Consider the following 144,179-nt stretch of genomic DNA (forward strand, 5'->3'; position numbering starts at 1 on the left):
GCTGTGACTTTTTAGAATTGGGTAAAACTTAAATGCACTTGGTTATACTTGGATAATTGTTCACGTTAACGTCCATACATTTTCTTCCGCTTTATCCGCTTGAATTGTTGCTTTTTTAACAATGTTTTTATCGTGTTTTCGTCACGTTTTTATTGCTTTGTTGTGGCGTTTTCATCCTCACTTTTGTTGCTGTTTTGATGCACTTTTCTTTTTGTTTAAGGTGGGTGTTAAGAGAAGCACTAATGGAGCTCAGTATGACACAACTGGAATAAACAAAGTAAAACACAATTTAGGTTAGTCTATTTCAGTCAGTATATTCACACAGACACGATTGACACAATGCTAACCAGGAAGCTACATTAGCTTCATTATACATATGCTAACTTTTTGCTTCTACTGAAGTGCTTTGATAAACGTCCACATGGACCTGATTCTGGCTCGACTTTATTGGTGTGATAAATATGTTAATAATCCTCCTGAGAACAGCTCCGTCTGTATCACGTTCAAAAGATTTGCATTTTAAACAACTCTTTAATAAATATTTGTCTGTCTCACATTTGAACAAGACACACTGTCTGGAACAACCTGTCAGAGGTAAACTGAAGCTTGTCCTGGGGCATCCTGGTTCCAGCCTTTGCCAAACAGAGAGGCCCCTCCACAGACGGATAAAAGCCGTGAACACCGGCCGCTCTCCACTCGGTCTGTGCTTCAAACTCTGACCAGATGACTTCCCTCAAGATCAGCGCCTTGGCCCGTGAGTATATGGTGATGTTTGAGACCTCGTGGACCATGAAAAAGCCCATGTCTTTGAGTTTGTTGTTCTTGCTTCATATTGACCTCTTCCCTTGTGTTTTCAGTGATGGCCGTTTTCTTGGTGATTTCAGGTAAACACATTTTCTCAAACATGACGGATTCCTTTGTCTCGGGCGACTGCGACGCTCACACTTTGGGGAAACGGCTCGACCTCGTTTTAGTCAAAGGTGTTGGACTAAGTCACCGTACGAGATCAATAAAAGTGTGTTTTGTGTCTTGAGCAGTTCAGGCGGAACCACACCCGGAGGCGTCCGGTCCTGAGCCTCAGCCAGAACCAGAGGCCTTTGCGTCCGGGCCGGAGCCGGCGCTGGATGCTGGGTAATATTGCCTGAATACTTGACTCATCTTATTCACTTACAGTCAGACACTAAAGCTGCACTGTTGACCTGTCACTCTGACTCTGCTAACACTGTGATTCTCTGTGTTTGTGAAGGGGAGTCATAGGAGACGGCACCAATCTCAGGCCAAGACCAGGCTAATCTGAGGACCTCTGGATGGAGTCCCACTGAAGGATCTGACATGTTTCCATCAAGTGACTCCACCTCTTGCACGAATAAAATGCTTTACGAGCATCAAAATGAGTTGTGTTTCTTTTGTCTTTTTTTCTTATATGAGGCCAAACTCTCATAGTTCACTCACAATCCCTCCTCTTTTTCTGGCCGTATTTGCATCTCCATATGATCATTATAATTCTCTCGTTCACATTGTAAAGGTTTAGGCCTGAGGGGGTGATAAGTGTTTCAGATGTGGCTGATTGCGTCTGCAGCAAATGAAGAACCTCCTCATTGGAATAATGAGCAGCGCCTCCGTGGCCATGTTCCCCACGCACCTCCCTGCCCCGAGTTCTTCCTTCTCAGGAGTGTGTCCGTGAACAAAGCGCTGTGTTTTTGTGGAAAAAATCGGACTTAATCTGCGCCTCCGTTAGTAACAGGATTAATCTGATTTGTAGAAAGCTCCTTTGTGAATTCCACGTGTAGTGATGCGGCCGCAGGTAAACAAACAACTGTAGATCCGGTTACCGAGCAGATCACTCCGCCGCTGCGTAGCTACAACCAGGAAGCTGATGCTGCTCAAATATAAGTTCTTTTAAATGCAAAATGGTTATATTTAAAATAGTATTCAGTCGACACAGACATTTACATGGTCTGGTGTTATAAGTAATTTGCCTCAGGTGCATTGTGGATTGGTTTTAATGCAGGCTACTAGTTACCATAGACATGCACTAGCCTACCATTAGCCTAGCACCACTAAACTCTTCAAATATAAGGACTGCATGAATTAAAAAAAATAAACACAATAAATAATAAACAATAAAAGTGGAGCTCTTTCAGCTTTCTGATTGGATAATTGTCAGATCATGTTTATTATTTACAATGTACAAAACACTACAGATCTAAACAAAGTAGTTTACAAAGTCGATTTTTTGTTTCAGCCCGAGAGTTCACACAACGCTTACTCAGAAACGTGAGGAAAACAAAACCCCAGGTCTGTTTTTCATGTCAGGGACACATTGAAACAAATGCAGAAAGAAAACAAGGGAAAGTCCATGTTTAATTGGAATAAAAAGGAGATTTCTCGGGACGACGTCACTGAGCGTGGACCAAAGCGCCGGCTCCTTGGCCGTATCCAAATCCTTTAGGGCCGAAGTTCTTGGCGTAACAGGCTGTGGATGAGAGAAGAGTGTTTACTGTGACCGGAGTTACACAGTACTGTAGTTACACAGACAAAGGAAGTGACAATCCTGGCCTGGTCAGACACACACACGTCTTTAGTTAAAGGTGGTCAGAGACGTTTTCATTACTTGAGTAAAAGCACAGATGCTACTGATAAAATGTTGCTCCAATATAAGTAAAAGTAGCTGTTTCATATAATTACTTTTTTCAGCTCTGTCTTTTGGAATTTGTTTTTTCAGTAGTGAACCCTGCTCTGCTAATGCTAAACTTTGACTGTGTTAGCCGCTAATGCTAAACTTTGACTGTGTTAGCCGCTAATGCTAAACTTTGACTGTGTTAGCCGCTAATGCTAAACTCTGACTGCGTTAGCTGCTAATGCTAAACTCTGACTGTGTTAGCAGCTAAAATTAAACTCTGACTGTGTTAGCAGCTAATGCTAAACTCTGACTGTGTAGCCGCTAATGCTAAACTCTGACTGTGTTAAACTCTGACTGTGTTAGCAGCTAAAATTAAACTCTGTGTTAGCCACTAATGCTTAACTTTGACTGTGTAGCCGCTACTGCTAAACTCTGACTGTGTAGCCGCTACTGCTAAACTCTGACTGTGCTAGCCGCTACTGCTAAACTCTGACGTGCTAGCCGCTATTGCTAAAATCTGACTGTTTTAGCCGCTAATGCTAAACTCTGTCGCACTAGCCGCTACTGCTAAACTCTGACTGTGTTAGCCGCTAATGTTAAACTCTAACTGTGTTAGCTGCTAATGTTAAACTCTGACTGTGTTAGCCGCTAATGCTAAACTCTGACTGTTTTAGCCGCTAATGCTAAACTCTGTCGCACTAGCCGCTACTGCTAAACTCTGACTGTGTTAGCCGCTAATGTTAAACTCTAACCGTGTTAGCCGCTAATGTTAAACTCTGACTGTGTTAGCCGCTAATGCTAAACTCTGACTGTGTTAGCCGCTAATGCTAAACTCTGACGTGCTAGCCGCTACTGCTAAACTCTGACTGTGTAGCCGCTACTGCTAAACTCTGACTGTGTTAGCCGCTAATGCTAAACTCTGACTGTGTTAGCCGCTACTGCTAAACTCTGACTGTGTTAGCCGCTAATGCTAAACTCTGAGCCGCTAGCCGCTACTGCTAAACTCTGACTGTGTTAGCCGCTACTGTTAAACTCTGACTGTGTTAGCCGCTACTGCTAAACTCTGACTGTGTTAGCCACTAATGTTAAACTCTGCCCGTGCTAGCCACTAATGCTAAACTCTGACTGTGTTAGCTGCTAATGCTAAACTCTGACTGTGTTAGCCGCTACTGCTAAACTCTGACTGTGTTAGCCGCTACTGCTAAACTCTGACTGTGTTAGCCGCTAATGCTAAACTCTCACTGTGTTAGCCGCTAATGCTAAACTCTCACTGTGTTAGCCGCTACTGCTAAACTCTGACTGCGTTAGCCGCTACTGCTAAACTCTGACTGTGTTAGCCACTAATGTTAAACTCTGCCCGTGCTAGCCACTAATGCTAAACTCTGACTGTGTTAGCTGCTAATGCTAAACTCTGCCCGTGCTAGCCACTAATGCTAAACTCTGACTGTGTTAGCCGCTAATGCTAAAGTCTGACGTGCTAGCCACTAATGCTAAACTCTGACTGTGTTAGCCGCTACTGCTAAACTCTGACTGTGTTAGCCGCTAATGCTAAACTCTGACGTGCTAGCCGCTACTGCTAAACTCTGACTGTGTTAGCCGCTAATGCTAAACTCTGACTGTGTTAGCCGCTACTGCTAAACTCTGACTGTGCTAGCAGCTAATGCTAAACTCTGACTGTGTTAGCCGCTAATGCTAAACTCTGACTGTGTTAGCCGCTACTGCTAAACTCTGACTGTGTTAGCAGCTAATGCTAAACTCTGACTGTGTTAGCCACTAATGTTAAACTCTGACTGTGTTAGCCACTAATGTTAAACTCTGACTGTGTTAGCCGCTACTGCTAAACTCTGACTGTGTTAGCCGCTACTGCTAAACTCTGACTGTGTTAGCCACTAATGTTAAACTCTGACTGTGTTAGCCACTAATGCTAAACTCTGACTGTGTTAGCCGCTAATGCTAAACTCTGACTGTGTTAGCCGCTACTGCTAAACTCTGACTGTGTTAGCCGCTACTGCTAAACTCTGACTGTGTTAGCAGCTAATGCTAAACTCTGACTGTGTTAGCCACTAATGTTAAACTCTGCCCGTGCTAGCCACTAATGCTAATCTCTGACTGTGTAGCCGCTAACAGTTGTGGCTTCAGCTGCTTCAAACATTTGACAAACATTTCTTCCTTGTTGTGAGTCAATGGCATTTGACCGTACGTCTGCACAGCGCCACCTACTGTTCTGGAGTGTGTATTATTTGACTTTTAAAATTAACCAAACATTGACTTTTTACTTTGTTGAAATATAGTCAAGGAAAAGTACAAAGTTCTCAACAAAATATTTCTCAGGTAAAGAACAAAACATCAAAAAGTCCAAGTAATTTATTACTCAGAGTCAGTACTTTATTACTGAGACCTCTGGTTCTGACCCACCTTTGCAGTAAATCTCTCCCTCCTTCTCCGTCTGTGTGGTCGACTCCAGGCTCTTCCCACATTTGGCACATCGGAAGCAGTTCTTATGCCACGGCTACAAACAAAGAAATGAACAAACAACAGGTGAACACAGAGCCACTGTCTAATTTTCCGGATCGTCTTTACCAGAGCACATGAAGTGCCATGTTTCTTTGGCAGGAGGTGAAAACATTTAAAATGGCCGACTGGGGAGCGTTAAGACATTGGTATCCTGAGCCTTTTCATCCTAACACCTGGTATACATGTTTTGGTGAAGAACTCGACTCTAAAGAAGTGACTGATGAGTCTTTTTAATTTTTTTGCAATGGAAAGAGCTCTACTTTAAGATAAGCCTCAGGGGAACTGACATCGCGGTTTGTCCACCTGTTTTATATATTTCATGTGACATCAGATCATTCCGGCGGCCATTTTGAATACCAAAGTAGCATTATGCAGTACTACAACATGTAACAATATCTCTACTCAGGATGAAAGACAACTGACAACAGAAAACCTTGCTCTGTGATTATTACAGTTTGTCTCAGTCTGAGTCAGTGTTTAAGCTGCTCAAGATGTTAGCATGCAACCAGTTAGCAACTGTTATCCAACTGTCTATGAACACTGAGGAAATACTACAGTAACAGCTCAGACCTCTGTCACATGTTGGATCTAAGGCTACATGTTTGGAGTGTGGCTTTCTCTTGGAGAGGTCAGAGCTGAGCTGTTGAAGCTAAATGCTAACCGGTAGCATGCTAACATCTTGAGCAGCTTAAACACTGGTTTCTTCACATAAACGTGCGTCTCTGGGGCCGTGTTTTTACTGTTATCTTCTTGAGCAATGATTACGAGTACATAAAATCTTATCTTATCTTAATCTTATCTTATCTTAAAATGCCACTGTCAATCAGTCATCTTTCATTTTCATCCTGAGTAGAGATACTATTACATGTTGTAGTACTGCATAATTCTACTTCAGTATTCAAAATAGCCGCCATACCAACAAAAGTCGCATGACTGAAAGGCATGTATAATTTCGGAACCATAAGAGACAGAGGGCCAGATCTTGTGGCGGCGCACGGGGCGGCGCTGGCTCCTGGCGAATTATTTTCCGAGTGGCGGCGCTATATGTGCCATTGGCCTCCGCCACCTGTGAGGGGGCGTCACAACACGGCTGACATTCACTTCCTGGTTTACATTGCGCTGTCATGCGTTCTTTCTTAAGCCTTAGGCTCTCACAGGTCAAACTAAAAACTTTATTTACCCCATCGTGAGCTAAACCATGTTCACGTCTCGAGAGAAAAAGAGCTACAGCGTCCGCTGTGGCGCGGATCGGCCGGCGCTTTGCGTGAACGCGAAGCAAAACAAAAGCACATGTTCACCCCACACTCCCACACAACCACTCTCCTGGACGCGGAGGCGATCTGGTTGGAGGAAAATCTGTGTCTCCACCCACTTAAATGCGCTAAGTCTGGAGTGGCAAGATCACAAAGTGCGCTCCTACTGAGCGCAAAATGTCACGCTATCGTCTCCGTTTTGATGCACAAGATCGGGCCCAGAGATGTTTTTTTGTTGTTTTCACAAGCCTACTAAACATGAATATTCAGCGCCCCCTGCTGTCACAGTTCAACACTGTTTAGAAGCTTCATACATAGAATTATGGACGAGACATTTTCCAAAATTATCAGCTGTGCATATCAACATCGGCCTAAGAAAAAACCCACATCAGTCGACTTTTATTAGATATGATTGAAATCTAATAAATGTAAACTATTGGCAATTTAAAACAAAAAAAAACATCGGCCATGCCAAAGCCCTTCATACAGTATTGGTTTCGGACCCCGAAAATCCATATCGGTCGGGCCCTAATTGAATATTAAAGCCTTGTGGTTTAGAGGTATGATGGTTCTAGAGAGTGTGCATATAGTATATTTTTAAAATGTTTAAAGCCGTGGCAGTAAAGCTAATAAATATCCACCCGCTCTCCCCCATCGATGCAGCGAACTTATGAAGTTCTCTGATGGTGAGCAGAGCGTCAGACGGAGCAGACTATTCATTTCGTTTCGCTGTATCCAGTAAAACTCTAAATTTGCAAAACACATTCACCGCTGGATGACATCATGGCTCAGCAACAGGAAGCTGAAACTTTATAGACCATAAATTTAAACGCAGTCAAATTAGCGCCAAATGGAGAAGACACAGCAACTCCTATTTCCATGGATACTTTTCCTATCGACGAACTGAGGACTGTAAATACTGGACAGTCTTTGAATCTCTGACTGTGCGTCGCTCCATGCAGGGGAAAGGTTAGAGTAACTATCGTCTGTGAGTATTTCTGGATCAGGGGTTTTGTTCACGCACAGTCCAGTTTCTCCGTCTAAACATGATCCCCCTTTCCGTAAAGTCGGTGTATCCCACAGCGAGCGAGTCAGATCCGCAAAGCAAACGCGACTTTGTTCAGACTTCCAAGAGACCGAGTCGAGCTTCCGAGCTGTGCAAAATCCAGACCGATCACGTTTCATGCCAGTCCATCAATGTCACCAAACTTCACCAACACAAGACAAGTTCTACCATGAAATAGTGGATCTTGGGCAGCAGGAGAACCAGGCCGGAGGTCTTGGCCTCTCTCTGGTCGGGAATCTCAAACCTTTCACATCATCTTTGGCTTTCAAAGGACCACCAGGACCTGAGGGAACTACGAACCTGGATTACAGCATTCGTGGGGTAAATTTAGAGTTAACCCTGGTTTTGCCGTATACGCCAAAGCTGGAACTCTATGTAAGACTCTCAACACGATCAACCCAGTCCAGTCGATGATATTTAATCTTCACTATGATGGATAATCCCTGTACGACTGAGAACCTATTTTAAAAAAAATACTTTAACTGGCGACACAATTACATGAAGTATATTGAACTTATCTTTTAATGTTTAACAGCCTGATAATTTAAAGTAAAATTTGATTTAAATAATGATTTGATTTGATTTAATCCAATTGGAACTTTAGTCAAATTTAAAGACAATAAGAAAAACAACTTAATATTTAGGGTTAGGGCTGCTTTACTCCAACTTAAAAAGGAAACATAAAATCAACTTAGTGTTTAGATACTGGCTGCTTTACTCCAACTTAAAAAGGAAACATAAAATCAACTTAGTGTTTAGATACTGGCTGCTTTACATCAACTTAAAAGGAACATAAAATATACTTAATGTTTATATACTGGCTGCTTTAATCCAACTTAAAAGGAACATAAAATCAACTTAGTGTTTAGATACTGGCTGCTTTACCTCAACTTAAAAAGGAAACATACAATCAAGTTAGTGTTTAGATACTGGCTGCTTTACATCAACTTAAAAGGAACATAAAATCAACTTAGTGTTTAGATACTGGCTGCTTTACTCCAACTTAAAAGGAACATAAAATCAACTTAGTGTTTAGATACTGGCTGCTTTACCTCAACTTAAAAAGGAACATAAAATCAACTTAATGTTTAGATACTGGCTGCTTTACCTAAAAAGGAACAGATAAAAAAGGAACTTAATGTTAAGCTCTTTTCCCATTCAAAATATTGCTACAATCTAATGCAACATTTGCATAAAAATCTACTTAATTCTACTGTGTTTTACCAATTGGTTCAACAAAAAACGTTTTTCAGTGTATATTTTGACAAGGCTCTGTGTATAAAGTATTGTTTGTCTTGTCTTGATTCTCTGCGTGAGTTGTGATAAAATATAATAATAATAAAACAAATGCAACAGAACTGAATACATGAGTAATGAATACATGAGTAATGAATACATGAGTAATGAATACATGAGTAATGAATACATGAGTAATGAATACATGAGTAATGAATACATGAGTAATCACATACAGCTGTACGGTTAGCTACAGTTTTGTATTGTTGATTGACAAAAGCAGAGTTTCTGGAGCACATTCTTGTGGATTAAGTTTCACGGCTGAAAAAAGACGAACAACTGACCCGATTCAAGTTTCATCTTTTCATCCCCAAAGCTTTCATTTTGAGGTCAGAAAGCTCGACTGCAGCACTCAGTAGTACACAGTAATGTTACAGAGTTTATTACACACCGTATTTTCTGTTCTACACATGTACTTTCAAATGAAGTTCTAAAGGCCTATAATATTATATAGAGGTAAAATTATTTTGTTTTTGAGGACATTTTTGGTCTTACACAGAGAGATCACTGACTGATATTAATCATTTTTGTAATTCATACATTTTCTTCTTAGATACGAAAACTGGCTCCTCCCCCCACTGGATCCTGTGACATCATCACATTCTAGAACCTGAAAACAACCAATAGGCTTTAAGTTAAGAAGCTTTAAATTTGGGTAAAGCCAAACTCGGGAGTTCTTGCTTTGGGGGAAATCGGGGGAAATACGTTAATTAAAAAAAAAAAATCTTTGTAATTAATTAATCGAAATGAACACGTTAAAATCCCCCCTCTGCTGTATACTAATATTAATGAATGAACACGTTTTGAGTGACAGTGCAGGATTTTAGAGGCAGTTGTGGTGAACAGGTCTGAGCTCATTCTACACATTAGGACATGGAGAAACATGTAGGGGGAGGAAAATACTTTAAACTCCGTATAGTCCCTTTAAAGCACAGCACATATACAGAAACATCAAGACATGAGAATACACAGTGCACCTGTGCGGAGCTGGAGTCTTTTCTTGGGTAGGGGAGAAAGGGAATTAATGATGTGAATGAGTGTTTGTAAATATAGTAGCAAAAGCCTCGGTCCGTATCTGGTTTATCTCCGTGACGTGACCTTCAGGGGGGAATGTTGACGGTGTAGGAGAGATCAGAGGTCCAGCTGCTTCGATCTCCTCTCAGGAGGAAAATTATTATCATTTAGGGCGAGTTGCAGCCAATAAACAGAAGTAGTGACCTACTTTTGCATCGCTAATACTAACTGTCTCCCATTCATTCTCAATGGTAAATATGGATGCAATACACTTTTTGGCCACCAGCGTCAAAATTGTGGGCGCTGTTTCACTCCTTTGACAAAGGTAAGGAAACACTGTTGTGGTGTCTTGGTGATTATCAATCACAGAGTGTTGTAGCATCAACTTTCCCAGTTTTCCAACTTTCATTGTTAAGGCTGTTGACGTCAACAAAGGTTCATGTTAAAAACTGACTTGTATGTATGTATGCTGAACTGAGACTTTCAAAATAATCAAATGTAGCATTTTCTTCGAGTTAACAAATGAATGAGGTAAAGTCACTGTAGGTGCTGCAGATACAGGTGTTTGTTTTTTGCTCTATATTGCTACAATAGTTGATTTTTTTCGACTAAAACTAGGATTTTGCCAGAGTTAACATTTATTTTAATGTATCGTGTTATTTGCATAGATAGAATCAAATGCAAATATATACAGAAAAATACAATGAAGTAACCACCGTAAATTCTCTAATACTGGCCTGTATTCCATTAGCGGCCGGGTCTCTAACGGGTCTCTAACAGTTCGCGGCTGGCGTAGGCAAATTAAAGCCGGTCTCTAAAACAGGCCGGGGCTTTTATTAGAAACTATAGCGGTAGAAATATTCCCCATGTTAGGAATTTGTAAATGATAACTCACGTGCAGGAAGTAAACAAACGGGAACCCGGGCCGAGGGGGACGCTGCAGAGGAGCTGATCCGAGCGTAACTTTGACACGGATTTAGCCACTTTTGAAACCTCCTGTGACTATATTTGGAAACAGGGCAACAAATGTTGTGTGACCCTCCAGGGTTTTAATAAAGTCACCATCGTGTCTTCAAAGCACGTCCAGCTGCTCCGTGTGCAGGTCAGTCCCACGCCTCAAAATAACTCCTCCGATCAGCACGAGCGTCTCGTCTTCTCTCGGGTCAGTCTCATGATCGATCACAAACACAAACGCTCCGTCTAAACTCACCTTTTACACAAGATAACAACAAATAATCCGGTCCGCGGTAAAAACGAAACAGAAACCTGCAGTGACACTGATGTCAAAGCTCCGCTAACAGCAACGGAACACTTCCTGTTGTCCCGACAAAATAAAAGGCGTCAATGTTCCAGCCGCTGGGAGAGGGTTTGAAATGTTCATTAATAAATTAACCTAATATTTTAGGTGCAAATGGACACAAATCTCGTTTTTCTTCATTTTCCTGGTCGTCCGTTTTGCTCAAATAGAAATAAAGGCCTGTCTCTAATTGTGGCCTGGTTCCAATAAAGGCCTGGTCCTAGATGCCCTTGAGTAAATAAAGGCCCCAGCCTATATTAGAGCATTTACGGTCTTATTATTTGAAGTTATATGTGTTTCACGCTTCGCCGTGTTCGGCCCACGACCCACAGGCACTTTTCATTTTGGCCCTCGGAGACAAAATGTTTGGCCCCCCTGCTCCACAGCATTTAATAATGAATAATATCTTCGAGATTATACAAAAATTGTGAAAGATATGCAAATTTCACTTTCAACACATGACTTATCCAGTGGAGCTCTGGACGTACCTTTCCTGCTCCCATGATCTTCTCGGCCGCGAACACAGAGTCTCCACACCGGGCGCACTTGTCCGAACCTCCGAACTTCTGAGCAAACTTCGAGGGGTTTGGGTTCGTGGTGGGCTTGTGCGACTGGGCCCTGGAGGGAAACACAAACAAACAGTGAATACATGAATCCTAAACGGCGTCTCTCTGGCCTCCGCAGTCACGTCCTCATTAGCGCCCGTGCAGCCTCCCGTGGCGAGCGCCCCGTGGCTGAACTCTGCAGCTCGGATGTGTTTTGATTTCACCGACTGGCACTCACAGCCTGTTAGAGCGCGGCTACAGGCAGTGAAATAGAACTTGTGCTCGTGTGGTTTTATCATTAGATAGAAATAAGGCTGATCTCACAGTTTGCATCATGGTTTTAAAACTCGGGGCTGGTGGAGAGAGGGAGAGGAAATGTTTACTGCCAATTAGCAAAACCAATCCTAAATCATGATGCAAAAGTCGATCCTTGGTTGTGAGACTTTTTGTTTGTTTTGATGGGAGAGAAGGACAAACACAACATACATTTATTAATGGTTTGAGTTGTTGAGGTTGTGTAAAAAGAGGCAAGCTAAAGGGTTGCTCTCCTGGAGACATAATCAAGACAATAAAGTAGCCTATAACTTAACGTAACAGGCCACAGTTTTTCCATTCTGAGATATGTTCTTACCTGAGCTTAGGGGAGTTGATGCGTACCTGTTGGGTCTTTGTGCCCGTGGAAGAGCTTGGTCACTTCTAACTTCACCCCCATTTGGAGCTAAAGGAATATACTGGGAGAGGCCAAATGCTAACAATTGGCAACAAGAGGGCACGCACAAAGACCAGACGGGTACACGTCAACTCGTCTAAGCTCAGGCAAGAACATATTTCAGTATGGAAAAACTGTGGCCTGTTCCTTTAAAGGGATATTTCAGGATTTTTGACATAGGGCCTCATTTCCTAGTTACCCAGAGTGTTGCTGATTTCTGGAGATGTTTTTTTTTTGTAATTCACGCAGTTCTTATATTTGAAGAGTTTCGTGGCGCTAGGCTAATGCAAGGCTAGCGCATTTCTATGGTATCAGCTAGCCTGCATTAAAAACACCCGCTCCACAGAGCACCTGAGGCAAATCACTTATAACGCCAGACTAACCATATCAATGTCTGTGTCGATAGAATAATTTTAACCATTTTGCATTTAAAATAACTTATATTTGAGCAGCATCAGCTTCGTGGTTGTATGAGCTAGGCAGCGGCGGAGTGATCTGCTAGAAAATAGTCCCTCAAAATGCGATCATTCATGTGATGCAGGTCAGTTATATTCCAAAAATGATTCTATGGACACAGACATTTATATGGTTAGTCTGGTGTTATAAGTGATTTGCCTCAGGTGCTCTGTGGAGCGGGTCAGTTTTTAATGCAGGCTAGCTGATACCATAGACATGTGCTAGCCTTGAACTAGCCTTGCGCCACGAAACTCTTCAAACATAAGAACTGCATGAATTACAAAAAAAATATCTCCAGAAATCAGCAACACTCTGGATAACTAGGAAATGAGGCCCTATGTCAAATCCTGAAACATCCCTTTAACTTATTTCAAAATGGTAAATTAAGTGACCACAAAATAACATATTTTATTTCTCATCTTGTCATCACCGGTCTTGAAAAGTATCACCATAATGCCTTTTGTACATTGCATGTCGCTGAACCCTATTGTGCATGTTTTTTGTTGTAGAGGAAAGGGAACACCTCCACACAGGAAGGTCCAGATCACTAACCGATCACTAGCCAGGACTAAATCTGGCCTAAAATGGACCAAACGCCCGTGTCCTGGTATGAGCCTCACACTTGCCCCCGTGGTCAGGTGGTGATTGTTATGAAAGAGGCCCTTGTGTAACTCCAGGGGCCCGAGTTCATGATACAAAGGGCCTCATTCAGGGGCCACGGAGCTGGAGTTACTCTCCGTAAGCACAATAAAAACACACTTTCCTCACAGACACACAGTCAAAACTCAGGAGAGAATCAGGACGAGTGGTTAGCGTTACTCACTGTGGCTGCTTGATGCCCAGCCGCTCCCCCCGGTCCATGTTGAGCGTCCCCGCGCCCTGCCCGTAGCCGTAGCCTTTTGGCCCGTACTTCTTGCCGTAGCAGGATTTGCAGTAGATTTCCTGCTCGTGTATGGCCAGTGTGGTGCTGTCCAGACCCTTTCTGCAAACCACTGAGGACAAGGAAACAATGGGAATGGATGAATTCTTAGAGTGGACTTTGGAGAGTGTGGGTGAGTACATTCAGAATCAGAAAACGGTATTAATCCTGTGACGGGCAGATCTTTGCAGCGACCGGGCCGTGTACACACAACAGAGCATTTACAGTACACAAAAGTTTGAATTTCAGAAGCTCATAACAGAAGGGATAAAGGAGTTCGAAGAGTGATTTGTTTTCTGATCACAGGCCGTTAAAAACACCGACCTGGGGGCAGTCAGGACGATATGATCTAAGTCTATGACCAGCCTGACTCTTCCAGAGCGAGGTCAGGTCTCTCTGTCGGGCACCAATGATTTTGGAACACACATTATTAACAACTCTGTTCACGTTGTTTTGTGTCTCACAGATAGACAACCAAACCAAACCAACAGACGAAAGAAAACGTGAGAAGACTTTCTATGTAGGAGCAGTACTTGTACTTGTAACTCTCAACAATTTGCACCTTTTCAGCTCTGCCCACACATTTTTAACTGGACTGAGATCAGGTCTTTGTGAGGACCACTTCAAAACATTGACTTTGTTTTCCTAAAGCCACTTTGTTTGGCAGCTTTGGGTCATTGTCCATTTGGAAAACCCATCTGCCCCAAGCTTTAACTTCCTGCTCTTGAGATGTTGCTCCAATATTTCCACATAGAGTTCTTTCTTCATGATGTCGTCTATTTTGTGAAGTGCACCAGTCCCTCCCACAGCAAAACAGCCCCACAGCATGATGCTGCCCCCCCGTATTTCACAGTTGGGATTGGGATTAGGATGGTGTTCTCAGGCTTTTTCCTCCAAACATGACGATGATCATTATGGCCAAAAAAAGATATTCTTTTTCCGTCTTTATACTTTTTTTATTTGCAAACCCAAACTGGCTTTTCTGATGTTTCTTTTGGAGTCAGAGCTTCTTCCTGCAGAGTTCCCTCTCAGCCCATGTCAGGACTTGTTTCACTCTGGATAATGACAAACTCTGACCAGGTTCAGCATCTTCACCAGGTCTTTTGTTCTTGGGTTGATCTTCACATTTCAGACACAGCACGTTCATCTCTGACACAGAACCCGCCTCCTCTCTGATCTGTGTGATGACTGGACATTTACTTCATTGTTCAGGTGTGTTTAAATTACACCAAAGGATGAACCAGACTTGTGCTTCCAAGGTCATGACATCATCATCTGGGCTTTAACTGTTTAAAAGATATAGGAAGCTTAATGTATGTAACTTTTGGTTTTGTAAAAAGTAATAAAAAAAATGTGCAGAAAATTATATCTCTCATTCTTCTGGAATTTGACAAATAGAAATATTTTTTTAATTCAAAATTGGCAAAGATTGAAAAATGCAAATGTGTCTTTTTTTGAAGTGTATATAAACATATGGTTCCCACTGTAGGTCTAAGAAATGATCGTCGCAGCAGGTGAGAGAAAGAGCCAGGCCAGACGACAGTATCATCGGAGAATTGGACAAAATACGTTTGTTCATTCGGGCTTCTGCAACTGTCAGTATATAACATGAAAAGCGGAGGTGGCAGCACACACCCCTGCGGAGACCCGGTGTTGGGCGTGTGATATTTTTCCATTCACCAGGACTCGCTGAACTCTGTTACTACATCTGTGTGGGCTACAGAGACTCGGAAGTGCCGCCTTCAAATTACACAGTGTTTAACAGCGAAGCAAAACTAAATTAGTTTTCAAATGATAAGAGAGATGCAACATTTTCCTATCAGGAGAGACTTGAAGCCTCTCATTTGCAAACCACAGATATGGAGGAAAGCTGCCTTTAAACGCACAGCCCTTTGGTGTTTATGAACCATGAAGTCCCACATGTAAAGTTCTCCATTTGTTTATCTGTTGCCCAACTGTTACTGTTTGTAAAGAAACTGCTGTTATGACATTTTTGGGCTATACTAAAGCAATTTGATTTGAACCAAGACTAAACTCAGTCTGAACCTGGTCTAAACCAAATAAAAACAAGGACTAAGCGTTTTTTTTTTAGAATGAAGACTAGAATAATTTAAAGGGCTCTGAAAAGCATGGGCTTCTTGTATTGGTTTAGCAGATCATTTTCCCAAAAATAGGGAAATTAATCCGTCCATTAAAAGTGCCTAAAGATGGTGCAGAATGTTCCACAGAGGAGCATTTCATAACGTATAGACGGTTTATAAACAGACTATTTCACATCAGATTGAACATATGCCAGATTGAACATATGGGAGTAAGTCACTAAATGCAAGTCTCGAGTCAAGTCCAAGTCGTGAAGGTCCAAGTCTCAAGTAAGTCCAAGTATTGGATAGCTCTTTAATTTAACTCGTTTGGACTGTATACATAGATGTTTGTATTCGCCTCGGGGTGTCGGTCAGAACACAAGGATGGGATGCAGGTATGTTTCAATTGGGTTTAATGCAGCAAAGCTCAGACATCCAGCAGCAGGTATGGATGATTCTGTGTGTGTGGTCTACAAAGAAATGATAAAACAATAATTACTACAATTGCCCTACTTTACATAAAACAACAAAGGGTCTCTAAATAATACTGTTAGCTTAGCATTCTAGCATAGCATACTAGCATACTTAGTAAATTATAAAGTTAATAGAACACTGCACCCAAGAACACAATATTCACAAACAACATATTGACACACAGGTAAATTGTCCACCGAGCTAAGGCTTGTGTTGGCTTACTTGTGGTCAAAAACGCACACAACTTGAGCTGCCGATGTCGCTGCATCTGAGCCTCGTGCAGAACTGAACTAAAAATAAGGCTGAGGCTGTGGCGTGGCCTACCTGAAAAGTGCGTTTACCGCTAGTTGCCACAAGGGGGCAACAAAACCCTTCTGTCTTTCCAACAAAGCCGCCCCCCAATTTGTAGGGCAAATTGGAAACATCACGGAAAGGCAGACTTATCAGGAAGGGTTAGTCCATCTTCGTCCTTAATCTCTGGAAGGACAATGAGTCTTACGATGGGTCGCACATAGGTCTTGCCTTCAATCTTCACCTCTGCGGTCCTAATGAGGCCGTCGGATCCGGGCATTACTTTGACCACTTGTCCGATTCTCCATTGCCCACGAGGAACCTGAGGATCCACGAGTAGAACTACAGTTCCTTCTTTGATGTTCTCCACAGGGGTTCTCCATTTACTCCGGGTCTGGAGGTTGGGTAAGTAGTTCCGTACAAACGCTGACCAAAAATGGTCTGCCAGGACTTGTGAGTGTCTCCAACTACGTCGGCCACGCATTTCACCAGTGGGGTAGACTACTTGCGGTAAGGAGCTATCAGGCCGCCCCATAAGAAGGTAGTTAGGCGTCACAGGGTCCGCATCGGATACATCAGATGAAACATAGCCCAGCGGCTTTGCATTCAGAATTCCCTCAACCTCAACCAAGACAGTTCTGAGCACCTCCTCTTTGACACTCTGAGAGGCGATGGTGGTGTACAAGGCTGTCTTGATGGACCTTATTTCTCTTTCCCATACGCCTCCGAAGTGTGGCGCTGCGGGCGGGTTGAATCTGAAACTAATCTGCTGCTTTGCCAGCTGGTCTTGTAACCCAGAAGACATTTGAGCAAAGGCTTCTCTGATTTCTCTTTCACCCCCTTTGAAGTTTGTTCCCTGGTCCGAATACACTTCTGCAGGTTTACCTCGACGGGCGATGAATCTCCTGAAGGCCATCAAAAAGGAGTCTGTATCGATTGAAGACAGGAGATCAATATGAACAGCCCTAGTCGTGAGGCACTTAAAGAGTATTCCCCAGCGTTTCTCTTGGCGACGTCCTAATTTGACTAGGAAAGGCCCGAAACAATCCATGCCGGTGCAGTAAAAGGCGGGCTTAAACAGCTGTAGTCGAGCTTCAGGGAGGTCAGCCATTTGTTGTGAAGCGACTTTCGCTCTCCATCTCCTACACTCGAGGCAGCCATGTTGATGGCGTCTCACAGCCTCACGTCCACGCAAGATCCAAACTGAACGGCGAAGTTCCGCAAATACTCGTTCAGGCCCAGGGTGACAGAGACGGGCATCAAAATCTTTGATGAGTAGCTTGGTGTAAGGATGGCCGGGATCAAGGACTATAGGATGGGCAGCAGCTGCATCAATATTCTCGGCTCGACGCAATCTGCCTCCTACTCGGATCAGGTCCACATCTTTGTCGTATTGTGGGGCAAGACACGACAAGCGGCTATTAGTTGGGATTGCCTTGCCAGACTTGAGCAGGTTGCATTCCTCTGCAAAGCTGTCCCTTTGGATTGACTGAAAGAGATGTCGTTCAGCTTGTTTATATGTCTTGGCAGGTGGCATGGCAGGTAGTGAGGGGTCTTGCTGCGCTGCCGCCCCATGGAGCTCCTTAGCTTTGGCTTCTACCAGCTCTTGCCAGGTGGTAGCTTTAGAGTGGTCTGAGGTACAAGAGCCTGAGTCAGAGACGACCATACCACAGATAGCAGATCGCTTACACTCTGTCATTTCTTGAGGGGACTCCGAGGTTGTGAGGGAAGGATTTGAAGGCCACGTGTCTGCTGGTAGGAGGAGAAAATCTGGACCCTGGCTCCAACGGTTGGACTGCACAAGCTCTGCAAGTGTCTTCCCTCTAGTAAGGTCGTCAGCTGGGTTACTAGAGGTATCCACATACCTCCATGTGCTTTGCTCTGTAAGGTCTTGGATTTCTGCGATTCTGGTCCCTACAAAGACTTTGAAGTGGCAGGAGGTGGAGTGAAGCCATCTCAGGACTGTGGTAGAGTCAGACCACAGTGTGTAACTCTGAATCTTGAGGGTTAACTCGTTCTGGAGGAGCTTAAGCAACTGAGCTCCGGTGAGGGCCGCACACAACTCCAGCCTTGGAACAGAAAGCTGTTTCTTAGGAGCAACACGGGATCTGCCGATGATAAAAGACAAGTGTACAGTACCTTTGTCATCAGTTGAGCGTAGGTAGGCTACGGAGCCATATGCACGCTCTGAAGCGTCGCAAAAGATGTGCACTTCTTGTGTCACTTCTGGTCTGTCCATACTTGGTGCTGTGTAGCATCTTGACAAAGCAACCTCTGGTAGCTGCTCCAACTCCCTTTCCCAAGATAACCACAACTGTAACAGGTCTTCAGGGAGCTGTGTGTCGTCCCAGTCTCGGTGCTTAGCCCACAGTTGTTGGACGATGATCTTTGCTCTGGTAGTAAAGGGCAGGATATATCCCAGTGGATCATACTGACTTGCTAAAATGCGATATATGTTTCGCATGGTTGGTTCGCCGTAGGTGATTGGCCGATGCTTGTATCCAAGGGTATCTGCGTCACAATGCCAGCTCAATCCCAGGGTGGACTCGAGGGCTTCAGCTTTGTCATGTGATAACCAGAGATCCAGCTTGTCAGATCGGGCTTCCGGTGGTAAGAGGGAGATGACTTCCGGCTTGTTACTTGCCCACTGGCGAATTTCAAATCCTCCGTGGGACAGTAGGGCTCGGAGTTTGTCGACCAGCTGCCTTGCCTGTTCTACTGATGGAACGCTCTGCAGACAGTTATCCACATAAAAGCATTGCTCAACCGAGAATCGCACATCTTCTTCAGGCTTGCTGTGCTGGAATACATGCTGTTGTAGAGCATAGGAAGCACAGCAGGGACTACAAGTGGTCCCAAACGGGAGAACTTGCCACTCATAGATGTCTGGAGGTTTGTCTCTGTCACTGCGCCAGAGGAATCTCAGGAGAGGTTTATCCTCGGGTAACAGGCGTACCTGATGGTACATTCCTTTGATGTCCCCGCTGATGGCCACGCTGTGTTCTCTGAAGCGCAGGAGCACTCCAACCAGAGACGGGCTCAGAGTAGGTCCAGGTAACAGCCACTCATTTAGGTTGAGTCCTTTGAAGCAGAACGAGCAGTTAAAAACGACTCTGTTTTTCCCATTGTGCTGGACCATATGATGGGGCAGGAACCAGCTCTCGTCACTGTCACACTGATTACCAGGACTGAGTTTTGCCACAACACCTGAGGTTTCGAGCTTCTCCATCTCTCCTCTGTAAGCGACAGCCTTGTCAGGATCCCGTGCCAAGCGTCTCTCCATACTTTTCAGACTCGGCATCACTGCTTCCTTGGGAGCCTGAAAAACAGGTGAGTCCTTCTTTCTCAACAACGGCGTTGCGTACCTTAGTATCCCGTTTACTTCCACCCTCTCAGTCTTGGCTTGGAGCAGGTTTAATGCTTCAGTGTCTTCACGTGATCTAGTGACCTCTTTCTCATTTCTAAAGGGAAGAATGTCAACCTGCCAGAGCTTCTCAACATTTCTTTTGAGTTCAGCGGCTTCAGGACTGAGTGACGTGAAGAGACACTGCTGAGGTTGTAGCTGTGTTTCCAGCATTCTCGCTGGCCCTTGCAATGTCCAACCTAATCGGGTGTGGATGGCGGCTGGTCCACCTGGAGGGCCAAGACGCACTCGTTCGATGGGACACAGGAGGTGTGGGTGGTCAGCCCCAATTAACAGCAATGGTGAGACACGACTGAAGGCTTGTAGAGGCAGATTGGACAGGTGTTTGTATTTCTTCTTCAGGGTAGCGATGGGATAAGAATGTTCTGCTAGACCAAGGCGCTGAGCAGTGAATGCATTTGTAATTTTGTAGGATTTCTTTGGCTGGAATATGGATGAGATTTCGAATGAAACTGATGCACCGTGCAGCACTTGAATGTCCTGCCTGATGGTTCTGAGGGATATGTCCTCCGGACTTCCTGTCACCTCAAGTTGCTGAGCTGCAGCCGACAGTAGCATCGTCCGGTCTGATCCATCATCGAGGACTGCATATGTGTCCAACGTCTTGTCCCCGTGTCGTAGAAGCACCCGGATTATTTTCAGGAGGACACGAGTTGGGTCAGAGGGCTTGTCCATATACAGAGTCTCAGTAGCTGAGCTGACAAGGCAGGTGCCTTCCTTTGCTTCTCTGGTATTGACATCATGCAGTATGAGGAGATGTTTACCTTGGCAGGTACTGCAGGGCTTCTTTAAGTTGCACTTTGCGGCCTGGTGCGCTCTTCCACAACGCCAACAGCGTTTATTGGTCTTAATCCAATCAATCATTTGAGCCTTGTCGAAGCATTTAAAGGTGGCGCATTGACTTAAGAAGTGATCTTCAGTTTCACAGTAGGGGCAGTAAGCTTTAGGAGCGCTCTTACTTTTCTTGGTTGCCTGTGAACTGCTTACAGTCTCTGTTTTCGGAGTAGGCGTGGCTTCTTCTGCACCATGAAGTATAGTGGCAGAGCGAGGAAGTGGCTTTGACTCACGATGACGATCTGACTTTGAGGGAGCTCTCTTTTTCTGTGCATAGCTTCCCCTTTGTCCATCTGTTGTTTGGCACCATGTCTCTAACTGTAGCCAATCAGAGAATTCAAGCAGGTCGTAAATGGCACTAGAGTGGCGGCACATGTGTCTTCTGAACTCCGCCCTCATCTCACTGGGTAGTTTACTAAGGAGGCGTGACACGTGAGAGCCGCATCTGAGCTCTATCTCTCCCTCTGTGCCCAAGGTCCGCAGCATGCCCACCAACGCTCTAATCTGCAATGCAAACCTCTCAAAGGCTTCAGTATCTCCGCATCTGATGTCCGGTGAATCCATGACATTGGCGATTTTCTGAAGGGCTAATTGGTGAGGTTGGCCAAACTTCTCAGACAGAGCTGCAATAGTGTCTGTATACGGCGTAGGTGAGTTTAGGTAGGCATCTGCAATCAAGCGAGCGTCCTCCAGCTTTAAATGGTCCATTAGGATTTGAAACTTGAATAGCTCTGTACTATCTGGAGGAAGCAAGTTATTGAGAGCAATCTTTAAACGAGCAAACTCCCCTGGGTCTTCTCTTGTGTAAACAAGTAGGGCTGGTCAGGCTGCTTGGGGGAATCTCTGTGTCTGGTAGTGATGTCTGGCCTAGATAGAGGTAGATAGTTATCCCCCTGACTCTGAGGGTTGTTCTTCTGATCATTGTAGCCATAGGAAGGAGCTACACTGACAGGTAAAAGGAAGTCATGCCGCCCAGCGCTGTTGTCTCTGGGAGGAAGAGGTGGGGCTACTAATGCCTGCTGCTTTAGAAGTGTCAGCTCTGCCATCAGATTATCCAGTCTGTCAATCATCACATCCTGTGCAAAGGGGTTGTTGGAAGCAGGATATACACTTTGAGACCTTTGATTACCTTGAGTGCTGTAAACTTGTGCAGTATCACGTTGAGAAGAATTGCGTCTAGGTGGGATAGGAGGTGGTAGGTTTACTGGCTGCCTTGACTGTATGTCAGGTAGTAGACGCTGCTGAAAACGTGGTAACTGAGGAGAGGGAGATGACTGCAACGGTCTTTGATGAGGTGTAGAGTACAATAATCCACCGGCTGCTCCTGCTGGTGGCTCTGGATCCTTCTCTTCCAGCATAGAAGATGATAGCTGATCTATAGTATAGTACCAGCCATCTTGACTGATGGGACTGGAGGCTCTTGATGATATAGGCGAGTAAATACCTCTTCTTGAAGCTGGCACAAACTGACTTGTAGTTTCATTTCTGGGCTGTACTGTAGTCGTCCGCCGTGATCTGAACTGGCTCACGTCGTAGTCAGTGAGGTAGGAAGGAGGTTGGATGGTCCGTTTGGGCCGTGTAGAATCTATGCCACTTGCATTCTGCTGCTGCATCCTCACGTCCGAGGTGGATACAAATCCGGCGAAGGAGGACCAAATATTGGATAGCTCTTTAATTTAACTCGTTTGGACTGTATACATAGATGTTTGTATTCGCCTCGGGGTGTCGGTCAGAACACAAGGATGGGATGCAGGTATGTTTCAATTGGGTTTAATGCAGCAAAGCTCAGACATCCAGCAGCAGGTATGGATGATTCTGTGTGTGTGGTCTACAAAGAAATGATAAAACAATAATTACTACAATTGCCCTACTTTACATAAAACAACAAAGGGTCTCTAAATAATACTGTTAGCTTAGCATTCTAGCATAGCATACTAGCATACTTAGTAAATTATAAAGTTAATAGAACACTGCACCCAAGAACACAATATTCACAAACAACATATTGACACACAGATAAATTGTCCACCGAGCTAAGGCTTGTGTTGACTTACTTGTGGTCAAAAACGCACACAACTTGAGCTGCCGATGTCGCTGCATCTGAGCCTCGTGCAGAACTGAACTAAAAATAAGGCTGAGGCTGTGGCGTGGCCTACCTGAAAAGTGCGTTTACCGCTAGTTGCCACAAGGGGGCAACAAAACCCTTCTGTCTTTCCAACACCAAGTCAATCGGTCATGGGCTCAAGTCAAGTCAAGTCAAGTCATAGCTTTTGTCAAGTCAAGTCTTGCTTTAACCGGCAAGTCACCTCAAGTCACAAACGCCAGCGTGTCTACTTTTCATGTGTTTAATCTTGAAAATAATAAGTGCTTTCTCAAGATACCGTAATTTTGAAAATTTAGGCTAAAATCAAACTTTTAAAAACTCATGGATTTGGATTTAAAGTCTAATTAATATTTAAACGCCACAACATTCAAAATATATGTATTATAAATAAACAGTCTATGTACAAAATTGCTGGGACAGCATTTTAAGGAAGGGGGCCCGGGGGGTCGACTTAAAAAATATGAAATATAGTATTTTAAATATGAGCTGCTTTTCCCTGCAGTCTGAAAGATAAATATAAAATTAAAGCCGCGCGCGGCGATAAAGGCCCTCGCCCCGGCGCACTCCCCGCTCGCTCTCGTCTCTTGCGACCACCCCGCTCGCTCTCGTCCCTTGCGACCCCCTTCGCTCGCTGTCATACCTTGCTACCACCTCCGCTCTCGTCCCTTGCGACCACTCTTCATCACACTAGGTCCTTGCGAGCTCCATGATTGAACTCGCACATTTTGACGCGAAAATCCCTATTAAGTTGCATTACAGTGCATTATATGCGAAAGTCCCTTTAAGTTGCATTACAGTGCATTATATGCGAAAGTCCCTTTAAGTTGCATTACAGTGCATTATATGCGAAAGTGCCTTTAAGGTGCATTACAGTGCATTATATGCGAAAGTCCCTTTAAGTTGCATTACAGTGCATTATATGCGAAAGTGCCTTTAAGTTGCATTACAGTTTATTATATGCGAAAGTCCCTTTAATTGCATTATAGTGCTATTGTGAAAATCCCTATGTAGTGGCATAATTGTGTTGTAATTGCAAAAATCCCTATTTTGTTGCAGAAACTGTAAGAACTGTTGAAATTGCAGAAACTCTTAACACTGTATAAACTGCTAAAATCACAGACAGACTTCACTGTATCATAATCCTATTAAAATGCCGGCAAGAAAAGAGAATTAGAAAAGTGTCACAGCCATATTTGAACTAGCAACCTCCTACACCAGAGACAAGCACACTATCACTGAGCTGCAGCTCCATGGTACTTGGACTGTGATGTGGGCTAGTTTTGTCTAAGTTATCGAGCAGAAGTTAGTTCCCAGCATCCCACTGGAGGAGAGAGGTAGCTTCAAGTCATGCCCCCCCCCCATACATTTCCTCGATTGTTTTCGACATTTTCCCTAGTGTTGCCTCAATTGTTTTCCTACGATCCCCCCATTTCTAGCTCTTTAGTGACACATATGAAAGCATTTTTCATGAGAGTGGGACCGTAGGTGCGGTTAAAAAAAAAAAAAAAAGAGCAAAGGTCAAAATTGACCCAGCAATCTCATGGTTGGAAACCCAATGCACAAGCAATAACGCTACACGGGCACAGCAAATCTTATGAAACGTGCTGTACTCATGTGACAATGTGTGCAGTGGCCCATGTAAAAGGTGAAAGCAATAGAAAAGTGTCAAGGCTGTGTTTGGACTAGCAACCTCCTTCACTTGAAACATGGGCCTGATGACAGCTTGGCTTATTTAAATTCCCAGGCTGCAATTTTGTACCAGCAACACACTGGAGGAGAGTTTTTTTTCTGTTTTTAATGAGTGTGGGACCATAGGCAATGATTCATGTTCTTACCGGAAGGTGCTGAGTCCAAAAGAAAAAGGAAATAAAAAACAGTTTAGGTTGGGAATTGATCCAGCATCCTCCTGCACACTAGCTCAGCACTCTACCAATGGAGCTACTCAGGTTGAGTGGATGAATCAGCAGATGTAAAATTAATGTCATGAGAGATCCCGTACTTGAGTGCTTGCAAGAAACGGATTTACAGTTTAGAATTCTTCAGGTCATGTCCCCCCCCCCCCACCGCCAACCCCCCACCTCACACCCCCCGACACTTCCCCAATTGTTTTGGACATTTTCCCCAGTGTTGCCTCAATTGTCTCCCTACTATCCCCACATTTCTTTCTCTTTAGTGACGCATATTTTGACAGCGTTCTTCATGAGGGTGGGACCATAAGCGCGGTAAAAAAAAAAAAAAAAGTTAAGTCAGATTTGATCCAGCAACCTAATGGTTGGGAATCCAACACTAAAGCTACGATGCCACACAGGCACAGGAACTTCTGGGAAACGTCCCGCAATCATGTGTTTTAAGCTGTGACAATGTGTGCTGCGGGCAATGGAAAAGGTGAAGACAATATTAAAGTGTCAAGGTTGTGTTTGGACTAGCTACCTCCTTCACTTGAGACAACCATGCTATCACTGAGCTGTAATTCCATGCAAACATGGGCCTGATGACTGCTTGGGTTTTCTAAATTCACAGGCTGAAATTTGATCCCAGCAACACACTGGAGGGGTCATTTCCCTGTTTTTAATGAGTGTGGAACCATCGGCGACGATGCATGTTCTAACCAGAAAGTGCTGAGTCCAAAAGAAAAAAAAAATGAAAAAGAGTCAAAGTCAGGATTTGATCCAGCAACCTCCTGTACACTAACCCAGCTCTCTACCAACGGAGCTACTTCGGCTGAGAAAAAAACAGCGGATGTGAAATAGATGTCATGAGAGACTCCGCACTTGTGTGTTTGCAGGAAACGGATTAACAGTTTAGAAAATAATATATTGTATCATTTTGTAATTGGGGTAAATTCCTGGCTGCCCAAAGAATCGTTGAGAGAGGGTTTCAGCCCTGCAGCACCCTCGATATTGAAGCAATTATTTGGTAAGACCCATGTAGTATGAGGAACACACAGAGAGACGGACAGGAAACAGTCAAATTGAACTTCCTGTGATGGTACGGTTGAGAGAAACGTGAATTTGGAGGCAAAAACGTCCAAATTAAAGCTGATGTCTGTGACAGAGGGGTAGTATAAGTATATACGAGTCCAAAAGTGTAGTTTTTGTGAAGAAAGGGGGAAATTTGGAAAACTGGCGAATTTCAGGAGAGACCTCTGACAGAGGCCAGCATGGTGCCAGGCTAAGACCTCTGGCGATTTTCACGGAGGATGGGCGGGCCACTTACAAGCCACTTGTTACATTAAAAGGCATTTTTGGCGATAGTGGCTGCGTGTGCACACCAATAGGTCCAGGTGGGGAATGTGCACGCGCGCCGGATTGGGTCCGTTCCAATCCGGCCAAGTCTGTGAAAGTTATGAGGCTTTGAAATTTGCTAAAAATGGCCTCTCAGTTGCGGCCTTGTCATGACCACGCCCAATAGTTTACAAAAAATGTAGTTGATGATTTTGAAAGCCACATGGGTTTGGGACATGTTGGCCAAAATTGGAGGCGTTCCATCGAAAACTCGGGGATCAGGGGCCAGAAGTTCAAGAGGTACGATTTTGAAGGTTTGAGGTTCGGGCCAAGATGGCCGACTTCCTGTAGCATTTAGGGCGGGGTCATAATATCATTTTTGACATGTCCTGACGTGGTCTATGTCCCTGGCCAATGTCACTTTTGTACGATGATTTTTTTTGCGACCGCTCCGCCATTGGGTCAATGTAAACTGCCTGTTTGAGGGGGCGCCACAGAGCCAACTTTTATCATTCTCTCTCGCGAACCCCACCCAAAATTAGAGCTTGCGGAGCACTACGTTTTGATCCCTGTTACTTGCATATCAGTTCACGTTTGCTACGTGAATTCTTGCGTTTTCGTCCCCCGTTAACGGTTTTAATGAGTCCCTCGCGGGACACTGCGTGTCCGTTGCTCGGGCCTAATTATAAAAGAATAAAGCGAGATAGAGGCATGTTGTGATTGACTTTTTTGATCAGTGTGACATGGAGAATCAGAATATGAACTTTGTTTTCACTTTCGTGAAACTAATTTTTTCCCGTCCATGTAATGTGCACAGGGGGCGCCGTTGGGCCCTTTCTTTCGCAGACTTGAAAATAGTAAATTTTACACCAACTTTGATCATTTGGTCAAATAAAATTGACTTTTCGTTAATGTTCAGGGGGTCAAAATCGAGATTAAAGACGTAATAATAATAATAATAATGGAAACGATTTTTCGGCCATTATTTATCTCCCACAAAGACATTACTCAGAGAGCCGTGGTTTTGATATGTTGTTCCCCATCACAGACAAGGTCAGTATGATTTTTTCCACACCTCCATACCATCACGTTTTTTTAATACAAATTTTTAAAATCAAAACTTTGAGGGGGCGCCAGTGAGTCATTTTTGGCGATAGTGGCTGCGTGTGCACACCAATAGGTCCAGGTGGGGAATGTGCACGCGCGCCGGATTGGGTCCGTTCCAATCCGGCCAAGTCTGTGAAAGTTATGAGGCTTTGAAATTTGCTAAAAATGGCCTCTCAGTTGCGGCCTTGTCATGACCACGCCCAATAGTTTACAAAAAATGTAGTTGATGATTTTGAAAGCCACATGGGTTTGGGACATGTTGGCCAAAATTGGAGGCGTTCCATCGAAAACTCGGGGATCAGGGGCCAGAAGTTCAAGAGGTACGATTTTGAAGGTTTGAGGTTCGGGCCAAGATGGCCGACTTCCTGTAGCATTTAGGGCGGGGTCATAATATCATTTTTGACATGTCCTGACGTGGTCTATGTCCCTGGCCAATGTCACTTTTGTACGATGATTTTTTTTGCGACCGCTCCGCCATTGGGTCAATGTAAACTGCCTGTTTGAGGGGGCGCCACAGAGCCAACTTTTATCATTCTCTCTCGCGAACCCCACCCAAAATTAGAGCTTGCGGAGCACTACGTTTTGATCCCTGTTACTTGCATATCAGTTCACGTTTGCTACGTGAATTCTTGCGTTTTCGTCCCCCGTTAACGGTTTTAATGAGTCCCTCGCGGGACACTGCGTGTCCGTTGCTCGGGCCTAATAATATTTTTTATTTTTGTTACTTTCTGGCAGTTTTTCTGTCAGTGGTTCCCCTGTAATGCCCCAGCCCCTGTATACTCGGATTCGCCCCTGCTCAAAATAGATTCCGCGCAGCCTTCAGTCCCGCTGTCACTGGGCTGTGTGCGGATGCGTAAAATAACCTCTAAATGCTGTAAACACCTTAAAACATCGAAAAGCCCCCACGATTTCTGTTGATTAATCCAGCTCGTTCTGGAGGCTCCGTCTGCGCTGTAGGTCCAGCCCATTGTTTCAAACATGTTCCTGTCCGTAAATCTCCACCTCTTCACTCTGTTTAGAAAACTTTTAATGCACGTATTTCGACCTCGTATTTCCTCCTGTCTTTTCGCGCTGTATTGATTAGAAGCGCTGTGCCTGGAAACCGAACACCATGAGGCTAATTACCATAATGTAAACATAGATGCGCCGCTTTTACGCAATGAATCCTGATCTTTCCACAGTTTCACTCAAATAAATAATAACTATAAAGTCACAGCGAGTCATTGAGAGTCATTGGCCTCAAGTCCAAGTTAAGTCTCAAGTCACAAACAGCAAGTCCCAAGTCAAGTCAAGTCAAGTCTTTTTGCAGCTTTAGTCAAGTAAGTCTCAAGTCCCGAAAATTGCGACTCGAGTCAAGTCATGTGACTCGAGTCTCCCACCTCTGACATATGCCATATTATTTTTCATTCAATATCATTTCTAATTTCCATTGCATATAATTTCATTATCATTGTTTTCCAAGGCTTAGTGTCCACAATGAGACACAACAGAAAATGTCCAAAGCCTGTGCTGTGTTCATTTATTTTTTATTCAATAAAAGTATTGAGATGGTTACTTGTTAGTACTACTACTACTGCTACTGCTACTGATTGGCCTCTTTTTTGCTTTAGCCTTACTACAACTCTGTATGGATTTTTTTCTTTTGGTTGTTGGGTTAGTTTTACAGATGCATTAACCTCTTAACTCCCGCCTGAACCGAGAGGATCTTTTTCCTCACGTCATCACATTTTTTTTCCATCATTTTTTTGTTGGGTATTCAATTCATTTATGAGCGAGAGCGAGCATGTGATATCGAGCCGATACCTGATACTAGTGTTAGTGCATCCCTACTCAAGACTGACGTATATTATAATGTGGCAATGGCAGCACACTCTGAAATGATCGACAGCCCTATATCTTGTTAAAACATTGTCAATTAAATATTATCCCCCCTTTCATTCAGTCTTATTTTAAATTTGAAGGGAAGTCCAGAGTACATCACCAAAAGTAATCAAAAACCTTCCCGGAGCACTTGTGCATGTCAAATAAAGGATTTCCTGTCCCAAATCTAAAAGAACAGACTTGCCCATGTGCACAAAGGCTAACTGTGAGGATTAGAAGCGTTTGTCACAGTCGCTCCTGCCCCCGACTGACCTCCTCCTCAGAGGTTTGGAGTTTCTCAGCTCTAATCCCGGGACAAACAGTCGCTAAAGTCCAGGCTTAAACATTCTTTTATGGACTGTCAAATACAGATCAAGCCTGTGTGTCTGTGAGGAACGTGGACCGGGGGCCATGTTGAGGCTTGTGTTTGCACTTTGGAGTGGGTTCTTTGGTAACTCTACACTCCTCCTACAAACACTGGGCCTTAAGTAGTTACAGGTTAACTACTACAGGTAAAGTAATGTGTGAGGCATGGTAGTTTAGGGGTCAAAGAAAGTCTGCCTGACCCAAGATTCTTAATAGTGACCTGGCATTGACCACTACCACCACTGCTACCACTACTTTGTCCCTGTTAGGAATTCATCTAAGACTAGATCTGGAGCTTTATTATTTAGTCATTTCGATCTTCAGTTCCTCTCCCAGAGTTTGAGAAGAGTTCAACCAGAGTTCATGGGGTTTGGCTCCTGGTCGTTGGAGGCTGAGCAGAGCAAACACAGAGGACGGTTCATGTGTGACCGGGGATTAGGCCCAGAACGCAGGACCAGATCCTGTCCCGAAAGGCTGGCATTGAAACGGCAAATGAAAGAACACTACGTGAAACCTTGAAGCAAAAATCTCTGCAAAACTGTAGCTAAATGAGTGATGGTAAGAACTGATCCACGTTTTGATGCTGTAGGTCCAGGGACAGGATTAAAGCAGAATTTAGTAACTTGTTTACCTTTTTAAATCCCCGTAGTCCCTCTGGGGGTAATACAAGTGTTAATGTGATGATTGGGGGGTCTCTCATCTCCCCCTGGTGTCTCTGGCCAGAAAACTACAATTGCAACTTCGCTGCCTCCGGGTCGGAGTCACCAATACACACGAATGGAATCACAAAGAAGAAGCTAACAGGCTAGCGGGTAAAGCTAACTGTTTGAGTGAAAAAAAAAGAAGATCTCCATTGTGTAACTGGATGAACAATATCCCTCTGTCCCTTTGTCTTTTCTGTCAGTGTAGGATTTACTCTCATGGACAATTAATGAGAAAAAAAAAAGTAATATGCTACGACACCTGTAGTGGCGCTTATGGCCTCTAGGGGCAGGAGTTACTTAGTACTGCTTTAAAGGAATTAACTTGGTTGTTTCAGCTCAGATAAATGATTTTTGCCAATTTTTTAAATTATTTTATTTATATCACTTTTTATTTCTAATATTTTCTCTAGTTCCCCCATTAAAAAAAACCATGCATCCCTATTTCTTCCTCAATTTATTACCAATCTTTTCTCATTTTTCCTAACTTTTTTTTTACTGATAGTTTAGATATTTCTGCCCAATTCCCCCCCCCCATTTTTTCCTTATTTTTGCCACAGTTCTTCCCCATTTTCCACACTTTTCTTGACATTGGAGATGAACCCGACATAGAGTTTGGGAATGTGATGTCATATCGCTAAACATTATGGGATAAGCTGCAATTATAAACTAATGGAGATTTTAAAAGTTAAAATTCTGGAGTTATTGTTCACATTAAAACACTCTGAACCACAGTAAGTTAGATGGATTTACCAGCAGTAACTCAGCAGCTAACGGAGCTTTTTTCTCCACTTTTTATACCGTTTTAACTAATGTTAGTCTGTGGAAATGTATGTTAACAGCTGCAATGATGGCGGATCTCCATGGTAACTGTGGGATTTCCCGAACTCCATTGCAAATGTGCAGATCTTCCACATATGTAGCGCCTTCACCTGCTTTAGGCTCTCAGAGCGCTTTACATCAAGTCACCCATTCACTCACACACACTGGAGCAAGGAGGGTGAAGTGTCTTCCCAAGGACACAACGACAGTGTGCGCCTGTGTGATTCAAACCCCCGATTAAAGGTATCGAGGTTCAGGTATGGTTAAAGTACTGGTATAAAAGTATTAGTTATGGGCCGTGTTTTTTGTACAGACGACAGAGGCTCGATGGCAGAGCGAGTCGTCCAATAACCGAGGTGTTGGTTGTTCGAATCCCGGGGCACAGATTGCCTTTGTGCCCTTGGGCAGGACACTGAACCCGCGGCCAGTGTCTTCATGTGTCTCATCTGTGTGGAGCCTGGTACTCACTGCAGAGGAAGCAGCACTTGTGGAAGCTCTGGCCGTCGCACTGCACCTCCTCGGCGTGGTACACCGTCCCCCTGCAGGCGCCGCACTTGTTTCCTCCGCCCCAGTTCGGCATTTTCGATGTGTCTGCGGGAAAGAAAGTCATCGTGAACTGGGAAAATCAACAACCAACATAACAGTCTGTTGTTATAGTGAATACTTGAACTTATTTTATTTGTGCTTTCCTTAGGAGTTTAAACCAAGTGAACTGGATCAAAGTGAGTTGGTTTAAAGCACTTGAAACCGATTAAAACGCAGTTAAGTGAATTCTGATTTAAATGCACTTTATTCTGGAGGTCGCTGCTGCGTTTGTTTTCCTATACTGTAGTGTCATATTTACTGAAATCAAAAACTATTTCAATAAAAAAAACATCTTAACAGGTGAAGTTATATTTTACCATAGGACCTTCTTTGAGCAGCTTCAAAATTCTTATCTAATTCAGGCTCCAAAGGTTCTCAACAGGGTTGAGGTCAGGGGAGGAGGGGGTCCACATCATGAGTTTCTCTCCTTTTATGCCCATAGCAGCCAGTGATGCAGAGGTTTTCTTTACAGCAGGACATGGTGCGTTGTCATGATGAAGATCTTGATCGGGAAAACACGGCTCTTCTTTTTGTACCATAGAAGAAAGTGGTCAGTCAGAAAGAGGTCATTTTCACTCCTTCAGGGATCCTAAAGGGGCCGACCAGCTCTCTCCCCATGATTCTGGCCCAAAACATGACTCCGCCCCCTCCTTATTGACGTCACAGCCTTGTTGGGACATGGTGGCCATTCACCAACCATCCACTACTCCATCCATCTGACCATCCAGGGTCACACGGCCTCATCAGTGAACAAGACTGTTTGAAAATGAGTCTTCATGTATTTCTGAGCCACTGCAGCCGTTTCTGCTTCAGCTTCAATGAACAGTTTAGGGGAGGCCCGGATTGAGGGATTATGCACAACTGCAGCCTCTGGAGGGTCCTACACCTTGATGTTTGAGGGACTACAGAGGCACCAGCAGCTTCAAATACCTGTCTGCTGCTTTGTAGCAGCTGTTCTATTCATCTGATGTGTTTGTCTGGCAGAAACCGTCCATAATGTGCCTTTATCTGCATAAACCCGAGAGTTATCAGTACGATGATTACGCTTCATCTTTCATGAAATATTGAAGGTTTTCACACCTAGACCAAGACATTCAACTATTTCACACTTTTCATCAGCAAAAAGATCCTTTTTCTTTCCCTTATTGCTTGAAAATGTTGTTCTGCTGAATAAAGTGGAACATCCTTTTTCAGTAGTTTTTCCCTTAACTGGGCTTAACCTGAAACTAATCATCCCAGGTCTCTGAGATTAATGTCAGTGATTCAAAGAGCCTGAGACACAAAACCATCCATGAGTTTCATTGAGAAACTTTTTTTTTTAACCTTTTTGATACTGAAATACAATTTGCAGAATAATTTGGAACGCGGTGTATACTGTAGTGTCTTGGGGAGTAGTGCAGCCGGCCCCAGTCCGCCTCAGTGCAGCCGGCCCCGGTCCGCCTCAGTGCAGCCGGCCCCGGTCCGCCTCAGTGCAGCCGGCCCCGGTCCGCCTCAGTGCAGCCGGCCCCGGTCCGCCTCAGTGCAGCCGGCCCCGGTCCGCCTCAGTGCAGCCGGCCCCGGTCCGCCTCAGTGCAGCCGGCCCCGGTCCGCCCCAGTGCAGCCGGCCCCAGTCCGCCTCAGTGCAGCCGGCCCCGGTCCGCCTCAGTGCAGCCGGCCCCGGTCTGCCCCAGTGCAGCCGGCCCCGGTCCGCCTCAGTGCAGCCGGCCCCGGTCTGCCCCAGTGCAGCCGGCCCCGGTCCGCCTCAGTGCAGCCGGCCCCAGTCAGCCCCAGTGCAGCCGGCCCCGGTCCGCCTCAGTGCAGCCGGCCCCGGTCCGCCTCAGTGCATTCCTCTGGGCATTAGCCTGTTGTTGGTTTGTGTCGTGTCTATTGTGCGGCTCGACAGCAGAGAGAGAAACACTCTGGGAGCCGCTCACAACCACACATGGAAGTTCAGTTCTCAACTCTGAATCTCTCACTTAGAAACATGCTGCAACCAGGGGCGTAGGTCTGCGTGGGGACATGGGGACGATCGGCATCACGGGGGGGGTTGGTTTAAGTGTCCCCACCAATACTAGCACCAAATCTACACCCTATGACGGCATTTAATACTTTGTGTTACTACAGTTTTGTTTATCGTCAACTACAATATTGTTGGTACTTTACAACTCATCTTCTTACAGGCCAAGCACAACTTTAAGATCTTTTCATGTGGGAGCAAAACACCCCAGTGGCAGTGAGTCTTGGACATTTCAGGGAGCCAGTGATGCCTTTACTTTCCATCACGGCGGCCTCTATAATGCTGACGGACCCTCACGCCAGAGAACCTACAGAACAGTTGACCTTGGAGCATAGAAGAGGCCACTGTGAGTGAAAGTGCCATGATGACCACGGTGCAGCTGCCGGGTCAGGACAAGGTCAATCACAAATATCAAGTTTTTTTTTTTTGCATAAAAGTTCCATAATCCTTTAACCTCTTCACCCCCACCTGAACCGAGCACATTTTCTCCAGTTTCGAATCTAAAAACTAGAAGAAAATGCAACAAAAGAGCGACAGAAAAGTGACAAAAATGTGATGGAAATGTGATAAAAAACAGTGACAACTTGAGGAAAAAGATCAGTTTAAATGAGTTTTGTAGGTCTTAGCTTTCAAATGAGGCGTTACACTGGCCGAGCACATTCTCTCCAATTCGACTTTACCCAAATCAAAAAGCTTCTCGACCGGAGCTTACAGCCTGTATTCCAGTCTGACGCCCATAGACTGTAAAAATAATGGGAGTAAGTCATTAAATGCAAGACTCGAGTCAAGTCTAAGTCGTGAAGGTCCAAGTCCCAGGCAAGTACCAGGCAAGTCCAAGTCAGTCGGTCATGGGGTCGAGTCAAGTCAAGTCGAGTCAAGTCTTTCTTTAGCCGGCGCGTCACATTCAGTCACAAACGTCTGCATTAAGTCGAATTCTTCTTTTCAAAATGTGTCTAATCTACTTGAAAATATAAAGTGCTTTCTCCAGATTTAGCAATTTTGAAAATTTAGGTTAAAATCAAACTTTTTAAAATCAAATAATCAAATTGATTTGGATTCAAAGTCTAATTAATATTTAAATCGCTACAAAATAAATTTAAACTATATATATTTCAAATGCTCCAGGCTATGTACAACATTACTGGGACAGCATTTTAAGGAAGTGGGCCCGGGGGGGGGGGGGCAACTTCAAAGAAATGGAAACACAGTCTTTTAAACATGAGCTGATTTTCCTGCAGTCTGAAGGATAAATAAAAATATTATTTTATATTTATCCTCCTCCTAGGTTTTCTGTCATGTCAGTGGTTCCCCTGTAACGCCCCAGCCCCTGTATACTCGGATTCGCCCCTGCTCAAAGTAGATTCTACACCTCCTTCAGTCCCGCTGACACTGGGCTCTGTGTGGATGTGGAAAATAACCTCTAAATGCTGTAACTTTGGAGAGAACGCCTTAAAACACCGAAAAGCTCCAAGATTTATGTCATTAATGCTCCTGTCTGCGCCGGAGCCTCAGTCATTGTTTCAAACGTTTTCCTTCATAAATGTCTATGAATCTTCACCTATTCACTCACTGTAGAAAACTTTTAATGCATCCAAAGAAACACACATTTCCTCCTCCCTTCAAACACTGTATTGATTAGAAGCTCTCCATCTGGAAGCCGAAAAAGCATGTGGCTAATTACCATATGTAAACATAGATGTGCCGCTTTTACGCAATGAATCCTGATCTTTCTACATTTCATTCAAATGAATAATAACTATAAAGTTACAGCGAGTCACAGCGAGTCACTGAGAGTCACCAGAAAAGACCAGTTACAAAGACCACTGTGAAAGTGAAGGCGCTGTTCTGACCACTCATACACTACAGGGTCACTCACTACAAGGTCAAATAAGAACAAATATCAACTGTTTTTCCACATGAAAAGTTGCATAATGCACCTTTAAAGGGTACGCGAGAGGAAAAAGCTTCATGACTTGCGGCATCCGTTATATAATGTTTAATATAAAGTACTGTATCTGCCCAGAGATTATTGCTGATAATCAAATAACTCATTGTTTTTACAGACTCTGCCACAGTGGTGTTTTGGTACTTTTTCTGGAGATTAACCTCTGAACCCCCACCTTAAAGGGATATTTCAGGATTTTTGACATAGGACCCCATTTAATTCTCCAGAGTGTTGTTGATTTCTGGAGATGTTTTTTTTTTTTTTTTTTATGCATGCAGTCCTCATATTTGAAGAGTTTAGTGGTGCTAGGCTAGTGCTAGGCTAGTGCATGTCTATGGTAACTAGTAGCCTGCATTAAAAACCTCTTCAGAATCATGGGCTCGTCCTCCAAACGTCGCCATATCTGATTTGTAGAAAGCTCCTTTGTGAATTCCACGCATAGTGATGCGGCCGCAGGTAAACAAACTGCTGTAGATCCGGTAACCGAGCAGATCACTCCGCCGCTGCGTAGCTACAACCAGGAAGCTGATGCTGCTCAAATATAAGTTTTTTTAAATCCAAAATTGTTATATTTAAAACATTATTCAGTCGACACAGACATTTCTATGGTTAGTCTGGTGTTATAAGTGATTTGCCTCAGGTGCACTGTGCTTGTTTTTAATGCAGGCTACTAGTTACCATAGACATGCACTAGCCTAGCGCCACTAAACACTTCAAATATAAGAACTGCATGCATTAAAAATATAAATATCTCCAGAAATCAACAACAGTCTGGATAACTAGGAAATGAGGCCCTACGTCAAAAAACCTAAAATATCCCTTTAACCGAGTGTATTTTCTCCAGTTCGGCTTAACCCAAACCTAAAAGTTTCTCGACTGGAGTTTACAGCCTATACACCAGTGACGCCTCATTTGAAAGCTAAGACCTACAACACTGACTAACTTTGTTGTCACCTTTTCGTCGCTCTGTAGTCGTGTTTTTGTTGCTTCTTGCCACTGTTTTTGCTTTTAGATTTGGGTAAAGCCAAACTGGAGACAATGTGCTCGGTTCATGTGGGGATTAACCACTCAAATCTAAAGGTTTACAGCCTATAGGCCAGTGTAAAGTCTCATTTGAAAGCTAAGACCTACAAAACGAATCTTTTTCCTCACATTGTTATTTTTTCATTGATTTTTGTCACTTTCTGTTACTCTTCTGTGGCTTTTTTGTCACTTTTTCATCGCTTTTTGTCAAATGTTTGGACAAAAGATTCTTTCAATATCTAAATGAGATCTTTTTGACTGCACAATGGAGTAAAAGCCTTGCTGAAAAAGCCTGAATAACTCAGGGAGCAATAGCAGAATAGTTCCCTCTCTCTTTGGAGCCTCGAGCCTAAACCTCAACATCGAGAATATCTGAGAATCTGTCAGAAATATTGAGCAGCTTTACCTTCGCGCGGCGCGTAAATCCAGTGACTCCAGCTGTGAAGTGTTTGTGCCCCGTGCGTAAACTCCGGCGCTCTGACGCACAGATGCCACATGCCTCCGGTTTTTACTGCTCTGTGTTAAAAATGAAAAAAAAAAAAAAAAAGGAGGCGGAGTCCGAAGCGCAGACCGTGAACTCACCGCTGCCGCCTTCAGGGGCTCGCGGGGAATGCCAGTTTTATGAATCACCGTTATGTGTAACATTACTCACCGCGTCTCCACAGGTTTATTTTAACCTCTTACCACCCGCCAAAACCAAATCCATTCTCTCTATGCCATTGTCGTCACTTTTATTTCCCTTATGTGTTTTTGTCACTTTTCTTATTACTTTTTTGCTGCTCTTTTGTCACTTTTTTGCTGAATTTTAGTAATTTTTTTTCTGGATTTTTGTCACTTTTTTGCTGAATTTTTGTCTTTTTTTTTCTGGATTTTTTGCTTTTTTTTTTGCTTGATTTTTGTCATTTTTTTGGTGGATTTTTGTCTTTTTTTCTGCTGGATTTTTGTCATTTTTTGCAGGATTTTAGTAAATTTTTTGCAGGATTTTTGTCATGTTTTTCTGGATTTTTGTCATTTTTTTCTGGATTTTTTGCTTTTTTTGCTGGATTTTTGTAATTTTTTTGCTGGATTTTTGTCTTTTTTCTGCTGGATTTTAAAAAAAAAAATTGCAGGATTTTTGTCATGTTTTTCTGGATTTTTTTCTTTTTTTTGGCTGGATATTTTGTCACCTTTTTGTTGAGTTTTTGTCATTTTTGTCGCTTTTTTGGTCACTTTTTAGCGTTTTTCTGTTTCTGGTGGATTTTTGTAATATTTTGCTGGATTTTTGTCTTTTTTTTGCTGGATTTTTGTAATTTTTTTGCTGGATTTTTGTCTTTTTTTCTGCTGGATTTTTGTAATTTTTTTGCTGGATTTTGGTCATATTTTGCTGGATTTTTGTAATTTTTTTGCTGGATTTTTGTCTTTTTTTGCTGGATTTTTGTTATTTGTTTTGCTGGATTTTTGTCATATTTTGCTGGATTTTTGTAATTTTTTTGCTGGATTTTTGTCTTTTTTTGCTGGATTTTTGTCTTTTTTTGCTGGATTTTTGTTATTTGTTTTGCTGGATTTTTGTAATTTTTTTGCTAGGTTTTTGTCTTTTTTTCTGCTGGATTTTTGTCATTTTTGTCGCTTTTTTGATCACTTTTTAGCGCTTTTTTGTTGTGTTTACATCCTCATTTTCTTTTTTTCTTTTTACATTTACTCAAGTACAGCGAACATATGAACTCAAGTAAGAGTGAAACCGTAGAATAATAAGAGACTGACTTCAGAGAGTAAAAATCGTGTTTACCTGTTTACTCAGCTTGATTCAAAGGCCGCTCTGGAGCTCTCACCTTCATCCTTTAAAGGGACAGGCCACCGTTTTCCATACTGAGATATGTTCTTACTCGAGCCTAGACGAGTTGATGTGTACCTGTCTGGTCTTTCTGCCTGCGCTCAGTGATGCAAACAGACCAAAGATGTTGTTAGCATTTGGCCTCTCCCAGTGTTTTCCTATAGCTCCAAACGGGGGTGAAGTTTGAAGCGACCATGTTATGTAAGAACATATCTCAGTTTGGAAAAACGGCGCCTGTTCCTTTAAAGCAGCCATTCCTAAAGTCTGGGACATCGCGGCCCCCCCGATCAGTCTGAAATTCTCCCCCAATAATAATAATTTAATCTATTTGAGGGAATGACATAAAAAAGCAACATTTAGCTACTGGTTTAAAGTAGTACTTTTTAGCAAGTAAGTTTATGTTTCCTGTTCTAAAATATATTGTTTTTCAATGTACTTGTTTTGTTGACAACTTTTGGGAGCCCCCCCTGCAGTGCCTCTGAGGCCCCCCAGAGGGCCCCGGACCCCACAGTGGGAACCACTTTTTTTTCTTGTTTTACTCAGGTAAAAGTGCTACAGATACTTCATTTTAATGTAAGTAGAAATAAAAAGTACTGTTTGGAAAAAACTACAGGCAAAAGTCCAATTACTTCAAAAAGTTACTTACTCAGACTTGGGTAGTACTCAGTTACATTTACTCAAGTACATGTACTTAAGTAATGGTTTGAACTAAGAGCTTATGTGTAACGCCTCATTTGAAAGTCAAAAAAGTGTTTTTGTCTCATTCTATCGCTTTTTTGTTGTTTTTTCATCACTACATGTGTGTGTTTTAGTTGCTTTTTAAAGTTGTGTTATCGTTGCTTTTTCAGCACGTTTTTGCCACTTTTTTTTGCTTTTACATTTGGGTAAAGCCAAACTGGAAAAGAAGTGCTCGGTTCATGCGGGGGTTAAGAGGTTAAAATGAAGTATCCGTTTCCCCCCCACTTTAACTTAATGCATTTTGTCCAGTTTGGCTTTACCCAAATCTAAAAGTGTCTCCCCCAAGAGCTCATTTGAAAGCTAAGACCTGCAAAACTGATCGAACAGCGTGTCGCAGCATTTGTATAACATTTTTGAGGCGTTTTTGTCCGTTTTTTGGCACGTTGTCACTCTTTTGTGGCTTTTTTGCTTTTTCTTCACTGTTTTTTTGTTGCATTTCATCCTCACTATTCTGACGCTTTTTTCAAGAAAGTTTTACATATTTGGGTAAAGCTGAAAAAATGTGCTCAGTAAAGGCGGAGGTGACACTACTTTTTTCTTCATTTTGAGTACAAATATCTCAAAGTAATGTTACTCTTACTTGAGTAAATATTTTGGCTACTCCATCTCTGCTAATGATTATATCCTTTCATTTCTTCTTAGTTCTTGTTCTCCACTAACATGGTGTTTGTAAAGTAAAGTGGGAGAAGTAGCGCCAGTAGAAGGTCAGGCTTGTTAGGCGCACTGTGAGCCCAGTCTGCCCCCTGCTGGTCTGTTCAGCCAATTACAGGCCTTAAAGGGAAGGTACCTGGTCTTTCCTGCACAAACTGACATGTGATTTGGCCCAAACCCGTTTCTAGCGCTCAATAATAGTATATTCAACGTTGTATCTGAAATTAAAACTGTGACTAAAACGTCCAGATATAAAAAAGACTAAAATCATCCAAACATCCCAGTGCCAGTTTGAAAGAGCCTCATGTCTTTTAAACCCAAAGGAACCGCACTGGGCTTCGTTCATGTGGGGGAAGAAACATAAATGAACTGATTAAAGGTGCATTTTGCAACTTTTTAAGTGGAACCAAACGTTGATATTTGTTTCATTGTCTCATTTAAACTCTTCTTATTGTCTCTAGCGGAGAATCAGGACAGTAGTTTGGTGAATAGACGAGAGAAAAGCCGTGTCCTTTTTGTCTCAAAGAGTTGAATCCACACGGTTCTCATGAGCACAGTTACTTACAGTAACTCTGGTTCTCTGAATGTGCACAATGTCTTAAAGAGGGGGTATTATGCTTTTTTTCAGTCCCATAGCACCAGTCTATATCACACTACAATGATGACAAACCTTCTGTTGGTCTGTAAATGCAGTCAATTAGAATAACTGCCTTGTATAAAATGTCTCTCAAAATGGCTGTAGTGAATGTCGTGAAATAGGCCTCTGTCTCTTTAAGAACCTCTGATCCTTTCCGACACGCCCCATCCACAGCAGTGGTTGGTTACTCGGCTGGTGACGAAAGCTCGGAGGCGTCTCCAGGAGGTGGGGGCGTTCCTAGGAGGACTCAGGCAAACCTATCCCTAAAATGGCCGCCATCAGAGTTTTGTGAATGTGCCAAGGCAACACTTCAGGCACGTTTTTAATGAGGGAATGACATGATGTAAAGCTTGAAAAAGTCGATTTTGCATAATACCCCCCCTTTAAACGAGTTGGGCGACTCACAGGCTAATTCTCAGTGGTCAGACAGAAATAACCGTCAGGTGCAGGTTTCAGTTTTAAATCAGCGGTTCCCAAACTGTGGGTCAGGGACCAGAGGTGACAGAATGTGACCATTTGCCATTTTAAAAAGTGGGGAAATAGACCCTAGTCGTCCTAAATCCCAGTCTGACAGTGGCTTAGTGGTCAGTGGGTCTCACACAAAGGGGCGGGGCCTGAATTGAGGTCAGTATGTTCCCCTCCCGCCCTGCACGACTGCACAGTGGAACCGTTTTTGACCGTAAATGGATTCGCTCTTCGTCGCATAACCATAGGATGCGACTGTAGGGCCCCAGAAGGGCCAGCACCAGCTCTGTCTACATTTACATGCAAACTAAAATTAAACCTTGTCTAAAACTAAATTATTTTTGTGAAAAGACCAAAACTAAATGAAAATATGAACAGACTCACCCACATGTGTTGATCATTGTACATTTTAATACACTTAATGAAGCGAACAGCAGAGAAACAGAAGAGGCTTCAGCAGATAAATCAAGATTATAATATTTGATAGAAGGTTCGAGCACGGCCGGATGTAGGTTTAGGTGTAGCATGTAGTAAGTGAAGTTTGTAATGCAGCGAAAGTGAGGAAAATAAATAATATCTGATTAGCCGGCGTCGTGCTTTACAACTCTTAATATTTAACACATTTAGAAAAATCAGTGTTACATTTTTTTTCTTTCTCGTCCGGACCCCAACACCAGACCGAAGTGGGCGGGGCTGTTTCGCTCTCCTCCAAATCAAAGGACAAAATAAGGCAAGTGAAATTGAAGCTCTCTGTACCGACAAACGACCTACAGCGACAGACGTCAGGAAATTCAAGTTACCGCGACAACCATTTGGCAGCCATTTTGAAATGCTGATAAAACTCGCACCGACGTTTGTAACAGTACTTTGATAATGTGCAAAAACAACACTGCTGTAATAAAGCCACGAGGGATTCAAGTACGTCAGGGCGTCCCAGGACAGCCGCCTTTAGCAGCTGCGACTGAAGGGAAAAAACAGTTTTCACAGCAGACGCTAAAACATGATAGAGGAAAGCTACGGAGAGAAGCCTCGTGTAAACGTTAGCCTTTAGCGGTTAGAACAGGCCATTGTGCTAAGTTTGGTTAGAGTAGAGTCGTGTGGGTCGCCTCTAAAGCCGGGTGGACAGAAGGCTAGTCGCAGAGTGAACCAATGACATCATGCATAGTTCTGGCAGCCATTTTGAATAGAAGAAGTAGAATTATGCAGTACTACATGTAATAATATCTCTACTCAGGATGAAATTGAAAGACAATAGAATGACAGGGGCATTTTTACAACAAAACAGTTAAAACACGTTTATGTGATATAAGCAGCAAATGTGGCTCAGACGTAGCGGCTCTGTCTGTCGAGCTACAGCAGGATTTACTAAAGATCTGCTTCACTCTGAAGACTAAACGAACACATCAAAGAGGAAACAGAAAGCCTTTCTCTGTGATTTTTACAGTTTGTCATGTCAACTGAGTCTCAGTCTGAGTCAGTGTTTAAGCTGCTCAAGACGTTAGCATGCTACTGGTTTGCAACTGTCAATCAACTGTCAATGGCTTCAACATGATAAACACATGTGTGACACTGAGGAAATACTACATTAACAGCTCTGACCTCTGTCACATGTTGTATCCAAGGTTAGATGTTTGTGGTTCAGGGCTTTCTCTTAGAGAGGTCAGAGCGGAGCTGTTGAAGCTAAATGCTAACCAGTAGCATGCTAATATCTTGAACACTGACTCACTGGTTTCTTCACATAAACGTGCGTCTCCGGGGCCGTGTTTTTACTGTTTTCTTTTTGAGCAATGATTGCGAGTACGATAATAGTCACTGTCAATCAGTTGTCTTTCATTTATATCCTGAGTAGAGATATTGTTACATGCTGTAGTACTGCATAATTCTACTTCGGTAATCAAAATGGCCGCCATAACAACAAAAGTCACATGACTGAGAGGCATGAATAGGATCTCAACACCGCAGCAGTGTCAGAGTCATAACAACAGAGGCCAGGCCTGAGCGGGTCTGACTCCGCATGTTACTGGACTTTTCCTGCACTTTTCCGCAAATATAAACACCACGAGCCTCGGCTAAACACACAGCGTTATTCTCTACGATGAGCTCTGGTCATAGCTACGATTCTCTCTTTCAACCACAGTGGACACGAGAGCAGCTCACGGTTTTACAATCCCCACGTGGTGAAATGTGGCGTCTAAAAATCGAACAAGTTAACCTCTTAACCTCTCCCGCCTGAACCGAGAGCATTTTCTCCGGTTCAGCTTTACCCAAATCCTGTAGGCCAGTGTAACGCCTCATTTGAAAGCTAAGGTCTACAAAACTCATCTAAATGGATCTTTTTCCTCACGTCATCAGATTTTTTTTCCATCATTTTATTTTGGTATTCAAGTCATTTTTGTAACTTTTTTGAAATTTTTTGTCTTTTGTGTGTCATTTATCCGTCAATTTTTTGTCACATTTTTGTCATTTTTTTGTCACATTTTCATCACATTTTTTTTTGTCATTTTCATCATTTTTTTGGTCACATTTTTGTCATTTTGTCGTCAATTTTTCGTCACTTTTTTGTCAAAGTTTTCTCACTTTTTTGTCACATTTTCATCATTGTTTTCGTCTCAGTTCTGTCGCTATTTTCAAACCTTTTTTCCAGAAGCTTTTGTATTGGGGTAAAGCCAAACTGGAGAAAATGTGCTCGGTTCAGGTGGGAGTTAAGGGGTTAAGAAGAAATCGCAGAGTCCACTGGCAATAATTGTTAATATATAAATGTATATATGTTAATTTATTTGTTTCCCTTTAATTTAATCTGGAAACTCTGCTTCGACATCTGGTTTTCAATCGACATTTTTTCATGAAACAAAATGCGTTGATCGCTTGTAATGATTTGTATCCAGTGAACAGGATTCTGCAAAACTGACATTTAGTGGTTTGATTTCAACAGTTTATTTAACGCCTTTTCTTGCTCTCTTGCTATCTAGTAAAGGGGAAGCGCTAAAACATTTCACATTTCAACATTTAGTGCTAAAATCTCCTCGTAATCGACATATATTATCTAAAATATATAAATAGCAAATATTAAGGGGGTGTTCTGTGGCTTGATCACATTTCAAAAGGGGTGAAATAAAATTAAAATAATTAAGGCTAGAATGACAAACTGCAGTGAGCTGCTTGAACCAACAGAGGTCACTGCAACAGCTTCAAACCTCATGAGTCAACACGAGGCACTTCCACAATGAGCTACAGTAAAACGAACCTTTTGTACTTGTTTTAGGTTCAAATGCAGATTCTTACAACAACAAGAAAGCACCATTGGTTTCAGTATAAGGGGTGGCGTCGTGTGGTGTTTATTGGTTCGGGGGGTGGCCCACGTCCAGCCGTCTCTGGGCGGAGCCTCGTTTCCGGGCGTAGGGGGCGGAGCAGGAAGTGTTGGCCGGAGTCTGGAAGAAGGACTTGGACGCAGCGTGTTCTTTGGGCGTGCAGGGAGTCTACGGAGAGAGAGAGAAATGTTACCGACGGCGACAAACCAAACAAACTCTCAACCTCAAGGAAGTCTAAATGTTTTACAAATGTGCAAAACTGACCACCTGCTCTGTAAAGTAAGCAATAATATATATATACTGTATGTTATTGTTTGTAAAGTCCCTCCTTCCTGGATCTCAGCAACTAATCAGAGTCTAGTATCCTCCCGTGTCGACCAATGAGACGAGCTTTTCCTGTGAACCGGCCTGTCAGGTCCAATCAGGAGGAGGGGGAGGAGCCTGAGAGTCTCTGCCGAGTGAATTGTTTTCTCAAAGAGTCCTGTCGCCTTTTCATTTCTGTTTATGTCACAAAGAAGTTTGTATATTTTTCCAGTTCATTGATAAAACAGTGTGCAGGAGCCAAACTTTGAGAGTTTAAAGGGATATTTCAGGATTTTTGACAGCCTCATTTCCTAGTTATCCAGAGTGTTGTTGATTTCTGGAGATTTTTTTTTGTAATTCATGCAGTTCTTACATTCGAAGAGTGTAGTTGCACAAGGCTAGCGCATGTCTATGGTATCAGCTAGCCTGCATTAAAAACAGTGTGACCCGCTCCACAGAGCACCTGAGGCAAATCACTGATAACACCAGACTAACCATATAAATGTCTGTGTCCATAGACTAATTTTAACCATTTTGCATTTTCAAATATAAGAACAGCATGAATTACAAAACAAAATATCTCCAGAAATCAGCAACACTTTGGATAACTAGGAAATGAGGCCCTATGTCAAAAATCCTGAAATATCCCTTTAATAACTCACAAACACATTAAAAAGCTCTCCTTCTAATATCCATCTGATTCACTGAGCAGTCGGTAACACTCGGCCAATCACAGCGCTCCAGACTCGCAGATTTGACAAACGTAACCAGCCAAAACTGGCTTCACCTCCACAGATGCCATTCCACGACCAACCGGATGATTGGGGGCTTTCATCTGGCCGGAAAACCACCCTTGCAACTTTCGGGCAAAGCTAACTGTGGGCTGTGTAACTTTGCAGCCAAGTTAGAGTGAAAAGAAGTATCTCCATTGTGTAATTGGGTTGTGGCACAATGTACAGCAGGGGTAGGCAACGTCAGGCCCGGGGGCCAAATCCGGCCCTCCAGCACACAACCTCTGCCCCCAAGATGATTTTGAGAAATATTACTGTGTAAATCAGAGATCAAATACCTGTTAAAGTACTCTAAAAATGCGAGAAATAGTGTCAGTATTTTAATGTCCTGTCAGAACATCCCTCTTGGTCATATATAATGTTAAACAGTGATTCTCTACTGGGGGGTCGGGACCCAAAAGTGGGTCACGGAACCATTTCCAGTGGGTCGTGAGTCTATAGGGAACTTTAATTCAATAATTTTCATCTGAAATTTCATAGAAACACTAACTGTGTCTGTTAAAATGAATGTTATTGGGTTGTTTTTATCATAATTTCAGTCTTAATGGGAAATCTGCTTGTTCAACAAAAACTTATACAATATTTTAAACGATATATGACAAACGACAGTTTTATTTGGGTCCTCGGCTCGTCATCCGAGGGTAATGGTGGGTCCCAAAGCCCTGCCACCTGAGAACTGATGTAAAACATTGGCATTTGCTGAAAACTTTAGGCCACAATGTTGAGGTTCGGCCCTTGGGTGTTTTGGGAATGATGAAAATCGGCCTCCACGACGCAAACTTGCCGACCCCTGATGTACAGTATCCCTCTGTCTTTTCTGTCGGCGTAGTATTTAGTATCATTTAATGAGTGAAAAACCTGCCGTGGCGTTTACCATCCCTGCTTTCAATTATACGAAGCATAAATCAAGAGGGTGAACCTGCAGACCCACCGTTGTCTCCTGTGTGGCCCGGGCAGAAGGCGTGGCCGCCCCGTACAGCCGCGTCTGCTCCGGCGTGGAGGGGGTGAGCGGCGCTCCCGCTGTCCCGACCAGGAACTGCCCTCCCTGCGGCGCTGCGGCGGGGGCCAAACCGAAGCCCAGGGATTCGCCCGCGGGGGACTGGAGCGGGCCGGCGATGAGCGAGGGGAAGGCGGGCAGAGAGGAGGGCGGCAGCAGGACGTACGGCACGGCTAACGTGGGCACGGACCCCGAGGGGAGCGAGAGCGTGGGGGCCGAGTGGGCGGAGGACAGGAGGAAGTTCAGGCTGTTCAGACCTGCAGCGGAGAAGAAGGAACGTTTGGAGATCAGTCTGTGGCTGCACAAAGAACCTCTGGGTTTTACAGGCAAATTTAATGTGAGACACTGCAGGTGAATAGGGAATTTTTTTAAATGTACAGATATCAATTTGAAACCTTTGCTGTAGATCACTGGCATAAATGTGAGAAAAAAAGATATGGCAAGTTTTCTGTCAGTTTATGTTTTCATATAAAAACAAGGTGTTTTATGCCTAAAAATGCCCCAAATTTCCCATCTTTTCAGCGCCGAAATCTGAATAACGGATAGAGCTACATTCAAATGTATGGTTTTATTTTGTTGACATATTTGCTACCAAGACTTTTTCAGAGGGGATTTTGGATTTCTTGTTTAGTGTAGTTTTAAAATAAGCTGTTTTTAATGAAAAAAATCAGTAAAAAAATAATTTTCACCTTATTTTTTGACATTCAAAACTCAATAAATCTGGCTCGGAATTAAATATTAAAAAATCCCCGTCTTCAAAATATTGTTAAGTCCAAGGCTGGAATATTGGAAGTCTTTGGGTCCTACTGACGTGGAGATAGTGCCGCCACAATGAGAGAAAAATGTGTTTGGAGAAAAAGGCCCTTGAAATGATGATTTCCTACTTAAATCTATGGGGAACATTTAATCAGAGCTTTATTTAAACATGTTATTGTGAAGATTATATTAAGGCTGCAACGACGCGTCGACGTCGTCGACGTCGTCGATTACGTAAATACGTCGACGCCGTTTTTGTGCGTCGACGCGTCACTTGTTTACATTTCACTTCCAGCGTGGCTGCGCGTAATGCAAACGCTGCGACCGAGGGGGGAAAAGCACGGCAAAAGTCGTCAAAAGTGTGGGAGTATTTCCAGAAACGGCCTAATAATGTTGTTGTTTGCACACTGTGTCGAGCGGAAATGTCATATCACAGCAGCACAACTAACCTGGCTAACGCCAGACTGCTGTGTGCGCTCCAATCATTTCGAACTGCAATATCACTTGTGATTTTAGTCTGGCGTTAGCCAGGCTACAGCACAACGGCTATGAACGAACATGTGAAACGAAAACACCCGCGGCTGCAAGGGCCCCGCATCTCAGTCAAACTACGGTGTTGTTTCACTGATTAATCAACGCGTTGTTACGGGGACAGGCTCTTCCAGCGCGCACTCACTCTCCGCCTACTTTGCCACATATAAAACCAAAACGGAGCAGTCTGCAGGTGAATGAGCAGGAGAGACCGACCGCCTTCCCCGTCTCTCCCAAACACGCGAGTAGGCTACTTCTCCGCTCGTGCCCCGCTCGGCCGTCTGTCTCCCGGTTCTCGCTTCGCCTCATGCTGCCCTCATGCGCGGCTGCATCCCGTCCCCGTGTCCGGGCGCTGTTCTCATGTTTTCTCTGCGCGGACTCGGGGCATCGGCCACACACTCATTTAAACTCTCTTGTTGTTGTGTCTAGCGGAGAATCAGGACAGTAGTTTGATGGATAGACGAGAGTAAAGCCGTGTCCGTGGCCTTTTTGTCTCAAAGAGGAGTTGAATCCACACGAGCACAGTAACTCACAGTAACTCTGGTTCTCTGAATGTGCACAGTCTATAACGGGTTGGGCGACTCACAGGCTAATTCTCAGTGGTCAGACAGAAATAACCGTCAGGTGCAGGTTTCAGTTAGTTTTAAATCAGCGGTTCCCAAACTGTGGGTCAGGGCCAGAAGTGAGAGAATGGGACCATTTGCCATTTACTATTTTAAAAAGTGGGGAAAATAGACTAGTAGTAAATAAATATATAAAAGCCATGCCATTTGGACACATCAATGTTTTTTTCTTCATTTTAAATGAAAAAATAATCGGTAACATGAAAAATAATCGATAGATTAATCGAAAAAATAATCGATAGATTAATCGATTAATCGAAAAAATAATCGATAGATTAATCGATTAATCGAAAAAATAATCGATAGATTAATCGATAGAAAAATAATCGTTAGTTGCAGCCTTAGATTATATATATTTTTTGTTTCCAATTTGTGACCAATTTGGCCCAAAACCTGAAATTTCTTTGTTTTGCCTGTGCAGTAAATGTTTTTTTTTTTTTTAAGTCATTTTATTTATTTTCATTTAAAGTCTGAAAACAATATTTTTAATGCCGCAAAAGACCTATACCAATTTTAACTAAAGATTTTTAACCAATTATAAATATATTAAAGAGCGCATATTGTGCTTTTTGCAGGTATTTGGTAATAATGTCAAACACATCTGTATCACTATCTGACACAAAACTGCTATATTGATCTGTGAATACTGTAGTTTGACGGTCAGTGTGTGAAACTCACCTGCGCTGTTGGGGACGTAGAGATAGTGCGAGGGCTGGTTTTCGCCGAGCGGGCTCTGCGTGGACTCTCTCGTCTCTCTCTGATCCTCTGCTCCGGGCTGGAAGATAAAAAAAGTTTCCCAAATGAATAAACAATACCAATAAAAGACTTATCCAACTGCACATACTTTCATATAGCATGTGGTTCTTAAATGTGCTGAACATTTCTCAAATCCATAACAGCTGCATTTTGTGGAGGTGAAAACTAACTCAGTGGTTGAATTCTTTAGGTTCTGTGCAAATATTCACTTCGATGTAGTCGGTGAGAGTTGTGTTTTTAAAGTGGTGAGAACCATAAGTGGTATTGGTTCAGTATCAGATATTTGTAGCCGACACCTGATAACGTTATTTTTCTGATTGGAGCCAATACCAGTATCAGATTGGTGCATCCCTAAACAATATAGGGCAACACTTTACATTACGGGCCGGTAAGTCCGTGGTACTTACAGTGGTAATTACTAGTAATGACAGTGGCACTTATTGTGGTACTTACAATGGTACTTACAGTGGTAATTCTAGGTTCTTACTGTGATACTAAAAGTGATAATTACTTGTAATTAGGGTTAGGGGTTAGGATTAGGGTTAGGGAGACACAGAGTTACCACTGTATCTCTCATTACTAAGAGATACAGTGGTAATGCTCTTAGTAATGAAGGTTGTACTTCTATTTACTTTGGTACTTTAATTGGTAGTTTCTAGTAGTTACAGTGATACATCTATGGTACTTAATGGTAATTCAAGGATACTACAGCAGCAATTCATAGGTAGTAAATGTGATACTTCTACATACAGAAGTCACATCTAGGATTGTGTGACTATAAAACAACATAAATCAGCATTAGGGGAAACAAGAAGCACAACCTTCATTACTAAGAGTTGCCACTGTATCTAGAACTACATACCTTGTAATTCTCACTATAGTATCCTTTAAGTACCACAATAAGTACCTAGAAGTACCACTATTATTACTAGAATTTACCACTGTAAGTACCACCACAAGTACCACCGTAAGTAGAATTACCTCTGTAAGTACCAAGGACATACCGGCCCGTAATGTAAAGTGTTACCCAATATGGACTTGTGTGGGGGGATAAACTATCGGCACGCCCATACTGGCGGAAAATAATGGAAGTTTAATTCACGTTAGCAACCGTTAATGTCAAGTCCTGCGACAATTTTAGTATTTTCAATAAAAATAGTTTTGAAATGTCATTGTTTTTGGTATGAATCCTGTTTTGTGCTGTTTTGTCCCCGAGCTGCATAAACTCCTGTTCTAATCTGACACAGTAAAAGTATTCGGTCACTCCACCTCATGCTCTGCTCCGCTCACTCCCCTCTTGGCTGCAGGAAACTCTCCCTCCTCCTCTCTCCTCCTCTTCCTCGCCTCCTCTCCCTCCGCCTGGGGCGACCCGGGCCCCTCTGGTTTGGCGTGGGCGGCCCTGTAGAGCATGACCACGGAGGGCTGGGAGAGGCTGGGCAGGTAGGCCAGGCAGTGGGGCTGCGGGGAGGACGAGGGCGACCGAGTGGGAGGGGCGGAGGTGGAGAAGAGAGAACGCATGAGCACAGCGGCCGGGGGGTGGGACGCTGGAGTCTGGGGGGCCGCGGCGGCGGGATGGGTGCTGGAAATTAAACAAAACAAAAAAATATATAAGTTAGATCTTGGCAGCACGACACATCGGCATATTTAGGCTTTACAAACTTAACCCCTTAACTCCCACCTGAACCAAGCACATTTTCTCCAGTTTGGCTTTACCCCAGTCCTAAAGCTTCTGGATAAAAGCTGTGAAAATAGTAACAAAACTGAGACGAAAACAATGATGGAAATGTGACAAAAAAGTGGTGAAAAATTGATGAAAAAGTGGCAAAAATGTCACAAAAAGGTCACAAGAAATTGACAAAAAAATGACAAAAATATGACAAAAAATGACAAAAATGTGACAGAAATGTGATAAAAATGTGACCAAAAAATGAAGAAAAAAAAAATGTGACAAAAAAAAAGACAAAAATGTGATAAAAAACGGCCGAAAAAAATGACAAAAATGTGACAAAAAAATGACAAAAATGTGACCAAAAAATGACAAAAAGAAAAAGAAAAAAAATGAAAAAAATTTGATTAAAAAATGACAAAAATGTGACAAAAAAATTATAAAAAAACTGACTAAATAACGACAAAAAACTGACAAAAATGTGACAACTCAATTTGTAACTTTTTTGTCATTTGTGGTCATTTTTTCGTCATTTTTTTAATCCAAATTTTAACATTTTTGACCAAATTTTGACCAAATTTTGATAAAAAACGGACGAAAAAATGACAAAAATGTGACAAAAAAATGACAAAAACGTGACAAAAAAAAAGTTACAAAAATGAGTTGAATACCCAACAAAAAAATGATGGAAAAAAATCTGATGATGTGAGGAAAAAGATCCTCTCGGTTCAGGCAGGAGTTAAGAGGTTAAATAAAACAATTGAATCTACCAGGGTACAGACTTTACAACAACACCGCCCTCAAGTGGTTACTGTTGCAAATAACACAGCACTAATCACCCTAATGGCTCAGTATCTCCCTCTTCCTCGTCGTCTCCGCATCGATCGTGTCTGATCTACGGGCCCCCCTCCTCGCGGCCGCACTGCGGAGGTCGAGCGGAGTCCGTTAATAACACGGACAGGCCGCTCGCGCTGAAGGTTAGGCCTGACTTATGACTGTGGCTCCATGTGAGGAGGAGAGGGAGGAATATAAAGAGACTTGGGGAATTAATGAACTCACTCTGAAGAGCTTCCAAACTGCAGTCGGCACACGGTGGTTTTCCTCGAGTAGTCCACGGGCTGGTTCTGTAGAGCTGCAGAGAGAAGGAATAAGGAAGTGTGCATTACTGATATACATATGAGAAAATCACGTGTTTCTGCCTGTGAACTGCATGCAGCACAATGGAGGCAAAAAAGAGGGGCAAATGACGAGGTATCCGGGCAAGACTCACAGCTAAAGCCACACATGCCTTATATCCCTACTATTGTTCTGGCCACTGGAGGATAGGTAACTGTATAGATCTCTGTTTCGTTATTGTTGCTTTCCGGCACGTTTTTTTCACATTTTGTTTTGTTCTCGTCCTGTTAAATCATTTTTTAGTTGTGTTTTCATCGGGGTGTTTTGCTTTACACTTGGTCGTTCCTGTGATGGCGCCAGTACCTGCTCGCTCCCTGCGGGGGCTGCTGGGGGCGGAGCTGACTTGTCTCTGAAGAGTCTGAGCGGCCCCGGGGGTCGGCGTCACGGTGAAGGAGGAGTGACGCGACAGCTTGAGCCGGTTCGCCTCCGGTCCTGAAGGGGGCGACGTCCCCGCGCCGTTGAACTCAGTCGGGCCGAGCCATTTGAACGCCGGCTTTCGTCCTCTCTCCTCCCGGACGTGGACCTTCTTTATGAGGCTCAGGCTGGTCAAGACGTTGGCGATGTCGTACAAGCGCCGCACTTTTGCTGCGCGGGAAAAATAAAAAAACAGTTTTGGTTAGATATCGCAAGATTTGTTATATGTAAAGACTAGCTGAGACCCGGCCTTCGGCCGGGCCTCGCTAGTCTCCACATTTGATATTCTGAGATTGTGAGTGATTACAAAGAAATGTCCAACCCGTCACACAGTTCAGCTGTAGACCAGAGGTTCCCAACCCATTCCAAAAACTATGGCCACTACAAATGAGTAAAAGAATGAAGGCAAACATTTTTTTCAAACAAACTGCAATTGGAGTGTTTGATGCACCCGTGCTCCTTTCTTATAAACTACGACAATATTTTCGCAAAACTCGGGGAACAGGATTCAAGAGACAGTGGAATAATTATTGATAAATATTAGGGGTTCAGCTCTAACGGTTTGGTTCACGGTGCAGGACCCGTGGTTTGGTGCATCACGGTAGGGTATAAAAAAAAAAATAATGAGTAGGTTTTGAACTGAAATAGCCTAATGATCGTTGTTAGACAGTATTTATAACCTTACAATAAAATTGGCAATGCGTTCAAAGCTGCTTTAGAATTAAATGTACCTCTGGGCTCACAATACGTGAAAGCAAAATAGAAAACAAATGGTCCAGCAGCAAAGTAAAAAAAAAAAGAAAAAAAACTACGCAGTGCAGGCCATGCGCTCGTTAAGTTGTAGTTTCATTTTCGCTTTGACTCACACAATCAGTCGGAGCAGCGTGTTTGATTAGAGGCTCGTGTTTGAGCAGGTTCTGGGCACGCACGCACACACATACACACATCGCCCTGTTTGGATGCGCGCGCACACATACATACATACACAGACGCACGAACACACACACGCACGCGCACACACACACACACACGCACACATCGCCCTGTTTGGATGCGCGCACACGCACGGCAGTCAGATCTCGTGCACTCGCGTTTTTGTGACAGCGGGTTGTCCTCGGACAGCAGCACCACCAACCACGCACACACTCAGTACTGTCGCCAGGCTTCCTGGTGTTCCCAAACGGTCTCCCATCCCAGTCCTAACCAGGCCCGTCCCTGCTTAGCTTCAAAGTCGGTATGGGAAATAAACATGGCGGCGCCCAGGCGGCGGCCATTGAGATAGCGTTTTCTATAATAGATGGCCGAAGTAGAGCCAGCTTTAAATGTATGGGTGACAGATTAGTTAAAAAGGTAATATTTGGTTCATAATTTGCTTTTTTTTTTTGTTCAAAGCAAACAACAACAAATTAGACACAGCAAAATCCTTGAGGAAAAACACCTTCAACGTCTTGTTGCGTAAAAGGCAGGTGAATTTGATGTCTGCAGGTGTTACTTTAAAGCAGGACTAAGTAACTCATGCCCCTAGAGGCCATGAGCGCCACTGCAGGTGTCGTAGCATGTCTCGTTATCATTAATTCTCAGTGAGAGTAAATACTAGACAAAAATAATATTTTTTTCACTCAAACCTGGCTGTAAATACTGTTTAAGTGGTGCTAGCCCTCAGTTAGCGTTGCCCATTAGCCTGTTAGCTTCTTCTTTGTGATTCCATTAGTGTGTATTGGTGACTCAGTTGCAGTTGTGGTTTTCTGTCCAGAGACACCAGGGGGAGATGAAAGACCCCCCAATCATCCCATTAACACTTGTATCACCCCCAGAGGGACTACGGAGAGGATTTATTAAGGTAAACAAGTTACTTAGTTCTGCTTTAAGTGCAGACGTCTATGCCATTATGTGAGAATCCATGGATAAACAATGAATCACAAATCTCCCACATTCAATACAAAGTGCAAACCGCTGTTGTAAACTCACTCTTGTACTTGCTGTGGCTGGTGGAGTCCTGGCTGTCCTCGATCAGGATCTTCGCCGCAGCGTCTAAAGTCACTGTTTGAGTTTTGGAGACGAGGAACAGCATCACGAACTTCTGGCTCATGATGCGCAGAGACTTGTCCTTCCTGTTGCCTCCAGCTGCAAAGAAAACAAACCGTTCTGTTACTTTGCATGGCACAGATAATAACGATAACTAAAAACATGTACAACAGGCCAGCATGAGTGCGAGTGTGGGACGACGGCGTGGCGTGTTTACATGCATGAGGCCCATGTCTGTTTTTTAAAGGAACAGGCCACCGTTTTTCCAGACTGAGTACCTGAGCTTAGACGAGTTGATGTGTACCTGTCTGGTCTTACTGTGTGCGCTCAGTCACACAAAACGACCAAAGATGTTGTTAGCATTTGGCCTCTCCCAGTGTATTCCTATGGCTCCAAACGTGGTGAAGTTGGAGGCGACCATGCTCTTCCACGGACACAAAGACCAGACAGGTACAGATCAACTCGTCTAATCTCAGGTAAGAACATATCTCAGTCTGGAAGCATTCGCCTGATATAGCTCTTTTCCAGATGCTTAAAGTGGCTTCACAATCTCATACATTATTCCTTCACACTTATTGATGGTAAGCTACATAAATAGCCACAGCTGCCCTGGGGTAGACTGATGGAAGCGAGGCGACCAATCTGCGCCATCTGCCGCTCCGAACAACAAGGTGCCCTCCCCCTGGGAATATTTTATAATTCAGATGTGATTCCCTGGTTCATTACAGCCAAAAAAAAAAAAAAATCCTGCAGCAAAAATGTGCCATTTGTGTTTCTAGAATGACTTTTTTTAGGGAGAACTTTTTCTTTTTTACAGCGCGGAGCGGACTCGAGGGGAAACAGATTTAGTTTTTACATAAACCCCGGTACGTGTAGACCAGGCTCTCCAAACCTTTTTACCCGGTGAGTTCTTGTACAAAATAAAACTGTGAGAGACTTGTGTGAAATTAGCCCCCCCATAGTGTCCGATTTGCTTCAAAATGGTGTCATTCGTTTGTGCTTCGTTTGTGCACATAAAATTAGCGTTTGTGCGCACTTAGTTTTTGGTATTGATCATTGATTGTTAATTGATCAGCCTCCCCATAGCGTCCGATTCACTCCAAACTAGTGTCATTTTTTAGCACTTCATTTGAGATATTGATTATTGATTGGTAATTGGCTCTTGTCTTGGTCCTGGTCTGATCTTTGTTCAGGTCTTGGTCTGGTCTTGGTTTGGTTCTTAGTCTTGATCTTGGTTCGGGTCTTGGTCTAGTCTTGGTCTGGTCTTGGTCTTTGCTTAGTTTTAGTCTGGGTCATGGTTTTAGTCTGGGTCATGGTTTTAGTCTGGGTCATGGTTCGAGTCTTGGTTTGGGTCTTGGTTTTAGTCTGGGTCTTTGTTTGGGTCTTGGTTTTAGTCTGGGTCATGGTTCGAGTCTGGGTCATGGTTTTAGTCTGGGTCATGGTTTTAGTCTGGGTCATGGTTTTAGTCTGGGTCATGGTTCGAGTCTTTGTTTGGGTCTTGGTTTTAGTCTGGGTCATGGTTTTAGTCTGGGTCATGGTTTTAGTCTGGGTCATGGTTTTAGTCTGGGTCATGGTTTTAGTCTTTGTTTGGGTCTTGGTTTTAGTCTGGGTCATGGTTTTAGTCTGGGTCATGGTTCGAGTCTTTGTTTGGGTCTTGGTTTTAGTCTGGGTCATGGTTTTAGTCTGGGTCATGGTTTTAGTCTGGGTCATGGTTTTAGTCTGGGTCTTGGTTTTAGTCTGGGTCATGGTTTTAGTCTGGGTCATGGTTCGAGTCTTTGTTTGGGTCTTGGTTTTAGTCTGGGTCATGGTTTTAGTCTGGGTCATGGTTTTAGTCTGGGTCATGGTTTTAGTCTGGGTCTTGGTTTTAGTCTGGGTCATGGTTTTAGTCTGGGTCATGGTTCGAGTCTTTGTTTGGGTCTTGGTTTTAGTCTGGGTCATGGTTTTAGTCTGGGTCTTGGTTTTAGTCTGGGTCATGGTTTTAGTCTGGGTCATGGTTCGAGTCTTTGTTTGGGTCTTGGTTTTAGTCTGGGTCATGGTTTTAGTCTGGGTCATGGTTTTAGTCTGGGTCATGGTTCGAGTCTTGGAAAAGTTGAAAACTGCTGAAAATCAGGAAAAAGACGGAAGTTTAATAAAAGATAAAGAACATGAAAACCAATTATTGATGCGGAAGGATTCCACAGTCACTCAATATCTCAAAAACAAAGTGCGCACAAACGAAGAGCTAAAAAGTGACACTAGTTTGGAATCAATCGGACACTATGGGGGGGCTAACTTCACACAAGTGTCAGTGTATTTTCACTTCAAAGACAGCTGAGTAAAATATGACTGAGAATTAGTGAGGATATTATTTCAAAGAAAATTCCTTGAGTTTAGTGCTTTTACTTTACTATATTGACTCAAATATGAGTCATGAAGCGTGTGTAAGTGTAACTGTAGTGGTGGTTAGAAGCAGCAGGAGGTCTAACAATAACTGCAGTATCGTCAGTAGCATTGTGTTTGTTTCTGTTCCCTTACCGTTGCCGCCCTCGCCCTCTGGCTCCTCCTCCCTGTTGGCTCCTCCCTCTCTGGCCTCCGCCCCGGGCTCCATGTGGAGGTGGTAGCCCTGCTTTCTGCCCCGGCTCTGCAGCTCCTTCAGCATGGCCTCCAGCCGCCGCCGCCCGTACCACGTGTAGCTGTTCTTCGCCATCCGGCCCACGATCATCAGCGACTCCAGCACGTTCACGATGTCGTAGATGCGCCGGCGCTCCACCCCTGGAGACGGCAGAGAGAGGGTCATGTGGAGGTCAGGGGGCGTCCCGGTACTTTAATTCAGACCTACAAAACTCATCAAACAGATCTTTTTTCTCGAGCTGTTGCCATGTGCACGTCACCTTCATTTATTCATGTATTTCATCGCTTTTTGTCACTTTTCTGTTGCTCTTTTGTTGTGTTTTCTTCCTCGTTCTCCGCTCATGTTTGTTGCTATTTTGACACTTTTTTCAAGAAGCGTTTAGATTTGGGTAAAGCCAAACTGGAGAAAATGTTCTCAGTTCAGAAGGTTAATAGCATTTCTGTTCAGAGATGCACTAAAGTCCCTGACCAGCAAGTCCAAATCCCATGGTGTCTACACTGCGTTCCAAATTATTATGCAAATGACATTTTTTTAAGATTTTCTAAATTGTCAACTCAAATGAGAGTCAGCATAGTTTTCAAGTCTTTACCTGGTAGAGGATCATTTAAATGTGGTGGAAAAAAATTCCTAGTGAAAACAGTATTTTTTTCAAAAATAAATATAGTAAAAACCTCAAAATCCACTGTTCCAAATTATTATGCAACTCATCGTTTCAATACATTTTAAAGCTTGTAATTAACTGAAAATGGTCCTTTATTGAATTTGTAGCATTAGGAGGTCATATTTACTGAAATCAAAAGCTATTTCAATCAAAAAAATATTAACAGGTCAAGTTATATTTTACCATAGGAGCCCTTGTGTGACAGCAGCTTCAAAATTCTTATATCCATTAAACTTGTGAGTTGACTTTTTGGACAGTTTCTGCTTGGATTTCTTTGCAGGATGTTAGAATAGCCCCCAGAGCTGCCGTTTGGATGAAAACTGCCTCCCACCCTTATAGAAGTGTTTTTTGTTGAGGCTTCAAAGGTTCTCAACAGGGTTGAGGTCAGGGGAGGAGGGGGTCCACATCATGGGTTTCTCTCCTTTTGTGCCCATAGCAGCCAGTGATGCAGAGGTTTTCTTTACAGCAGGAAATGGTGCGTTGTCATGTATGAAGATCTTGTTCGGGAAAACACGGCTCTTCTTTTTGTACCGTAGAAGAAAGTGGTCAGTCAGAAAGAGGTCATTTTCTCTCCTTTTCTGCCCATAGCAGCCAGTGATGCAGAGGACATTGTGGTCATTCACCGACTATCCACTACTCCATTGAGTTGACCATCCAGGGCTACACGGCCTCATCAGTGAACAAGACTGTTTTAAAAATGAGTCTTCATGTATTTCTGAGCCACTGCAGCCGTTTCTGGTTTATGCACAACTGCAGCCTCTGGAGGGTCCTACACCTTGATGTTTGAGGGACTCCAGGCACCAGCAGCTTCAAATACCTGTATGCTGCTTTGTAGCATCTGTTCTCTTAACCTGATGTGTTTGTCTGGCAGAAACCGTCCATATTGTGCCAAACCGGAGTGTGCTCTGAATCATCCACAAATCTCTTATCAGTACGATGATTATGCTTAATCTTTCATGAAATATCGAAGGTTTTCATACCTAGACCAAGGCATTCAACTATTTCACGCTTTTCATCAGCAGAAAGACCCTTTTTCTTTCCCATATTGCTTGAAAATGATGATCTGCATAATAAAGTGGAACACCCTTTTTCAGTAGTTTTTCCCTTAACTGGGCTTGACCTGAAAACTAATCATCCCAGGTCTCTGAGATTAATGTCAGTGATTCATAGAGCCCCAAGACATGATACCATCCATGAGTTTCATTATTATTATTATTTTTTTTACCTTTTTGACACAAAAATACAATTATATGCATAATAATTTGGAACGCAGTGTATATGTTTTACACTAATTCAAATCACGGCACAATAAAACTATTTTAAAATGAAAAAACACTTGTAAATTATAAACAACTATCAGACAAATACGAGCCCAGGGATTCCACACACAAATAATCAACATCACAGTATTTCTATGAAGCATGAGGCCGTTCACAGTCGATCCCAAAGCAATGGTAAGTTTGGAAAACACAGAAATAATATGAACTATTTACCACAGTCTAAAGCTGTGGCCAAAGGCAGACCCTGTGTCATTCATTCAACTATTCCTCCAACACGACGACATTTCTTAGTTGAGTTTTGTAAAAGTAACATCAGTATAGTTATCACAGCTGTACTCTGTTACAAACATGTGTGCAGTATTAGCTTCAGCATGTTACTGAAGTGCCCTGTATCATACAGTAAAAACGGCACCTGTTACACCAGCCACTGTGCTCATATAACAATACTTCCAGTCTTACCTGGAAGACGCAGGTTTACAGACATGAGGCTCCTGCATCTGCAGCCTGGAGCTCCATGACAGGACTCTGCTATATCCACTGCCAACTTTTAGTCCTTGTCTGACAAAATATTCCCTAAATAAACAAGGTTTACTGAGTAGTAACTTTAGTTTAGGTTACAACTTATGCAGCAGCTCAAACTCCTCTTAACCCCGCCTCCTTCACTCACGCCTGGCGCTTACACTCTGTTAAAGGGATATTTCAGGATTTTTGACAGAGGGCCTCATTTCCTAGTTATCCAGAGTGTTATTGATTTCTGGAGGTATTTTTTTTTGTAGTTCATGCAGTCCTTATATTTGAAGAGCTTAGTGGCGCTAGGCTAGTGCATGTCTATGGTATCAGCTAGCCTGCATTAAAAACAGTCTGACCCGCTCCACAGAGCACCTGAGGCAAATCACTTATAACACCAGACTAACCATATAAATGTCTGTGTCCATAGAATCATTTTTGGAATATAACTGACCTTGTATCACATGAATTACTGCATTTTGAGGGACTATTTTCTAGCAGATCACTCCGCCGCTGCGTAGCTTATACAACCAGGAAGCTGATGCTGCTCAAATGCAAAACAGTTTCAATGATTCTATGGACACAGACATATATATGGTTAGTCTGGTGTTATGAGTGATTTGCCTCAGGTGCTCTGTGGAGGGGGTCACACTGTTTTAATGCAGGCTAGCTGATACCATAGAAATGCACTAGCCTAGCGCCACTAAGCTCTAAGTTCAAATATAAGAACTGCATGAAATTAAGAAAAAAGTATCTCCAGAAATCAACAACACTGTGGATGACTAGGAAATGAGGCCCTATGTCAAAAATCCTGAAATATCCCTTTAATGTTAAGCCCAATGAAGGCTCACCGCGGGGGGCTTTTCCTTAATTACAGGAGAAAGTGTTGATGTGATCGCTAAAGGTACAGTCACGATGTCACGATATCACCAAACCCACCACGGGGGGGCATGCAGGAGGGGGGCATGGGCAGAGGAGCCAATGAGCAGCGCACATGCTCCAGCAGAGACAGAGAGAGCAGGAGGAGAGACAGAGGGATCGGCCGACAAAAAAAAGCCAGAATCAAGCGTCAAAACAGAGTGCGTAATAAGTCCATGAGGGACTCGTAATGTTCACGATTCAAAGACCACGAGTCAGAGTCAAGTCTCGAGACTTTAGGGAACGAGTCCACGTCGAGTTGCATTTCTCTAAACAAAAGCGACTTAAGTCTGACTCGAGTCCGACTCCCGAGTCCCCACCTCTGGTATCCATCGCTGTGGAAACTCTCGGACGTGAACCACTCACACGCCACTAAAAGGTCGTTGCTACAAATAACAGGAAAAGCCTCTCACCGAAGCTTGTAATCAACATGGCTCCTTAGCAACTGTTGTCAACGGCCATAGAGGGAAGCGTTTACAAGGCAAACGCTGTATGTAGCATCGCTGCTTTGTGCTCAGTGTTTGCCTGTTTGACCAGGGTAGATAAAACCTCCTGCGGTCGACTGTAGTGAAATCTGGACTTTCTTGGTTAAATTATAAACACAACAAGAAAGAAATGGCCCCTGAATAAAGACACTCCTCCCGCTGTGTGTAAACATCTGGTTCCCACTGTATACCACCATATGACACATGTGTAGTGCAGACTTTCTTACCCAGGCTGGTGGCCACCTTGTCCAGGGAGATCCAGATGGGGTCATTGGGAGGGGGGTAGTCGGGGTAAAGGGCCAGGAACTTCTGACACAGCAGACCCAGACTCTTCTGCTTCCGGCTGGGCTTCTTCTCCGCGTCCTCCTCGTCCATCCCGTCAAACTGGAGGAAAGACAGATGTTCAAGTTTATATGTTTGGTTTGGCTTTGACAAAAATGAGGATGAAAGAGCAACAGAAAAGATAAAAAATGGACAAAAACCCAACAAAAAAGTGATAAAAAAAGCTATGGAAAAAAAAGAAGAAAAAGATGGGCACATTAACAATATTGGGTTCATCAAAAATGGGGTTTTATTTGGGGGGGAATCGGGAGAAGTTGTGGAAAAATAAAGAGAAATTTGGGGGGAAATGGTGCAAATTTAGAGAAGAAAAAGGGAATAAATTTGGTAAAAAATGGGGGAAATATTAGTAATAAAAAATTGGGAGAGCGAGAAAAATTGGGGCAAAAATATGAAGAAAAAAAAAAGGAATACAAAAAGAACTGAGTTAATATGGGGGAAAAATATTAATAAATAAAATCATTTATTTGAGGTGAAACAACCGGTACTTAAACAATACTTGGTTTTTGATATCAATACATAAACAACCAAAATTTAACTTTTTTTTTTTTTTTCAGTTATTTTCGTGTTTTTCCCAAAATATTACAATTTTTCCACTTTTTCTTTATTTTCTCAACTCCTCTTTTTTCTTTTTTCTTTTTTTAATCAAAACTTGAATATAAAGATTCGCCCATATATGGTCATGTTTGAAAACAGTTCAGGGGGAAAACAATTTGGAGAAAAATCTAAACTTTCTCTAATTATTCAAAAACTACTTTAACCAATGCTGAATTATGAATATAGTTTCTACTAAATAAAGATACAAAGACATGGGGAGGAGCAAAGAGGTTCAACAGCCCATAAATATATTAATAACAGAGAATGCTAACATGATGCTTCAAGTTAGCATCGTGCCACTAGCAAGTGCTCGCTACAACTGTCATTTTTTCACTTTTACTGAACAATCTGCTGTGAGAAAACATCAATATGGGCTCGATTTAGACTTAACTTTATTTGTATGTGATAAATAAGTGCATATTCCACCAGAAAACGGCTAAAAAGAGTGAAAAAGTTGTGTTTCCCGAAAGATTCCATTTTCCCCCTCAGCGAGGCCACGCCCCCCTCTATGACGAGATGCCGTCTGGATCTATCAGCCTGGTCCTAATAGGAAAGAGCACTTTTGGTTTCACCCGCATGTTTGTTCAGGTTTTTCTCGTAAAGTAGCAAAATACTGGATCATCTGGAATGTTCCGCAATGTGGCTTTAAAGTGGACATACATACGGGCCTAAAAGACAGACTTTAGAGTAAAAAAGTAGATTTTTTTTCTTCCTGGCGAGCGTTTGACCCACCTGCAGGTCGTCGTCCGCCTCCTCCTCTGCGGCGGGGGGCGTCTCGGAGCTCCTGGGGGGCGTCTCGGAGCTCCTGGGCGGCTCCGTGTCGTTCTCCATGGGCCTGAACAGGACTTTCTTCATCTCGCGGTCCCTGATGTCCGGGCTGGCCGCGCTGATCAGCATCTTCAGGTTGGCGGTGGGCGTCCAGGGCTCGGCCAAAGCCCCGTGCTTGATGGGCGTGATGTGGGCGAGATCCGGGGCAGAGACTTTTCTGTTCAGGAGCAGCGCTGAGGCGTCCGTGGACTTTCTCCAGTCCAGGCACACGTTTTCCTACAGACATGAAGGTGAGTTAAAGCTCGGCCAAGAGGATGTTTTGTTATAACTTAATAACGACAAAACATGAGGGTAATGTTGGTCAGTAGAAAGGACTTTCAGACATAAAACTAATGTGTCAGGTTTGTGAATCCAATCACTGTCAAACACTGGTGAGGAAAAGCATTAGTTAGTTTTGGTTAATGCGTCATCTCAGCGGCCCCAGGTCCGGGTGGACCGGCACACGTGGACCCCGGGGCCGTTATGATACCAGAGTTCGGTACTCATCCCTATCGTGCTCACCTTCTGTTCGCTCTGTTGTCCGTCATCGTCGGCTTCTCCCAGTCTGAAGGTTTTCCTCGGACTCGTAAGATCTTTCAGAGCCAAACATTCAACCTCCATGTTTGAGAAAAGCTGCATAAACCACACAAAGAACAGACAGTTGAACCTAAATATTTACATGCACACAACAGGTCTCCTTTGAAAGCTAAGACCTACAAAACTCATCTAAATAGATCTTTTTCCTCGCGTTGTCGTCACTTTTTTCCCATCATTTTTTGTCACTTTTTCATCACTTTTCTGTCGCTCTTTTGGTGCGTTCTCGTCACTTTTTCTGTTGTTATTCTGACACTTTTTTCCAAGAAGCTTTTAAATTTGGGCAGGGGCGGACTGGCCATATTGTCCATTCTGGAAGAGCACAGAAGGGCCACTGGCTCTCGGGCCACCGGTCCGGCCTTTCCATTTTCTCCTCTTATCCCCCGCCTTAACCGAGCTTTACCTACATCTAAAAGCTTAAAAGAAAAGAATCAAAAAAAGCGACGAAATGGGCCAGGAAAAGAAACAAAAACCCACAAAAACATGACAAAAAAGAGACGAAAACACAACAAAGCAATCGAAAAAAAGCAATGAAAAAAAGCAACACAAAAGCCACAAAAACACAATACAAAGTGACAAAAAAGTGGCAAAAACACAACGAATACACAACAAAAAAGTGACGAAAAAGCAACAAAAATGTGGCGACAACGTGACAAAAAGTGCCAATCACTTTTGTAAGTCTTAGCTTTCAAATCAGGCATTACACTGTTGCTCTTCGGCCAAGAAGCTTTTAGATTTGGGTAAAGCCGAACTGGAGAAAATGCACTCGGTTACGTGCTAAATATGTATTTGTGGAAGTGTTGCATTCACGCTAGTTTGGGCCAGGCTGGTCCAGAGTCCAGGGCCGTGTTTCAGTCCCAGTCCGCCCCTGCATGTGGGTTCAGATAAACTGTGGATAATGTGCTCGGTTACGGCGGGGGTTAAGAGGTTAAGTGTCATCAGACGAATTACGTAACAGACATCGGATTGTTTTTTTTTTTTCACGCTCAAATCCTTGCTCTGCACCTACGGTCTAATCCTAGTTTAGTCCAACTTTTCCCTAAAATAAGCAAAGTAAAAACTGGAAAATACCGATGGTGGAAAGATCAGAGTCTGGAGAGGGAAGTCAGGCGGAATTGGCGCAATAGAGCTAATTAGTGGCTAGTAGCGGCTAATCCAATCAATGCTAATAATCATTGAAGTGATCACGAACCGCAGTCTGTCCTTAAGGGCGGGATACGAGGGTCTAACGATCATGTCGAGCTTATAACACGCTAATAACGGTATAGAGACTCCATGTAAACGCGGCTAGCTTCGCCTTTCAGCTGTTTATCATCTTTATCACTGGTTTATGATGGAGTTTGGATAAAGAACAAGGCGTGGACACTTAAATGCGGGATTATTGAGTCAAAATGACAACATGATATCAGGTAAAGTCTACAGTTGTGATGTCATGGCAGTTAAGGAAAACTCACCTTTACCGGTGTTTACGAAACCCGTCCAAGCTGCCGCTCTCCCGCTTCTCTGTGGGCTTCAGACGAGCATAGCCTGTAGTTTCCCCTGGAAGAGTTGAAGATAAAAGCTGCCGTGTTTGCGGTGCTGCTGTCCGGGTCTGGGGGGGGAGGATGACTGCGGTGCGTTCGCCCGCTCTGTCTGAGTTTTGGCTCGTTTTCTGGCGCTCTCGGGGACAAGCAGAGCTCCGGCCAATCAGAGCGGGATGTTCAGAGTGCGCGCGCCTCGGAGCGGACCAATGGGAGTTGAGAAGAGAGCAAACAGTCCCGCCCCTCAGCCCGGTGTTGGCGGGGCACGCGGCGCGAAGATACAGATGCAGCAGCGGGGAGAGAGCTCACTCTGCCCACAGGGGTTTGGGTCAATGACGTATAAGGGTCTAAAAACATATTTTCAAAAAGTTTTCACACAAAAATACTGATGTCATGCATATTTTTGAGTCGATAGTTATGTGTTTAAACAAGTTCTGTTTGTTAACCTCTTAACTCCCGCCTGAACCGAGAGGATCTTTTTCCTCACGTCATCAGATTTTTTTTTCCATCATTTTTTTGTTGTCATTTTTTGTCACATTTTTGTAATTTCTTTGTCACATTTTTGTCTTTTTTGGGGGGTATTTTCTTGTGACATTTTTGCCACTTTTTCATCAATTTTTCATCACTTTTTTGTCAATGTTTTCTCACTTTTTTGTCACATTTCCATCATTGTTTTCATCTCAGTTTTGTTGCTATTTTCACAGCTTTTTTCCAGAAGCTTTTGGACTGGGGTTGAGCCAAACTGGAGAAAATATGCTCGGTTCAGGTGGGAGTTAAGGGGTTAAATAACATTTAAAAGTATTTAAATGTATTTTTTTCTTAATAAATAAATAAAGTAAAATAAAAATAACATAAAAATCATGAAATCAACTATAAAACTAAAATGAATAGGGTGCTAAAATTAAACCTTGTCAAAATAATAATAATCTATGTGCAGATATAACGTACCCGTGTTTTCTTGGATAAAACAAAACATAGTGGGAATGTGTGAATATCTATATGTGTAGAAACGTATATGTGTGTAATATCTGCTTATACAGGAGGTTGCAATATACACACTGCTGATATAAATTAAGAATTTTATTATCTTATTGTTATTTTATTTATAGTTTTTCTTGTATTGACTCTGATACCAGTATTGGATCAGTGCATCCCTATAATTTTTAGATTGTATTTTTTTTTTGTAGTTGTAGTTGTACCACTTGACAGCCGGTTGCACCACCTGACATTAGCAACTAATTTCAAATTTTATTGACTTTCATGTGGACTCTTACATTAGCTTTAGCATTTGTTAGCATGGGCATACATTGACTTTAAAAACAAATTGAAAAATTCTATAATAATATATTTTTTTCTACCATTCATACTATTGAGTCGGAAAAAAGCTATTATTCAGTTCAGTTCAGTTTATTCGGTCAAAATTATGACAAAAGACTTACATTCATAACATAACATACAAAAGGTATAGGCTGAAGCTAATGCTTATTTTGCCTACCCTTGTTTTTAGCTATTATTCAAACCTTTTCACTCAGCCATAAAGACACTTGTTCTTCTGGCTGATGTCATATCCAGTTTGCTGTTACTTTTCTTTATTTCAAAATAACAGCCCTGTTCTTACGGTTGTGCCACCGTGATATTTTAAGTTTACGTTTTTTTAATTTTCTCAAAAACTTTAAAACTTAAAAAAAAATAATCATGATTGAAATGTCATGAATATGTGTTTAAACTCAATAGGTTTTGGAGAATAAAGTGATACATGTGATGAAAAGATCAGATTTTTTGCCTATCCCTGGTTTAGCCTCTCTTCTGTTTTCAGCCTGGATTTGAACATTGTCAGAGTTGAGGCCTGTCTCACATCCTCATGAAGACTGTTACAGATTTTAGCTGCATGAAACTGAATGCAGTTCAGTTATAGCTGTGACATAATATATTTATTATTGATTTGTAACTGTTGAAAGACAGGATTATAGATCTTAAGGACAGGAAAACGTTTGAAACAATGGACCGTAGCTGCGCAGACAGGCAGCCTCCAAACTACGACCCGGGAAGAGCTCGATTCACTGACACAAATCTTGGGGGCGGGTCAGTGTTACAGCTTTTAGAGGCTTTTCTGCATCCACACAGAGTCCAGTGACAGCAGGACTGAAGGCTGTGCTGAGCAGGGGCGAATCCGAGTATACAGGGGCTGAGGCATTACAGGGGAACCCATGACGGAAAAAAGGCCAGAAACTAACTAAAATAAAACATATTATTTTATATTTATCTTTCAGACTGCAGGGAAAAGTAACTCATGTTTAAAACACTATGTCTTTCTGAAGTCTGTGACCTTGCAAACAGATTATTGGGGCATCATTTACCAGAGTCTGTCTAATTAGGAGCTTTTTTTGGGGTGGTTGTTGTGCTACGACACAAATCTCAGCACTTATACAGATTTTTATGTATTTTAAAAGTTTTTTACCATAAATTGCACAAGAAATATGTGTTAAATTGACAGTACTAAACCGTGAAAAAACAGCTGGAATTATTGTCAACTGTAATTTTAATTACAATTGTCCTGTATTTTTTAATAGTATTAAAATTTACAGATGTATTTTTTCTAAAATACAGATTTTTATGTATTTTAAAACTTTTTACCGTAAATTGCACAAGAAATGGGTGTTAAATTGACAGCAGTAAACTGTAATAAAAACAAATGAGACAGTGCTTAACTGTAAATTGAATAACAAGGATCCTGTATTTTTTTACAGCAAAAAAAATGGCAACCACAGCTGCCAGTTTTTTACCGTAAAATTTACAGATTTTTTTTTTTTACAGTGTAGGATTAAGACGATGAACTGGTATAACTTAATCTATTAAATCAAAAAACAAAGATGCGACATAATTGGGTACTCAGACGTGAGTGCACCAGTATGGCCTCAACTATAGGGCTGCGTCATACTGGCCGACTAAAGCAGACATTATTAAAATGGTCTGGCCCATGGGACGTCCCAGCTGTGCTGCTGAGGAGCCGGGAAACGTGCCGGCAGCCCGGGCGTCAGAGATCAGGCCGATGTCTGTCACATCTGTGTCTGTGGCGGCTTCAGAGAGTTTTCTTCGCGGGTCGGGGGGTCTTTGAAACGACATTTAAATTGAAATCACACCTTTCTTGAGACGATGTATGATGTGGGCTATGGTTGTGGCACTGTGCGGGGCCGAAGCCAGGATTTTATAGTCTAAATAGTGAGGTCTATACATATCTTTTAGCGTATAGGGTTTGGGGATCCTCACACAGAAGGTTTTTAATTGAACAGATGTAATTAAGTGCAATCTGGTGCATCTTCAATGACCATATTTAATTTTAATAAGTTATTACACAGCGATATCAATCAGAACACAGGCTAAGATCTAAAATGGATAGGGCTGGGTACTGTTAAACCAGCGGTGGGGAACGTCTGGCTCCCTAGGCATTTTTCATATTAATAAAGTATAGATCATGTGATTTGGAAACTTGGAAAATCAGCTTCGTAGCGTTATCATAACTGCCAGCTGACATCAGACAAAGATAAACAGTTTCAGTCACCGCATTAGATGGGTCTGACATGCACAGAAATGAAGATCCTCCAGGCTATCAGTCCTACTATCAGTACTAGAATGTATGTCGCTAAATTGTAAGGTACTTGGAGTATTTGATATACATTATACCATGGGTCAGAGAGATGTCTAATGCTAACTGGCGTGCATTATTTTCGTATAACCGCACCGTCTACATCACATCAGTGGCGCCAAAAGGTAAACGCCCCTTTTCGGGGGCAAACAGAAGCTCCCATACATGGGAGGAATGAGGAAAGATCGTCTGAGAACTTCTAATTTACACATGAAAAAAGTTTTTCTTTGTTTATTTATTTATCGAATGTGAAAAAGAAGCCACAGAAGTGACTTGCTGCTTTAGATCATTCAGAGAGAAGATGGTTAACATTTTTAATGAGCAGCTAAACCCACTGTGATCGTGACTTGTCAGTAACATTTTTGATGGTTGCTTTATAATGCCACTACAGCTTTTAGTCTGTCCCTTTTATACTATCATTAAATTAAAATCATACAGTCTACGATGTAGCTCTGTAGTTTATGAGAGCAAATGGTACATGGTTCATTCAGCAGCGAACGTACTAGCTGCTAATGCTAACGTTAATGTGGGTTTTAAAACTTAGAGAATCATTCATTAGGCCTAATGCTGAACATGTTTGATGAGTTTTAATATTTACCGATTAAAGACGTTACAAAGTGCATAATATACTGCACGGCCACAGTGTGGAGCTGTTTCCTCAGTAATGAGCCCTGACAGATACAAGCGATAAACGCGCTCATATAGCTAAGTTTCCACAAAAAATAAAAAAAATCTTCCAATCGTCTTCTGACAGTGAGTCCTGTGGTTCTGACTCTGGTTTGGAATATTTTATCCCCAGAACAAGAAATGATCCTGTTTCCACATACCCGCCAATGTATGTGGTGTGGATTCCTCCAAAAGGGGGCTCTGCACAGCAAAAGTTCCCGGATGTTGCTCCTATCTATAGATACAGACGGCATTGCGTCATAGAAGGGAGGCGTGGCCTCGCCAAGGGGGAAAACAAAAATTAAAAAACACAATTCTGGTGAAATATAAAGTTACTTATCACATACAAATAAAGTCAAGTGTAAATCAGGTCCATATGGACATTTATTCACAGCAGATTGTTCAGTAGAAGCGAAAAAACGACTGGCGCTAGCTAGCGTTAGCATTAGCAGGATGCTATCATGAAGCATCATGTTAGCATTCTCTGTTATTTATGTATTTATGGGCTGTTGATCCACTTTGCTCCTCTCCATGTCTGTATGTCTTTATTCAGTAGAAAACTATCCATATATCCTTTCCATAGTAACAATAAACACGTGAGCTGGAACTAGTTTCAGGTAAAACGGCTTAAATGTGAAATAAGTAAAAAAAATAATAATACAAAAAACAGGCTAAATGAACTGGTTTGTGAGACCAGACGAGAGGCTTTTAGATTTGAGTAAAGCCGAACTGGGGAAATGTGCTCGGTTCAGGCGGGGGGTTAAAAACTAGAGTGTTGCAGTGACCTATTCTGTACACTAGAGGTCCCTGTTGTAAGGCTGGATGACTGCAAAATAGAATATAAATATTATAAGAAAATTAAAGAAAAATGATAATATGCAGAGCTATGTTCACATATTTTTGTCAATGCTGAATCAACAGAAATAAAAAGGAAAATCCAGCATAATATTTGTCTTTAAAAAAAAATTAATATTATTTATTTTATTTTGATCTCCATTAGCTGCCACAAGTACAGCCACTAGGGATGGGCAATACCACATTTTTTTTGGAATCGATACGATACCGATACTTTTGGGGTCATTTTTGTCGATACCGATACCGATCCCGATACTGGTCATTTCATATGGGTGAATGAATTTCAATCAATATACATCTCTAAAACTGGTTATTTTATACAATTAACTGGTCAATTGATATTACTTTAACTGGTTAATTAAACAATACTAATGTGAAATTGAATACATAAACAAAATTTTAAATTAATACTTAAATGACAAACAGAACCTAAAACAGAATGATAGGACTGGCTCAGTTCAATCCTTTGCTGTGTGACTGTTTTGGCTCAGAACAAAGAAATAAATTATCCTTTTGTGTTGATAATTGCTGCCCTGCCTTCTTTTTACATATGCAAATTAGTATTGATACTTTTTGCCCAATATATCGATACTTTGGTATCGATCCGCCCATCCCTAACAGCTAAAGATAGTTAACTTCAACAGCTGGATGTCTGGTCTGTTGCACCTGCTCAACAATTACATAACTTTATTAATCCGGAACTTCCTTTGTGGAGCAGCATCTCTTTTCACAATGCACATAAAAAGATAAAGAGACAACAATGACCAGCAGGGGGCGTTATTCATCACTGCTTAAAACATCACGTGAGTTCATAAGCAAACACTTTGAAACTATAAGACTATTAGGGCATTCATAGAGAATATGAAAATAAATAATTAATAATAATACAAAAAAAGTGAAATAATAGGACACAACAACAGTGGTAAGAACTGTTCATGGTGCGGGAGGTTGGGCCTGTGTGGACCGTAGCCTCCTGCCTGAGGGGAGAGGGGTGAATAGTCCATGTCCAGGGTGAGAAGGGTCAGCAGTGACCCACACGCCCCCGGGTCCTGGAGGTGAACAGGTCCTGGAGAGATGGAGCTCACAGCCAATCACCTTCTCAGCAGCAGCACAATGCGGTGATGAAGGAGGTGAGGATGAACCACACGGTGATGAAGGAGGTGAGGATGAACCACACGGTGATGAAGGAGGTGAGGATGAACCACACAGTGATGGAGGAGGTGAGGATGAACCACACAGTGATGGTGAAGGAGTCCACGATGGAGATGGGGGAGGGCAAGGGGGAACGGTGGGGCCGTGTCTTTCCTGAAGTCCACGACCATCTCCACTGTCTTCTGGGCGTTCAGCTCCAGGTTGTTGTGGCTGCACCAGGACGCCAGCCGGTCCACCTCTCTCCTGTAGGCGGACTCATCACCGTCCGAGATGATATACAATTAGCAATTAGTGGACGTGACGACAGCTGTGTCCAATTCGGGCGTTCTGCTCTCCCAAAATTTCATCCGATGGGCGGGGGAGCGACGGAATTTTGCGGTGCATTATGGTTGACAAATAGTCTTTGCAAGTTCCGGTTCTGCTGGAGCGTTTTCGCTCGCTCTGCTGGCTTCATCTGCTAATTCTGTAGCTGATATTTTACGACTTCGACTGTTCCGACTCCCTACATTTAATTGGGGCTCATACCCCCCGCCCCCCTCCTGCCTTCAGCGGACACTTTTAGCCATGCACTGCCCCGCTGTACAGTCTCCTGCCCGGCTCGGAGCCTCGAAGGCTGGGCCGGATAACTAACCGTTGCCCCAGGGGTCTGTGAGCTGTCCCTGGGAGACTATAGTAAAAAGCACTGACAGCCTCTGATTATCTCTGCCCAATACAACTTTATCGAGTCTGTGTTTTCAACGTGAGAACATCAGCCATGTCAAAAAATAAGTCCGTAGCCGGAGCTAACTAGCTCCTTAGCAGCGCATAGCTCCGGTGAAAACAAGTATTATGCAATAATAACGTAAATACAGCCGGTAACTATATAAAGCAGCCTTTGAGATGATCACACACTGAGCCGGGCTTGATGCATTTGTGGTTTATTGCAGACTTTTCATCAACAATGAGCTGTAGGCGATTGTAACAAGCTAACGGGGCTAACCTGGAATAACCATTGTCCACTGGCACAAATAATAGTCCTTTATTCGGACATATGGGCTGGATATGTGCTTAAATACGAGGGAGATCCTTGTGCAGATCGTGTGTATAGCTATAGTTGAAGATCATTCATCTTCACATCATCACATTCTTCCCTCTCAGCTGAACATTGTCACGTCTTTCACTCGCACACACAGACGTTTTCGTTCGCTCTGCTCGCTATCATCTTCTTCTAAATCTTCATAAACACCATCCGCTCGTTCAACTAGCAACAACAATTCCTCCTTTCGTTTCCCCACACTCGAAATACCCTTTCTCTTCAACCTTTCACGAAATTCAGGCACTGACAGTCGCTTGTAAGCCATGTTCGCCATTACATTAAATCAACCGGAAGTGAAATAGGCAACGACGGATGTTTTTTTTTATCGCTCCCCCCGCCCATCGGGTGGAATTTTGGGAGAGCAGAACGCCCGAATTCATAAAATATGAACTGAATATAAACTCACGCGAGGCAAAATCCTCGACTCCTTCATCCATGATCCAAGTTTTGGCTGATGTTAAAGTTAAAGGGACTATACAGTTTAGAGTTTAAAAATGTTAAAACTAAGTATTTTCCTCCCCCTAGATATTCCAGCCTTGTCCTAATGTGTAGAATGAGCTCAGACCTGTGGGTGCTTAATTTTGCACCCTTTCAAGATCCTAATGTCAAAAAATGTACACTCCAAAAAAGAGCCTTAAAATAGCCATACATTCATGTTTTTTTGTGCTTCTATTTACAAAAATCTTCAGTGGCTTTTGGGTCAAAATGACCGAAGGCCCCAATATCACTAACAACATAGTGGTGACGTAACCTTGTCATTTCTCTGTGACGATCGTGATTGGTTCGGTCTGAGCCGCCAATCAGCAACTTGTTTACTGTGTATGTCCAGACCCACCTTCTTTCACGCAGAAGGAGTGGGTGTGGTTTATCAGGCTAGCAAAACGGGATTGCTTAGAGGTTGGTTTATTAGCTACACTGGTTAATTACCTACACTAGTTTATAAGCTACACTAGTTTTGTAGCAGCCAGTACTAACCTGAGCTGCTTCTGTTGCCGACGGACATGTTAGCTGACGCGCTAGCTCACTGAATTCTTGGATCGTATCAAAGTCTCGGAGGCTTGATTGTCGTTAAAAGCATTCCTTTATTACAATGACAGTCTAAAATCAGTCCATGCAGTGCAATTAGATTCATGTTCAAAAATAAAACATCTTTACCTCATTTCTCAGTGACGCAAAGCGGTCAACAAACGTGTGACCCGTCCGCCTAGCAACTCTATAAAGGTAGCAAAGGTCACCGCCTATATCCTGTGTGCCCTTGTCCTGCAGTGACCCCTAGTGGACGTTTACTTGGAGACCACTGGCTCCTACAAGTTTATTAGCTACACTAGTTTAGTAGCTACACTAGTTTATTAGCTACACTGGTTTATTAGCTACACTGGTTTATTAGCTACACTAGTTTAGTAGCCACACTAGTTTATTAGCTACACTGGTTCATTAGCTACACTGGTTTATTAGCTACACTGGTTTATTAGCTACACTAGTTTATTAGCTACACTGGTTTATTAGCTACACTAGTTTAGTAGCTACACTAGTTTATTAGCTACACTGGTTTATTAGCTACAATGGTTAATTAGCCACACTGGTTTAGTAGCTACACTGGTTTATTAGCTACACAGGTTTATTAGCTACACTGGTTTATTAGCTACAATGGTTAATAGCTACACTGGTTAATTAGCTGCACTAGTTTATAAGCTACACTACTTTATTAGCTACACTAGTTTATAAGCTACACTAGTTTATTAGCTATACTAGTTTAGTAGCTACACTAGTTTATTAGCTACACTGGTTTATCAGCTACACTGGTTTATTAGCTACACTGGTTTATTAGCTACACTAGTTTATTAGCTACACTGGTTTATTAGCTACACTGGTTTATTAGCTACACTAGTTTATTAGCTACACTAGTTTAGTAGCTACACTAGTCTATTAGCTACACTGGTTTATTAGCTACACTGGTTTATTAGCTACACTGGTTTATTAGCTACACTAGTTTATTAGCTACACTAGTTTATTAGCTACACTGGTTTATTAGCTACACTGGTTTATTAGCTACACTAGTTTATTAGCTACACTAGTTTATTAGCTACACTAGTTTAGTAGCTACACTAGTCTATTAGCTACACTGGTTTATTAGCTACACTGGTTTATTAGCTACACTGGTTAATTAGCTACACTAGTTTATAAGCTACACTAGTTTATTAGCTACACTAGTTTATAAGCTACACTAGTTTATAAGCTACACTAGTTTATTGGCTACACTAGCGCGGAGGCGGGGCAGACCAGCGACACCTCCGCCGGACCCGCCGTTTTTAGCACGGGTCCGCGGCGAAGGCGCTGCTGACCCGCGGCCAACCTCGCGGATCCGCTCAGGACCCGCTTCGGATGCGTTTTCTTGAGGACGTTAATCCGCCACGGATCTGTGCGGCGTATCTGCTGCGTATGTGTCTATTTTGTCATGATTGCCTTCTCGTTTTATTATTGATCCACTCATAACTTTGTGATTTTACTAACATCTACCCTAAAACTAGATTAGCATTTGAAAGGAAATTGTTAATAAACAAATTTGGCAATGCTAAACCATACAGTAAAAAAAACTATGGATTAAAAGACTTTACATGACTATAACTCTAATAGACTTTAAATCATAGAAATATGCATCAGCGCTACAGCCTTCAAGGCTAATAAACCCCATTTATCATACAAACGAAAGAACAATTTAAACAAGATGGACAATTGTATTTAATTAATCAATATTAATATTTGTAACATTCTCGTAATATTTCTCCACTGGACTTTTATTTTGAAAACCGGAAGTCCATGAGGAAACGGTTGTACAAGATGTAGCTTGCTATCTGTAAAAAATGTACCTACGAGGCACTGGTGAAAGGCTGAAATAAAAGAACTAAAAGTATAACACGGACTTAAGTTATTCTTGGTTAGCCAGGCACAACAATATTGACATTTTTAATAACAAAATGATCAGCTATAGGCTTCTAAATTTGAAGACTATTTACGTCACAGATGGCTTCTCAATGAAAATAAATAAAATAGAGACGTAAACCAATGACCAACAAAACATTTATTTAGTGAAGCCTCCTTTCAAACCAATATATCGCAAACTACTGGCTTGGCCAAAAGGCCCCCCAAAATTTCACCACAATAAAATAGATGATTGAATATTGTACTTATACACAGTAGACTGAGTTGGGTGTTCAGAGTTTGAGATGTGTATGGTCTGTCTGAAGCAGTAGGTAGGGGTAGAAGTAGTTCGCCGGGTTCCTCTTCTGCAGCTACATCCACCTGGTGAAGATCCAGTCTGCAGTGTCCAGTCAAAGATACTCCCCTCTTCTGACAGGATCTGAAATGACACCAGCGAGGAAAAAATGTAAACATGGATGAAACTGATTATTGTTAGACATGATTCTACAGATCCATTTGCTTTAATTGTATTAAACTGCATCTTCACTGTGTGCCACTCAGCCCAGCAGAAGTCCATTTGAAATAAACAATGAGAATATTATTTGCAAAAGTCATGTTTCATAATGCCATTATGTAAAGGTCTTCAATACAGGTACTTACAGCACTTTTTCCTCTTCGTCATTTTCATTTTAAAATGAAACCACCATAGAAAATACTGAAAGAGAAAACACAACATATATTTTTAACACATTGGCAAATACTAACTGAAATTTTGACCTGCTGTGTCTTGAATTAAGTTTCATTACCACGTGTTGACTATTATCCCAATGCAGGTGCATATGATAGTCACTGCATAATGCATGGAATGTACGCTTATTTGTAAAGCTCTTTTCACATGAGACAAGTTTGCCAAAGTGCTTTACAAAGTGGATGGGATTTGTACTTTATTCATGCCACACACAGTGGCAGTACGTTACCTATGCAGCTACATTTCCCCCTTGGGTCGACTGACAGACACACATCTGTGCAAAAGGTCCCTCTGACCACCACCATCACGCACACACATCATTCATCCTGGCCAATTGTACATGTTTTAGTGGAAACCGGAGTACCCGCAGGAAACCTACAGACACAGGAAAACATGAAAACTCCACACAGAAAGGCCCCGTCCAGGGATCGAATCCGGGACCTTCTTGCTGTGAAGCACGAGTTCCTAATTACCTTTTTTAGTATAGTCAAAGCAAATGGGCGTGTTATGCGCAGGAGAGGAATAACAGACACAAGTTGACCAGCCTACCAATGTTTAGGTTCATTCTCAAGCTGTGGGTAGGAGTGAGGAGCAGTTAGCATGGTTCCTCTCATCCTGGTGAACATCCAGTCTCTCAATGTCCAGAACACCCCTCTTTTCACGGCAACTGAAAGCACAAGAGCCGATCATTAGAATGTAATATTATGGACAATGACTGTTGTTGTTCTGTAATCTAAGGGTTGATAGTTTGTAGAAACCAGACATCGCTGTGGCTGTTCAGTCGGTGGCATTTGTTACATTTCTACCATCAAAAAATAGATTTTGGATGTAACGTAAGATCAACCAAATATATATACTGTATATATTTAAATACTTAAACATTATTAGGGTTTGTTACAGATAATTTAGCAAACTATGTTTAGCCAGGATTTATTTCTAAGGACCGGACTTTTCCGACCAACAAATACTGGGAAACATAAAAGAAAACATGTATCTATTAATAATCAGTGTATTTACCAACTTAGATTTACAAAATTATAAACACAAGACAAATTTACAGTGACAGCTACACTACTCTTCTTTTCAATTTGAATTTCAGCTCTGAATGTGAACAATGAACAACAATAATTGAGATCAGGAGTGATTATAACATTTCTAAGTATAGTTAAAGAGCTTACATCTTTATCTTCCTTTTACTACATGCGACATGACCCACCTGAAATAAAATGGATAATAATTATGTTTTAAAAATACTTTGCTGTACAGGTGCCATAAATATCTTTATCGTTATTATTGCCATTATGAGCCAGTTGGTGTTATTGTCTCATTATGTTTTTGTCATGTGCAGCAGCATACAGTATGATGATCAATGTATAGGCAATGTAGCCAATGTGATCCTAAAAAGTCTTACTACAAGAACAAAACCCAAATTACAAACTTCTACTACAAAACACAGATTCAAGCAGTAACTAATTGAAACAGAAGCTACATCGTGACATGACCAAAGATTTAGGACAGATAGAACACTGGCAGTCTAACAAATAACATAACAAACAAAACTTTCTTTTAACCATCCTGCAAATGTGTCTGTAGTAGTAGTAGTCCAGGATTGATGAGAAGTTCTCCTGGTTCTTTACAGCTCAGCCTCCTGATGAATCCAGTCTGTCCAGTCAAATGAAGTGGTCTCTGCTCACAGCAGCTGAGAGGACACCAGTAGTTTATATCATGTAATATTATGGATAACATTGATTAGGAATACCAGGGCTTATCTCTGTCGTGTCATGGCATTGGTCCAATTCCTAAATAGTCCTAATAGTCCGTTTCTTCGTGAACACCTTCGTAGCTGAACTACATCAACTACGTGAAAGCAAAAGACAACACCAGACAAACTTCTTCGCTTGGCGAAGTTGAAGCGGGTCCGCAGCGGAGGCGCTCTTTGACAGCGGGTTTCAATGGGGGCGCCTCCTGAAAGCGGATCCGCAGCAAACGCGCGGCACATCCACCGAGCGGTTCTGACTCCGGGGCGGATTTGGCAGACCGAAGGCGGATCCGCCGCGGAGTCTGGTGCTATGTGGGCTGGTTTATTAGCTACACTGGTTTATTAGCTACACTAGTTTATAAGCTACACTGGTTTATTAGCTACACTGGTTTATTAGCTACACTGGTTTATTAGCTACACTGGTTTATTAGCTACACTAGTTTATTAGCCACACTGGTTTAGTAGCTACACTGGTTTAGTAGCTACACTGGTTTAGTAGCTACACTGGTTTAGTAGCTACACTGGTTTAGTAGCTACACTGGTTTATTAGCCACACTGGTTTATTAGCTACACTAGTTTATTAGCCACACTGGTTTATTAGCTACACTAGTTTATTAGCCACACTGGTTTATTAGCCACACTGGTTTAGTAGCCACACTGGTTTATTAGCTACACTGGTTTAGTAGGTACACTGGTTTATTAGCTACACTAGTTTATTAGCCACACTGGTTTATTAGCTACACTAGTTTATTAGCCACACTGGTTTAGTAGGTACACTGGTTTATTAGCTACACTGGTTTATAAGCTACACTGGTTTATTAGCTACACTGGTTTGGTAGCTACACTGGTTTAGTAGCTACACTGGTTTATTAGCTACACTGGTTTATTAGCTACACTGGTTTATTAGCTACACTGGTTTAGTAGCTACACTGGTTTGGTAGCTACACTGGTTTAGTAGCTACACTGGTTTATTAGCTACACTGGTTTAGTAGCTACACTGGTTTAGTAGCTACACTGGTTTATTAGCCACACTGGTTTATTAGCTACACTAGTTTATTAGCTACACTGGTTTATAAGCTACACTGGTTTATAAGCTACACTGGTTTATTAGCTACACTAGTTTATTAGCCACACTGGTTTGTAAGCTACACTGGTTTAAAAGCTACACTGGTTTAGTAGCTACACTGGTTTAGTAGCTTCACTGGTTTATTAGCTACACTGGTTTAGTAGCTTCACTGGTTTATTAGCTACACTGGTTTAGTAGCTACACTGGCCATATCACTTCCATGCACGTAAACTATTGTCCACCTCACGGCCTAAATACGTTTATTTGGGTCGTCCAACGCGGCGGCGGAAGGAGATGGGAACCACAGTCCTGATGTAAACCTTGTACCTATATAGGCAATAATGCACTAAATAATATAAGTTTGGAATCTAATGCTACAAATAAACTGCAGTCATTATAAGTACATCTAAACTTCATCCTCAGGCAGGATCCTGTTTATAAGGCGTTGTGCTCCTGAGCCCTGTAATTACACTCAGGTATTTACTTGAGTTATTGTTTGCACAGGCGGTGTCTGGATTAAAGCTGTGTGTGAATCATCGTGACGTCGATGACATTTTTGGAAACGCCCAGAGGTTAAAATGTGACTTGGGAGGAGTTGGAACTCTAACTTTTGACAAGCAGTAGGATATACCTTATTTTATATATATATATCTATATAGATATAGATATATAGATATATCGACATAGCAATACCAAGCGACTTCAACATCAGGAAAAAGGAACACGAGAGAACTAGAGAAATACCAGGGGCTCAGAGAAGAGCTGGAGAAAACCTGGAGGGTGAAGGCATCAGTGGTGCCCGTGGTCGTTGGGGCACTCGGGGCAGTGACCCCCAAACTGGAGGAGTGGCTCCAGCAGATCCCAGGAAATACATCAGACATCTCGGTCCAGAAAAGTGCAGTTCTAGAAACAGCAAAGATACTGCGCAGAACCCTCAAGCTCCCAGGCCTCTGGTAGAGGACCCGAGCTTGGAGGAAAAAGAGACCGCCCGCGGAGGGTGTGGAAGAGTTTTTTATATATATATATATATATATATATAATTATATTTGTATTATTAACATGTAGTCACTGGCCATGAATTATTTTCAGATATCCTTTAGCAGGTTTAAACAATCATAAATGACTGTGAGTCTGTGTGATTTACTGAATGAACAAACTGCTTGCGGTTGGCTCTGGGTGGCCTGGTTCTGGATGGGGTGCCTTGTTTTGGAGCTTTTTTTAAACTGCATTATTAGTCAATATACAGTGCAATGTAACATTTACACATTTTTTTCTTCCATCCATCCATCCATCTTCTTCCACTTGTCCGTTTCCTGGTCGTGGGGGCAGCTTTTGGAGCTGCCCAGATCACATTGCACCTGCCCCTTATGGCTCCTCCTGCAGGTTGTGGGTCCACAGAAGGACGGCCTCACGATTAACCGGGCACGAAGCCCCCGACAACAGCGCTCCCAGGATCATTCGGGTGCTCAAACCCCTCCACCACGTTAAGGTGGCGGTTCCAGGAGGGGACATTTTTTTCTTATCTGTTTTTTTTTTACTTGTATCTTTAGAACTTGTAACTTTAAAACTTAGCATTCATCACAAGAGCAAGAACTGTGCCTTATTGCTTTGAAGACAACAGAAGCTTTGGGGCTTCACCAAACCTCACAAACTTTACCTGGACATTAATTCATTGTTTTATGGGACTAACCCATCGCTGCAGTCTGCACCTCAAAGCACTCCTGGCAGAGTCGCAGTGAAATGACAAGTCTTTGGGCAGTGATGTGAACTTCAGTAAAACTCTGTGAATATAATTGTTATCACAAAGCAAAGACGAGGCTAAATTTTAGAGAAAGTATCTTTTTAAACTGCTGGACTGTTTCTGCCATACATACATGAGCCAACATGAACGTGCAGGTCGAGTCCCACTAAAGGCGTCTCACTGCTTTGTTCTGGCTTTGACAAACCTGGGGTTGATCTGAGTCACACTTAATCCTGTCTCATTCAGTCCAGTCCTAATAGTCCTGGTTAATCTGAGAGTGATTGTTTGTTTGTTTACTTTATTGTCCCCATAAGGAAATTTGTCCTCTGCATTTAACCCATCCTTCGATGCTGCTGGGGCGACCCGTAAGGAGCAGTGGTCAACGGCAGGGGGCCCATCTCCATGATGTGGAGCCAGGCTCATGGTCAGAATCACCTGGCTGGAGGATTCACCTATTGCACATGTTTTTAGTGGTAGGGGAAATCGGAGTAGGGGGAGGAAAACACTTAGTTTTAACATTTTTAGTCCCTTTAAAATACGGGAAATTACATCTGAATAAACCTGGCTACGGCTCACTGGTGCAGCCACAAGTATCTGCCTGAACTGTGAGCTGGCACAACCAAAATGAATTGTAAAAAAAAGTGTTGTGAAATACTTTGAGAGCTCATAATAAACTGTCTGTCTCTATTTTGGCTCAAGGCCACTGTCAGTCTGTCAGACGGCTGCTTACATCGGCCCTGTGCGTGTTCTCTGTGCGTGTTCTCTGCACGTGTGCGTGTTCTCTGTGCGTGATCTCTGCACGTGTGCGTGTTCTCTGTGCGTGTTCTCTGCACACGTGTGCGTGTTCTCTGTGCGTGTTCTCTGCACACGTGTGCGTGTTCTCTGTGGGTGTTCTCTGCACACGTGTGCGTGTTCTCTGCACGTGTGCGTGTTCTCTGCACACGTGTGCGTGTTCTCTGCACGTGTGCGTGTTCTCTGCACACGTGTGCGTGTTCTCTGCACGTGTGCGTGTTCTCTGCACACGTGTGCGTGTTCTCTGCACACGTGTGCGTGTTCTCTGCACACGTGTGCGTGTTCTCTGCACGTGTGCGTGTTCTCTGCACACGTGTGCGTGTTCTCTGCACGTGTGCGTGTTCTCTGCACACGTGTGCGTGTTCTCTGCACGTGTGCGTGTTCTCTGCACACGTGTGCGTGTTCTCTGCACGTGTGCGTGTTCTCTGCACACGTGTGCGTGTTCTTTGTGCGTGTTCTCTGCACGTGTGCGTGTTCTCTGCACTGCTCTCATTGAATGAGCCAGTATATTTCCGTAGCTGTGGTCTCTTTATGAGTAAACAGGGAATATCCCATAGACACATGTTGGGATGAGGGCGTCTCAGAAATGATCAGGAGGAGAAACAGAGCAAACATGCGTGTTGATCTGATCACATTGAGCATGTCGTTGTTCATCAAACCGGTCTGTTTGGATAATTAACAGTTTGAATCAACCGTCATATTGACAAATATCCAGGGCGTTCAACACCGGTACAGAAAGGTTTTGCACATTCACCACATCAGGGTTATTCTCCAGTGTCAACAAATGTGTGAAAACATTTTTTCAAAAAGGGTCAAAAATAGAAGTGAAAATGGAAAATAAATTGGGGGGAAATATAGGTAAAGTATTAGTAATACAAAATTTGCAAAAAATATAGTGGAAACCTTTTTACAACTAGATAGTTATGGCAAAAAACAGTGTTAATAAAAACATTGGCAAACATTGGGCAAAATATATATATATATATATATATATATATATATATATATATATGTATATATATATATATATATATATATATATATATATATAATAATAAAAAATATTAATAATAAAAAGGGGGTAAACTGAGGTGAAACAACCAAGTCACTTCCTTACTGTCCCTGGATCCACAGACCGGTCCTGCAGCTCGGTCTGCCTGGAGCCCTCCCCCCCCCCCCCCCCCCCCCCCCTCCCCCCTCCTCCCCCCTCCCCCCCCCCCCTCCCGTCTCCTCTCTCCTCCCGTCTCCTCCTATAAAGCTGTGGGTGCTGCCGTCGGTCGGGCTGCAGTCGGTCGGGACACGTTGAGATCAGCAACAGGTGAGACACATCCACGCCTTCCTCCCTCAGACTGTGCTTTTCGGACGCTTATAGTTTGAATGTTTTTTTTTTTGTAGCAACAGATAAATAGTGACCAGATCCAAGCACAACATGAGTGACGACGAGAAGAAGGTAATGCCATTCACTGTTTTTGAACGACTCCATCCTGTTTGCTAAATAACCCGTTCACTCGTGCAGGGGAAGCCGGAGGGATGCGGAGCTGACGAGGTAAGACGGACTTTTCCCTAGAGAACAACTTCTCATCTCGCTAAACACTGCTTTAATGTACGTATGTTCACAGGAGGGCGGACCAGGAGCGAAGGGCTGTGAGATGGTTTGTATCAATGGACCTTTTACGTAATCCGTACAACAAAAATGAGGACAGAGCGTTGGCCTCAGCTTTCAAATGAGCCGTTTACGCTATGGCCTAGTGGCTGTAAGCTCTCGGGTCAAGAAGCTTTGAGATTTGGGTAAAGCCGAACTGGAGAAAATGTGCTCGGTTGGAGAAAAAAAAAACTCTTATTTTAGGAAATAAAATCTAGCCATTTCTTGTTCAGATATATTTGCTAAAAAACATGCTAATTTTTCTTGTAACAAGAAAGAAAAACTTTTTGAATCTTCTTCAGCTTTAGACAAAGAATATTTTTAATTATTTTAAGAAAAAATAAGATCACAACAACTCTTAATTTAAGAACTGATTCTCACAGATAGATGATACATTCCATTCTTTAAAGTGGGCGGTGCGGTGGCACAGCGGTTAGAGCCTCAGCTTCACAGCTTGAAGGTCCTGGGTTTGATTCCCACCAGCCTTTCTTTAGTTTGTATGTTCTCCCCGTGTCTGCGTACGTTTCCCCTACCACTAAAAACATGTACAATAGGTGAATCCTCCGGCCAGGTGATACTGACCATCAGCCTGGGTCCACATCATGGAGATGCGGGCAATATTTTCCTTAAATATTAGTATTTATTAAGAACATTTTGCACAAAAATGTGTGTAATTTAAAACATTTTACTTAAATCAAGCAACATTTAAGTAAAAATACCCCACAATTTTTCACTAAATAAGAATGTTTTCCTTAAATTATTCCATTTTCTGAGGACATTTTGCTTAATTCTAGCTATTTATTTTCTTAAATTTAGTGTTTCTTTCTTGTTTTATGACAAGAAAAATATTCTAGAAATAAGAATTCTTACTTAAGACAAAATGTCTTGTTTTTTTTTCCCTTGTTTTTAGCAGGGTACTTTTTGCAGTGTAATTTTAACATTTTTAAACTCCGTGTACATTAACTTAAAAAAAAAAAAAATGTATCGTCTAGAAGCAGAAAACGGAACAATAATGTTAGGACGATCTGGGTAATCTCCAGTGTCAAGAAATGTGTGAAAAATGGGGAATAATCTGGAAAAATTTTCTTGAGGGGAAAAAATAGTGAAAACAAGAAGAAATTGGACAAAAAAAGGGATTTGAGCGGAAACGACCAAGATATACACTACTGTGTCAAAGTTTTGGGTCAGCACAACAGTTTTCTGCAGAGCTAACATAAAGCACGAGGGTTTTCTCATCATCAATGAGCCTTGAACACGATTAGCAAACACAATGGACCATAAGAACACTGGAGCCTCTGCACTATTCCATTAAAACTCACCTGTTTCCAGCTAGAATAGGCCTTCACAGCATTAACAATGTGGATGAGACTGTATTTCTGATTCATTTTATGTTAAAAAAGCACATTTTAAGTGACCCCAAACTTTTAAGCAATAATGTATGTTTTTTCCCCCAGTACCTGCTTTCAATTCTTTCATTTTTTTGATGCCAGTAATACCTCAACGTTTTTTCCGATACCATACTGGCATCTTTTAACCGTACCCAGCCCGGGACATGATATATTTAACATCCTTTGTTCTATCGGTGCAGTGACTACAACATGGCGGGTAAAGGAGTATTAGCTCATAGTATTTAGCTCATTTATCGGGTCATTAGTTTCTATGGGAGGATCTACGGGGTCTTGCCTTGACTGACATAATGCATTGGTGGTGTGTGCAGAGCCAAGGAAAAGGAGGAGGACGAGGAGGACGAGGAGGAGGAGGAGGAGGTGGTGGAGGAGGACGAGGAGGACAAGGCGGAGGAGGAGGTTGTGGAGGAGGACAAGGCGGAGGAGGAGGAAGAGGTGGACGAGGAGGAGGGAACAATTAAATCCCAGCGATTAAATCAGTGCTCAGCGTCTGTATTTAATCCACAGTAAACTGCTCATGTGCATCAATAAATAATTGTTCAAATATGATGATCTGTTGAGTCTTTATTATGACAAATTAGGCCTTAGTCTTTCACAGCAGTTCAGTCATAGGAAAGTGTGTCTGCTCTTAGAAAGGTTTATTTTTATTTTTGTGGTTTTCAGGTTCTTTTAGAAAGATATTAGGAATAGCATAGGGGCGTTGTGTCCTTGGGCAAGACACATCACCCACATTGCCCCCAGTGTCTGCGTGCATTGGTGTATGAATGAGAGTATGAATGGGTGAGTGGATCCCCGCTGTAAAGAGCTTTGAGTGCCTAATGTAGGTGGAAAAGTGCTTTATAAGTTGAGTCCATTCACCATCGCAAAAAAAAGGTGTGTTCAAATACCTCACTCCTTCACTCCTTTACTCCCGACGTGCCTGATGCGTGTCTCTGTTCTTCCTGGGCGTGGCCACACTGACAGTTTTATTACTTCTGTTAGAGTGGCCACGCCTGCCACCGTGTGGGGGTTACTGGACACACCGCCTCTGGGACGGGCCCTCTAAAAAGTCATCATGCATGGACTCTGTTGCAATGACTTTAACTATTGTGTTAATGGAGGTAGAAAATGTGCATTGTTTGTTCCAGCTCAGTTTCATGTGCTTTAGTTGTGATTTTAATCTTTAGTTTCACTCAAAAACTCAAATAAACCCTTGTTAAGAAGGACATTTTCTCATCAAAACAACTATAGTGAAAATCTAGTTGCACTGACACAAAAAAAGCACTCCCACAACGAATTTTTTTTGTGTGGGGCTTATTAAAAACATATTTTTTTTGGGATCTGTCTGGTCTTTGTGTGTGCCCTCAGTCACGCAAAACGACCAAAGATGTTGTTAGCATTTGGCCTCTCCCAGTGTATTCCTATGGCTCCAAACGGGGGTGAATTTAGAAGCGACCACGCTCTTCCACGGGCGCAAAGACCAGACAGGTACGCATCAACTCGTCTAAGCTCAGGTAGGAACATCTCAGTATGGAAAAACGGTGGCCTGTTCCTTGAAAATACAACCTTGGAACATCAGCAGGGGGCGCCAACCCTTTTGAAATCGTATAAAAGCCCCTCTCATTCATTCATTCATTCGCCCTCTGCTATTCTGAGTGTCGCGGATGGTTGAGGGCTTCACGGCGCTTCGCTCCACGGCGTCCATGGCTCTGCTCGGTTGATGGCGGTCCCCGGTCTGCAGGGGTCTTCTCGTGATGTAGCCCACTGTCCCCCCCACTGTCCGGATGAAAACCTTCTTCTGTCTCTCCTGTTGGGCAATAACGCACTAAATGAAGTAAGTTTGGATAAAATGCTACAGATAAAAGCAATGCAGTCGTGATCAGTTCCTCTAAGTCGTCTTCAGATCCGGTTTTTGAGGTGCGGTGACGTGAGTTCTTCACACTCAGGTATTTACTGGTGTTATTGTTTACTCTGAGGCGGTGACTGGATTAAAGTCGCGTGTGAATCCTCGTGACATTGATGACATTTTTTGGACATGCCACAACCACCATTATATTTGTAAGTCAGTAACTACCCAGCGTTCCAAATTATTATGCAAATTATATTTTTCTCTGATTTTCTAAACTGTCGGCTCAAATGAGAGTCAGCATCATTTTCAAGTCTTTAACTGGTAGAGCAGGGGTCGGCAACGTCAGGCCCGGGGGCCAAATCCGGCCCTCCCGCACAGAACCTCTGGCCCCAAAGATAAATTTGCTCACGTACCTGCCAAAGTCGGGGAAGTGGGGGAAGATGAGCCGCTTTTTGCTTTGGTGGTTATTGTGTAAAAACAGTATAATATAAATACAAAATGTTACTGTTTACATATGATTTTTAACCTCTTAACTCCCACCTGAACCGAGCACATTTTCCCCCGTTTGGCTTTACCCAAATCCAAAATCTTCTTGAAAAGAAAGCATCGAAATGGCATCGAAGCACAACAACAAAGTGACGAAAAAGCAACATGAACACAACAAAAGAGTGACTAAAACAGGCCAGAAAAGTAACAATAAAACGACAACAAAAGTGACTAAAGAGCGATAAAAAAGTGACGAGAAAACAGGGCAAAAATGCTTTTAAAAAACCCACCAAAAAATACTTTAAAAACGCTTCAAAAATTTGACAAAAGAGCAGCGACAACGCAACAAAAATATTACAATTAGTTTTGTAGGCCTTAGCTTTCAAATGACGCACTACACTGTTGATTTGCAGCTTTTAGATTTGGGTAAAGCCGAAATGGAGGTAAAAAAAAAAATTCAGGCAAAACATCTCATATAATTCTTCTTTACTTTGGGCTTCAGTGGTTCGGCCCTCGGTGATTTGGCGATGGTGAAAATCGGCCCTCCACCGCACAAACTTGCCTGTCCCTGTGGTAGAGGATCATTTGAGTGTGATTGAAATCAGAATGAAAATCACATACATGTATTGGTGTTCAATGGTGTTCTAGGGTTAAAAAGTATTGACTTGTTATGGTAGCCTTCCATACTTGTAAGTCTCATCAGAGTTAGGTTCCTGCTGCCAAGTGTACAGTGTCGGTCATTCATGAATGGATGCACCCACAGGGCTGTGCCTTTGGAAGAAAGAAAACATGAACACCAGGCCCGTGCACAGCAGGAGCGCGCACGTCCCTGGTACGACAGTGTTTGGCACCGGGGCAACTCAGGAATTTCAAATGTAATGTGAAATTGTCTGAATGCGAGATGCTGCAGAACCACAGTTATTATGACCCTGTTGGGGAATGTTTGGACCACAGCATTTTAATATAGTGACTTCCCCTGTCATTGTTTGCAATAAAAAGAGTTCTAGGGCCTTAAAGGTGCGGTGTCCTGATGCTCAGGTATTTGTTTGTGTTATTGTTTGCTCTGAGGCGGTGGCCGCATTAAAGTCGTGCGTGAATCCTCGTGACGTCGATGACTTTTCTTTGGACACGCCACAAATACGTTCACATGTCTCCAAACTCAGGATATTGACAACCAAAGGAAAAAGTAATAGAATAAACAAATATAAAAATGAGCTCGACATGTTTTAGTTTTTCTTCATTATCTCTCACTATTAAACTGTTGCAAAACTCAAGACGTTAAAGGCACAGTATAGTATATAGTATTGTATAGTTTAAGCCTTTTAACCCCGCCTTAACCAAGTGCTTTTTCTCTAATTCAGCTTTACTGAAATCTAAAAACTTCTCGACTGGAGTTTACAGCCTATAAACTAGTGTAATTTGAAAGCTAAGAACAACAAAACTGATCTTGTTGCTATCCTTTTTTGGTTGTTTTTTTGTCACATTTTCGGCCCCTTTTGTCACTTTTTTGTCAAATTTTTGTCACATTGTTGTTTACTATTTTGTGACTTTTTTGTCGCATTTTTGTCACTTTTCTGTCCTTTATTTGTCATATTTTTGTGACTTTTTAGGCGCATTTTATTCCCTTTTTTGTACATTTTTTGTTGTATTTTTTGTGACTTTTTTGTCCCTTTTTAACACATTTTTGTCACATTATTGTTTGCTTTTTGTGACTTTTTTGTTGCTTTTTATTCCATTTTTGTCATTTTTTAAAATTGTATTTTTGTCATTTTTTTGGTCACATTTTTATTACTTTTCTGTCCATTATTTGTCATATTTTTGTGACTTTTTAGGCGCATTTTTGTTGCATTTTTGACCATTTTTTGTTGTATTTTTGTTGTATTTTTGTCCCTTTTGATCACATTTTTGTCACATTATTTGCTATTTTGTTGCTTTTTGTCCCTTTTTTGTTGTATTTTTGTGATTTTTTTGTCGCATTTTTGTCACTTTTCTGTCCTTTTTTTGTCATATTTTTGTGACTTTTTTGTCCCTTTATATCACATTGTTGTCACAGTATTGTTTACTATTTTGTTGCTTTTTTGTCCCTTTTTTGTTGTATTTTTTTTGCTTTTTATTCCTTTTTTGGGATTTTTTGTCGCATTTTTGTTACTTTTCTGTCCTTTATTTGTTTGCCTTTTTGTGACTTTTTTGTTGCTTTTTTGTCCCTTTATGTCGCTTTGTTTACATCTCATTTTCGTCGCTATTTAGACACTTTATTGAAGAAGCTTTCAGATTTGGGTAAAGCCAAACTGGAGGAAAAGTGCTGGGTTCAGGTGGGGGTTTAGAGGTCAACAGGCACCAGCCTTTCTTGGATTTAAAGCATTTGATGAAAATTAAAAACCCCTTTCCAAACGAACCTCATGAGTGACTTTTAATGTTTGTTTTTTTTGTTTTTTTTGGGGGGGCCCAGAACTATTTCCTGTCCTTGGGCCCAGAATATCTGGCTGCGCCCCTGAGAAAACCTCATACATGGGAAAACACGAGACTTGTGAGGCAATCGTTCCAACTGCTCCATTTTCAAACCGGCAAAACCCGTCCAGTCAAAAGTATTTGTTTACACCACGGCAGTAACCAAAACACGGCTGCATTTTTGGCCTCAAGCATTAATAGACAAATGAGTAACATTTTTGTATAATTATAATTCTTTGGAACAACTGTCACCGACACATTACTAGGGCTGGGTACCACTACAGTACTTTAACGATACAGTACTTGGGTTTCGATCGATACAGACGGCATTGCGTCATAGAAGGGGGCGTGGCCTCGCCGAGGGGAAAATTGAATGGAATCTTTTTATCACACATAAAGTCAAGTGTAAATCGGGCCCATATAGATGTTTATTCACAGCCGATTGTTCAGTAGAAGTGAAAAAACGGCAGTCGTAGCTACCCCTTGCTAGCCGTTAGCATTAGCACGATGCTAACATGAAGCATCATATTAACATTATCCGTTATTTATGTATTTATGGGCTGTTGAACCACTTTGCTCCTCTCCATGTCTTTGTATCTTTATTTAGTAGAAAACTATATTCATAATTCAGCGTTTGTTAAAGGTGCATTATGCAACTCTTCAAGCGGAAAAAAAAAGGTTATATTTGTCAGTATTTTACATTGTAGTGACCAGGCGGCTGTAGTACGAGTACGAGTACGAGTGGTCACCATGGCGCCTTTACTTCCATCACAGTGGGCTCTAGGATCAATTGTTTGGACGGTTTCACTGCTTCTCACCAGAAAACCTACAAAACAATTGATCCTGGCGCGTTGTAGAGCCCACTGTGATGGAAAGTAAAGGCGCCATGGTGACCACTCATACAGCCGCCTGGTCACTACAATGTAAAATACTCACAAATATAAACTTTTTTTTCCACATGAAAAGTTGCATAATGTACCTTTAAAGTAGCTTTTGAATAATTAGAGAAAGTTTGGATTTTTCTCCAAATTAACTGTTTTCAAAAATTACCATATATGGGCGATTCCAAAGCTGCCGTCTGTATCTATACGGATACCTGAACTGTCTAGAGCGGGGTGTCCAAACTACGGCCCGTGGGCCAACTGCGGCCCGTGGCCCATTTTTTATTGGCCTGCTGCAAATTCTAAAGATTATTTTTTTGCTTCATTTGAAAATATATAAAATAAACAAATTCCATTAATAGAAAGCTGTGCTGAAGGCTGTTTTTTTTATTTTAAGCATATTTAATTAAAGAGCATATAGTTAACATTATTGAATTTGCTAAATTTAATACAATAGAAGTTAAGTTATATATTATATATCTGACCTCTACTGAGTGCGGCCCAGTTGTTTGTATATTTTTCTGTATGTGGCCCTCAGTGAAAAAAGTTTGGACCCCCCGGACTAGAGCCAGAAAACAGAACAATGATGTGTGGAAAATCTGCTTATTTACAATAATCAATTAATCTCCAATGTCAAGAAATATGGGGGAAAATAGGGAATAAATTGGGTTAAAAAATGGGGGGAAATAGGGAATGTATTAGGAATAAAAAGAAAAAAAAGGAAAAAACTATAATAATAATAGCAATTATTGAAAACCATGCTAAAAGTGAGAAGAGAAAACAAATGAATAAAGGGGCATATTGGGCAAAAAATATTGAAATAAAAAATAAATATATATTTTTTTAAATTGAGGAAATTGAAACACCAGACGGGCATCATTTTGAATGTGTTAACGTGAACCGTTTTTTCCAAACCAATGCTTTGGAAACACATTTAGAGGATAATAGAAGACGCACAAAAGACACTTGCCACACTGGTCACACCACTATATGTGCCCTCCTCCCTCCTCCCATACAAACTATAAAGACTGTACGTGCTGCAGTCGGTCGGGGCACACGTCACACAGCGACATCAGCAGCAGGTAAGACTTTTCCACCTCACATTGTGCTTTTCACGCACTTACACTTACACTGCATGTTTGAATGTTTTTTGTGTGTGTGTTGGAACAGATAAATAGTTACCGGAGGACTCCTGTAACCAGATCCAAATACAACATGAGTGACAACGAGAAGAAGGTAAAAGTATACATTTTTGAAAACTTTTTTAAATAAGCAGGAAAAACAATGTTTCCATTTGCTCTGAAAAATCGTAGTTTGGCAGAAATTTACGAAATTTGGCCGAAAATTCCATTTGGTCGTTCCAATCAGAAAAGTCAATGAAATCCTCGTCGTATGTTTCACTGTGATTTCCGTAGCGATGACCAGAACTCCCCATTTACCCGAATAGAAAGAGATTACTGCTATATCATTGGCTCCAAGTAAATATCCCTGGGGGCCAAATTATATTGTCGGGGTACATACATTTTCAATAAATGAATAATAATGAGCCTGACAGGACTGTGCCCTCGGCTTACACAGTGTTCATTCACTCAGCACTTGGTGGTGGTAAATTACTGTTGTAGCCACACCCGCCCAGAGACAGAATGTCCATTTACCACAAGATTATATTGTGTTGTTTATATCTTGATCTGTTTTTATGTCAGTTCCCTCTGCATGACACATGTTGAATTATTAAAAAAAAAGAAAAAAAAGAATTAAGCTGCCCCCTAGTGGCTGGAGCGAGCATTCTGGTTATTTCTTTAAGAGACTTCCTTTTTTTTTTTTTTGACATACTCAGGAATGTGTGCTCTACAAGTGAGGGGCCGGACCCCTGCTATAGCTCTACTAGGGGGGAGGAGCCAGTTTTTCCTATTAACAGCATTACACTTTCACAAGTCGTATCTAAAAACAAAATGATGAATTACAAAAATGATCTTTAATATCAGTCAGTGGGCCTGATCTCTATAAGGCCTTTTGTTGTTTTTGAACGTTTTCTAATGAAGCCGTTTACTCGTGCAGGAAAAGGAGAAGAAAAAGGACGAGGCCTCACAATCCGAGGAGTCTGACTCGTCCTCAGATGGGGTAAGTCGGACTCTCCCTAAAGTACAATTTCTCATTCTCTATTCACTGCTTTAATGTATGCGCTTATATGTGTTTACAGGAAGGAGGAAAAGGCAAAGGGAAGAGCAAGGGCAAGGGGAAGAGCAAGGTGTGTATCAGTGGACCTTTTCACAAAAGCCGTTTAGTCACTTTTTTATTGTATTATTGTTGCTTTTCTGGCACGGTTTTGTTGCTCTTTTATTGCTTCTTTGTCGCTTTTATGTGGCCTTTATTTTCATCGCATTTTAGTTTAAGTTCTACAGGCATCAATATCAAAAAAATGAAAGTATCGAGAGCTTTTATATTGATTCAAACATGGCCCGTCTGGAAGGAGAGAGAGGCTGCAGTGGCTTTGTCTCCCCCGCACGGCTGTGACCTGGACACCGTTAAGTGATACTGGTCTGGTATCGAAAAAATGAAAGTATTAAAAGCAGGTCCAAAAAGTCATATAAAATCTTTATATTCAAGCTTTGATGTTGTAGGTCATCAACATTTAAAGAAATGAAAAGTGAAACAGACATTGTTTTAAATAAATTTGAAAAAAATGGAATATTCGAAAAAGAAAAGAAAAGAAGGAAAAATTTAACATTTTGGGAAGATTGGGTGGGAAAACAAATCAATAAATTGGGGAAAAAATTGACAAAAAATGGAATAAATGTGGAAAACAATTGAAAATATGGGGCAAAATTTGAAAAGCTAAAAGGAAAAAATGGGGGAAAACATATGGGATGAACATTTTGGGAAATTTGGGGTAAAAAGATATCAATAAATTGGGAAAAAATTTGAATAAAAAAAACAAAAATGGAAAGAATGTGGGAAAAAATGGAAAATATGGGGCAAAAAAAAAGGAATAACATATAGGGGAAAAATTTTACATTTTGGGAAAATTGGGGGAAAAACATGCAAAAATTGGGGAAAAATTAGAAAATAGAAAAGAGGTGAATACTTTGGGGGGAAAAAATTGGAAAAAAATGTAAAATTTGGGGGGGAAAACGTGAAAAAATTGGTTAAAAATGGGGGGGGGGGGGTAATCAGAAAAACTTGGAAAGTGCTTTTTCCGCCCTTTTGTAGTTTTGTAGTTGCATTTGTATGATACAAATGCAAAATAAATTAAATGGAAGTAAATGGAATAAATCAACATTATTCATCTGTTTCATGGATCTATATGACAGATATTCCAGTATGGGCATCGAAAAAAGTAGTCAGTCAGGTATTGGTATCGAAAACCAAGTATCAGTATCGGGTTTTTAATTTATGGTGCCCAGCCCAACTGTGGCTCAGCGAGGTCACATAAAGGTCGTGGTAAAGGAGTGCGAGTAAAGTTTGCAGGCGTCACAATTTGCCTTGATTGACTGTCTGACGTAATGCATTGGTTTTGTGTGCAGGAAAAAGGTCAAAAAGGAGAACAAGGAAAATCAGGAAAGGGGAAAAACAAATAACGCAGCGCTCAACATCTGTATTCAGCCGCTATAGAAGACTTTCAATAAACAATTCTTCAAATATCATGATCTGTTGAGTCTTTATTATGACATATCAAATGGAAAGTCACTTTTGTTGAAGTTCATTTTGGTGATTTCAGTTTTTTTTTACATTAGCCTCCCAGAGCTGGGATCACACTTTTAACAGCCATAAAATCACTTTACTTTCATAATTTTTTCTACTTTAAAAACTCAGACTCATAGATCTACGTCTGTCTGACACAAACACACCTAATAAGATTATTGATCTCACAAAGGAGAGATTCACTTGTTACATCAGCTCTCAGAAACACTCAGGGTGTTATGCATGTATTTGTGATTTCTAAACAGCATGACAGAGGACTTTTGTGGGCATTTTGGCCAATAAAGGGTTAGAAATCAAAGACATTTCACAAACATTTGGAATATGTGTCGAGCAGAACAAGTTCGATGACTTTCTGTTTTTAAAGTAAAAAATAAATGAGAGTATAGTGATCTTATGGCCCCCACGCGATGACTGGAACGTGTCTAATAATAGACCTATAAATGCCATTTCCACATTTTTTCCAAACCAGTTCTGTTGCAAACAGTCGAGCAACAAATGACAGATGAGGTTCAGAGCGAGACAGTTTCACCTCCTGACCTGATGCCAAATCCACAACAATTATTGCTACAAAAACACAGTTCAAATCAAATCAAATCAAATCAAATCAATTTTATTTGTATAGCGCTTTTCATACATGTCATGTAACACAAAGTGCTTTACAGATTTAAAAACATTCTCTCACACCCACCTCCTTCCAAAAATACAGACACATTGTCGCATTCACACCTCCCCAGAGACACACCACACAAGCACACAACACACACTCAAGGTAAAACAGTGGAGACTATGGACAAAAGGCTAAGATAAGGCTGGGTGCAGATAAACCAGGTAAGGAAACACCATCCAAGGAGCCGTCTGCATCGGGAGCGGCACCTCGGCTGCAGCCGCAGGGACCAACACAGGGTGCCCGGACAACACCACACCTCCATCCAGACACCCACAAGACAGCACCCCAGCAGCCACAGCCAATCACCGCTCCCGAGGCAGAGGGCTCCTCCAGAGGAAACTGGGAGAGCATAAAAATTGTTAAAATAAATAAAAGTACGTAAGTAATATTGAATAATAGGGTAATAAAAAATAAAAAAATAAAATAAAAAAAAGACAGAGAGGTAAAATATATAAATACAAAATAAATATTAATAACTATTAAATGTCAATTTAATTAATTGTAAGGTGCTGATAAATAATAATAAATAGGCCTAGCAAAAATAAATATCAGTTAAAAGCTAAGCTAAAAAGGTGGGTCTTGAGCCTGCTCTTAAAAATATGAACGTTCTCTACAGCCTTGAGCTCCTCCGGCAGGTGGTTCCAGAGGCGAGGGCCGTAATACTGGAAAGACGCCTCACCGTGAGTTTTCCTGTTGACTTTAGGAATAACTAGGAGACCCCTGCCGGAGGAGCGAAGGCGCGGTGAAGGTCCGTAAGGTAAAAGCAGTTCTGAGAGATAAGAAGGACCAAGACCATTAAGACATTTAAAAACCATTAAAAGAACTTTAAAATCGATCCTGAAACACACGGGGAGCCAATGCAGCGATTCTAAAACCGGTGTGATGTGGTCCCGCCTCCTGGTCTTCGTCAGGACACGAGCTGCTGAGTTTTGTAAGAGTTGTAAACCTGAGATACTCTTTTTGGGAAGACCTCAGTCTAGTTCATGGTCTGCGTTTAGAAACACCAGATCAGGCCCTAAAACTTTGACTAAAGTGTCCAGATATTTACAGCGACTAAAATATGACTAAATAAAAATATGGCCGGCTTCCTGGTCAGAGGGCGGAGCTATAATTATGTTTTATGACTGTCTCCATGTTTCTCCATCCATACATATTGTTAATACACCGTCATTCCTCCGTTTGACAAAATAACTACGTTACGGATTTACAGACTCCCCCTCCCCAGGTCTGACGAAGCATGTTCCTAAAAAGGGCATAAGGGCGGGATCTTCACTGTACACTCCGCCCTTGCGTGACGTGTAGCTCGCGCAGCTCCAATGCTAACAGTCCGGCCCTCATTGGTATGAGATTTTGACATTCCAATGGGAGACTAGCGGCTATATGGAGGTACTACAACAATGGCGGCCTCTCGTGTCGTCATCACAAAGCAGAGCAGCCAGCGGCCATTGGCTCTCTCCGACGGACGAGGAAGTGCTTCTCTATGGTCCTCATGGCGGGAAGCTGACACTGCTGTAACACCACCCCCTTGTGGCCAGGGGGCGACGCCAAAAGACACTTGGTAGAAAGGATTGAGGATGGTAGAACGGCTTAAAAACAAACTCCAAAGAGTTTTCCATCCATCCATTTTCTGCCGGGTCGTTGCACCAGCCCCAATGGCGCCCCCTGCAGGTGGTGGGTCCACAGAAGGACGGCCTCACGATGAACCGGGCCTGTTGCCATGGGAGACCCTACAAGGGGCATGAAGAGGTCCAAAGAGTTTTCTCTAAAAGTCGCTATATGTGCCAACGCTGGGCTAGGTGAAATATTTTTGAAACACGCTGTTTTTTGGAGGCTCCGCCCACCCCACGAGCTTCCCGCCTTTTTTCCCTGGTGGCCATGTAAGTTTCACAGATGACTCGCTGAACACGATCATCTATCTCTAATTATTATATCTATGGCTCCTTCACATTGTCACCTACGGGGCTCGACTTCCAGGGGGCGCTGACGAGCCGTTCTGTTTGGGGCGTGTGCACGTCGCCCACTGGCCCGCCCTTTTCACCGGCCCTGATCACTGTGAGTTTTCGTGCACGGGAAGGCACCGAAAAATGTGACTTAACCTCTTGACCCCCGCCTTAACCAAGTGCATTTTCTCCAGTTGTTGCGTTGTCACTTTTTCATTGCATTTTCATCCTCTTCTCATTTTCGTTGCTATTTTGACACTATTTTCAATAAGCTTTTGGATTTGGGTAAAGCTATACTAGAGAAACTGTGCTCGGTTCAGGTGGGGGTTAAGAGGTTAAGAGGCTCGTGCATCAGTAACAAGGCTCATTTCGTTTGGACTGTACAGAGTGAGCACGTGCCTCAGCGTAGACGATCTTTGTCTCCAGCTGAGCAGACTGTATACATCTGCGTTAACACCGCACAGTTCAGGCGCGTGAATCCTCCCGGCGCTGGTTCCCGGTTCAGTCCGGTCCCCTGCGGCCGCCGTAACGAGCTCTGGCAGATGGGAAGGGGGGCGTTGGTTGGGGCGGGGGGAGGCGCGCGGACCAGTGGCGCTAAAAGTCACCTGCACCTCAGCGCGGAAAGGTTCTGGGGGGGAGTGCGCGCTCTGTTTTGAGTTGACAGACGCGGTCCCGCCCTCAGAGCAAACAGCAGAGAGGGCAGGGACAGGAGGGGGGGTTTAAACGGAGCGCAAATACCGCCAAACTTCAAATCTGAGTGAGAGAGAGAGAGAGAGAGAGAGTTGGGCTGATTGCACAAGTGAGTTTGGAAATGGATCAATGAGCTACTTGATCATATTTAGTCTTGTTTATTTCTCCAGCCTATTTTATTGTGGGTCCGAGCCTTTCTCAGAGTAGGGGAGACCGGGGATATTTGTCACTCTTTTTAATTCCTTTTTCTTCTAGCGTTCACTGCTAATCAACAGGAAATCCCACAAGAGTCAGACCTGCATTACAGAAAAACTTGAACCCTTGACTTGAAGAAGACCTCACTCTCTTTTTTTCTGCCGTATTGTGATAAATAGTGATTAACACAACAAAATCGACTGTGGCGATGTGCCCCATGTGCGGGGCGATTGGGGGATTGGCGGCGCAGGGGCTTATGGGATGGCACATAGCTCCTAATCACCGGTGAGTTAGCACCAGAGGTCCCTATGCTAAAGTGGCTATGATAGTTAGCATTGAGGCTCCTTTTCCTAACTGACAACTCAATTCAGAGGCTTCTTATCATAGAGGACACCAGGGGGGGACTGGGACTGAAAAACGGCCCTGGGCTCTGACCAGCCTGGCCCAAATTAGTGTAAATGCGACACTTCTTGACTGAAGAGCAACAGTGTAATGCCTGATTTTGAAAGCTAAGACCTACAAAAGTGATTGAAACTTTTTGTCACGTCGGCACATTTTTGTCACATTTTTGTCCTGTTTTTTGTTGCTTTTTCATAACTTTTTTAGTGTGTTTTCGTGTGTGTTTTTTTTGGGTGTATTTGTTGTGTATTCATCACTGTCTTGTGTTTATGTTATGTTATGGCTATTTTGTTGGTTTTTCATTGCTTTTCTTCATTGCTTTGTTGTGTTTTCGTCTCTTTTTTGTCATGTTTTTATTTGATTTTCATTGCTTTTTTTCGCTGCTTTGTTATGTTTTTGTCATGTTTTTTTCACTTTTTGTGTTTTTTTGTTGCTTTGTAGTTGTTTTTTTGTGGATTTTTTGTTGGTTTTTCATGGCTTTTTATCGTGCGGCACATTTTTGTTCCGTTTTCATCCTCGTCGCTATTTTGATGCTTTTCTTTTAAGCTTTTAGATTCAGGTAAAGCTTGGTTAAAGCTACACCGCACAAGATTTCACCCAATAACCAAATTGAAATACAAGCATTTATTTTATGATAGATGTTTTCACCATTGAAAAATACCTCAAACAAACATGTGCTTTTGCTCTGAGCGGCTCAGCTCTTCTAAAACATGACTATACATTTACCGGGAGTGGGCACGTCTCCAGCTCGTCTCCATGGAGACGTCGACTAAAGTCAGTAGGATTGAAAGTTAAACAGGTTATGCCCTCATCCAGATCCATCCTTTGATTATCCACTACAAAAATAGAATTTTCGGTGTCGAGCTGGCAACTATTTTAAAGAGCCGCTTCAGTAAATGGCTTAAATTTTGTGCTTTTGCTTTCATTTAGTGGAAACTCTCCTTAAATGTCTTTATTTGGACACTACGTTGTTGCATATGCAATACAGTAGGGGGCGACATGCGCTTTTGTTTGCCTGCAGTCTGCCAATAACCTTAAAGAAGAAGAACAGCAGCTGTTGGTGATGTCACTTCCCCTTCCCCTGGGTAAGGAACGGTCGAAATGGGCAAATGCTGCTGAAGCTCAAGTTCACTAACTGCATAGAGATCTAACAGTCGGCCCCATGAAAGGTTAAGGGTCAGGAGCTCAGGTCAGGACATAGAGGCTATAATTTGATGGTTTCAGGGATATTTTCGATTGGACTCTGTGGTGTATGTGGTCACACCTGTCTTAGGTCTATCCATTAGTGCAGGTTTTTTTTGTCAGAGACCCCAAAAATGGACACAAACAACTGGGGACCTCCATCGTATATGCTGCTTTAGAACAGATAAAAAAAAAAGGGAATATGTATTTAAACTGTTTATTTTGAATATTTGAAGGGATTTCACTTATATTCTGTTTTACACTCACACAGTATTATTTCTCTTCTCTTTTCTTGAAATCTGCATTAGTGCAGTGGAAGCGCTTAAGGCCCAACTCTTACGCTGGGGCTCCATCTAGTGTGAGTTTAGGGGATTACAGCTCGTGCACAGGCAGTAAAGAGGGAGGGACAGGTGAGAGAAGAGTGGAAAGTGAAAAAATAGGAGAAGAGCGCTTGTTCTTTAGGAAATAGCATAACACTAACATATAAGTCAGAGTTTTATGTTACAATTTTCAGGTGGTGAGACAAATATGAAATTTAGTACAGAAATTCTCCACTTGTTCTTATACTATTCCAAGAGTTTTCCAAATGATTTTTTTATGAATATCAATGGCGTCAGACCATATAAATCAAATGTGTGTTGTTCCCCTGGAAACCGTAGCACCCGGAGGAAACCTGGCTGCCTTCAGTCTCCTCTGAAACGATGCAGCGCCTCCTCCTGTTTCAGAGCGTGGTGTTCTGCACTGGTCAGCTCTTTTAGCTTCCTCTTCCCCCTGCGCAGCTCACTCCGCTCCACAACAGTCTTTCACCATCTCCTAGGAAGAGCTCAGCAGATAAGTAAGGATTAAACAACGAGGAGCCGTGCATTAGACGGTTATAATGCACGACGTGCAGTGCAGTGTTGTTACTCCTGCATTATAACGTCTAACGCGGCTCCTCGTTGTTTAATCCGCTTATACCAGGGTCCCACAAACGTATCATTTATAATAAATGTTTTTTTCATTGACTAAACTCACTAAATATGCCAGACTACGGGACTATTTTGTGTGGGTTATTACCCGGTCACTGAAGGCTGGTCTCAGAGCGAGTCATTCTCCGCAGCTATTACGAGGATCTCAGTCAGGCTCAACGACACAACATCAGCACAGAATCACAACACGACAGGACTAACCCGGAAACACTTTTCCGTGGAAGTAAACACCGATATGCAGCACTCGTGGGCAGGAGTTATTTCACTTTTACGCTGTTTAACCTGAAGCTAGCTAGCTAGCTCAACCAGCTCAACTGTTTATGGAAACAGCTGCGGTGGAGTCGCTCACACCTGGGCCCCCACAACTCAAACTTTTAAGTTTGACTTTACTAATCCAGACAAATATGTTTAAATGCAGGATCATTTTATGTACGTCTGAAAATGATGAATAGCCTTAACCGTTTTCAATAGAAATGCAAAGCTCATATGTTATTAACAGTAGCTAACCTAGCTGCTCACTCTCCTCTACAAACATTTAGCAAACGTTTTGTTTTGGCCAAAAATGTTGAAATTAACACAAAATCCATCTCATACGTCACTAATTACGCGTTTATCTGATTCAGCTGTGTCATGCGTTGCTATGGCGATGCCACAGCGGAGTGATATCCCAGTGATTTAACTACCGGACTACGTGTGCGGTTATACCAAAATAATGCACTCCTGTTAGCCCCCACCAGCCAATCAGAATCGAGTATTCACCCAGACCATGGTATAATAAGTTTTATTCTGCAGTGAACGTCCAATAGCCAGAACAATAGAAGGCATGTGTGTCTTAGCTGTGAGTCTTTCCAGGATACCTCCTCCTTGTTTCCTGTAGCTGGTGGGGGGGCTCCTGGTGCCTCTTCAGTGTCTCAGAAGAACAAATGTGTAGGTCTCAAATGTCTTTAGCTTATCAGCTGCTGTTCGTTTAGTTTAAAAAGCTGCTTCTTCAGGACCATTATGAAATAAATCTGTCAAACCTTCAAAAAAAGACGGCAAAGACGAACAAAAGCATCCGGTATGTGCAACACAGAAACGACAAGAGCTCTGCAGTACCAAGAGAGAGAGAAAAGGATGACAATGTTATGAAGATACCGTAAATTCTCTAATACTGGCCTGTATTTCATTAGCGGCCGGGTCTCTGACAGGGGCCGGGTCTCTGACAGGGGCCGGGTCTCTGACAGAGGCCGGGTTCGAGGCTGGCGGAGGCAAATTAAAGCCGGTCTCTAAAACAGGCTTGGGCTTTTATTAGAAACTATAGCGGTAGAAATATTCCCCATGTTAGGAATTTGTCTCATACTGGTGTAAATGAAAACTCACGTGCAGGAAGTAAACAAACGGGAACCCAGGCCGAGGGGGAGGAGCTGATCCAAGCGTAACTTTGACACAGATTTAGCCACTTTTCAAACCTCCTGTGACGATATTAGGAAACAGGGCAAATGTCGTGTGACCCTCCAGGGTTTTAACCGAATATTTTAGGTGCAAATGGACAAAATCTCGTTTTTGTTCATTTTCCTGATAGTCTGTTTTGCTCAAGTAGAAATAAAGGCCTGTCTCTAATTGTGGCCTGGTTCCAATAAAGGCCTGGTCCTAGATGCCCTTGAGTAAATAAAGGCCCCGGCCTATATTAGAGCATTTACGGTAGGTTTGCTGCCAATTATTTAGAAAATTATCAATTTTCTAGGTTTTCGACGATCAGATCCTCGCATTTCATTGCAAAATATAATTCAAACTGCTTTCCTTTGACAATAAGGAGGTTTGCTGGGAAACACTGGCCGACTAACAACTATCTATTATAGAGTTTATAAAGGTCATGCTCAAAGTTACTTTCATCTCGCTGAAGTAAGTGTTGTACAAACACTGAAAGGTCGTCGTCGGCTTTTCCAAAATGTCACCGTGTGAGGCGTCGTCCTGCTCGGTTCAGTGTGAGCTATAAGACCGTCCCGGAGCAGGCGTTTAGGAAAAGGTCACTCTAAACCATCAATACACCGAGAGGAGGACGAGCGAGTAACTGTCAAAGTGGGGAAGTGAGGAGGGCGAGATGTTCAGGTTCATAATCAGGTCTGTGAGCCGCCACTTACACAGACGCCCACTTTAAAGCCACACTGCGGAGAATTTTACCCAATGAAATACAGTTGAGATGCAGGCATTTATTTTATGACAGATGTTTTCATCACTGTGACTTTACCGGGAGTGGGTATGTCTCCAGCTCGTCTCCATGGAGATGTGACTAAAGTCAGCAGAATGTGAGATTTAAAGCAGAACTAAGCAACTTGTTTACTTTAATAAATCCTCTCCGTAGTCCCTTTGGGGGTGATACAAGTGTTAACCTCTTAATTCCCACCTGAACGGATCCCATTTTCTCCAGTTTTGCTTTGCCCTAATCAAAAATGAGAAGAAAACAAGGAGGTAAACGCAACAAAAATGTGACAAAAATTCATAAAAAATGTGACAAAAATTCAACCAAAAAGTGACAAAAAATCACCAAAAAATGTGACATAAATTCAACAAAAATGTGACATAAATTCAACAAAAATGTGACATAAATTCAACAAAAATGTGGCAAAAATTCATCAAAAATTCAACAAAAATGTGACAAAAACTCAACAAAAATGTGACAAAAATTCATCAGAAATTCAACCAAAAAGTCACAAAAACTCAACAAAAATGGGACAAAAATTCAACCAAAAAGTGACAAAAATTCAACAAAAATGTGAAATAAATTCAACAAAAATGTGGCAAAATTTCAACAAAAAATCATCAAAAATTCATAAAAAATGTGACAAAAATTCAACCAAAAAGTGACAAAAATTCAACAAAAATGTGAAATAAATTCAACAAAAATGTGGCAAAATTTCAACAAAAAATCATCAAAAATTCAACAAAAATGTGACATAAATTCAACAAAAATGTGGCAAAAATTCATCAAAAATTCAACAAAAATGTGACAAAAACTCAACAAAAATGTGACAAAAATTCATCAGAAATTCAACCAAAAAGTCACAAAAACTCAACAAAAATGGGACAAAAATTCAACCAAAAAGTGACAAAAATTCAACAAAAATGTGAAATAAATTCAACAAAAATGTGGCAAAATTTCAACAAAAAATCATCAAAAATTCATAAAAAATGTGACAAAAATTCAACCAAAAAGTGACAAAAATTCAACAAAAATGTGAAATAAATTCAACAAAAATGTGGCAAAATTTCAACAAAAAATCATCAAAAATTCAACAAAAATGTGACAAAAATTCATCAAAAAATTCAACAAAAATTCATCAAAAATGTGAAAAAATTGAAAAAACCCCCCAACAACATGTAAAAAGGTGACACAACACAGCAACAACGCGAGGAAAAAGATCAGTTTTGTGGGTCTTAGCTTTCAAATGAGGTGTTACACAGGCCTATATAATAACCTAAGAGGACAGAATGCATTTGGTTTAGGCGGGTGGTAAGAGGTTAATGGGAGGATTGGGGGGTCTTTCACCTCCCCCTGGTGTCTCTGGCCAGAAAACCACAATTGTAACTTCGCTGCCACCGGGTCGGAGGCCCCAATACACACTAATGGAGTCATGAAGAAGAAGCTAACAGGCTAATGGGCAAAGCTAACTGCGGGCTAACGCCGCTTAAACAGTGTTTACAGCCAAGTTTAAGTGAAAAAAATGATCACCATTGTGTAACTGGATGAACACTATCCCTCTCTCCCTTTGTCTTTTCTGTCAGTGTAGGATTTACTCTCATGGACAATTAATGAATAAAAAACTGTAACATGCTATGACACCTGCAGTGGCGCTTATGACCTCTAGGGGCACTTCTTTAAACAGGTTGTGTCCTCATCCATGTACATTCTTTGATTACCCACTGCAGAAACAGTATTTTCTGTGTCGAAAACTGTAAAGCAATGAAACAAAACAATAAACAAGACAAAGTAAAGTTCAGGCAAATGAAGAATCCAGGCAAACAAGTCCAAATAAGTGTCGGCAGCAGCGTGAGTGTCTCTCGTCCTTAGACTCTCCTGCACGGCGAGGAAACCTCGAGGAGAACCACAGAAGGAGAGATCCACTCCCATGGACGGACAGGCTGTAGACCCAGGGCCGATGGGAGTCCCGGACAGACGGGTCAAGATCACAGTCCTTGTTGGAGCTTCAGTTCTTCTTGTCCAGTCCCTGTAGACAGGACAGGAGACACCATGTGAATAGTGATGAACAGAACTAGGGGTTTCGCGCTCAGCGTACCGTGTTTAAGTGTTTTTTTTTTTTTTTACTATTTATTTTCTTTTTTTTTTCTTAACAATAAACAGAAAAACAGAAACAAAGAAGGAGAAAACAGCGGCAAAACAAATAAATAAATAAATAAATAGTTAAATCAATAGTGTAAAATAAAAAAATAAAATCAATTAAAAATAAAATAATAATAAGATAATAAACAACAACAACAAATAACAAAACACGGGTACATTATATCTGCACATAGGTTATTATTATTTTGTCAAGGTTTAAAGGTCCTATATCATGCAAAATCGACTTTTTAGAGCTTTTAGCCATGTTGTTATCCTTTCCTTATCAAAAACACCCCCAGAGTGGTTTGTGGCTTCATTCACGCAGCTCTCAGTAATCCTCCTGAATCCTGCTCTCTGAGTTCAGTTGTGTCATAACAGCGGAACGGAAGTGCTCGACGTCTGTAATGTAATGTCTTAATTCTATGCTTACGGACGGATTTTAATTTGTAAAACAGCTTTTTCATTATTTCTGTCGTAAGAGAGAAACAAAGAGAAAAAAAAAGTGAAGGGAAAAAAAAATAAAAAAGGATGTGCCCGAGGTGCTTCCAGGTCAGCTGAGGCCAAAACAAACACCCCTGAGCGTCTGAACAGATCAGTCATGTTTGCGCTGCAGCTGAAGATGGAGCTCGTTATATCTGGACACACCTGTTCTTTATTCTTACTTAACGATAATGTCACGGACGGAGAAAAAGAAGCGCGTTTGGCTACGAGGACGGAAGTTTATTCAACCTTTTTCAAGAAGAGGCCACTCTCTCAGAAGCTGTTTTTTTTCTCTGTGATTCGGCGACTTTCACCAAAATGGTGTTTTTCTGTGACTGTCTCTGATGGATGTTTGGTGAACCTTCGCCAGAACCAACGTGGATTAACTTTTATAACCAACGCGAGTCCCATAATGTAAACAGTGATGGACCAGAGGGTGAGTCAATCCAAACGCGGGTTAGCTTGTGTGTTAGCATATTAGCTTGTGTGTTAGCCATTTATGAAGCTGTGTTGCAGATGTCAACTCCTTATAACTGCATCGTGAAGTAACTTCACTTATTGTTGTTTATTTATATTACGGTAAAGTTGTATGTGCGGAGAGAGGGGGCGGAGTTAACTGAATCGAAGCGTTTTGTCTTCCGGGTTTGAAAAATACCTCCAGAAAACACTTATATTTATCACAAAAATGAGTGCTCCATAGTGGTAGAGGTACAATATATCATATACATGCCTATACTTAACTTTGGAATGGCTAAAATTGTATGACATAGCTCCTTTAAGTTTAGCACCCTATTCATTTAGATTAGTTTTATATGAAACTCCAGTTGATTTCATGATTTTTACTTTATTTTTTATTTTACTTTATTTCTTTATTTTATATATTAATTTAGCTTAAGCTACATCATTTATCTATATTATATTTTATACCATGGTCTGGGTGAATACTTGATTCTGATTGGCTGGTGGGTGCTAACAAGCGTGCATTATTTTCGTATAACCGCACACGTAGTCCGGTCGTTAAATCACTGGGATATCACTCCACTGTGGGCATCGCCATAGCAACGCATGACACAGCTGAATCAGATAAACACGTAATTAGTGACTGACAGGAACGTATGAGATGGATTTGGTTCAATTTCAACGTTTTTGGCCAAAACAAAATGTTTGATAAATGGGAAGTAGAGCAGAGTGAGCAGCTAGGTTAGCTACTGTTAATAAAATATGAGCTTTCCATTTCTATTGAAAACGGTTAAGGCTATTCATCATTTTCAGGTGTACATAAAATGATCCTGCATTTAAACATATTTGTCTGGATTAGTAAAGTCAATCATAAAAGTTTCAGTTTGTGGGGCCCGGGTGTGAGCGACTCCACCGCAGCTGTTTCCATAAACAGTTGAGCTGGTTGAGCTAGCTAGCTAGCTTCAGGTTAAACAGCGTAAAAGTAAAAAAATAAAATAACTCCTGCCCACGAGTGCCGCATATCGGTGTTTACTTCCAGGGAAAAGTGTTTCCGGGTTAGTCCTGTTGTGTTGTGATTCTGTGCTGATGTTGTGTCGTTGAGCCTGACTGAGATCCTCGTAATAGCTGCGGAGAATGACTCGCTCTGAGACCAGCCTTCAGTGACCGGCTAATAACCCACACAAAATAGTCCCGTAGTCTGGCAGATTTAGTGAGTTTAGTAAATGAAACAAATACTTATTATAAATGTTACGTTTGTGGGACCATGGTATAAGCGGATTAAACAACTCGGAGCCGTGCATTTGACGGTTATAATGCACGACACGGAGTCAAGAACACCACGACGCGCAATCCTTACATATAGTATGAGTAAGTCTAAGTCTCAAGCATAATTATTTTTTCTTATTTTTTTTTACTTGCCAAAATGAACACTGCTAAGCATCATCAACCATGTTTAAATACTTATTGGGGGGAGGGGGGGATCCAATAATTGTTCACATCTTATTTTCAGTCCATATCAATACATGTTATTGCCTGCCATTCATGTCCAAACTAGTCTGGGGAGACCAGTCGTTTACGAAATTGTCCAAAGTTCCATCCAGTGCATGATGTAATCTTTCGTATGGTAACAGTGTCAAGAGTAGGAGAGTGTTCTTTAATCCAGACTTGTAGTATGGAGAGTGTCTTTTTTTTATCGATCGTGTCTTAGATGCAGTATTGCGAGTTGTCTGGCTGGCATTTTAACAATAAAAAAGAGCCAGTCTTTTGAACGGCTCTTTGACATGAAAGAGCCATAAATCCCGTCACTGTAATTCAAGTGTAAATACCTTGCTCCATGGACAGATCTCTTGAAATGAGACTTTTTGCAGTGTAATCGATATTTAAAGGGACTATACGGAGTTTAAAAATGTTAAAATTCAGTATTTTCCTCCCCCTACATGTTCCAGCCATGTCCTAATGTGCAGAATGAGCCCAGACCTGTTCACCACAACTGCCTCTAAAATCCTGCACTGTCACTCTGCACGAGCTTAATATAGAAGCTGCAGTTACACGTATGACCTGAGGTGGCAGTAGTGAGTATTACATGGCTAACTTGCATCTAGCCCCTTTAAGTCCTGGGTATTCTTAAACAGCTACCACAACCCACCTGCGAGAGTGCGTTATATAAAACGTGGCGGCCATTTCCCCATTACCCAGCATGCCTCTGACCTGAGTAGTGGTTTGTGGCTCCTCTGACATGGACGTGTGAGAGGCGGCCGTCACACCGGGCTGTTATTGACACAATGACCCTCAGACGACTCGGAAACAACAGGGGCCAGTCCAGACCTGCCCTGAAGACTGTTGGGGCCAAGGACCAGCAGAAAGGGGGGAGGAGGGGGGAGAGGGAGTGCAGAGAAGTACTTTATTTGGATCCCCATTAAAACATTTTGAACGAACATGTCACAAAGTCATATTCATAAGCAAGTTAAGTGCTCCTTTTGCAGAGACACCAGCTATGATTCAGTGAGAAAAGACTCATCAAAAGAGTTTATGTGTTAAAAAGTTTCCACCTCATGGACATGCAGCAAAGGCAGAGAGTTTTACAGGAACAAAGCTGCACAACCGAACTCAGTAGTTTTCTCAAACTTAACAGTGATCAAACCGAGGTCCTCCTCATTGGCAACAAGTCCATCCTATCCAAAACTGACAGCTTCTCCATCAACATCTCAGCAGTCCTCCCCTCCCCTCAGGTTAAGAGTCTGGGTGTCATCCTGGACAGCACTCTCTCCTTCCAGGCCCATATCAGCAATATCACCCGTTCTGCATATTTCCATCTCCGGAACATCACCCGCCTCCGCCCCTCCCTCACCCCCCAATGCAGCTGCCATTCTGTTCCACAGTCTTGTCACATCCCGGTTAGATTACCTCTTTGGTCTCCCCCAAAAATCACTCCACAGACTTCAGCTCGTCCAAAACTCCGCCGCCCGAATAATCACCAGAACTCCGTCCACTCGTCACATCAGCCCAGTTCTTCAGCAGCTCCACTGGCTCCCCATCAAACATCACATCCAATACAAGATCCTTCTCCTCACCTTCAAATCTCTGAATAACCTGGCCCCTCCTTATCTCACTGAGCTCCTTCATGTGCCTCCTCCCTCCCGCACCCTCCGGTCCTCCTCTGCCCCTCAGCTGTCTGTACTGCCCACTTAGCCACCATGGGTGCTCGAGCTTTCAGCCGCTCAGCCCCTAACCTCTGGAACTCACACCCCGCTGAACTCCGTCAAATGACCTCTCTGCCCCTGTTTAAATCTCACCTCAAAACCCACTCATTTAAACTTAGCTACTTAATTTGATGTGTTTTTATCTCGTCCTGTTATGTTTTTATCATTGTATCTCATGTAATGTGAATAATGTAAAGAAAATAAAAGAGACTCCGGCTTCAGCTCAGGCTCGTTTGGCCTTGTAGTGATAAAAACAAAACAAATGGTAAATATGGATGTAAACAAACTTCTGCGCCTGAGATGATGATGTTCTGGAGCTGATGCCTCATTACAGACATGGGTTTGTCCCATTATTTATTTTGGACACAATATTAGTCAGCGAACAATAACCATTGGATTCATTAATTAAGTTAATAATTACGTCACATTGTCAGTATACAAACTTACCTGCACCACCAAAGGGAAGGCGTGGTCTTTGTCGGCCATTTTAAAATCTCAGGCTGAACCATGTGGCAGGGGGGACTTTGCTTAGAGTTTCCTTTGTGTATGATTTTTGTATCTTTGTTGTTGTTGATTTAGTTTGAACTCTTATCATTTTGGACAAAAAAACAATTTTATGTACAAAGTAGAAACTTAGCAGCTAAACTGCTATTTGGAACTAAGGTGGAGGTCCTTCCCCCATTAGGAGAGGTATAAGAGCTGTGGTCACTGAGGGTGCCATTTTGTCCATGCATGCGACACTGAGACGTCCCTTTTGTGTGGAAGAATTCATACTGGTAAGAGTAATATGTTTGTGAAGCCTGCCCATGTCGACCTCCCGTGGCCAGATTCCTCACAGCCTCTGTAACAGAGACGTCCATCTGTGAGAGTTCAGCTAAAGCAGTCTGTCTTCTAAAGGTAAGACTGAGCTTTCATTACTCTTCTTTATTATTTGCCCACGAGTCAAATACATAGTTTTGCTTAATCCAGAGGGCCTCGGCTCCCTCTCTTCCTCTTCTGAAACTTCTCTGGGCTACGGTGAGTCTGAAGAGCACCTGGTCTGTAAGTTTACTCCACTCTGCTGTGGCGTTCCAGTGAGCACTCTGCCTCATCTATCTATCTATCTATCTATCTATCTATCTATCTATCTATCTATCTATCTATCTATCTATCTATCTATCTATCTATCTATCTATCTATCTATCTATCTATCTATCTATCTATCTATCTATCTATCTATCTATCTATCTATCTATCTATCTATCTATCTATCTATCTATCTATCTATCTATCTCTACATCTATCTCTACATCTATCTCTACATCTATCTCTACATCTATCTCTACATTTATCTCTACATTTATCTCTATAGATGTAGATAGAGATATACATCTATATCTCTATCTATCCATCTATATATCTATCTCTATCTCTCTATATCTATCTCTATCTCTCTATATCTATCTCTATCTCTCTCTATCTATCTCTATCTATCTATCTCTATCTATCTATCTCTATCTATCTATCTATCTATCTATCTATCTATCTATCTATCTATCTATCTATCTATCTATCTATCTATCTATCTATCTATCTATCTATCTATCTATCTATCTATCTATCTATCTATCTATCTATCTATCTATCTATCTCTACATCTATCTCTACATCTATCTCTACATCTATCTCTACATCTATCTCTACATTTATCTCTACATTTATCTCTATAGATGTAGATAGAGATATACATCTATATCTCTATCTATCCATCTATATATCTATCTCTATCTCTCTATATCTATCTCTATCTATCTCTATCTATCTCTATCTATCTATCTATCTCTATCTATCTCTATCTATATCTATCTCTATCTCTCTATCTCTATATCTATCTCTCTATATCTATCTCTCTATATCTATCTCTATATCTATATCTCTCTATATCTATCTCTCTATCTCTATCTCTCTATATCTATCTCTCTATCTCTATCTCTATCTATCTATCTATCTATCTCTATCTATCTCTATCTATCTCTATCTATCTCTATCTATCTCTATCTATCTCTATCTATATCTATCTCTCTATATCTATCTCTCTATATCTATATCTATCTCCCTATATCTATATCTATCTCTCTATATCTATCTCTATCTCTCTATATCTATCTCTATCTCTCTATCTCTATCTATCTCTATCTATCTCTATCTATCTATCTCTATCTATCTCTATCTATATATCTATCTCTATCTATCTATCTATCTCTATATCTATCTCTCTATATCTATCTCTATCTCTCTATATCTATCTCTATAGCTCTATCTCTATCTCTATCTCTATCTCTATCTATCTATCTATCTATCTATCTATCTATCTATCTATCTATCTATCTATCTATCTATCTATCTGTCTATCTGTCTATCTGTCTATCTGTCTATCTGTCTATCTGTCTATCTGTCTATCTGTCTATCTGTCTATCTGTCTATCTGTCTATCTGTCTATCTATCTCTCTATATCTATATCTATCTCTCTATATCTATATCTATCTATCTCTCTATATCTATATCTATCTCTCTATATCTATATCTATCTCTCTATATCTATATCTATCTCTCTATATCTATATCTATCTCTCTATATCTATATCTATCTCTCTATATCTATATCTATCTCTCTATATCTATATCTATCTCCCTATATCTATATCTATCTCCCTATATCTATATCTATATAAAACGCTCACCGGCTGAAAATCACAGTGGAACAAACCCTAAAGGACCAGTTCATTCAGAAATGGAGAGAATGTGGAACTATGGAATTTAAGACCATATTTTCATTAGAAAAGTGTGTCTCCCACAGACAGGCCATTTGTAATTTAAGAACTGGAAATAATCGACTTGTGGCCGATATAAAGGTATTGACAGGAAATGCCCTCATTGTAATCTCTGCTGTGATCATGCTGTCAGTGTTTTACTGTTTGAATGTTCGAATGCTGAAGTCGTCATTTATAAAGAAAAATATTTGCCGAACTTTTGTGCAACTCTTTTGACAAAGGTTCTTCCTTTGTTGAAATGATGTTTGTTTTTGCTTTGTTCTGTTTTGTTTTGTGATACAATGCTATAATCTGGATTTTACATGATGTGTTTCTATGTCTCCACTTTTATGTGTTAGTGGCTCCACCTGCTGGCCAGAGTAAACCTTACACTGTGTCTGCTCAGTGCTCACACATCAGTGCCCTGGTCCATCTGTGTTCCAGCTTTAAACACCTGAACCTCACCAGCTGGGTCGACTTTACCCAAATCTAAACGTTTCTTGACTGGAGAGCATTAGGCCAGTGTAGCATCCAAATTTTTTTTTAATCACTTTTTGTTTCTGTTTCGTTGCTCTTTTGTCCCATTTTTGCCACTTTTTCCATCACTTCCTTATCATTTCTTTGTGGCCTCGTTTTTGTTGTTTGGCGATTTTTGATGCTTTTTTCTCAAAGCTTTTAGATCTGGGTCATGACAAACTGAAGAAAATGTGCTCGGTTCAGGTGAGGGTTAAGAGGTTAAAGTTTGTGGGCCATATTGGACGCCATTTTTGTTTATAGTCTGCTCTCTGAAATATTCAACACAGATCCTTTCGCCGCGTGCTGACTCTGAGTCCAAAGCAAATGCATACACTAATGATCAGGAAAAAAAACGTTATATTTTTAGCCATTTTGAAATCTGGACGTGTGGAGAAGATGCTGAGTCCGGTGCAGTGACTGTTCCCACATGAGCCTGACCTTCAGTGGGACAGATGGAGGAACGGCGTCCTTTCTCAGTAAACGCATAAACACGACCTCTGTTAGTGCGGGGTCACGTTTGTCCCTCTGCATCGTGGGTAATGGGGTTTATTCACTGGAGAAATGGGATGGGAGCAGATGCAGCAGGACTGTGGAAGTATCGGTCATTTGAGAGACATCAAATATGAAACAATACAGACATTGTCCCATGTTCAATAAATATTGGTCATGTCGTTTTAAAGTAGGAAACAAATGTTTATATTTGATATGACTAGAAGTGGATGATTTGAAGTGAAGCCATGAACAAATGGAGCTGAAGAAGCTTTGTTTTCTATCTGACATAAGGTCAGTCACAATGATCAAAGAGTCATGAAATAACTAGAAATAAAAAAAACAGTCAGAAGGAACCAAGTGGTGTTTCCTTTGATCACATTTGCGCTGGGTTAGAAGGGTCAGTCACAAGATGGCCGCCAGAATTGCCATTCGTTCCAACGTATTGTGTTTTTCCTGGAGTTTTCTTTAAGCTGTTTGTTTACGGCCTTGTCCTGACACTAAATTAATCCTGCTTAAACACATTCTTCTATTCATTCTGCGTCTGAACAGAAAGAGTCGTCGCGACGCTCGGCCCATTGGCTCTAATTAAACGGCTCCGTGCTGATCGTCCTGCTCCGGGTTGATCGTCCTGCTCCGTGTTGATCGTCCTGCTCCGTGTTAATCGTCCAGCTCCGTGTTGATCGTCTTGCTCCGTGCTGATCGTCCTGCTCCGTGTTGATCGTCTTGCTCCGTGTTGATCGTCCTGCTCCGTGTTGATCGTCTTGCTCCGTGTTGATCGTCCTGCTCCGTGTTGATCGTCCTGCTCCGTGTTAATCGTCCTGCTCCGTGTTGATCGTCCTGCTCCGTGCTGATCGTCCTGCTCCGTGTTGATCGTCTTGCTCCGTGTTGATCGTCCTGCTCCGTGTTGATCGTCCTTCTCCGTGTTGATCGTCCTGCTCCGTGTTGATCGTCCTGCTCCGTGCTGATCGTCTTGCTCCGTGTTGATCGTCCTGCTCCGTGTTGATCGTCTTGCTCCGTGTTGATCGTCTTGCTCCGTGCTGATCGTCCTGCTCCGTGTTGATCGTCCTGCTCCGTGTTGATCGTCTTGCTCCGTGTTGATCGTCTTGCTCCGTGCTGATCGTCCTGCTCCGTGCTGATCGTCTTGCTCCGTGCTGATCGTCCTGCTCCGTGTTGATCGTCCTGCTCCGTGTTGATCGTCTTGCTCCGTGTTGATCGTCTTGCTCCGTGCTGATCGTCCTGCTCCGTGCTGATCGTCTTGCTCCGTGCTGATCGTCCTGCTCCGTGTTGATCGTCCTGCTCCGTGTTGATCGTCTTGCTCCGTGTTGATCGTCTTGCTCCGTGCTGATCGTCCTGCTCTGTGTTGATCGTCCTGCTCCGTGTTGATCGTCCTGCTCCGTGTTAATCGTACAAATCATTACAAAAATCCAGCAAAAAAAAAAGACAAAAATCCAGCAAAAAAAGTGACAAAAATCCAGAAAAAAAAGACAAAAATCCAGTAAGAAATGACAAAAATCCAGCAAAAAATGTGACAAAATGTATCCATAAAGTAAAAAAAAAAGCAACAAAAGTGCCATAAAAAAGTGACAAAAACACATAAGGGAAATAAAAAGTGACGACAATGGCAAAGAGGCGAGAATGCATTTGGTTTTGGCGGGTGGTAAGAGGTTATTATAGAAGGTACAGTTACACGTATGACCTGAGGTGGCAGTAGTGAGTAATGAAGTGAATAAAGTAGTGAATAAAATGGCTAACTTGCATCTAGCCCCTTTAAGTCCAGGGTATTCTTAAACGGCTACCACAATCCACCTGCGAGAGTGCGTTATACTGTATAAAACGTGGCTGCCATTTCCCCATTACCCAGCATGCCTCTGACCTGAGTAGTGGTTCGTGGCTCCTCTGACGTGGACGTGCGAGGGGCGGCCGTCACACCGGGCTGTTATTGACACAATGACCCTCGGACGACTCGGAAACAACAGGGGCCAGTCCAGACCTGCCCTGTTGGGGCCAAGGACCAGCAGAAAGGAGGGGAGAGAGTGAGTGCAGAGAAGTTGTTTATTTGGATCCCCATTAACCTCTTAACTCCCGCCTGAACCGAGAGCATTTTCTCCAGTTCAGCTTTACCCAAATCCTGCAGGCCATGTGTAACGCCTCATTTGAAAGCCAAGATCTACAAAACTCATCTAAATGGATCTTTTTCCTCAAGTCATCAGTTTTTTAAAATCATTTTTTGGGGGGTTTTCAAGTCATTTTTGTAACTTTTTTGTACATTTTTTGTCACTTTTTGTCACATTTGTTTCAAGTTTCAAGTTTAATGGTTTTGTACAGCCCAATATCACAACAGAAGTCGCCTCACAGGGCTGCACCAAACATTAAGGCAATAAAGCAGAGCAATAAATATAACAATTAAAAGTTCAGGTGAATCCAGGCAAATATAATGTCCAATAAGAGGTAGCGACGAGCGGCGCGGGCGTCCCCCTTCCTTAGACTCTCCAGCACGGCAAGGAAAAAATCAAAAACCCGGCAGGAGAAAAGAGAAACCTTGGGGAGAAGCACAGAAGAAGACACCATGTGAATAGTGATGAACAGACTACAGATAAATTAAATATTGTATCATAACAAGACAAAGTCTGCAGTAAGAAGAAGAGGATAGCGCTCAGTGGACCGTACTTCCCACAGCAGTGTTTCTCCTGAGGCAGCTTTACTTCAGGCTGTGGGTCAGAGCTTTACCAAACTGACCTGATTATAAGCTAATTCGAAGAGGTACGTTTTGAGCCTAGTCTTAAATGTAGGGACTGTGTCTGCTTCTGGGCTGGGAGTTTATTCCATAAAACTGGAGCTTGGTAGCTAAAAGCTCGGCCTCCTATAGTAATTTTGGAGACTCGAGGAATCACTAGTTGCCCTGAGTTTTGAGAGCGGAGAGCTCTGGTTGGCTGTTATGGAATGACAGCGTTTTGGAGATAAAGCTGAGCTAAACCCTTTATGGATTTAAATGTGAGGAGCAGGATTTTAAATTTTATTCTAAACTCAACAGGAAGCCAATGGAGAGACTTTAGCACAGGTGTAATGTGTTCTCTTCTCTTTGTCCGGGTTAACAATCTTGCAGCTGCATTTTGAACTAATTGAAAACTTTTCAGGTAGCTTTTAGGGCACGCTGCCAGCAGGCTGTTGCAGTAATCCAGCCTTGAAGAGACAAAGGCATGAATAAGTTTTTCTGCATCGCTCTTAGTTAGGATATTTCATATTTTAGCAATGTTGCACAGGTGAAAGAATGCTATTTTACAAGCCTGGTTTATATGTGTTTTAAAAGAGAGGTCTTGGTCAAACAGAACTCCGAGGTTTTTTACTGTTGTGCTTGTTGATATGCTAGCATTATCCAGGGAGATGATCTGTTGAGATAAAGACTCTCTCAGTTTTTTAGGGCCTAATATAGTAACCGCGGTTTTGTCCGGGTAAAGAAGGAGGTAATTTGCTGTCATCCATGTCTTAATGGCTTTTACGCAGGAGCTAAGCGTTTCTAATTTATCTGTCTGACCTGGTTTCATTGCATTGCATTGGCCTGAGCACTGAACCTTGTGGCACCCCATAGCACACTTTGGAACACGGTGAAGACTTTTGGTTTACATAAACGAATTGTTGCCTGTCAGATAAGTAAGATTTAAACCAGGAGAGGGCTGTTCCCCTGATGGCTACGTCACATTCTAACCTCTGCAGGAGAATGTTGTTTTCGATTGTGTCAAAGGCTGCGCTAAGGTCTAACAAAACTAGGATTGAAGCTAGTCCAGCATCAGCTGCTAATAACAGGTCGTTGGTAACTTTGACTAAGGCGGTCTCTGTGCTATGATAACTTCTGTACCCTGACTGAAATTTTTCAAATAAGTCTCCTGTAGGTGACTGCAAAGCTGCTTAGCCACTACTTTTTCAAGGACTTCTGAAATGAAAGGGTGATTAGATATGGGCGTATACACTGCGTTCCAAATTATTATGCAAATGACATTTTCTAAATTGTCAACTCAAATGAGAGTCAGCATAATTTTCAAGTCTTTAAGTGGTAGAGGATCATTTAAATGAGGTGGAAAAAATTTCCTAGTGATAACAGTATTTTTTTCAAAAATAAATATAGTAAAAACCTCAAAATCCACTGTTCCAAATTATTATGCAACTCATCGTTTCAATACATTTTAAAGCTTGTAATTAACTGAAAATGGTCATTTGTTGTATTTGTAGCATTAGGAGGTCATATTTACTGAAATCAAAAGCTATTTCAATCAAAAAAATATTAACAGGTCAAGTTATATTTTACCATAGGAGCCCTTGTGTGATAGCAGCTTCAAAATGCTTAAATCCATTAAATTTGTGAGTTTTTGGACAGTTTCTGCTTGGATTTGTTTGCAGGATGTTAGAATAACCTCCCAGAGCTGCTGTTTGGATGAAAACTGCCTCCCACCCTCATAGAAGTTTTTTTTGTTGAGGCTCCAAATGTTCTCAATAGGGCTGAGGTCAAGGGAGGAGGGGGTCCACATCATGAGTTTCTCTCCTTTTCTGCCCATAGCAGCCAGTGATGCAGAGGTATTCTTTGCAGTATGACATGGTGCGTTGTCATGCATGAAGAGGATCTTGTTAGGGAAAGCACGGCTCTTCTTTTTGTAGCATAGAAGACAGTGGTCAGTCAGAAACTCCACATATTTTTCAAAGGTCATTTTCACACCTTCAGGGAAACTAAAAGGGCCTAAAGGGGCCGACCAGCTCTCTCCCCATGATTCTGGCCCAAAACATGACTCTGCCACCTCCTTACTGACGTCACAGCCTTGTTGGGACATTGTGGTCATTCACCAACTATCCACTACTCCATTGATCTGACCATCCAGGGTTACACGGCCTCATCAGTGAACAAGACTGTTTGAAAATGAGTCCTCATGTATTTCTGAGCCCGTTGCAGCCGTTTCTGTTCATCAGCATTCAATTAACAGTTTAGGGGAGGCCCGGATAGAAGGTTTATGCACAACTGCAGCCTCTGGAGGGTCCTACACCTTGATGTTCGGGAGACTCCAGAGGCACCAGCAGCTCCAAATACCTGTATGCTGCTTTGTGGCATCTGTTCTCCTAATCTGATGTGTTTGTCTGGCAGAAACCGTCCATATTGTGCCTTTATCGGCACAAAACGGAGTGTGCTCTGAATCATCCACAAATCTCTCATCAGTACGATGATTACACTTAATCTTTCATGAAATATCGAAGGTTTTCATACCTAGACCAAGGCATTCAACTATTTCACTTTTTTTCATCAGCAGAAAGTCCCTTTTTCTTTCCCATATTGCTTGAAAATAATGATCTGCATAATAAAGTGGAACACCCTTTTTCAGTAGTTTTTCCCTTAACTTGGCTTAACCTGACAACTAATTATCCCAGGTCTCTGAGATTAATGTCAGTGATTCATAGAGCCCCAAGACACGATACCATCCATGAGTTTCATTATTATTGTTTTTTTTTTTACCTTTTTGACACAAAAATCCAATTTGCATAATAATTTGGAACACAGTGTAGTTGGCTAAAATGTTAGGATCAAGACTAGGTTTTTTCAAAAGTGGTTTGATAACAGCATATTTAAAAGCCTCAGCTGCAAGACAACACAGAAACACACAAGCAACATTTTCTTTATTGTACAATAGATTGGTTCATGGCATAAATTAGAATAGATAATACAATAATTGTTCTATTAAAATATTCATCACTCTAATAATCTCAAAATGTAAACACTGCATCCACAAATAAGGTGCGTAGCAGACACAGTGGTTGACTGGACTGCATCGTAAAGTGCCTTGGATGCGTAGCATTAACACACATCAAAACATTAACCATATGCTAAAGAAGCAGCAGTACATTCATGATAACACAAATCAGAACCCATGGACAATGGGTCACAGTGATACCATTTCACTTAATTAGCTATCTTCGGAGAAACGGGCACGTAAATGCCAAGCGCTCGGTGTAGAAGACTGATTCATGATTGACGCGTAAAACAAACACATACCTGCAGCAACCTCACACAGCGTCTCCCTCTCGCTCTTACCGGTAGCTACCCACTACCAGCTATAATGCTAGTCTGATAGCCGCGCTAGGTCACGTGACCATGTGACGCAATGACGCGCACGTAACGTAAACGCACGTACAAACATAGACGGAAAAAAAAATAGAAAGGAGATAAGGATAAGGATAATAAGGATAATAAGGATTAATAGGGTTTTGTCAACCGGGTTACACGACACAAAAACACACAACACAAGACAACAAGAACACACCCTGTCAGAACATTTAAATTCTGACATGTTGATCTAATGGTCCTTTAAAAGCCCCAGCTGCAAGACAACACAGAAACACACAACACAAGACAACAAGAACATAACCGGTCAAAACATTTAAGTTCTGACAAGTTGATCTAATGCTCCTTTAAAAGCCTCAGCTGCAAGACAACACAGAAACACACAATACAAGACAACAAGAACACAAGAACACAACCTGTCAGAACATTTAAATTCTGACATGTTGATCTCATGCTTCTTTAAAAGCCCCAGCTGCAAGACAACACAGAAACACACAATACAAGACAACAAGAACACAAGAACACAACCTGTCAAAACATTTAAGTTCTGAAAAGTTGATCTAATGCTTCTAAAAAAAAAACAGCTGCAAGACAACACAGAAACACACAACACAAGACAACATAAACAAAAGAACACAACCTGTCAGAACATTTAAATTCTGACATGTTGATCTCATGCTTCTTTAAAAGCCCCAGCTGCAAGACAACACAGAAACACACAATACAAGACAACAAGAACACAAGAACACAACCTGTCAGAAAATTTAAATTCTGACTTGTTGATCTCATGCTTCTTTAAAAGCCTCAGCTGCAAGACAACACAAAAACACACAACACAAAAGAACAAGAACACACCCTGTCAGAACATTTAAGTTCTGACTTGTTGATCTAATGCTTCTTTAAAATACTCAGCTGCAAGATAACACAGAAACACACAACACAAGAAAACAAGAACAGAAGAACAGAACCTGTCAGAACATATACGTTCTGACAAGTTGATCTAATGCTCCTTTAAAAGCCTCAGCTGCAAGACAACACAGAAACACACAACACAAAAGAACAAGAACACAAGAACACAACCTGTCAGAACATTTAAGTTCTGACATGTTGATCTCATGCTTCTTTAAAAGCCTCAGCTGCAAGACAACACAAAAACACACAACACAAGACAACAAGAACAGAAGAACACAACCTGTCAGAACATTTAAGTTCTGACTTGTTGATCTAATGCTTCTTTAAAAGCCTCAGCTGCAAGACAACACAAAAACACACAACACAAGACAAAAAGAACAGAAGAACACAACCTGTCAGAACATTTAAGTTCTGACAAGTTGATCTAATGCTCCTTTAAAAGCCTCAGCTGCAAGACAACACAGAAACACACAACACAAGACAACAAGAACACAACCGGTCAAAACATTTAAGTTCTGACAAGTTGATCTAATAATCCTTTAAAAGCCTCAGCTGCAAGACAACACAGAAACACACAACAAAAGAAAGCAAGAACAGAAGAACACAACCTGTCAGAACATTTAAGTTTAGACATGTTGATCTAATGCTCCTTTAAAAGCCTCAGCTGCAAGACAACACAGAAACACACAACACAAAAGAACAAGAACACAAGAACACAACCTGTCAGAACATTTAAGTTCTGACATGTTGATCTCATGCTTCTTTAAAAGCCTCAGCTGCAAGACAACACAAAAACACACAACACAAGACAACAAGAACAGAAGAACACAACCTGTCAGAACATTTAAGTTCTGACTTGTTGATCTAATGCTCCTTTAAAAGCCTCAGCTGCAAGACAACACAAAAACACACAACACAAGAAAACAATAACACAACCTGTCAGAACATTTAAGTTCTGACAAGTTGATCTAATGCTCCTTTAAAAGCCTCAGCTGCAAGACAACACAGAAACACACAACACAAAAGAACAAGAACACAAGAACACAACCTGTCAGAACATTTAAGTTCTGACATGTTGATCTCATGCTTCTTTAAAAGCCTCAGCTGCAAGACAACACAAAAACACACAACACAAGACAACAAGAACAGAAGAACACAACCTGTCAGAACATTTAAGTTCTGACTTGTTGATCTAATGCTTCTTTAAAAGCCCCAGCTGCAAGACAACACAAAAACACACAACACAAGACAACAAGAACACAAGAACACACCCTGTCAGAACATTTAAATTCTGAAAAGTTGATCTAATGCTCCTTTAAAAGCCCCAGTTGCAAGGCAACACAGAAACACACAAGACAACAAGAATACAAGAACACACCCTGTCAGAACATTTAAGTTCTGACTTGTTGATCTAATGCTTCTTTAAAAGTCTCAGCTGCAAGACAACACAAAAACACACAACACAAAAGAACAAGAACACAAGAACATACCCTGTCAGAACATTTAAGTTCTGACTTTTTGATCTAATGCTCCTTTTAAAAGCATCAGCTTGTGACTTCCGCGACAAATAGTTCCCAAAAGTTTGCGCGTTGCTCGGCAACGTTTTGCTAAGCTAGAAGCAGCAGCAGTTGAAGGCGCAGTTTGAGAGGAGTAATGGTGGTGAATCTCTGGGTAAGTTGAAAGTCAGACTCACGCTAACTTCACGAGCAATTCCCCCAACTTCTCTCGCAGTGACGGGGACAGAGATAGTGTCGCTACTACGTACGCGCGGAGTGATATGAAAGCACGAACTCCGTTGCCATGGGCAGCGGTCATTATTTTTCTCAGAGGTCCTTTATCAGAAAATAATGACCGGTAGAACGTTGGGAAATCCCATTCAAATCAACGGAGCTTCTACTTACGTTGTGAAGAGCCGTATAATAATGCTTCTTTAAAAGCCTCATCTGCAAGACAACACAGAAATACACAACACAAGACTACAAGAACAGAAGAACACAACCTGTCAGAACATATAAGTTCTGACAAGTTGATCTAATGCTCCTTTAAAAACCTCAGCTGAAAGACAACACAAAAACACACAACACAAAAGAACAAGAACACAAGAACATACCCTGTCAGAACATTTAAGTTCTGACTTTTTGATCTAATGCTCCTTTTAAAAGCATCAGCTGAAAGACAACACAGAAACACACAACACAAGACAACAAGAACACAACCCGTCAAAACATTTAATTTCTGACAAGTTGATCTAATGCTCCATTAAAAGCCTCAGCTGCAAGACAACACAGAAACACACAACAGAAGACAAGAACACAAGAACACAAGAACACAACCTGTTAAAACATTGAAGTTCTGACTTGTTGATCTCATGCTTCTTTAAAAGCCTCATCTGCAAGACAATACAGAAACACACAACACAAGACAACAAGAACACAAGAACACAACCTGTCCATTTAGGTTCTGACTTTTTGATCTAATGCTCCTTTAAAAGCCTCAGCTGCAAGACAACACAAAAACACACAACACAAGACAACAAGAACACAAGAACACACCCCGTCAGAACATTTAAATTCTGACTTGTTGATCTAATGCTTCTTTAAAAGCCCCAGCTGCAAGACAACACAAAAACACACGACACAAGACAACAATAACACAACCTGTCAGAACATTTAAGTTCTGACAAGTTGATCTAATGCTCCTTTAAAAGCCTCAGCTGCAAGACAACACAACCTGTCAGAACGTTTAAATTCTGACATGTTGATCTCAAGCTTCTTTAAAAGCCTCAGCTGCAAGACAACGCAAAAACACACAACACAAAAGAACAAGAACACACCCTGTCAGAACATTTAAGTTCTGACTTGTTGATCTAATGCTTCTTTAAAAGACTCAGCTGCAAGATAACACAGAAACACACAACACAAGACAACAATAACACAACCGGTCAAAACATTTAAGTTCTGACAAGTTGATATAATGCTTCTTTAAAAGTCCCAGTTGCAAGACAACACAGAAACACACAACACAAGACAACAAGAACACAAGAACACAACCTGTCAGCACAGATAGGTTCTGACAAGTTGATTTAATGCTCCTTTAAAAACCTCAGCTGAAAGACAACACAAAAACACACAACACAAAAGAACAAGAACACAAGAACATACCCTCTCAGAACATTTAAATTCTGACATGTTGATCTTATGCTTCTTTAAAAGCCTCAGCTGCAAGACAACACAGAAACACACAACACAAGACAACAAGAACACAACCGGTCAAAACATTTAATTTCTGACATGTTGATCTAATGCTCCTTTAAAAGCCCCAGTTGCAAGACAACACAGAAACACACAACACAAGACAACAAGAATACAACTTGTCAGAACATTTAAGTTCTGACTTTATGATCTAATGCTCTTTTAAAAGCCTCAGCTGCAAGACAACACAGAAACACACAATACAAGACTACAAGAACAGAAGAACACAACCTGTCAAAACATTTAAGTTCTGACATGTTGATCTCATGCTTCTTTAAAGTCTCAGCTGCAAGACAACACAGAAACACACAACACAAGACAACATAAACAAAAGAACACAACCTGTCAGAACATTTAGGTTCTGACTTTTTGATCTAATGCTCCTTTAAAAGCCTCAGCTGCAAGACAACACAAAAACACACAACACAAGAAAACTAGAACACAAGAACACACCCTGTCAGAACATTTAAGTTCTGACAAGTTGATCTAATGCTCTTTTAAAAGCCTCAGCTGTAAGATAACACAGAAACACAATACAAGACAACAAGAACACAAGAACACAACCTGTCAGAACATTTAAGTTCTGACTTGTTGATCTAATGCTTCTTTAAAAGCATCAGCGGCAAGACAACACAAAAACACACGACACAAGACAACAAGAACACAAGAACACAACCGGTCAAAACATTTAAGTTCTGACAAGTTGATCTAATGCTCATTTAAAATCCTCAGCTGCATGACAACACAGAAACAAACAACACAAGACAACAAGAACACAAGAAAACAACCTGTCAAAACATTTAAGTTCTGACTTGTTGATCTAATGCTCCTTTAAAAGCCTCAGCTGCAAGACAACACAGAAACACACAACAAAAGACAACAATAACACAACCGGTCAAAACATTTAAGTTCTGACAAGTTGATATAATGCTCCTTTAAAAGCCTCAGCTGCAAGACAACACAGAAACACACAACACAAGACAACAAGAACACAACTTGTCAGAACATTTAGGTTCTGACTTTTTGAGCTAATGCTCCTTTAAAAGCCTCAGCTGCAAGACAACACAGAAACACACAACAGACAACAAGAACACAAGAACAAACCCTGTCAGAACATTTACATTCTGACATGTTGATCTCATGCTTCTTTAAAAGCCTCAGCTGCAAGACAACACAGAAACACACAACACAAGACAACAAGAACAGAAGAAAACAACCTGTCAGAACATTTAAGTTCTGACTTTTTGATCTAATGCTCCTTTAAAAGCCTCAGCTGAAAGACAACACAGAAACACACAACACAAGACAACAAGAACACAACCGGTCAAAACATTTAATTTCTGACAAGTTGATCTAATGCTCCATTAAAAGCCTCAGCTGCAAGACAACATAAAAACACACTACACAAGACAACAAGAATACAACTTGTCAGAACATTTAAGTTCTGACATGTTGATCTCATGGTTCTTTAAAGCCTCAGCTGCAAGACAACACAGAAACACACAACACAAGACAACAAGAATACAACTTGTCAGAACATTTAAGTTCTGACTTTTTGATCTAATGCTCCTTTAAAAGCCTCAGCTGCAAGACAACACAGAAACACACAATACAAGACAACAAGAACACAAGAACACAACCTGTCAAAACATTTAAGTTCTGACATGTTGATCTCATGGTTCTTTAAAGCCTCAGCTGCAAGACAACACAGAAACACACAACACAAGACAACATAAACAAAAGAACACAACCTGTCAGAACATTTAAATTCTGACATGTTGATCTCATGCTTCTTTAAAAGCCCCAGCTGCAAGACAACACAGAAACACACAATACAAGACAACAAGAACACAAGAACACAACCTGTCAAAACATTTAAATTCTGACTTGTTGATCTCATGCTTCTTTAAAAGCCTCAGCTGCAAGACAACACAGAAACACACAACACAAGACAACAAGAACACAACCGGTCAAAACATTTAATTTCTGACAAGTTGATCTAATGCTCCATTAAAAGCCTCAGTTGCAAGACAACACAGAAACACACAACACAAGACAACAAGAACACAACTTGTCAGAACATTTAAGTTCTGACTTTTTGAGCTAATGCTCCTTTAAAAGCCTCAGCTGCAAGACAACACAGAAACACACAACAGACAACAAGAACACAAGAACAAACCCTGTCAGAACATTTAAATTCTGACATGTTGATCTCATGCTTCTTTAAAAGCCTCAGCTGCAAGACAACACAGAAACACACAACACAAGACAACAAGAACACAACCGGTCAAAACATTTAATTTCTGACAAGTTGATCTAATGCTCCATTAAAAGCCTCAGCTGAAAGACAACACAGAAACACACAACACAAGACAAGAACACAAGAACACAACCTGTCAAAACATTAAAGTTCTGACTTGTTGATCTCATGCTTCTTTAAAAGCCTCAGCTGCAAGACAACACAGAAACACACAACACAAGACAACAAGAACAGAAGAAAACAACATGTCAGAACATTTAAGTTCTGACTTTTTGATCTAATGCTCCTTTAAAAGCCTCAGCTGAAAGACAACACAGAAACACACAACACAAGACAACAAGAACACAACCGGTCAAAACATTTAATTTCTGACAAGTTGATCTAATGTTCCATTAAAAGCCTCAGCTGCAAGACAACATAAAAACACACTACACAAGACAACAAGAATACAACTTGTCAGAACATTTAAGTTCTGACATGTTGATCTCATGGTTCTTTAAAGCCTCAACTGCAAGACAACACAGAAACACACAACACAAGACAACAAGAATACAACTTGTCAGAACATTTAAGTTCTGACTTTTTGATCTAATGCTCCTTTAAAAGCCTCAGCTGCAAGACAACACAGAAACACACAATACAAGACAACATAAACAAAAGAACACAACCTGTCAGAACATTTAAATTCTGACATGTTGATCTCATGCTTCTTTAAAAGCCCCAGCTGCAAGACAACACAGAAACACACAATACAAGACAACAAGAACACAAGAACACAACCTGTCAGAACATTTAAATTCTGACTTGTTGATCTCATGCTTCTTTAAAAGCCTCAGCTGCAAGACAACACAGAAACACACAACACAAGACAAGAAGAATACAACTTGTCAGAACATTTAAGTTCTGACTTTTTGATCTAATGCTCCTTTAAAAGCCTCAGCTGCAAGACAACACAGAAACACACAACACAAGACAACAAGAATACAACTTGTCAGAACATTTAAATTCTGACATGTTGATCTCATGCTTCTTTAAAAGCCTCAGCTGCAAGACAACACAGAAACACACAACACAAGACAACAAGAACAGAAGAAAACAACCTGTCAGAACATTTAAGTTCTGACTTTTTGATCTAATGCTCCTTTAAAAGCCTCAGCTGAAAGATAACACAGAAACACACAACACAAGACAACAAGACAACAAGAACACAACCGGTCAAAACATTTAATTTCTGACAAGTTGATCTAATGCTCCATTAAAAGCCTCAGCTGCAAGACAACATAAAAACACACTACACAAGACAACAAGAACACACCCTGTTAGAACATTTAAATTCTGACATGTTGATCTCATGCTTCTTTAAAAGCCTCAGCTGCAAGACAACACAGAAACACACAACACAAGACAACATAAACAAAAGAACACAACCTGTCAGAACATTTAAATTCTGACATGTTGATCTCATGCTTCTTTAAAAGCCTCAGCTGCAAGACAACACAGAAACACACAATACAAGACAACAAGAACACAAGAACACAACCTGTCAGAACATTTAAATTCTGACATGTTGATCTCATGCTTCTTTAAAAGTCTCAGCGGCAAGACAACACAAAAACACACGACACAAGACAACAATAACACAAGAACACAACCTGTCAGAACATTTAAGTTCTGACAAGTTGATATAATGCTCCTTTAAAAGCCTCAGCTGCAAGACAACACAGAAACACACAACACAAGACAACAAGAACACAAGAACACAACCTGTCAGCACAGATAAGTTCTGACAAGTTGATCTAATGCTCCTTTAAAAACCTCAGCTGAAAGACAACACAAAAACACACAACACAAAAGAACAAGAACACAAGAACATACCCTGTCAGAACATTTAATTTCTGACAAGTTGATATAATGCTCCATTAAAAGCCTCAGCTGCAAGACAACATAAAAACACACTACACAAGACAACAAGAACACACCCTGTTAGAACATTTAAATTCTGACATGTTGATCTCATGCTTCTTTAAAAGCCTCAGTTGCAAGACAACACAGAAACACACAACACAAGACAACAAGAATACAACTTGTCAGAACATTTAAGTTCTGACTTTTTGATCTAATGCTCCTTTAAAAGCCTCAGCTGCAAGACAACACAGAAACACACAACAGACAACAAGAACACAAGAACAAACCCTGTCAGAACATTTAAATTCTGACATGTTGATCTCATGCTTCTTTAAAAGCCTCAGCTGCAAGACAACACAGAAACACACAACACAAGACAACAAGAACACAACCGGTCAAAACATTTAATTTCTGACAAGTTGATCTAATGCTCCATTAAAAGCCTCAGCTGCAAGACAACACAGAAACACACAACACAAGACAAGAACACAAGAGCACAACCTGTCAAAACATTAAAGTTCTGACTTTTTGATCTAATGCTTCTTTAAAAGCCTCAGCTGCAAGACAACACAGACACACACAACACAAGACAACAAAAACAAAAGAACACAACCTGTCAGAACATTTAGGTTCTGACTTTTTGATCTAATGCTCCTTTAAAAGCCTCAGCTGCAAGACAACACAGAAACACACAACAGACAACAAGAACACAAGAACAAACCCTGTCAGAACATTTAAATTCTGACATGTTGATCTCATGCTTCTTTAAAAGCCTCAGCTGCAAGACAACACAGAAACACACAACACAAGACAACAAGAACAGAAGAAAACAACCTGTCAGAACATTTAAGTTCTGACTTTTTGATCTCATGCTCCTTTAAAAGCCCCAGTTGCAAGACAACACAGAAACATACAACACAAGACAACATAAACAAAAGAACACAACCTGTCAGAACATTTAAATTCTGACATGTTGATCTCATGCTCCTTTAAAAGCCCCAGCTGCAAGACAACACAGAAACACACAATACAAGACAACAAGAACACAAGAACACAACCTGTCAGAACATTTAAATTCTGACTTGTTGATCTCATGCTTCTTTAAAAGCCTCAGCTGCAAGACAACACAGAAACACTCAACACAAGACAACAAGAATACAACTTGTCAGAACATTTAAATTCTGACTTTTTGATCTAATGCTCCTTTAAAAACCTCAGCTGAAAGACAACACAGAAACACACAGCACAAGACAACAAGACAACAAGAACACAACCGGTCAAAACATTTAATTTCTGACAAGTTGATCTAATGCTCCATTAAAAGCCTCAGCTGCAAGACAACATAAAAACACACTACACAAGACAACAAGAACACACCCTGTTAGAACATTTAAATTCTGACATGTTGATCTAATGCTCCTTTAAAAGCCTCAGCTGCAAGACAACACAGAAACACACAACACAAGACAACATAAACAAAAGAACACAACCTGTCAGAACATTTAGGTTCTGACTTTTTGATATAATGCTCCTTTAAAAGCCTCAGCTGCAAGACAACACAGAAACACACAACACAAGACAACAAGAATACAACTTGTCAGAACATTTAAGTTTTGACTTTTTGATCTAATGCTCCTTTAAAAGCCTCAGCTGCAAGACAACACAGAAACACACAACACAAGACAACAAGAACACAAGAACACAACCTGTCAGCACAGATAAGTTCTGACAAGTTGATCTAATGCTCCTTTAAAAACCTCAGCTGAAAGACAACACAAAAACACACAACACAAAAGAACAAGAACACAAGAACATACCCTGTCAGAACATTTAAATTCTGACATGTTGATCTCATGCTTCTTTAAAAGCCTCAGCTGCAAGACAACACAGAAACACACAACACAAGACAACAAGAACACAACCGGTCAAAACATTTAATTTCTGACAAGTTGATCTAATGCTCCATTAAAAGCCTCAGCTGCAAGACAACATAAAAACACACTACACAAGACAACAAGAACACACCCTGTTAGAACATTTAAATTCTGACATGTTGATCTAATGCTCCTTTAAAAGCCCCAGTTGCAAGACAACACAGAAACACACAACACAAGACAACAAGAATACAACTTGTCAGAACATTTTAATTCTGACTTGTTGATCTCATGCTTCTTTAAAAGCCCCAGCTGCAAGACAACACAGAAACACACAACACAAGACAACAAGAACATAACCGGTCAAAACATTTAAGTTCTGACAAGTTGATCTAATGTTCCTTTAAAAGCCTCAGCTGCAAGACAACACAGAAACAAAACACAAGACAACAAGAACACAAGAACACAACCTGTCAGAACATTTAAGTTCTGACTTGTTGATCTAATGCTTCTTTAAAAGCATCAGCGGCAAGACAACACAAAAACACACGACACAAGACAACAATAACACAAGAACACAACCGGTCAAAACATTTAAGTTCTGACTTGTTGATCTAATGCTTCTTTAAAAGCCTCATCTGCAAGACAACACAGAAACACACAACACAAGACAACAATAACACAACCGGTCAAAACATTTAAGTTCTGACAAGTTGATATAATGCTCCTTTAAAAGCCTCAGCTGCAAGACAACACAGAAACACACAACACAAGAACAGAAGAACACAACCTGTCAGAACATATAAGTTCTGACAAGTTGATCTAATGCTCCTTTAAAAGCCCCAGTTGCAAGACAACACAGAAACACACAACAGACAACAAGAACACAAGAACAAACCCTGTCAGAACATTTAAATTCTGACATGTTGATCTCATGCTTCTTTAAAAGCCTCAGCTGCAAGACAACACAGAAACACACAACACAAGAACAGAAGAACACAACCTGTCAGAACATTTAAGTTCTGACTTTTTGATCTAATGCTCCTTTAAAAGCCTCAGCTGCAAGACAACACAGAAACACACAACACAAGACAACAATAACACAAAAGGTCAAAACATTTAAGTTCTGACAAGTTGATCTAATGCTCCATTAAAAGCCTCAGCTGCAAGACAACACAGAAACACACAACACAAAAGAACAAGAACACAAGAACATACCCTGTCAGAACATTTAAATTCTGACATGTTGATCTTATGCTTCTTTAAAAGCCTCAGCTGCAAGACGACACAGAAACACACAACAGACAACAAGAACACAAGAACAAACCCTGTCAGAACATTTAAATTCTGACATGTTGATCTTATGCTTCTTTAAAAGCCTCAGCTGCAAGACAACACAGAAACACACAGCACAAGACAACAAGAACAGAAGAAAACAACTTGTCAGAACATTTAAGTTCTGACTTTTTGATCTAATGCTCCTTTAAAAGCCTCAACTGAAAGACAACACAGAAACACACAACACAAGACAACAAGAACACCACCGGTCAAAACATTTAATTTCTGACAAGTTGATCTAATGCTCCATTAAAAGCCTCAGCTGCAAGACAACACAGAAACACACAACACAAGACAAGAACACAACCTGTCAGAACATTTAAGTTCTGACTTTTTGATCTAATGCTCCTTTAAAAGCCTCAGCTGCAAGACAACACAGAAACACACAACACAAGACAAGAACACAAGAACACAACCTGTCAAAACATTTAAGTTCTGACTTGTTGATCTCATGCTTCTTTAAAAGCCTCATCTGCAAGACAATACAGAAACACACAACACAAGACAACAAGAACACAAGAACACAACCTGTCAAAACATTTAAGTTCTGACTTGTTGATCTAATGCTTCTTTAAAAGCCTCAGCTGCAAGACAACACAGAAACACAGAATACAAGACAACAAGAACACAAGAACACAACCTGTCAAAACATTTAAGGTCTGACTTTTTGATCTAATGCTCCTTTAAAAGCCTCAGCTGCAAGACAACACAGAAACATACAACACAAGACTACAAGAACAGAAGAACACAACCTGTCAGAACATATAAGTTCTGACAAGTTGATCTAATGCTCCTTTAAAAGCCCCAGTTGCAAGACAACACAGAAACACACAACACAAGACAACAAGAATACAACTTGTCAGAACATTTAAGTTCTGACTTTTTGATCTAATGCTCCTTTAAAAGCCTCAGCTGCAAGACAACACAGAAACACACAATACAAGACAACAAGAACACAAGAACACAACCTGTCAAAACATTTAAGTTCTGAAAAGTTGATCTAATGCTTCTTTAAAAGCCTCAGCTGCAAGACAACACAGAAACACACAACACAAGACAACATAAACAAAAGAACACAACCTGTCAGAACATTTAAATTCTGACATGTTGATCTCATGCTTCTTTAAAAGCCTCAGCTGCTAGACAACACAGAAACACACAATACAAGACAACAAGAACACAAGAACACAACCTGTCAGAACATTTAAATTCTGACTTGTTGATCTCAAGCTTCTTTAAAAGCCTCAGCTGCAAGACAACACAAAAACACACAACACAAAAGAACAAGAACACACCCTGTCAGAACATTTAAGTTCTGACTTGTTGATCTAATGCTTCTTTAAAAGACTCAGCTGCAAGATAACACAGAAACACACAACACAAGACAACAAGAACACAACCGTTCAAAACATTTAAGTTCTGACAAGTTGATCTCATGCTTCTTTAAAAGCATCAGCTGCAAGACAACACAAAAACACACAACACAAGACAACAAGAACAGAAGAACACAACCTGTCAGAACATTTAAGTTCTGACTTGTTGATCTAATGCTCCTTTAAAGGAATAGGCCACCGTTTTTACATACTGTGATATGCTCTTACCTCACTTTAGACGTGTTAATATATCCCCGTCTGGTCTTTGTCTGTGCGCTCTGCCAGGCAAACGGAGCACATACGCAGCCTCTCCCACACTTCACATAGCTCCAAAAAAGCTCACGATAGAAGCTACCAAGCTCTTCCACGTGTTCCCTATTTAAATAAAGTTACGTGAAGTGTTTTCATGCGAAGTATATTTACACAGAAATGTAAAATGTCGATATTATAAGCAAATAAAAAGGGGGACTATATTGTGAGGCGTAATGATACGAGGAGCAAAACGTCCGCGCAGTAACTCCTAAAGACTTCCCCCGCTCACTTCCGTCAATAACCTTTAGGAGTTAGTGCGCGGACGTTTTACTCCTCGTATCATTACGCCTCACAATATAGTCCCCCTTTTTATCTGCTTATAAAATCGACACGTTACATTTCTGTGTAAATATACTTCGCATGAAAACACTTCACGTAACTTTATTTAAATAGGGAACACGTGGAAGAGCTTGGTAGCTTCTATCGTGAGCTTTTTTGGAGTTATGTGACGTGTGGGAGAGGCTGCGTATGTGCTCCGTTTGCCTGGCAGAGCGCACAGACAAAGACCAGACGGGGATATATTAACACGTCTAAAGTGAGGTAAGAGCATATCACAGTATGTAAAAACGGTGGCCTATTCCTTTAAACGCCTCAGCTGCAAGACAACACAGAAACACAACACAAGACAACAAGAACACAAGAACACAACCTGTCAGAACAGTTAAGTTCTGACTTGTTGATCTAATGCTTCTTTAAAAGCCTCATCTGCAAGACAACACAGAAACACACAACACAAGACTACAAGAACAGAAGAACACAACCTGTCAGAACATATAAGTTCTGACAAGTTGATCTAATGCTCCTTTAAAAGCCTCAGCTGCAAGACAACACAGAAACACACAACACAAGACAACAATAACACAACCGGTCAAAACATTTAAGTTCTGACAAGTTGATATAATGCTCCTTTAAAAGCCCCAGTTGTAAGACAACACAGAAACACACAACACATGACAACAAGAATACAACTTGTCAGAACATTTAAGTTCTGACTTTTTGATCTAATGCTCCTTTAAAAACCTCAGCTGCAAGACGACACAGAAACACACAACACAAGACAACAAGAACACAAGAACAAACCCTGTCAGAACATTTAAATTCTGACATGTTGATCTCATGCTTTTTTAAAAGCCTCAGCTGCAAGACTACACAGAAACACACAACACAAGACAACAAGAACACAAGAACACAACCTGTCAGCACATATTAGTTCTGACAAGTTGATCTAATGCTCCTTTAAAAACCTCAGCTGAAAGAACACACAAAAACACACAACACAAAAGAACAAGAACACAAGAACATACCCTGTCAGAACATTTAAATTCTGACATGTTGATCTTATGCTTCTTTAAAAGCCTCAGCTGCAAGATGACACAGAAACACACAACAGACAACAAGAACACAAGAACAAACCCTGTCAGAACATTTAAATTCTGACATGTTGATCTTATGCTTCTTTAAAAGCCTCAGCTGCAAGACAACACAGAAACACACAGCACAAGACAACAAGAACAGAAGAAAACAACCTGTCAGAACATTTAAGTTCTGACTTTTTGATCTAATGCTCCTTTAAAAGCCTCAGCTGAAAGACAACACAGAAACACACAATACAAGACAACAAGAACACAAGAACACAACCTGTCAAAACATTTAAGTTCTGAAAAGTTGATCTAATGCTTCTTTAAAAGCCTCAGCTGCAAGACAACACAGAAACACACAACACAAGACAACATAAACAAAAGAACACAACCTGTCAGAACATTTAAATTCTGACATGTTGATCTCATGCTTCATTAAAAGCCCCAGCTGCAAGACAACACAGAAACACACAATACAAGACAACAAGAACACAAGAACACAACCTGTCAGAACATTTAAATTCTGACTTGTTGATCTCAAGCTTCTTTAAAAGCCTCAGCTGCAAGACAACACAAAAACACACAACACAAAAGAACAAGAACACACCCTGTCAGAACATTTAAGCTCTGACTTGTTGATCTAATGCTTCTTTAAAAGACTCAGCTGCAAAATAACACAGAAACACACAACACAAGACAACAAGAACACAACCGGTCAAAACATTTAAGTTCTGACAAGTTGATCTAATAATCCTTTAAAAGCCTCAGCTGCAAGACAACACAGAAACACACAACAGACAACAAGAACACAAGAACAAACCCTGTCAGAACATTTAAATTCTGACATGTTGATCTTATGCTTCTTTAAAAGCCTCAGCTGCAAGACAACACAGAAACACACAACACAAGAAAACAAGAATAGAAGAACACAACCTTTCAGAACATTTAAGTTTAGACATGTTAATCTAATGCTCCTTTAAAAGCCTCAGCTGCAAGACAACACAAAAACACACAACACAAGACAACAAGAACACAAGAACTCACCCTGTCAGAACATTTAAATTCTGACATGTTGATCTAATGCTCCTTTAAAAACCTCAGCTGCAAGACAACACAGAAACACACAACACATGACAACAAGAATACAACTTGTCAGAACATTTAAGTTCTGACTTTTTGATCTAATGCTCCTTTAAAAACCTCAGCTGAAAGACAACACAAAAACACAGAACACAAAAGAACAAGAACACAAGAACATCCCCTGTCAGAACATTTAAATTCTGACATGTTGATCTAATGCTCCTTTAAAAACCTCAGCTGAAAGACAACACAAAAACACACAACAGACAACAAGAACACAAGAACATACCCTCTCAGAACATTTAAATTCTGACATGTTGATCTTATGCTTCTTTAAAAGCCTCAGCTGCAAGACAACACAGAAACACACAACACAAGACAACAAGAACAGAAGAAAACAACCTGTCAGAACATTTAAGTTCTGACTTTTTGATCTAATGCTCCTTTAAAAGCCTCAGCTGAAAGACAACACAGAAACACACAACACAAGACAACAAGAACACAACCGATCAGAACATTTAAATTCTGACATGTTGATCTTATGCTCCTTTAAAAGCCTCAGCTGAAAGACAACACAGAAACACACAACACAAGACAACAAGAACACAACCGATCAGAACATTTAAATTCTGACATGTTGATCTTATGCTTCTTTAAAAGCCTCAGCTGCAAGACAACACAGAAACACACAACACAAGACAACAAAAACAGAAGAAAACAACCTGTCAGAACATTTAAGTTCTGACTCTTTGATCTAATGCTCCTTTAAAAGCCTCAGCTGAAAGACGACACAGAAACACACAACACAAGACAACAAGAACACAACCGGTCAGAACATTTAAATTCTGACATGTTGATCTTATGCTTCTTTAAAAGCATCAGCTGCAAGACAACACAGAAACACACAACACAAGACAAAAAGAACAGAAGAAAACAACCTGTCAGAACATTTAAGTTCTGACTTTTTGATCTAATGCTCCTTTAAAAGCCTCAGCTGAAAGACAACACAGAAACACACAACACAAGACAACAAGGACACAACCGGTCAAAACATTTAATTTCTGACAAGTTGATCTAATGCTCCATTAAAAGCCTCAGCTGCAAGACAACACAGAAACACACAATACAAGACAACAAGAACACAAGAACACAACCTGTCAGAAAATTTAAATTCTGACTTGTTGATCTCATGCTTCTTTAAAAGCCTCAGCTGCAAGACAACGCAAAAACACACAACACAAAAGAACAAGAACACACCCTGTCAGAACATTTAAGTTCTGACTTGTTGATCTAATGCTTCTTTAAAATACTCAGCTGCAAGATAACACAGAAACACACAACACAAGAAAACAAGAACAGAAGAACAGAACCTGTCAGAACATATACGTTCTGACAAGTTGATCTAATGCTCCTTTAAAAGCCTCAGCTGCAAGACAACACAGAAACACACAACACAAGACAACAAGAACACAACCGGTCAAAACATTTAAGTTCTGACAAGTTGATCTAATAATCCTTTAAAAGCCTCAGCTGCAAGACAACACAGAAACACACAACACAAAAGAACAAGAACACAAGAACACAACCTGTCAGAACATTTAAGTTCTGACATGTTGATCTCATGCTTCTTTAAAAGCCTCAGCTGCAAGACAACACAAAAACACACAACACAAGACAACAAGAACAGAAGAACACAACCTGTCAGAACATTTAAGTTCTGACTTGTTGATCTAATGCTTCTATAACAGACTCAGCTGCAAGACAACACAGAAACACAACACAAGACAACAAGAACACAAGAACACAACCTGTCAGAACAGTTAAGTTCTGACTTGTTGATCTAATGCTTCTTTAAAAGCCTCATCTGCAAGACAACACAGAAACACACAACACAAGACTACAAGAACAGAAAAACTCAACCTGTCAGAACATATAAGTTCCGACAAGTTGATCTAATGCTCCTTTAAAAGCCTCAGCTGCAAGACAACACAGAAACACACAACACAAGACAAGAACACAAGAACACAACCTGTCAGAACATTTAAGTTTAGACATGTTGATCTCATGCTTCTTTAAAAGCCTCAGCTGCAAGACAACACAAACACACACAACACAAGACAACAAGAACAGAAGAACACAACCTGTCAGAACATTTAAGTTCTGACTTGTTGATCTAATGCTTCTTTAAAAGCCTCAGCTGCAAGACAACACAAAAACACACAACACAAGACAAAAAGAACAGAAGAACACAACCTCTCAGAACATTTAAGTTCTGACTTGTTGATCTAATGCTACTATAACAGACTCAGCTGCAAGACAACACAGAAACAATCAACACAAGACAACAAGAACAGAAGAACACAACCTGTCAGAACATTTAAGTTCTGACTCTTTGATCTAATGCTCCTTTAAAAGCCTCAGCTGAAAGACAACACAGAAACACACAACACAAGACAACAAGAACACAACCGGTCAGAACATTTAAATTCTGACATGTTGATCTTATGCTTCTTTAAAAGCCTCAGCTGCAAGACAACACAGAAACACACAACACAAGACAACAAGAACAGAAGAACACAACCTGTCAGAACAGTTAAGTTCTGACTTGTTGATCTAATGCTTCTTTAAAAGCCTCATCTGCAAGACAACACAGAAACACACAACACAAGACTACAAGAACAGAAAAACTCAACCTGTCAGAACATATAAGTTCCGACAAGTTGATCTAATGCTCCTTTAAAAGCCTCAGCTGCAAGACAACACAGAAACACACAACACAAGACAAGAACACAAGAACACAACCTGTCAGAACATTTAAGTTTAGACATGTTGATCTCATGCTTCTTTAAAAGCCTCAGCTGCAAGACAACACAAACACACACAACACAAGACAACAAGAACAGAAGAACACAACCTGTCAGAACATTTAAGTTCTGACTTGTTGATCTAATGCTTCTTTAAAAGCCTCAGCTGCAAGACAACACAAAAACACACAACACAAGACAAAAAGAACAGAAGAACACAACCTCTCAGAACATTTAAGTTCTGACTTGTTGATCTAATGCTACTATAACAGACTCAGCTGCAAGACAACACAGAAACAATCAACACAAGACAACAAGAACAGAAGAACACAACCTGTCAGAACATTTAAGTTCTGACTCTTTGATCTAATGCTCCTTTAAAAGCCTCAGCTGAAAGACAACACAGAAACACACAACACAAGACAACAAGAACACAACCGGTCAGAACATTTAAATTCTGACATGTTGATCTTATGCTTCTTTAAAAGCCTCAGCTGCAAGACAACACAGAAACACACAACACAAGACAACAAGAACAGAAGAACACAACCTGTCAGAACAGTTAAGTTCTGACTTGTTGATCTAATGCTTCTTTAAAAGCCTCATCTGCAAGACAACACAGAAACACACAACACAAGACTACAAGAACAGAAAAACTCAACCTGTCAGAACATATAAGTTCCGACAAGTTGATCTAATGCTCCTTTAAAAGCCTCAGCTGCAAGACAACACAGAAACACACAACACAAGACAAGAACACAAGAACACAACCTGTCAGAACATTTAAGTTTAGACATGTTGATCTCATGCTTCTTTAAAAGCCTCAGCTGCAAGACAACACAAACACACACAACACAAGACAACAAGAACAGAAGAACACAACCTGTCAGAACATTTAAGTTCTGACTTGTTGATCTAATGCTTCTTTAAAAGCCTCAGCTGCAAGACAACACAAAAACACACAACACAAGACAAAAAGAACAGAAGAACACAACCTCTCAGAACATTTAAGTTCTGACTTGTTAATCTAATGCTTCTATAACAGACTCAGCTGCAAGACAACACAGAAACAATCAACACAAGACAACAAGAACAGAAGAACACAACCTGTCAGAACATTTAAGTTCTGACTCTTTGATCTAATGCTCCTTTAAAAGCCTCAGCTGAAAGACAACACAGAAACACACAACACAAGACAACAAGGACACAACCGGTCAAAACATTTAATTTCTGACAAGTTGATCTAATGCTCCATTAAAAGCCTCAGCTGCAAGACAACACAGAAACACACAATACAAGACAACAAGAACACAAGAACACAACCTGTCAGAAAATTTAAATTCTGACTTGTTGATCTCATGCTTCTTTAAAAGCCTCAGCTGCAAGACAACGCAAAAACACACAACACAAAAGAACAAGAACACACCCTGTCAGAACATTTAAGTTCTGACTTGTTGATCTAATGTTTCTTTAAAATACTCAGCTGCAAGATAACACAGAAACACACAACACAAGAAAACAAGAACAGAAGAACATAACCTGTCAGAACATATACGTTCTGACAAGTTGATCTAATGCTCCTTTAAAAGCCTCAGCTGCAAGACAACACAGAAACACACAACACAAGACAACAAGAACACAACCGGTCAAAACATTTAAGTTCTGACAAGTTGATCTAATAATCCTTTAAAAGCCTCAGCTGCAAGACAACACAGAAACACACAACACAAAAGAACAAGAACACAAGAACACAACCTGTCAGAACATTTAAGTTCTGACATGTTGATCTCATGCTTCTTTAAAAGCCTCAGCTGCAAGACAACACAAAAACACACAACACAAGACAACAAGAACAGAAGAACACAACCTGTCAGAACATTTAAGTTCTGACTTGTTGATCTAATGCTTCTATAACAGACTCAGCTGCAAGACAACACAGAAACAATCAACACAAGACAACAAGAACAGAAGAACACAACCTGTCAGAACATTTAAGTTCTGACTCTTTGATCTAATGCTCCTTTAAAAGCCTCAGCTGAAAGACAACACAGAAACACACAACACAAGACAACAAGAACACAACCGGTCAGAACATTTAAATTCTGACATGTTGATCTTATGCTTCTTTAAAAGCCTCAGCTGCAAGACAACACAGAAACACACAACACAAGACAACAAGAACAGAAGAACACAACCTGTCAGAACATTTAAGTTTAGACATGTTGATCTAATGCTCCTTTAAAAGCCTCAGCTGCAAGACAACACAGAAACACAACACAAGACAACAAGAACACAAGAACACAACCTGTCAGAACAGTTAAGTTCTGACTTGTTGATCTAATGCTTCTTTAAAAGCCTCATCTGCAAGACAACACAGAAACACACAACACAAGACAACAAGAACAGAAAAACTCAACCTGTCAGAACATATAAGTTCCGACAAGTTGATCTAATGCTCCTTTAAAAGCCTCAGCTGCAAGATGACACAGAAACACACAACACAAGAAAACAAGAACACAAGAACACAACCTGTCAGCACATATAAGTTCTGACAAGTTGATCTAATGCTCCTTTAAAAACCTCAGCTGAAAGACGACACAGAATCACACAACAGACAACAAGAACACAAGAACAAACCCTGTCAGAACATTTAAATTCTGACATGTTGATCTTATGCTTCTTTAAAAGCCTCAGCTGCAAGACTACACAGAAACACACAACACAAGACAACAAGAACACAAGAACACAACCTGTCAGCACATATAAGTTCTGACAAGTTGATCTAATACTCCTTTAAAAACCTCAGCTGAAAGACAACACAAAAACACACAACAAAAAAGAACAAGAACACAAGAACATACCCTGTCAGAACATTTAAATTCTGACATGTTGATCTTATGCTTCTTTAAAAGCCTCAGCTGCAAGACAACACAGAAACACACAACACAAGACAACAAGAACAGAAGAAAACAACCTGTCAGAACATTTAAGTTCTGACTTTTTGATCTAATGCTCCTTTAAAATCCTCAGCTGAAAGACAACACAGAAACACACAACACAAGACAACAAGAACACAACCGGTCAAAACATTTAATTTCTGACAAGTTGATCTAATGCTCCATTAAAAGCCTCAGCTGCAAGACAACACAGAAACACACAACACAAGACAAGAACACAAGAACAAACCCTGTCAGAACATTTAAATTCTGACATGTTTATCTCATGCTTCTTTAAAAGCCTCAGCTGCAAGACTACACAGAAACACACAACACAAGACAACAAGAACACAAGAACACAACCTGTCAGCACATATAAGTTCTGACAAGTTGATCTAATGCTCCTTTAAAAACCTCAGCTGAAAGACAACACAAAAACACATAACAAAAAAGAACAAGAACACAAGAACATACCCTGTCAGAACATTTAAATTCTGATATGTTGATCTTATGCTTCTTTAAAAGCCTCAGCTGCAAGACAACACAGAAACACACAACACAAGACAACAAGAACAGAAGAAAACAACCTGTCAGAACATTTAAGTTCTGACTTTTTGATCTAATGCTCCTTTAAAAGCCTCAGCTGCAAGACGACACAGAAACACACAACAGACAACAAGTACACAAGAACAAACCCTGTCAGAACATTTAAATTCTGACATGTTGATCTCATGCTTTTTTAAAAGCCTCAGCTGCAAGACTACACAGAAACACACAACACAAGACAACAAGAACACAAGAACACAACCTGTCAGAACATTTAAGTTCTGACTTGTTGATCTAATGCTTCTTTAAAAGCCTCAGCTGCAAGACAACACAAAAACACACAACACAAGACAAAAAGAACAGAAGAACACAACCTGTCAGAACATTTAAGTTCTGACTTGTTGATCTAATGCTTCTATAACAGACTCAGCTGCAAGACAACACAGAAACAATCAACACAAGACAACAAGAACAGAAGAACACAACCTGTCAGAACATTTAAGTTCTGACTCTTTGATCTAATGCTCCTTTAAAAGCCTCAGCTGAAAGACAACAAAGAAACACACAACACAAGACAACAAGAACACAACCTGTTAAAACATTTAAGTTCTGACTTGTTGATCTAATGCTTCTATAACAGACTCAGCTGCAAGACAACACAGAAACAATCAACACAAGACAACAAGAACAGAAGAACACAACCGGTCAGAACATTTAAGTTCTGACTCTTTGATCTCATGCTTCTTTAAAAGCCTCAGCTGCAAGACAACACAGAAACACACAACACAAGACAACAAGAACAGAAGAAAACAACCTTTTTAGAACATTTAAGTTCTGACTTTTTGATCTAATGCTCCTTTAAAAGCCTCAGCTGAAAGACAACACAGAAACACACAACACAAGACAACAAGGACACAACCGGATCAAAACATTTAATTTCTGACAAGTTGATCTAATGCTCCATTAAAAGCCTCAGCTGCAAGACAACACAGAAACACACAATACAAGACAACAAGAACACAAGAACACAACCTGTCAGAAAATTTAAATTCTGACTTGTTGATCTCATGCTTCTTTAAAAGCCTCAGCTGCAAGACAACGCAAAAACACACGACACAAAAGAACAAGAACACACCCTGTCAAAACATTTAAGTTCTGACTTGTTGATCTAATGCTTCTTTAAAATACTCAGCTGCAAGATAACACAGAAACACACAACACAAGAAAACAAGAACAGAAGAACAGAACCTGTCAGAACATATACGTTCTGACAAGTTGATCTAATGCTCCTTTAAAAGCCTCAGCTGCAAGACAACACAAAAACACACAACACAAGACAAAAAGAACAGAAGAACACAACCTGTCAGAACATTTAAGTTCTGACTTGTTGATCTAATGCTTTTATAACATACTCAGCTGCAAGACAACACAGAAACACACAACACAAGACAACAAGAACAGAAGAACACAACCTGTCAGAACATTTAAGTTCTGACTTGTTGATCTAATGCTCCTTTAAAAGCCTCAGCTGCAAGACAACACAAAAACACACAACACAAGACAAAAAGAACAGAAGAACACAACCTGTCAGAACATTTAAGTTCTGACTTGTTGATCTAATGCTTCTATAACAGACTCAGCTGCAAGACAACAAAGAAACACACAGCACAAGACAACAAGAACACAAGAACACAAACTTTCAGAACATTTAAGTTCTGACTTGTTGATCTAATGCTTCTTTAAAAGCCTCAGCTGCAAGACGACACAGAAACACACAACAGACAACAAGAACACAAGAACAAACCCTGTCAGAACATTTAAATTCTGACATGTTGATCTTATGCTTCTTTAAAAGCCTCAGCTGCAAGACAACACAGAAACACACAACACAAGACAACAAGAACAGAAGAAAACAACCTGTCAGAACATTTAAGTTCTGACTTTTTGATCTAATGCTCCTTTAAAAGCCTCAGCTGCAAGACGACACAGAAACACACAACAGACGACAAGAACACAAGAACAAACCCTGTCAGAACATTTAAATTCTGACATGTTGATCTCATGCTTCTTTAAAAGCCTCAGCTGCAAGACTACACAGAAACACACAACACAAGACAACAAGAACACAAGAACACAACCTGTCAGCACATATAAGTTCTGACAAGTTGATCTAATGCTCCTTTAAAAACCTCAGCTGAAAGACAACACAAAAACACACAACACAAAAGAACAAGAACACAAGAACATACCCTGTCAGAACATTTAAATTCTGACATGTTGATCTTATGCTTCTTTAAAAGCCTCAGCTGCAAGACAACACAGAAACACACAACACAAGACAACAAGAACAGAAGAAAACAACCTGTCAGAACATTTAAGTTCTGACTTTTTGATCTAATGCTCCTTTAAAAGCCTCAGCTGAAAGACAACACAGAAACACACAACACAAGAAAAACAAGAACACAACCGGTCAAAACATTTAATTTCTGACAAGTTGATCTAATGCTCCATTAAAAGCCTCAGATGCAAGACAACACAGAAACACACAACACAAGACAAGAACACAAGAACACAACCTGTCAAAACATTTAAATTCTGACTTGTTGATCTAATGCTTCTTTAAAAGCCTCATCTGCAAGACAACACAGAAACACACAACACAAGAAAACAAGAAAAGAAGAACAGAACCTGTCAGAACATATACGTTCTGACAAGTTGATATAATGCTCCTTTAAAAGCCTCAGCTGCATGACAACACAGAAACACACAACACAAGACAACAAGAACACAACCGGTCAGAACATTTAAGTTCTGACAAGTTGATCTAATAATCCTTTAAAAGCCTCAGCTGCAAGACAACACAGAAACACACAACACAAGAAAACAAGAACAGAAGAACACAACCTGTCAGAACATTTAAGTTTAGACATGTTGATCTAATGCTCCTTTAAAAGCCTCAGCTGCAAGACAACACAAAAACACACAACACAAGACGACAAGAACACAACCGGTCAGAACATTTAAATTCTGACATGTTGATCTTATGCTTCTTTAAAAGCCTCAGCTGCAAGACAACACAGAAACACACAACACAAGACAAGAAGAACAGAAGAAAACAACCTGTCAGAACATTTAATTTCTGACTTTTTGATCTAATGCTCCTTTAAAAGCCTCAGCTGCAAGTCGACACAGAAACACACAACAGACAACAGGAACACAAGAACAAACCCTGTCAGAACATTTAAATTCTGACATGTTGATCTCATGCTTCTTTAAAAGCCTCAGCTGTAAGACTACACAGAAACACACAACACAAGACAACAAGAACACAAGAACACAACCTGTCAGCACATATAAGTTCTGACAAGTTGATCTAATGCTCCTTTAAAAACCTCAGCTGAAAGACAACACAAAAACACACAACACAAAAGAACAAGAACACAAGAACATACCCTGTCAGAACATTTAAATTCTGACATGTTGATCTTATGCTTCTTTAAAAGCCTCAGCTGCAAGACAACACAGAAACACACAACACAAGACAACAAGAACAGAAGAAAACAACCTGTCAGAACATTTAAGTTCTGACTTTTTGATCTAATGCTCCTTTAAAAGCCTCAGATGCAAGACGACACAGAAACACACAACAGACAACAAGTACACAAGAACAAACCCTGTCAGAACATTTAAATTCTGATATGTTGATCTCATGCTTCTTTAAAAGCCTCAGCTGCAAGACTACACAGAAACACACAACACAAGACAAAAAGAACACAAGAACACAACCTGTCAGCACATATAAGTTCTGACTAGTTGTTCTAATGCTCCTTTAAAAACATCAGCTGAAAGACAACACAAAAACACACAACACAAAAGAACAAGAACACAAGAACATACCCTGTCAGAACATTTAAATTCTGACATGTTGATCTTATGCTTCTTTAAAAGCCTCAGCTGCAAGACAACACAAAAACACACAACACAAGACAACAAGAACAGAAGAAAACAACCTGTCAGAACATTTAAGTTCTGACTTTTTGATCTAATGCTCCTTTAAAAGCCTCAGCTGCAAGACAACACAGAAACACACAACAGACAACAAGAACACAAGAACAAACCCTGTCAGAACATTTAAATTCTGACATGTTGATCTCATGCTTCTTTAAAACCCTCAGCTGCAAGACTACACAGAAACACACAACACAAGACAACAAGAACACAAGAACATAACCTGTCAGCACATATAAGTTCTGACAAGTTGATCTAATGCTCCTTTAAAAGCCTCAGCTGCAAGACAACACAGAAACACACAACAGACAACAAGAACACAAGAACATACCCTGTCAGAACATTTAAATTCTGACATGTTGATCTCATGCTTCTTTAAAAGCCTCAGCTGCAAGACTACACAGAAACACACAACACAAGACAACAAGAACACAAGAACACAACCTGTCAGCACATATAAGTTCTGACAAGTTGATCTAATGCTCCTTTAAAAACCTCAGCTGAAAGACAACACAAAAACACACAA

At 41.3% G+C, this 144,179-nt stretch overlaps 2 protein-coding genes and 2 long non-coding RNA genes across 4 annotated transcripts; 2 read left to right on the plus strand and 2 right to left on the minus strand.

Moving 5' to 3' along the window:
- Positions 1-2,337: 2,337 nt before the first annotated feature.
- Positions 2,338-36,994, minus strand: csrp2 (cysteine and glycine-rich protein 2). Its single transcript, XM_079582860.1, has 6 exons — positions 36,936-36,994; positions 31,449-31,571; positions 13,597-13,765; positions 11,552-11,681; positions 5,039-5,132; positions 2,338-2,476 (listed from the first exon to the last, which is right to left on the minus strand). Exons 2-6 carry the CDS (start codon positions 31,558-31,560, stop codon positions 2,400-2,402), a joined length of 582 nt encoding a protein of 193 aa, XP_079438986.1. The 5' UTR covers positions 31,561-31,571; positions 36,936-36,994; the 3' UTR covers positions 2,338-2,399.
- A 7,171-nt stretch (positions 36,995-44,165) lies between these two features.
- On the minus strand, positions 44,166-63,002 carry e2f7 (E2F transcription factor 7; the record flags this gene model as incomplete). Its single annotated transcript, XM_079552164.1, has 11 exons — positions 44,166-44,306; positions 46,164-46,486; positions 48,818-48,914; positions 50,165-50,474; positions 51,621-51,693; positions 52,041-52,322; positions 54,120-54,275; positions 56,691-56,927; positions 60,866-61,022; positions 62,307-62,618; positions 62,904-63,002. 11 exons carry the CDS (start codon positions 63,000-63,002, stop codon positions 44,166-44,168), a joined length of 2,187 nt encoding a protein of 728 aa, XP_079408290.1.
- A 19,200-nt stretch (positions 63,003-82,202) lies between these two features.
- LOC306959203 lies at positions 82,203-84,320 on the plus strand. Its single transcript, XR_013792605.1, has 5 exons — positions 82,203-82,229; positions 82,307-82,361; positions 82,428-82,457; positions 82,531-82,563; positions 84,271-84,320. It is a non-coding gene; the product is annotated as an uncharacterized lncRNA (long non-coding RNA).
- A 6,339-nt stretch (positions 84,321-90,659) lies between these two features.
- LOC306981223 lies at positions 90,660-93,209 on the plus strand. Its single transcript, XR_013794090.1, has 5 exons — positions 90,660-90,684; positions 90,773-90,838; positions 91,661-91,723; positions 91,803-91,850; positions 93,127-93,209. It is a non-coding gene; the product is annotated as an uncharacterized lncRNA (long non-coding RNA).
- The last annotated feature ends 50,970 nt before the right edge of the window (positions 93,210-144,179 follow it).

Source organism: Gobius niger, assembly GCF_951799975.1.
Source record: "Gobius niger genome assembly, chromosome: 2".
Lineage (NCBI taxonomy): Eukaryota > Metazoa > Chordata > Actinopteri > Gobiiformes > Gobiidae > Gobius > Gobius niger.

What these genes read in the sequence shown, in the direction of transcription:
- csrp2 (XM_079582860.1), bottom strand. Translation starts at nt 31,560, where the DNA reads ATGCCGAACTGGGGCGGAGGAAACAAGTGCGGCGCCTGCAGGGGGACG. An exon ending in CAAGTGCTGCTTCCTCTGCA is followed by an intron (nt 13,766 to 31,448) that starts GTGAGTACCAGG and finishes CCTTGTCCTCAG; the next exon opens with TGGTTTGCAGAAAGGGTCTG. An exon ending in GGGAGAGATTTACTGCAAAG is followed by an intron (nt 2,477 to 5,038) that starts GTGGGTCAGAAC and finishes TCTCATCCACAG; the next exon opens with CCTGTTACGCCAAGAACTTC.